This window comes from Myotis daubentonii, chromosome 2, assembly GCF_963259705.1.
Source record: "Myotis daubentonii chromosome 2, mMyoDau2.1, whole genome shotgun sequence".
Classification (NCBI taxonomy): Eukaryota; Metazoa; Chordata; class Mammalia; order Chiroptera; family Vespertilionidae; genus Myotis; species Myotis daubentonii.
Window position 1 is genome coordinate 39,527,399 of NC_081841.1, and position 144,179 is coordinate 39,671,577.

The following is a 144,179-nucleotide window of genomic DNA, read 5'->3' on the forward strand; positions in this document are numbered from 1 at the left end:
ACTAGCCTAGTCTTGTATCTCTGCTTTATTTTTCCTCATAGCAAGCATTAACATCTGGCAAACTATATATTTTCATTATTTTTTACACTAGAATGTAAGCACTATAATGGCAAGGACTTTTGACTGCTTTGTTCACAGCTGTCTCCCATACCTAGGACACACCTAGAAAAAAATCTACACCTAAAGGCTTTCAAAATCCTTTCATTCAACTATTTGTTGATACTGCAATGTAATCAGGCAAAATTGTTACTTCAAAACACCAAGCATTATAAGGAACGGAAATCTTAATCACCCACACTTATGCATAGTGTTGCAAAAGCAAAAGCCAGTTTGTGTCTGAAAATGAATTAAAATTATTTTTTTACTGTTTAATTTTGTGGAAGTCTTAGCACTATGCCTAAAGAGTCCCAAGCCATACCTACAGGTGTTGTTTTAGCTTTACTAGGCATACAGACTTGAGACAGAGGTAGAAAAAAAAATTACAGGCTTTTCCCTTTTATCAGTCACCACTGACAGAAGGCCTCCAGGTGACCTTGTGCCACAAACGTTTAGTATGTTTAGGGAAGAAGGGATTCTAGAAAATAAAATAATCCTTCCACCAATCCCAAAAGAGGAATCTCTCCAAATACCTCTGCAGACATTTTTTTCTAACTTTGTATCCCTGAACAAAGACATTTTTAGTATGTACCTGAAATCTTGAAGAAAAAACATTATTACCTAATTATACATACAGAAAAACTGGTACTCATCCTCTTTTTTAAAAAAAAAAATTAACTAAAACTAAACAAGAGTGTTTGTTGAAAACGTTTTGCTGTGAAAATGACTTTAAAAGATGCTCACTTAGCTAAGACTTGGTTGACGGGTACTGTATCTTAAGGCTGAACAGTTTTGTTTACTATTGTTTATTATTTAGTGTATTATTATTCCTGGCTCCCACCCACCCAAAAAGAAAAACAGAACACACACACACACACACACACACACACACACACAACGCGCGCAACACATTGGAATGCAATATCCAAAGGAAGCTGCTCGAAAGGCTATGACCTAAGTGTTTAACATTGACACAGATAAAGTTCAGGCGGTAGATGTCACTTGTCTCATCCATTAAAAAAAAAAAAAAAAAATCAAGCTTCAGATCCAAGAAAGCAAGCAGAAAGAAAGAGGCGTGAAAAATGAAGTCAGTCGCCTCTCCCCGGCCTTCTCTCGACACTGCGCACCGGTTACCCCCCTCCCCACCCACCCACCCACCCACCATCCATCCTTTAAGGGCGCCTTTTCCCAGCGTCAGTTCCCCAGCTCAGCCCCGCACTGCGCCATCCAATGAGTCAAGAGGCGGCACCGGAGCCCGTTCCAGGGAAACCCAGGCGGCAGCACACGGTGCGCCCGGCACAGGGGGAAACATCCAACTCCTGAAACTCGGGAGCGGGATGCGCAGTGTCAACAGAGCGTCGTGCCGGCCCCGAGCGTTCAAAGGTCCTCGCCAGCTCCGTGACTGCCAAATCGACAGGATTGCAGAAGGTGGCTGGCCGTCATCGCGGAACCGGGAACGTTCTGGGAGGAAGTCCAACCAGCCTCCCGCCGGCGCTCGCCCGGAGCCCAGCCAGCTCCCACGCCCCCTCCCCCAGGGGGCCCGAGCGCCGCGTCACGTGCCGGGGCTGAAACTTCGCGGCCGGGCACCGAGGGTGGGAGGGGGAGACGCGGGATCGCAGCGAGGCCGGGGAGTCGCCGTGCCCGGTGACTCACTGGCCGCCTCCGCTGGCAGCTGCGGGCAAAGGGACCGTCGTGCGGGTATGAGCCGTGCCCTCCCGGCCACCTTCGCCCCGGCCTGGCCCCCACTCCCGTTATTAATCACCCCGCGCCCCGCAGACAAGCCCGCGGGCTCAGGAACGCACCCTGCACGCGAAATAAATAACCATGTCAGTAAATCGCCGCCCGAGCGCCCGTCCGGCCGGGGAGCGGGAGCTGCCGGCATCTGACTTTGTCTGGAGCCCGCACCCCGCCTCCCGCGCGTCCCCCGCGGCGCCGCCACCGCCTGGCCTTACCCGCCAGCTCGTCGGGCTCCAGCCCGCTGTCCGCGTCGATGCCGCACAGCACGAAGTAGTGCGCGAAGCGGCAGGCAGCCGGGGAGGAGCCCGGGCCGGGCGCTGCGCCGCTCCCGCTCATCCCGGCCCCGCTGCGCCCGCCGCCGCTCGTAGGCTCGCTGCCGCTCCGCTGCGGTCTCCGCGCGCCTGTCCTAGGGCGAGACCGGCGCGCCCATGACCGCGCAGCCGCCGCTCGTCACCGCAGCCTCGCTCCTCTCAGGGCGCCGGAGCAGCGCCGGGTCAGTCCCGACGCCGCTGCCGGAGCCGATGCCGGTCCGGGTGGGGGAGGGGCGCGCAGGGGGAGTGTCCGCGGGAGGGGCTCGCTCCGCTGCAGCCGCGCTGGCCCGCCGGGAGCCCGGCGTCTGGCGCCCGTAGGTCAGCTGAGCGGCGCTCCCGCGGTGGGAGCGCGAGGAGGGCGGGCGCCCGGGCCGGCGCGTGGGGTTGGCGGAGGGAGACGGGGGAGGGCGCGCGCGAGGAGCACGCGTTTGGGCCGTGCGCGCACGCGCCCCGCGGGCTCCGGGAAAGCGCAGGGCGCGGGAGGGGTGCGTGCTGCCAGCCGGGCTTGCGGCGCGGGGGGCGACCACACACACACACTAGCGCCTCCTGCGCTCCGCCAACCAACAGCGTAGGTTAGCCCGAGCGCGGGATCCTGCCTTCTCATTTTTTAATGCAGCTTTGGGCAAGGTGAGGAGCCACTCTGAGATCATTGCCCCACAATGGTCTGGACCATCAGCATCTTTGAAACTGTGACATGGGCAGATGCCTATCTCAAGTTAAGATCCTCGTCCTGAATCCCCCCTCACCCTCATTCGCAAGCCATCCTTCCTCAGGGAATTGGTGAAGCTCTGCGGGAGGTTGGGGGGGGGGGGGGGAGCGGACAACTCAATAGCCACAAAGCATTGAGACTTCTCAAAGAACTACAATTGCCAACTTCTCTTCCCCCCGCCCCCCCAATTCCCTAACCTGTCCTGCCATTTTCCAGGTCAGTGTAGAATAGCCTAGGAGCTCCAGTTTCCCTGCTCTGCACTCATTTCATATTATCGGCTCTCACTGCAGGTACAATGGGAGACTGATAAGGCAACAGGAATTCGACCCTGAACTCCGCTCCTCACGCGGCCATGGCTTTCTATCTTGCTCTTTCCTCTGATTATCCATTCTTCAGAAGGAGCTCGTCAACCAGTTCTTACTCTTTAAAAGGTGAAAAACTGAATGGATATCATCTCCACATTGTCACGTCATCTCTTTCAGGATTTGGGTGTAAGGTGGGGTGGGGGTACCATGAACACACAAGCAAACCTTCCAGGGAAGTGGACTGAGAACAAACCTCAATTATTTGACCGAATAATGTTCTTCCTGAAAGATACCATCGTTTACAGTAGCTTCTATCCTCATTTCTCTCTCTTCAATTCGAAATGTAAGAAAAATCAGGAAATCAGGGCGAGCCAGCCTGGCTAATTGACCTTTATCTTCTATTGCACTCTGCCCTTTCCCTTCAAAACACCTGTAATGACTTTTCCTGTGAGTCTTCTTAGCTGGGTTGTAAGCCTCACAGAGCAGGAGTCACGTTCCCTGCTTCCTCATGTTTCTAATAGCTAGCAGAGCCCTGGTCCGACATCGCCCCTCAACTTGTATTTATTGAATGAATGGTAGAAGGGTGGTTATCTAGGTAGTGCCATGCTACTAGGAAAATACACAAACTTTAATATCTGTAACATATTAATGAACACGTGCTAATTGGTTATGCAATTACTGCTTTTCCTCATATAGAGGGCACTAAAATGTATAAAGCAAATTCACTAATAAGAAGGGGAGGGAGTGCCCTGGTCAGGTAGCTCAGTTGGTTAGAGCATTGTCCAGATACACCAAGGTTGCAGGTTTGATCCCTGGTCAGGGCACATAAAAGGATCAACCAATGAATGGATAACTAAATGGAACAACAAAACGATGTTTCTCTCTTCCTTCCTCTCTCTCTAAAATCAGCAAATAAATAAAATAAAAAGAAGAGGAGCCCTAGCTGGTTTTTCTTAGTGGTTAGCATCAGCCCACAGACTGAAGGGTCTCAGGTTCGATTTCTGTCAAGGGCATGTACCTCAGTTGCAGACTCCATCCCCAGCCCTGGCTTGAGGCTCGTACAGGAGGCAACCAATTGATGTGTCTCTCTCACATCAATATTTCTCTCTGTGTGTCTCTCCCCCTCCCTTCCACTCTCTAAAAAAAAAAAAAAATCGAGGAGAAACCAAGATGGCAGCATAGGTTAACGCCGGAGATTGCTGCCTTGAACAACCACTTCAAAAAACAACTAAAAGACAGAACAGACATCATCCAGAACCACAGGAAGGCTGGCTGAGTGGAAATTCTACAACTAGGAGGAAAGAGAATATCATACCCAGACTCAGAGGAGGCGCAGTGCTAAAGTGAAATACTCAGGTGCGGAGTGCACGCGGAGCGGGCTGGCGGCAGAGGGCGCGGTTGTTGTTTTCAATCGGGAGGGAGTTTCAGACTCTGAGCTCCAGATCCAGGCGAGTCTCTAGGGACCCAGACTCAAACGGGAGAAGCGGGACTGTCTGGCTTCGGTCGGAACTCGAAGGCAGCTTTCTCTCCAAGGTTTGCAGCGGTTGCTGGGACTCTGTGAGGCAGAGCCCCTAGGGACGGAACTGAGAGCAGCCATAACTGCTCGCACTGGCCCGCCCTGTATATCCCTGGGGACCCGCCCCTCCCAAGCCCTGCACAGAGCCATTTGCCGGATAGCCTCAGGCAAACCCAAGATTAGCACTGCCCTAGAGATCCAGCACAGAAGCTCTCCCACTGCAGACACAGCGGACTCTCATAGCCAGTTAGCCTGGAGGTCAAATCACCCCCGGTATTGCCGACAACAATCAAGGCTTAACTACAACAAGACTGCGCACAAAGACCACTAGGGGGTGCACCAAGAAAGCATAAAAAATGCGGAGACAAAGAAACAGGACAAAACTGTCAATGGAGGATATTGAGTTCAGAACCACACTTTTAAGGTCTCTTAAGAACTGTCTAGAAGCCGCCGATAAATGTAGTGAGATCCTCAAGAAATCTAATGAGACCCTCGATGTTATGAGAAAGAACCAACTAGAAATTAAGCATACACGGACTGAAATAACGAATACTATACAGACTCCCAACAGCAGACCAGAGGAGCGCAAGAATCAAGGCAAAGATTTGAAATGCGAAGAAGCAAAAAACACCCAACCAGAAAAGCAAAATGAAAAAAGAATCCGAAAATACGAAGATAGTGTAAGGAGCCTCTGGGACAGCTTCAAGCGTACCAACATCCGAATTATAGGGGTGCCAGAAGATGAGAGCAAGATATTGAAAACCTATTTGAAGAAATAATGACAGAAAACTTCCCCCACCTGGTGAAAGAAATAGACTTACAGGTCCAGGAAGTGCAGAGAACCCTAAACAAAAGGAATCCAAAGAGGACCACACCAAGACACATCATAATAAAAAGCCAAGAGCAAAAGACAAAGAGAGAATCATAAAAGCAGCAAGAGAAAGAAACTCAGTTACCTACAAGGGAATACCCATACGACTGTCAGCTGATTTCTCAACAGAAACTTTGCAGGCCAGAAGGGAGTGGCAAGAAATATTCAAAGTGATGAATACCAAGAACCTACAACCAAGATTACTTTATCCAGCAAAGCTATCATTCAGAACGGAAGGTCAGATAAAGAGCTTCACAGATAAGGAAAAGCTAAAGGAGTTCATCACCACCAAACCAGTATTATATGAAATGCTGAAAGGTATCCTTTAAGAAGAGGAAGAAGAAGAAAAAGGTAAAGATACATATTATGAACAACAAACATGCATCTATCAACAAGTGAATCTAAGAATCAAGTGAATAAATAATCTGGTGATTATAATAGAATCAGGGACATAGAAAGGGAATGGACTGACTATTCTTGGGGGTAAAGGGGTGTGGGAGATGTGGGAAGAGACTGGACAAAAATCGTGCACCTATGGATGAGGACAGTGGGTGGGGAGTGAGGGCGGAGGGTGGGGCGGGAACTGGGAGGAGGGGAGTTATGGGGGGAAAAAAGAGGAACAAATGTAATAATCTGAACAATAAAGATTTAATTTTTTTAAAAAAGCAATCAATGAAGGCATAAATAAAAAATCAATGGAAAAAATATCCTCGGGTGAGGATTAACACACACAAAAAAAGGGATTGAAGAAGAAGGGGAGGGAGGTATATGTGTTTCTCCTATTTTTGTTATAGCTTCTTACAGAATGTTTATTAAATTCTAGACTTAATCAAACAAAGAACAACAAAAAAAAACTAATTTGCTGTTTTCACTAGCCAAGAGATATGTTACTTTTTGTTCATTTGAAAAGTAACTGATTTATGAGCTTGAAAGCCCTACATTACTGTTTTTAAGATGATGAACTAGAACGAAGCCCAAACAAACAATGTATTGAAATATGACCTATAAATCTCATTAAAATAGACAAAATCGCCCTAACTGGTTTGGCTCAATGGATAGAGTGTCGGCCTGCGGACTCAATGGTCCCAGGTTCAATTCCAATCAAGGGCATATACCTTCGTTGCGGGCACATCCCCAATGGGGAGTGTGCAGGAGGCAGCTGATCAATGTTTCTCTCTCATCGATATTTCTAACTCTCTATCCCTCTCCCTTCCTCTCTGTAAAAAATCAATAAAATATATATTTTTAAAAATAGACAAAATCTTTCCTAAAGATTTCAAGAAGACAGTCACACATTGCAGGATTTCACACTAATTTGAAAATATCTGCGTACGTTTATAATTATCACTTCAAAATAACACTGTGTAGGTATAATCTGCAGTAAACTGCAATGAACAGTTGAAAGAATAATCAAGATTTAACTACACATCAATGCACACATGTTTTCCTCCAAAATAATGACAGAGATAAATTAGTGTAGTGAACACAAATGACTTGAAATAAATCTCCCGCCAAAACTGGTTTGGCTCAGTGGATAGAGCGTCGGCCTGCGGACTGAAAGGTCCCAGGTTCGATTCCGGTCAAGGGCATGTACCTGGGTTGCGGGCATATCCCCAGTAGGAGATGTGCAGGAGGCAGCTGATCCATGTTTCTCTCTCATCGATGTTTCTAACTCTCTATCTCTCTCCCTTCCTCTCTGTAAAAAATCAATAAAATATATTTTAAAAAAATAAATAAATCTCCCAAAATATTTAAATTGTATTGAGGAGGAGAGAGATCATATCCTGTTCCCACGTTAAGACAACCCTTGTCAACCCCAGTCTTCAGCTCCACCATGCCATCCACACATGCACACAAACAGGAGAAAAGGGGTTGCTAAAATAACTCTTTAGAGCCCCAGACATTCATGGGACCACACTTTCCTTGTAGTCAGCCATCTTAAGCCACCAGATTAGCAGTGCTATCAATTTCTACTCTTCTGTTTCCCGTAGGCAGCGGCTGATGGTAGAGCTCAGCTAGTCCAAGTGTAAGTCATGCCCTCCATCTGCGGTTTTACTGCAGTCCTTCAAGGGTTGCAGATCGCTGCTCAGATGCTTGGAGCGTTGTCTTGCATTCTGCTGTTGCTCCTTGTGCATTTGCTGCCTGAATTGAATTGAGAATTTATTGCAGTGGAGGCAATAATCCCAACTTTAACCTCTAAATAACACAAAACGTGCCAAATAATCACAATTCCAATTGAAGAAAATCTTGAGTGACATTTTCTTCCACCAGGGTTTTAACTTTCTGGGAAAATCTTATCACAATAAAAAGTTATTTGGAAAATCAATAATCATATTCCCTTATCATAGTTTCAGAAAAAGGGTCAGTTTATGCCAAGAAGAGTTTGGTACAAAACAGATGACTCACATTTCACATAAATCTGTTTCTACCTTATACAATAAATCCAACATTATCTCCCCAAAAATCTCCTGTATAAGTCATTGTGTTATGCTTTGAGCACCTGAAACTAATAAGATATGATCCCTCTTCTTCAGGAATTTGTAGTCTAGTAGGAAGGAAAATACTTTTCAGAAATAATTAAAATACCAAAAAGAGATGATAAAAATAAAATGTGGTATATTCCACATGACAAGTTCAGAAAGTGATATGGGATTTAGTGAGCAGAGACATGAAATCTTGTTAAGAAATCCAGTTAAATATTATGAAAGTGCTAATATTTGTGATGGGCCTTTTAAGAGGAGTAAGATTTTGTCAGGTTGATATAGAAAGGAAAACATTCCAGACACAGAAATAACTGGGGTATAAAAAGTGTGTAGAGAACAGTAGTTCAGTTGGAGCCAGATCATGCAAAGCCTTGAGTGCCAGGTAAGTAGGGTTGACTCACTTTCTTATACTCTTACTAGAGGCCCGGTGCACAAAATTCATGTAGTGTGTGTGGGGGGGGGGGGCGGTCCCCTCAGCCCGGCCTGCACCCTCTCGTAATCCAGAACATCCCTCTCACAATCCGGGACTGCTGCCTCCTAACCACTCACCTGCCTGCCTGCCTGATTGCCCCTAACTGCTCACCTGCCTCCTTCATTGCCCCTAACCACTCTGCATGCCTGCCTCATTGCCCCTAACTGCTCTCCCCTAACTGCCTCTGTCTGCCTGCTTCATCACCCCTAACCACTCTGCCTGCCTGCCTGATTGCCCCTAACCACTCGCCTGCCTGCCTGATCGCCTCTAGCCACCTCTGCCTCGGCCCCCACCACCACAGCTTCATCCAGAAGGACATCCAGAATATTGTTCAGCTGTCTGGTCTAATTAGCATATTACCCTTTTATTATTATAGCTACCTACCTTGCTGGTGCCTGGAAAGCGAGTCTTAACTAGCTTTGAGTGTGTTTAACACAGAATACTTGAGATCAGCTAAGCCAGCCCTTCATTTTACAAATAAATATCTAAGTCTCACAGAACTTTGGTGACACACAAGTTATTAGTGAACCAGGAGCAAAGCATAAATGACTGGATAATAGGACATCTTAAAGGCCCTTTTAATTCTAATGTCTATAAACCTATGAAATCTCTTTACTTGGCTTGACTAATCTTTCCTCTATATGCTGCTTATAGCTTCAGAGATTCATTTTGGATTTGATTTTTTTCTTCGTATAATGAAAAAATTTCAAATATAAAAAAGACTAAAATAACAAGCACCTACATACCCATCACCTAATTGTAATATTAACATTTTGCCATTTTTGTTTTATCTATTTGTTTTTTACTTAAGTATTTGAAAGTAAATAAGGCGTAACATTCATCAACATTTTTTAAAACAATGTTTAAAAACTGTCTTAAAAAAAACTTCTTTTTCTCCTATTGGTAGATTGTATTTTGTGTTCAAAACTCTTAATATTACAATGTTTGCAATACACATATCTGACAAGAAATTTTTCTACAGAGTATTTAAAGAACTCTTACAACTCAATAAGACAACCCCATTTTTAAATATTTCAAATATTTTGAACAAACACTTCACAAATGAAAATTTTCAAATGGCCAAGAAGCACAGGAAACGATGCCCAACATCAGTCACTGTCAACAGATAAAGATCAGGGATGACTAAATCACATCAGGGATGACAAAATCACCAAAGGATACCACTTCCTGTGCTCCAGGATGGCTGGAATTTAGACCGACAGTATCAAGTGTTGGGGAAGATGTATATATTGCTAGTTGGAATGCAGTGATACAACTTGGAAAGCAATTTGGTAGTGTCTTATAAAGTTACCGTATGTCCAGGCAAATTCCACTCGTATGCTTTTTCCCAAGAGAAATTGAAACATATGACCATGAAAAGACTTGTTCCCACAAATGTTCATAGCAGTTTTGTTCATAATCCCAAGCCAGAAGTCACCTATGCTAGTTATCAAGTTATTGTCTCGCAGATTCAAATCCACCTTTCTTTGCCCTGCTTTGTGACGCCGGAGCTGGAGCCTGTAAGCATGTCTTCTCTGCCCACTGGCAAAATGTCAGGTCTTGTCAGATTGAGGATCCTGCAGGAACGCTACAAGGTGATATCAGCAGGAAGGCATTTCCCTTCTGGGTTCCAGTCCTCCCATATTTTTACTCAGCCCAGGGACTAACACTTGGTAGCACTCCCCTCCACAGCCCTCACTGGCCAGCTCCAGCCACAGTCTCAGGCCTTGTCCCCCCACCCCCCACCCCCACACCCCCACCCCCCGCCCCAGGCTGCTACCAGAGACCAGCTCCAAGCTGCCCGTATTACCTGGGAACCATGGGCCAACTATGGGCCAGGTCCAGCCTGTATCCTTTGGCAAGTTTCTTCATCACAGACAAGCAGCTGTGCATTCCTGTGGCAGCCACGCTCTTTTCAAAGAGGTCTGCGCCAAAGCCTGTGAGGGGCAGGGCATCCTCCCCTAAGTCCTTGGCTCCTTCAGAGTTCACTCTCCCTCATCCTACTTGCTACTTCTAGGTCCTCTTTTACCCCTTAAGTCATTAACCACCTTTCACTAATTACTGATTCTATTAAATTTTCCTGTTCAAATGAATGGTTTCTGTCTCCTGATATACAACCTAGATGTCCATCCCCAGGCCAACGAATAAATTTTTATGCTTATGCCCTAGAATACTACTCAGCAGTAAAGAAGAATGAACTTCTGATACATTCAACCAGGTGATGACTGTGTCAAAAAATATGCTGAACAAGAAGATGCTGGATGCAAGAGTCCATAGTGTGTTATTCCATTTATGTGAAGTTCCAGAGCAGGCAGAAAGCAGAGCAGTGGCAGCCTGGGGCTGCGGAGGGGTAGGGAATCAACTACGAAAGTGAACTCTCTGGAGTATGAAAAAATGTAATGTCTTAATTATGGTGGTGATATCACAGGTACTCACATTTGTCAAAACCCATTCAATTATGTTCATAGAATGGGTGCATTTTAATATCTGTACATTATAGCTCAATGAAATCTACTTAGAAAGAAAAAAAGCAAAAATTATGTCAATTTTTAATGGCATTTTATGTTTCAAAACTTTATAATTCCTAAAATTCTACTCATTTTGGTTGATTGACAGAATGGATTCAAATTCTTATTTTAAAAAGCTTGTTGCATCTTCATTTTCTCAGCTGGCATGTTTTGAGGCAGTTTGGTCTGCGTGCAAGGTCACACTGCCTGGGTTCAAAGCTCTCTTCTTACCCATAAGACCACCTGCTTAATGTGACTAAGCTCTAAGCTCCTTATTTGTACAATGGGGATCACACTAGGGCAGTGGTCTGCAAACCGCGGCTCTCGAGCCACATGCGGCTCTTTGGCCCCTTGAGTGTGGCTCTTCCACAATATACCACATGCGGGCGTGCACATACAGGGCGATTGAAACTTCGTGGCCCATACACAGAAGTCGGTTTTCGGAAAGGAGATAGATGAAACAAGTATACAAGACGAGTGTGGATGGGAGAGTTGGAAGGGGTCGACCTCAGTGAACGTACCTCAGTCAGATTGAGGACGTTTTTAGCAAAGGCCAGCTTAGGAGTACCCTAATTAAGTTAACAACAATGTACCTACCTATATAGTTTAAGTTTATGAAATTTGGCTCTCAAAAGAAATTTCAATCGTTGTACTTGTTGATATTTGGCTCTGTTGACTAATGAGTTTGCCGACCACTGCACTAGGGTCATTGTGAAGTTCAAAGGAGACAGTACAGATAATGTGCTCAGCATAGCGCCTGGCATACAGCAAGCATAGAATACATGAAAGGTATTGAGCTAACTAGTTTAACATACAAAATCTCATTATTTGACTCTTAGCAGAAATTATGGGATCAGAAAACCAGTGCTTGGATATTACTATAAATATTTGAAATTCTTAATGAAAATTCCAAAAGGTCCATGCTTCTTATGTAGCACCTCAGAATACAGCAGGGCATGGTCAATTATAATCAGACAGGGCCAGTGGGGCTATCAAACCCTAGCCCTGGACCCACTCAATACAGTGTGATAGACTGGGAAGTGGGGGTGAGGATAACCCAGAATGTGTGCTGGTGCCAATAGCAGAGGTTATATTTGGGGGTCAAACTTGGCATCCAAGGTGGGCCACAATCTCTAGAAGGTATCTAGACATCCTCAAAAGGGGTCATAAGATTTATTTGTTGCAAAAGGTGGCAGAAGAGAGGATGTAATGCAGGTAGCCTTCAGAAGGCTGGGCAAAGGGTCAGCCTCAGGAAGTCATAGGAGTCACAGCTTCCACAGTTGGATTAAAAAGTGAAGGGTTGCCCTGACCGGTTTGGCTCAGTGGATAGAGCCTTGGCCTGCGGACCGAAGGGTCCCGGGTTCGATTCCAGTCAAGGGCATGTACCTTGGTTGCGGGCATATCCCCAGTGCAGGGGGTGCAGGAGGCAGCTGATCGATGTTCCTCTCTCATCGATGTTTCTAACTCTTCCTCTCCCTTCCTCGCTGTAAAAAATCAATAAAATATATTTTTTTAAAAAAAGAGTGAATGGTTGTGCCTGGCCAGTGTGGCTTAGTGATTGAGTGTTGACCCATGAACGAGGAGGTCATAGTGGTTGAGTGTTGGCCCATGAACCAGGAGGTCACGGTTCAATTTCCAGTCAGGGCACATGCCTGGGTTGTGAGCTTGATCCCCAGTAGAGGGTGTGCAGGAGGCAATTGATCAATGATTCTCTCTCATTGATGTTTCTATCTCTCTCTCCCTCTCCCTTCCTCACTCTGAAATTACTTGGTTTTTTAAGTGAAGGAGTGAATTGTGTCCTCCCAAAAGATATGTCCCAGACCTAATTCCTGGCACTTGTGAATATAACCTTATTTGGAAATAGGGTCTTTGCTGATACAATAAAGTTAAATATCTCAAAATGAGGTCCTCTAGATTTAGGATGGGCCCTAAACCCAATCCTAGTGTCCTGATAAGAGAAAAAGAGATTTGAGATACAGAGACACACAGAGGGGAAGGTCATGAGAAGACAGAGGCAGAGATTGGAGTGATGTTCCTACAAGCCAAGGATTGCCAAGAGTTGCCTGCAGACACCAGACGCTAGGAGAGAGCCATGGAATGGAGTCTCCCTCACGGCCCCCAGAAGGAACCAACCCTGCGGACACCTGGATTTTGATCTTCTGGCCTCCAGAACTAAGAAAATACCTTTCTGTTCTTTTAAGCCACCAGGTTTGTGGTAATTTGTTGTCCCAGCCCTGGGAAACTGACACAGAGGGAAACTGGCCAGGGCCTGGTCTGAGAAAGGAACTGGAGACCGAGGTAGGTTATCAAAGTTGGACCCAAGATACGTAAGGCTCAGGGCTCATCAAAGGAGTGTGATGTTTGCATATAAGATAGGACCGAATGTCAGTAACCTAGGCACAATGACAAATTCTAAATAGGAAACACAGGGACTAGATTTGGTAGAAGATCTAGATTTGAAGCAGGAAATGGGGCAAGGAGAGGCCTGGAAAATCATATTCAGGTCATCCACGTATGGGAAGGAAAAGCCCTAAAGAGGCCCAAACCTGAAACAGTGTAGTGTTGGGTTTTAAAAGGCCAATAAGCCATTTCTTCTCTCTATCCTAAGTGAGAGCCAGTTCAGAAATAAAACAGGACACCAAGAGATGGAGATCAAAATACAGACTCTGCTAATAAAGCTGATTAGAAGAGAGAAATTATTTCAGTGGACGTAACGATTTGCTTCATTACTCCACGTCCCTCCAACCCTCTCTCCCTTATGCCAGCCCCAGCACAACACACAGAAAGGGATATTTGAGGCTGCAGAACATCCATGTTTGTCTTATATATATATTTTTTAATATATTTTATTGATTTTTTACAGAGAGGAAGGGAGAGAGACAGAGAGCTAGAAACATCGATGAGAGAGAAACATCGATCAGCCGCCCCCTGCACATCTCCCGCTGGGGATGCGCCCGCAACCCAGGCACATGCCCCTGACCGGAATCGAACCCGGGACCCCTCAGTCCGCAGGCCGACGCTCTATCCACTGAGCCAAACCGGTTTCGGCCATGTTTGTCTTATATTGCTGTCCCATACAAGCTCCAGGTCCAAGGAAAACAGCTGAATCTTCAGTGCTTGCAAACTTTAATAAGAGTAGCTTCATCCATGGAGAAATGAGGACCTTGAATGTCAGACTTTGCCATCCACAGTCAAGGAAGGAGTAAGAGGTGAAGGAGGGGCCCCTCCTTCATTGTGAAGCATATATGTTGTTTGACATTGGCCTTACTCCTTGTTCTAGGGTGAAGCTTTGGGAACCTATGTCCCTTGTAAGAGTTAATTGATTTAGGGGTGGACAGTTGTCCTAGACTGGTCTAATTGGTGTGAGGCTCAGGAATTTTGTATTATGCTTGGAGGAAGAAACACCCTCTTCCTACATTGGATATAAACAAGGAAATATATGGTCCTGTGAATTGTTGGTAGCCCTAGAAGGAAAGCCCAGCCAAGAATGAAGTCAATGTGTAGAACAGGACAGAGCCAAGAGAAACTCTAAAAAGCAGATTATATCATAAACTCTGACCAAGTCACACAAGAAGCCTGCTGATATCTAGAATTTGTCAGTTAATGTGAGCCAATACATTCCATTTATTGTTTCAGCCAGTTGGAGTTATCTTTTTTTACTTGATACTGAAAGTACACCTCTAGTTTAAGGAGGTTGAACTCTAAATTCCCTTTCATATAACAGGAAAGAAATCTAAATTCTAAATCTAAAAGGAAAGAAATATATAATTCCATATTCTAGAAAAAAAATCCCAGAGCTATCTCTCTTTAAGGAGATAACAATGACAAGCTACTAGGGCCTCAGGCAGCTAAGGCAGGCTCCCCTCCGGGAATCAGGGCCAATGACTTCTGTAGAAGTCATTTTCCTGGTTGGCTGGGTTACTTCTCACTAAACCAAGATCAGCAATGTAAGAATAGCTATTAAAATGCAGCTTTTCGCCCTGACCGGTTTGGCTCAGTGGCTAGAGCGTTGGTCCAAGGACTGAAGGGTCCCGGGTTCAATTCCGGTCAAGGGCATGTACGTTGGTTGCAGGCTCAGTCCCCAGTAGGGAGTGTGCAGGAGGCAGCTGATCGATGTTTCTCTCTATCCCTCTCACTTCCTCACTGTAAAAATCAATAAAATATGTATATATTTTTTTAATGCAGCTTTTCTACAAGAATTTAGAACACTCATACCCTTTGATTTGTCAGTTCTGCATCTCAGAATCTCTCTTATGGAAATACACAAGTGAGGGATATGTGTACAGTGATTTCCCTGAAACATTGCTCATGATAATTAAAAAGTGGTGACAATCTTATTTCTATCAAGAAGAAACAGTTGTATAAATTCTGGTATATCTATGCAATGCAATGGTAAGAATGAGGAGGCATTGATGGAAAAAAATGTATCTAATATGGTTGAATAGAAAAGTCAAGAAAGGCCCTAGCTGGTATGGCTCAGTGCATAGATCGTTGAACTGAAGGATCCCAGGTTTGTGTCCGATCAAGGGCACATGCCCAGGTGATGGGCTCGATCCCCAGTAGGAGGAGTGCAAGAGGCAAACATCTCTCATTGATGTTTCTATCTCTCTCTCCCTCTCCCTGTCTCTCTGAAATCAATAAAAATACATTTTTTAAAAAGTCAAGAAATGGAGGAGAACCAAGATGGCGGCATAGGTTAACGCCGGAGTTTGCTGCTTTGAACAACTACTTCAAAAGTGAAACCAAAAAACGGAAGGGACATCACCCAGAACCACAGGAACGCAGGCTGAGTGGAAGTCCTACAACTAGGAGGAAAGAGAAACTCACACGGACACTCAGAGGAGGCGCAGTGCTGAAGTCAAATTCTGAGGTGCGGAGTGCGCGGAGCGGGCTGGCAGCGGAGGGCGCGGTTGGCGTTTTCAATCGGGAGGGAGTCGCAGACTCTGAGCACCAGATCCGGGCAAGTCTTTAGGGACCCAGACTCAAACGGGAGAAGCGGGACTGTCTGGCTTCGGTCAGAGTGAGTGCAGCTTTCTCTCCGAGCTTTGCAGCGGGTGCTGGGACTCAGAGAGGCAGAGCCCCTGGGGACAGGACTGAGAGCCGCCATAACTGCTCTCTCCGGCCCACCCTGTTGATCCTGTGCGACCCGCCCTGCCCAAGCCCTGCACAGAGGCATTTGCCGGATAGCCTCAGGCAAAGGCTAGATTAGCATCTCCCTAGAGGACAGAAGTTCTCTCACTGCTGACACAGCTGATTCTCATAGCCACTTGGCCTGGAGGTCAAACCCTCCCTGGAATTAGCTACAACAATCAAGATTTAACTATAAGACTGCGAACAAAGACCACTAGGGGGTGCACCAAGGAAGCATAACAAAATGTGGAGACAAAGAAACAGGACAAAATTGTCAAAGGAAGATATAGAGTTCAGAACCACACTTTTAAGGTCTCTCAAGAACTGTTTAGAAGCTGCCGATAAACTTAGTGAGATCTACACGAAAACTAATAAGACCCTCGATCTTATATTGGGGAACCAACTAGAAATTAAGCATACACGGACTGAAATAACGAATATTATACAGACGCCCGACAGCAGACCAGAGGAGCGCAAGAATCAAGTCAATGATTTGAAATGCGAGGAAGCAAAAAACATCCAGCCGGAAAAGCAAAATGAAAAAAGAATCCAAAAATGCGAGGATAGTGTAAGGAGCCTCTGGGACAGCTTCAAGCGTACCAACATCAGAATTATAGGGGTGCCAGAAGATGAGAGAGAGCAAGATATTGAAAACCTATTTGAAGAAATAATGACAGAAAACTTCCCCCACCTGGTGAAAGAAATGGACTTACAGGTCCAAGAAGCGCGGAGAACCCCAAACAAAAGGAATCCAAAGAGGACCACACCAAGACACATCATAATTAAAATGCCAAGAGCAAAAGATAAAGAGAGAATCTTAAAAACAGCAAGAGAAAGAAACTCAGTTACCTACAAGGGACTACCCATACGACTGTCAGCTGATTTCTCAAGAGAAACTTTGCAGGCCAGAAGGGAGTGGCAAGAAATATTCAAAGTGATGAATGCCAAGAACCTACAACCAAGATTACTTTATCCAGCAAAGCTATCATTCAGAATTGAAGGTCAGATAAAGAGCTTCACAGATAAGGAAAAGCTAAAGGAGTTCATCACCACCAAACCAGTATTATATGAAATGCTGAAAGGTATCCTTTAAGAAGAGGAAGAAGAAGAAAAAGGTAAAGATACAAATTATGAAAAACAAATATGCATCTATCAACAAGTGAATCTAAGAATCAAGTGAATAAATAATCTGATGAACAGAATGAACTGTTGATTATAATAGAATCAGGGACATAGAAAGGGAATGGACTGACTATTCTTGGGGGGGAAAGGGGTGTGGGAGATGTGGGAAGAGACTGGACAAAAATCGTGCACCTATGGATGAGGACAGTGGGTGGGGAGTGAGGGTGGAGGGTGGGGCGGGAACTGGGAGGAGGGGAGTTATGGGGGGAAAAAAAAAGAGGAACAAATGTAATAATCTGAACAATAAAGATTTAATTAAAAAAAAAATAAAAAAAAAATAAAAAGTCAAGAAAGAAAAACCTATAATATGATTCTACTGTTTGTGTATTTAAAAAGTATATACAGTATGGAGCTTCCTCAAAAAACTAAAAATGGAACTCCCATTTGACTCAGTAATCCCACTTCTAGGAATATATCCCAAAAAGCCAGAAACACCAATCAGAAAGGATATATGCACCCCTATGTTCATAGCAGCACAATTCACCATAGCTAAGATTTGGAAACAGCCTAAGTGCCCATCAGCAGATGAATGGATTAAAAAACTGTGGTACATCTACACAATGGAATACTATGCTGCGGTAAAAAAGAAGGAACTCTTGCCTTTTGCAACAGCTTGGATGGAACTGGAGAGCATCATGCTAAGTGAAATAAGCCAGTCAGAGAAAGATAAATACCACACGATCTCACTCATTTGTGGAATATAGAGAACAACATAGACTGATGAACAGGGACAGATCCAAAGACAGAGAAACAGCAATCAGACTATTAATCCCCAGAGGAAAAGTAGGAGAGGGTGGGAGTAAGGGGAAGAGATCAACCAAAGGACTTGTATGCATGCATATAAGCCAAACCAATGGACATGGACAACAGGGGGATGAGAGCAGAAGTGGAGGGGGGGGGGGCTAATGAGAGGGGATGAGGACACATTTGTAATTCCTTAACTAATAAAGAATTAAAAAAAAAAAATTAGGCCATGTGAAAAGTTGTAACAGAAAAAAAAATTATATACATATGTTTGTGCTTAAAAATAAAAGGCTTCTACTTTTTATTTTTCATATTTCTGTATTTTAAATAATTTGTACAATGGGCATCTATTATTTTTTGTAATTCAAAGCTTTTCTTTTTTAAGTGTGTATTTTCCTTTGAGAAAAGATTATTAACTTTGTGAATCATGTTATTATATAAATATGATACAAATAACTCAAACTTGTGACTATTTTGTTGACTTACTAGAGGGCCAGTGCACGAATTCGTGCACAGGTGGGGTCCCTCAGCCTGGCCAGCGATCAGGGCCCATCGGGGCTGGACCGGCTGGGGGGAGGGGTAGCAGGAGGGGTCCGGCCAGCTGGGGGGAGAGGGGCCAAGGGAGGCTGGCCTGGGGGAGGGGCTGTAGGAGGTTGGCTGTGGGAATGCACTGACCACCAGTAAGAAGCTCCTGCATTGAGCATCTGCCCCCTGGTGGTCAGTGCGCATCATAGAGAATGGTTGACCAGTCGTTCCAGTCATTTGGTCGTACCAGTGGCTTAGGCTTTTATATATATAGATTCTTGACATTAATTCAAATGACTATACATATATTCATATATGCATATGTACACATACACACATGATCATTCATTATTTAACAATTCTTATTGTGTGCCTGCTATATGTCAGGCAGTGTTCTAGGCATATGTCAGTGACTAAAAGTCCTATAGATAAATTGTGTTGCATATTTATAGACCCCCAAGTAGTCTCAAAAAAATAAGTAACTATAAATATTGAGATGGAGCCAAATATATATGTTTATGTATGTATAATTTTCAAACATCAAAAACATTTAATTTGGCTACTCAGTGATGAACTTGATTTCATGTCATAAATTTGTATCTTTCTCAATTTCATCCAAAAACCTTATGGTTGAAAGCACTGAATTGGATAACCAACTAAATAAAACTATCAATCTTGATCTGAGTACATTTTGTATGCAGCATCCTTTTTAAAAAAATTTTTTTTTTATTTCAGAGAGGAGTGGAGAGGAAGAGAGAGAGATAGAAAAATCAATGTTGAGAGAGAATCATTGATCAGCTGCCTCCTGCATGCCCCACACTGGGGTTCAAGCCCACAACCCAGCCTGTGCCCTGACCGGGAATTGAACCATGTGTTACCTCCTGATTCATAGGTCAACGCTCAACACTTGAAGCACACTGGCTGGGCAATGCCGCATCTTTAGACCTTAGCCACATGGCAGAATTTGAACCTGAATTCTGTTTTAGAAAAATTAATATCAGATTCCAACAATCTTTAAAGAATTCCTAACACCTCCTTTAAATCACAGAAATCTTACTCACTTATTCTCTCCCATTTTGATTCAGAGGCACTTGTCATTAGTCTTACACAAGTTAGTATTGCAGTGCTAATTAATTCGGGTGTGTAAACAAACCTCTTCTTCCCAGCTTGTGCAGCTGAGAGCTCCTGGAAGTCAGAATCTGTTTCCCTCTTCCTTTACATTCGAACATCACGCGGTTTACTTTCTCAGAAAATTGATTGAGTAAATGAATCCCTCCGCTTCCTCAACAAAGAGCTTTCATTTAAACTAAAATTAGAGCACAGATCCTCTGTGCTTTTCAGGCATAATTGATAATACCATTCATGAGGCAATTATTTTAAGTTTAGCCATTTAGATGTAATCCCAAAATTAAATTAGGCTTGAACTCGTCAAAGGAAATTTTAGGATATTTATTCATCTTAGCTCGCTTCTAAGCAACTATCTCCCAAGTTTATATGATCATTCATTATTTAACAATTCTTATTGTATGCCTGCAATATCTCTCTTTTGGGGGAGCAATTTCAGCTTACATAGTAATTTTTGGAATACACTATGGAAAGTACCTTTTATGTTTAAGGGAAACTATGGACTCTCTCTTTTTTGTTTAAAGAATTCTTCTCCTATGACTATTTCCTTGAACTTCAGAGTCTAACAATAATTAAAGGTAGTAAAAAAAAAAAAATGCCGGGAGAAAAGCCAATTTAATTGTACTATGCCACATAATTGTTTCTAAATTCCAGCTTGCCCATTGTGATTTCTTTTGGGGGGGTGGGGGCAGGAAAAAAATTAATATCAGACTCCAACAATCGTCAAACAAGTAAAAATTATAATCTGGTGGGTGCCTATTTAAAGTAACAGAATCCAAGGCAACACAAGAGGCTTAAATTTAGATGTGCATGTTATTAACTAAGTGTAGGAAAGAACATTATCTAGTAGTGAAGAGCCAGGAGCATGGAACAACCATGTTAAATTTATACTCCCATTTCTTCAAGGTTTGAGATGGATAAAATAACTACGATTCTCTGTATTTAGCTGCTCTGTCCTTAACTTTAGTGAAGTTTAACTCTTTATCACTTCACAAAATTGTTGACACTCTGGGCTTATAAAACACCAAACTTCTTGTCTCAGTTCAGGCTGCTGTAGCCCTAGACCATAGACTAGGTGGCTTAAACAATAGAAATTTACTTCTCACATTTCTGAAGGCTGAAAAGTCCACAACCAAGGGGCCCAGAGATGGGGTGTCTGGTGAGGGCTCTCTCCCTGGTTTGCAGCCAGCCAACCTCTTCTTATGTCCTCACAGGGGGCACAGGGGAGGGAGCAGTGAAAAAATTTTAATAGATACAGTGTGTCCTCCCACACTGTAACAGCTGACAGCTATAGATTCTACTACATTATGAAAAGAAAATGTATTTTAATAAACACTGTATTCAAAGTGCGTATGCATTTTTTTCAGATACCCTGTAATATATATAATTTATAGCTGGAAATGTTAAATATGGTAGGACCACCTCTTCAACATTGTTGGGTAAAAAGTGAATTCTGGAGACTCTTCTAAGGCAAATATGGCCAGATTATAATAAAGAACTAAGCCAATAACAGAATTAAGGTTTTACGCCTGATCCCCCAAAAATAAATTACTAAAAATGGAAAGCTTGCTCAGTTAATATCTGAACTAGACACTAAAATGTCTGTCTTATCTAGAAATGCACTTTCAAATGTTACCACAGGCAGGCAGTAGCTACACAAAGGTAGCAATTAATGTGACAGCAGTTGAGTGTTGAGACCAAATCAGGGGTAATTATTTACTCTCATTGCTATAATTAGAAATACATGAGGCACACAGAAGCTACTATAAAGGAGGTTATAGATAAATACACACTACTATTTATATTCATCTTGAAATGGACAATTTCACAAAATCCTTTTAAAAAATTAAATAGCCCTGGTTGGTGTGTCAGTGATTAGAGCATCAGCGCTCACACTGAAGGGTCTCAGGTTCAATTTCCGGTCAAGGACACGTACCTGTGTTGCAGATTTGATTCCCCAGCCCTGGTCAGGATGTGTGTGGGAGGCAACCAATAGGTCTCTCTCTCTCTCCCCCTCCCTCCCTCCCTCCCTCCCATCCACTCTCTCTAAAAAATAATATCAATGGAAAAAATATCCTCAGGTGAGGATTAACAAAAACAAAAATAAAAAAACCTAAAGCAAATGAAATATGAAAAACAATTTATAGCATTGTATCCTGTGCATGCTTTTCTGAACAGCAGCCCTAGTCTCCAAACATTGGATAAATATTGAACTCTTTTCTTAAACTTTTGTTACTAAAATTTCCAAACATACAGAAAGTGGAAAGAATAGATTAATGAGTACCCATGCATCTGTTACCTGGATTCAACATTTAGCAACATATGGCCAATCTTGTTTCATTTATAACTCTACTAGAGGCCTGGTGCACAAAATTCATGCACAGGTAGGGTCCCTAGGCCCAACCAGCCATCAAGACTGCTCGGGGCCTTCCGGCTGCCAGCTGGGGCCTTCCTTTGTTCCGTGCCACCCCCTGGTGGTCAAGACACGTCATAGCAAGCAATCAAATTCCTGGTCTCCTGGTCAAACTTCTGAGGGGACACTTTGCATATTAGCCTTTATATATATAGATTGTGTCCACCCCTCCTTCACACTACATTATTTAAAATAAACTGTCAGATATTAAAACATATCATTTCACCAGAAAATATTGTAGTTTAACTATTTCTATATACTATTTTATGTTGAAAGTATGTTAAAATGAATATACCTTTTTTTTTTTAAATCCTCACCCAAGAATACTAGTATGTTTTTTTGTTTTGTTTTGTTGATTTTAGAGAAAGAGGAAGGGCAGGGGTGGGGGGGGGAGAAAGAAACATCAATGTGAGAAAGAAACATTGATTAGCTGCCTCCTTCCTGTAGGCACCCCGACCAGGAATCAAACCCACAACCCTTCGGTGTACAGGGTGAGCTCCAACCAACTGAGCCACATCAGCCAAGGCTAAAATAAATGTATCTTATAAATCACATTCCCATATTTGATAGATTGGTTGGTTGACTGATTGTATCCAAGGACTAGAAATGAAGCAAGGTAATTGTTTGCAAGATAAGAAACAGAGCAAAACTGAAATCCAACCTCTCTGCTTTTGAAAATAATTTCTCTGAATCCAGGATGGACAGAGAACTGTTTTGATATCCTCTTTCCTAATGCCAGGGCTCACTTTCAGCTGGTGTGTACTGCTCTTGTTGCACTGAGTGTGAAAATAGTAAAATTCTTCATAAACGGTGAGAACTGGTGCTTCCACCCACCTTCTCCCCCCCGCCCCCCAAACCCTGGCTGCTCTGGCCCTGGGCTACAGGAGGCCTGGGCTCTGGTGGGCAACTTTGCTGGCACTTTGGTGGGTGTGCTTGGTGCCCGTTTGGTCCCCTCACCCTGGCTGGCCAGCCTGCCATCCCACAAATAACCGTGTGGCTACTGTGGGAACTGTGGCCTCCACAAGATTCCAAAGTTGATTGCTAAATATTTTAAGTAACACTTTTACCCAAGACTCTTCATTATTTCCTCTTGTTTGGGAATTTAGGTGAATTTAATTTAGGGCTACTGAGATGAATGGGGACTTCAGTCAGGCCTGGTTTAGATCAGAATCCATTGCCAGTGTTCTAGGCAAACTGTAAGAGGAAATATTAATAATATCCAACTCAAAAGAAATAACACCTAACTCATTGCATGGTGGAGAGATGGAATGAGATCGTCTTTCAATGTCTAAATGTCTGCATTTCTGATGCAGAACTTGATTTTCTCTACCAATTTCTCCTCCTCGCACAGTTCTTCCCCTAACAGCTCATGACACCGCCATTCACACTTGCTGAGGCCCCAAACCAGAAGTCATTCTTGTTTTTTTCTTCCCCTTATCACTAACATCCAACCCCCCAGCAAAGGGGCCAACATTCAAATATACCTTAAATCCAACCACTTTGTACCACCGCCTAGTTTAGCAATCCTCAAACTTTTTGGTTTCAGGATCCTGTTACACCCTTTGAAACTATTGTGGACGCCAAAGACCTTTGTCTTTGTGGGTTACATTAATATTTATCATTAGTATTAAAAACCAGAGTGGAAACAAATTTAAAATATTTATTTATTCATTAAAAAATAATAAGTCCATAGCATATTAATATAAATAATACATGTGTTTTAAAGTAACCATATTCCATATTTTCCCCAAAACATTTAGTGAGAAGAATGGCACTGCTTTCTTTTCTTTCCCTTTATTTTCTTTTTATTTTTGCCGATCTCTTTAATGTCTGGCTTTAAAAAAAAAAAAAAAAAGGTTAGATTTTCATAACTACTTCTGCATTCAGTCTGCTGCAGTATCACATATCATGTAGCCTCTGGACAGCTATACTGTATACTCATGAAAGAATGAGAATAAGAAAAGCAAATAAGGTCCTAGTGTAATTAGGAACATAGTTTTGACCATGCAGACCCACTAGAATGTCTCAGGGGTTCCCAGGAGTCCCTAAGCCACAATTTTTAACATTTTGTAAAAACTGAGATATCATTTACATACCAAAAAGTTTATCCTTTTAGGATCAAAATCACCATCACCTAATTCCAGAACATTTTCATCACTCCATTACCAGTCATTACCCATCCCCCTCAAACCAGCTCCTGGTAACCACGAATCAATTTTCTTATGTTACGGAGTTGCCAATTCTGGACACTCCATAAAAACGGAACCATACAAGATGTGGTCTTTTCTGTCTGGATTCTTTCACTTAGCATAATATTTTCAAAATTCATCCATGGTGTAGCATGTATCAGTACTTCATTTGTGGTATGGCTGAATAATATCCCATCGTATGGATATATCACATTTTATTTATTCATCAGTTGATGGACATTTGGGCTGTTTTCGCCTTTTGGCTATTATCAGTAAAGTCGCTATGAACATGAGTGTACAGTTGTATGGACATACGTTTTCAATTCTCTTGGGTATACAGCTAGGGGTAGAACTGCAGGGCCATATGACTGCTCCATGTTTAACTCTGAAGAACCACTAAGCTGGCAAGTCCACACTGAGAACCACGTCCCTAGTCTGAGCCACTCTCACTTACTTCCTGGACTATTGCCTAACTAATGTCCCTGACGGGTGAGAACTTCCCACCAGGGTGGCCTGCTGCCCCTGTAGTTTTTATTCCACACCTTCCAGAACCATCTTTTTAAGAGCTCCCGTTATCACTCTATTGCGTAAAACACCCTGATGGTTTCCCATGACCCACAGAATGAAATCCAAACACCACCATAGCCCAAACATGACCGAGTGCCTGCCAACCTCTGTGCCTGCATTTCCTCACCACCCTACCCCTCACTCCTTATGGTCCATCCCGGCTTCTGCTTTTCAGACATGCCAAGCCCCTCCCACCTTAGAGCCTTTTAACTTGTCAGCTATGTCTGGAATTTGCTGCCTTCTAATCCTGGGTTGGGTGGCTGACTCCTTCTAGAATCTAGATCATTCAGATCTCAACTTGAATGGAACATCCTTAGAAGGGCCTTTCTTGACCCCCTGATCTAAAATAGCCGCTTGCATCGAGCGCTCTTTAACTAGCTGTATTTTATTCAGAGTAAACATTGTTTACTTATTTGCCTAATCGTTAACTTTCAGCACATATCCAGTTCCTAGAACAGGCGCACAGTAGATATTCAATACGTATTTTGGAACGAGTGCATTAAAAAAAGGCCAAGTCTCCCGGTGCCCCCGTGTTCTGTTGCTGCATTACACACTATCCCAAAACAGTGATTTAAAACAACTGGTTATTTGGGTTGGGCCCTCTCCCTCTCTGCATGGCCCCTGCATGGTCTCCACAGCAAGGCAGCTGGATGTCTTACATGGCAGCAAAGGGCTTCCAAGAGAAAAAAGTAGAAGCTCCTATCTTTTCAAGACATGAGCCTGGAATAAGCACAGCATCACTTCTACCATATTCTATTGGTCAACAGGCCCAGCCCAGATTCAAGGGACTACACGGGGGGGCGGGGCATGAAGACCAACAGGAGTGTTCCACGGGGATGGGTCCCCAGGAGGCAACCAGTGAAATCGACAAGCACACCATGCAAAGCTCAATACATTTTACCTATTGTTATCCTGACTGTCTGGTAGCTGGAGAGGGAGGAAATCCTTTAAAGGTTTTGGCTGTGTTGCAAATTATGGAACTCTTTTCTAGTGTAGAGTGATATGAACAAGGTCAGAGAAAGCTTATGAATTATTTTGAGCATTGGACTGTTTGCTGCAACTTGATCAAACAGCGTACACATAGATATGGCAGTATTTTATTAAAGACTCTTTGTGGAAGAGCAGAAAAACAAACTCAGATCAAAAGCTGAAATAAATGTCACTGAGCTAATAAATAAAAAAAAGACTCTTTGTGGCGATATCTAATGGAATTCTAATGGTTGCTAACCCAGGGAGCACAGTCTAGGGCAGTGATGGCGAACCTATGACAAGCGTGTCAGAGGTGACACGCGAACTTATTTTTTTGGTTGATTTTTCTTTGTTAAATGGCATTTAAATATATAAAATAAATATCAAAAATATAAGTCTTTGTTTTACTATGGTTGCAAATATCAAAAAATTTCTATATGTGACACGGCACCAGAGTTAAGTTAGGGTTTTTCAAAATGCTGACACGCCGAGCTCAAAAGGTTCGCCATCACTGGTCTAGTGGTTAAGTACAGGACTCTGGGGCCTGATTGCTTGGGTTCAAGTCCTGACTAGGCTGCTTACTAGCTGGTGATATTCACAAGTTTCTTGAATTCTTTGTGCTCCCATCTCCTCATCTGGAAAATGAGACTGGTGATAATAGTACCTGTGAATGAGAATTAAGTTTGTTAATACCTACAAAGTACAGGAAAGGCCACATAATGACTGGTAGGTAAGCATTTGTTAAATAAAACACTAATTTCAAGGGGGGAAATATGGAAACATTAATTCTTTTTTAAAAAATTGATTTTAGAGAGGAAGGGAGAGGGAGAGAGAGAGAGATAGAAACATCAATGATGAGAGAGAATCATTGATTGCCTGCCTCCTGTAGGCTGCACACTGGGGATCAAGCCTGAAATTGGGCCTATGCCCTGACCAGGAAATGAACCATGACCTCCTGATTCATGAATTGACGCCCAACTACTTAGCCACTCTGGCTGGGCAGAAACAATAATTCTAATAACATCAGTGGTTGCATTTATAAACCAGTAGACTCTTTTTTTTTTTTTAATGTGCCAAAAGGCAATTGAACTAAATCAAAATAATTTATCAGACATTATCTAAACCCTTCCCTCCTCCAGGTTTTCACCAACCATTAATTGTATAAACACAACCAGTGGTCATACCAACTAACCAAATAGCTCTTTTTTTAAAATTTGTTTCTGCAATTATTTAATCAGAATTTCTTAAGACTTTGAGCTTTGTTGCACTTTCTTTCACCTTCCTTAATAACTTTTTAAAACTCCTGCAAAAAAAGAAAAGACACAATAATGACTAACAAGTTAAAGTAATATTAGAAAGCAATGCTGTTCAAAGGTTGGGTTTGATGGTGAAGGGCTGAAGGTCACCCATAGCGAGGAGCGTCATAGTCCCACGAGGGCTGGTCCTTGGTCCTTGGGACCCAGGTTAAATTCAAGGCTATTCCAGGAATTCTGCATGCTGTTTAATTAGGATAGACTATTCCAGCCTCCACAGCCTCTTCACCGACAGAACAGAGTCCCCAGGCAAATAGAGGCTGTGAACAGGGGGCCTAGAGTTCGTCTAGTTCTCACCGCAGCATTCTAGGGTAAATTCCCAGGCCAAATGGCCAAAGACAATTTTAGAAACCATGGATAAGATGGACTCATGTTGAAAAAGATTAAAATATCACCTTATGTTTCCTAAAGTTTTTTCAGTGTTGTATCGTGAACTGCCTTAGGCACAGAGAAAGACTAATACAACAATTATTGTTTCCATGAAAATCAACATTCCAAAGACGAGGGGGTCAAAGCAGAAGGTGAATTATGGATGAGAATATCTGTGGACCCTCTGACCTGGCAGTCTGTCCGAATCTGAGTGACTTATAGGAAGAACTAGGGTCCCCTTTGTCTTCCCTGTGCTTCTTCAGTACATGATCTCGCCAGGTTCTGAGCACTGACAAAGCTTCAATTCTCTTACTTTTGTCTAATTTTCACTTTTTTGTGTGTGGAACTCTAACAATAAAGGGGGAAATGGAAGGCATTCATAGTCTTACCACTTTAATGCAATTATCTTCATTTCTGTATATTTCCTTCCAGACTTTGTCCAGATGCAGGCAGGTTTTCAGGTAATTATCATCAGAGTGCACATCCTTTTAAATTTTACCTTTTCTTCTTTTATAGCAACATTTGTTCATGTTGCTCCATAATCTTCTTGATTATTGTGGCTTCATATTTCTAGTTGGAACATGTGTGTTATTATGTGGTAATTTACTTGGTCATTTATCTATTAGTAGACATGTAGGTTGTTTCCACTTTTTTTGTCGGTGGTGTTACAAAAATTGTAATGAACTTCTCTGTGTGTATACCTTCTTTGGCATTATTTCCATGCCATAAATTCCTGAGGAAAAGATTATGGGCTGTGGCAGATTATATGTTCTAAAGATGGCCATAACAACTTCTCTTCCAATCTCACTGCTCTTCTGCAACGCGACCTTTACACTTCCCCTTGAACCTGGGTGAGCTCTGTGACTGATCTGACCCATACTGTATGGCAATAGTCACTATTTCAGGTAGAACCTTTAACTGGCCTGGTAGCATCTATTTCTTGCTTCAAGAAAGCACTGCTATCCTGAGACCACTGTGCTGTGAGAAACCCCAACCACACGAAGAAGCCCTGAGTTCTGAAGCCTCAGGTGGAGAAGAAAGTACCAGGAGCTCTGAGATACCAGACATGTAAGCAAGATGCCACCTGGAAGTGTATCCTCTAGACCTGGCTGCCCACATGAAGCCAGGTGGACAAACGGCCCAGTGCAGCCCTCCCAACATTCCTTAGCCACAAAACCGCATGCAAAATAAATGTATTAAACCACCAGGTTTTGTGATAGTTACCCAATAATAAGTATTTGAAACATGGGTCAAAAATGAAAAATTTCCCCAAAATGCTGGCAAAAGCATTTCTAATGGGATTGAACCAGTTCGTACCATTTGCAGTGTCTTAAAAGTCTATGCTTTTCGAGATGCAAGCCTTATAAGGACCGTGCTTTCTGTACTGTTTCTAAGTTTCTTCATTTTAGAGAGATCAATAGCATCCAACTCCTTGGAGGGATTTTTATTTTGCCTGTCTTCTGAGAAGATAATGACTCACTTTGGAAGTCCTCCACCAACTTTTTTTTATCCTCATTATCTCTACTTTGCTTCCTTCTTCCTTCTTGCTCCCGCCAAACTTTAAGCTCTGCTCATCTTCAAACAGAAGTAATATCTACTACTCACCTACTTTGAACTGAAACACATGAAGCTCTTTGAACTCACTTGAAGAAAGGAACCAAGAAGGACTGAAATGTGTGTGGATACCTGCATGGTACCTTAAAAACAGATGCTTGTGAGGAGGAGGAAATTTTCCTCTCCCCTCCTAGGCTCTTCCAGCTGGTCTAATAATCAAATTGACAGGTGACAGATTAACCAGAGAAAAGAATCAAAGTTAACTACATGTGTATGTACTGGAACCCCAGGTACATGAGAGGATCAGAGACACAAAGGTAGCATGAAGTGTATATGATAGTCTGAGCTAAGGGTGAGGTAAGTCACCTAGAGGTTTCAGAGAGGAGAGTCACTCACAGGTTGGTGTAATTGGAAGTGTGCCCTGCCCTACAGATAGGTCATAAAAGTTATTTCTACTGATAACTCTTACTATGGGCAAGGTTCCACATACGAATTCTTTAAAGGAGGGGTAAAAGTTTCTCTTGAACCCACAGGGTCTTGATCACTTTCAGCTCAAAATAATCCACATGCCTAAGTGGCTCATCTTGGGTGGCTTGTTCTGAACCCCTTCACTTGATTCATAAATTGATTCCAAAACCTTTTTGTGCTCCTATTATCCTATATAATAAAAGCCTAATATGCTAAGTGTCCAGTCACCCAGTCAGCTGTTCAACCAATCAAAGCATAATACGCTGCCAAAACCGGTTTGGCTCAGTGGATAGAGCGTCGGCCTGTGGACTGAAGGGTCCCAGGTTCGATTCCGGTCAAGGGCATGTACCTGGGTTGCGAGCACATCCCCAGTAGGAGATGTGCAGGAGGCAGCTGATCGATGTTTCTCTCTCATCGATGTTTCTGACTCTCTATCTCTCTCCCTTCCTCTCTGTAAAAAATCAATAAAATATAAAAAAAAAAAAAGCATAATACGCTAATTATATGCTAAGGCCACTTAACCGACCACTATGACATGCACTGGACCACCAGGGGGCAGACGCTTTGACTGGTAGGTTAGCTTGCTGTGCTCTCTTGCAATCCGGGACCTCTCAGGGGAACTGGTTTCGGCCCGATCCTGCAGGCCAGGCCAAGGGACCCCACCAGTGCATGAATATGTGCACCGGGCCTCTAGCGTAGTAATAATATTTATTCTCACAGGTAGGACTCTGAGTATCCAGTGATAGAAACACATTCAAATTGGACTGAGGTGAACAGGAATTTATTGGCACATGGAACTGAGGACTCATTTCAGGAGAGGACTGGCTCAGGACTCAAACAATGTGAAAGAGAAAGAGATTTCTCTGTTTCTTGGCTGACTCTGCCTTCCCTGTGTGCTGGTTCTGTTCTCTGGCTCTGAGTAGTTGGTTGAAGAAGCAGCTCCGGCCCTGGCCGGTGTGGCTCAGTTGGTTGAGCATCGTCCTTTGCACCAAAATATGGCTGGTTCCCAGTCAGGGCACATGCCTAGGCTGCAGACTTGATCCCCAGCAGGGAATGTGCAGAAGGCAGCAGGTGAATGTTTCTCTCTCATTGATGTTTCTCTCCCTCTCTGTCTAAAATCAATAAAAAACATATTTTTTAAAAAAGAAGCAGCAGCAGCTCCAGCCTCACTGTCTGTCAGGTCCAAGATCAATGAGAGAGAGAGAGACATTCTTCCAGGGAGCTGCCACCCAAGTCCTGGGATCCAGCGATTGGACCATCTTGGATCTCGCGCTCATTTCTGAGCCAATCCCAGTGGCCTGGGGGAGGAGAATGTGCTGATTGGCTTAGGTGGGCCACTTGTTCCATCCCTAGTGCTGACTCAGTGTCACCGAGAGCACAGGGACTGAGAGGCGGCAAGGGGAAGTAGGAGCGCTCTGTCCAAGATGGAGCTGCCAACATCACACCCGCCTGTCTCCTCCTGCTCCTTTGCAGGAATCCTCTGCAGAAGGTACGGTGTCTTGGAGAGTAGCAGTGCACAGCCTTGTTTGACCAGATCTTTTGCTCATCCTCACCCCAGTGTAATCAATGCCCCCTCTGAGAGTGTTACGGCCATACCCGAAGTTCATACCCCAAGTTCATACCCGAAGTTCATACTCCGTTTCTTCTTCTTCTTCTCCTTCTTCTTCTTCTCCTTCTTCTTCTTCTTCTTCTTCTTCTTCTTCTTCTTCTTCTTCTTCTTCTTCTTCTTCTTCTTCTTCTTCTTCTTCTTCTTCTTCTTCTTTTTTTTTTTCCCTGGATACAATGATATTTCTAAGTGTTTTGCCGTTTCTCCTCGGAGGTGCCACACAATACCCTTCTCTTCCAGAAGCCGCAGCCTTTAGGGGAAGGAAGGAGGCCAACAGGTGAAAAGTGACTGCTTTCCTTCTGCTCCTGGGCAAATGCATAGTTAGAATCTTCCAAAATGTAAAGGAAAAGGGCTAGAGCTGGATTTCCAACTGTGGAGGGACAGCACCTTCCTTCCTTCTTTCTTTCCTTCCTTCCTTCCTTCCTTCCTTCCTTCCTTCCTTCCTTCCTTCCTTCCTTCCTTCCTTCCTTCCTCCCTCCCTCCCTCCCTCCCTCCCTCCCTCCCTCCCTCCCTCCCTCCCTCCCTTCCTTCCTTCCTTCCTTCCTTCCTTCCTTCCTTCCTTCCTTCCTTCCTTCCTTCCTTCCTTCCTTCCGTTCTTCTCTCCTTCTCCTTCTCCTTCTTTTTTTGTGGCAGTATTTTACAAAATGAAGAAGTTGGAGTAGAAACTCACCTCTAGTTAGAGGACTCGATAATTCACATCCTTTCTTCCCCCAACTGGCAGTTTTGGGTTTTATCTGTAAGAAGGGGAGAGGGCCTTGGATTGGGAGAGAGGAGCCGCTTTGGCAAAGAGGAAAGGGCCGGGGCGGGGGGTGGGCAGGGCAGGGCAGGAAGGACACACAGCACCCATTTCCCAGTTGTAGTTGTCAAGCTGCTCCTGGCTTCCCACTAGGATTCTGAGCCTTCCCACCAGCCCTCAGAGTTCCTTCAGATCAGCTTGAACCCGACAGCCTTATTCCCTCCGCTCTAGAAAAGGAAAGCCAAGCCAGGCCTGATGGATGGCTCAGAATCGGGCAGGACCTTTCATAAAGATGTCCATCGAGGGGAGGGAGCAGGCTCGAGGACCGAGGCTATTGCTCGGGGTCAAGTTCAGTTCCAGGCTGGCTTCCAGGACAGTTAGCAGGTAGGAATTACAGGGCAGGAGGCTATGAAAAGCAGAGGGTAAAAGGAAAGAGGGAGGTGTTGTAGGTGCAAACTGGTGTAGAAAGCCCTGACACGCCAGCAGAACATTTGAATTCTTTGAAGGGAAGCAAAGTAAGCAACACAGGAAACCGTCTGGCCTCCTGGGGGAGGCAGGCCAGTGAGCAGCGTTTCAGGCCTGAGCTACAGGCAGGCACTTGCATCCCAGAAAGAGTGAGGCTGTCAAAGGGGTGAGCTAAAGTGTGGTCTCAGCATTTGTGCCGATGTGGCTTCATTTTATTTATTTTTTTAAAATATGTTTTTCCTGATTTTAGGGAGAGAGAGGAAGGGGAGGGGTAGAGAGATAGGAACATGGATTGGCTGCCTCCTGCATGCCCCCTACGGGGATCAAGCCTGTAACCCGGGCATGTGCCCTGACCGGGAATCCATCTGTTGACCCCTTGGTTCATGGATTGACATTCAACCACTGAGCCACACGAGCCAGGCCTGTTGCTGCGTTTTAAGTTTTATTTCTCCTTGGTTCACTTGCAAGTCAGAAGAAGTGCAAGAGCCACACAAGTATGTGCCCTACAGTCCGGGGTGCCAAGGGCGCTACAAATGAACACACCCCAGCCCCCCGCCCTTAGGGACCTGCCTCTGTCCACGAACCCAGAACCTACAAGGTCACGTTAAAGCCCAAACCTCATCCTTTATCTGAAAAACAACAATTTGAGAAACAGAAAACATGTACTTCTATCCTAACAATGTTGACTCTTACCTGAGCCCGGGGATCCTGGACAATAGTAACCGGGATTAACCCCCAACTCCCCGTGTTCTGGAAAAGGGTTCCTGCAAGGCCACACCCTGCCCAGGTGATTTAGATAAGACTCCCCCTCGTTTGCCTGTGATGAGGCTAGACCAGACCCTCAAATCCCTTTCTTTGCCTCATAAATGATTAACTGACCTGCCTGCCCCCTGATCAGTTCCAACAATATGCTGTTAACCCAACTTTGATTAAATTTCTGTCCTTCCTCCAGGCCCCTGAGCGTGGACCCACCCTTCCCTCAGCCAGAGTCAGCACACAGCCCCTTCTGAGAATAGCGGGGCCTCAGGTCAATCGTTCTCTGACCCACTATTGGTCGTGCCCCTTGTGCCCCCCACTTCCCCAGTCTGATCCTCCCAAGCCTTGTGCACTCTGGTCTGCAACAGAAAACTCCTTTTGCCTAACTCTGGAGACGCTTGCAGACCTTCAGGTCACAGCTTTCTCCTATTGCGGTAGTTCCCACCCCCACCCCACCCCGCGATAATCCTTTTGCATGCAACTCTCTTCTTACCAAGTCTGGAATGTTGTTGTTTTTTTAAATTTGGCAATCCTTACCTAGCGGTGTGGCTCAGTGGTTGAGTGTCGACCTATGAACCAGGAGGTCATGGTTTGATTCCCGGTCAGGGGACACGTCTAGATTGCAGGCTCGACGAACCCCAGTGTGGGGTGTGCAGGAAGCAGCTAATCAATTATTCTCTCCTCACTGATGTTTTTCTATATCTCTCTCCCTCTCGGAAATCAATAAAAATATATATATTTTTTAAAAATTTGACAAACCAGAAATGAAAGACAACCCGTCAGCTCCTTTTCTGAGCTCCTTCTATCAAAACAAGCTTTATTGGAATCAAATATTGTTTGATCATTCAAACCCAGGGCTGGGTTTCCAGAGTGTTGTGGTTTGCCAAGGCAAGGTGACTTCTGACAATGGTAAACAGTAGAGGGCCTGAGGGAAATGCTTATTATGCGACAGACGCTGTTTTAGTGGTTTACATATGTCATATCACTTAATTTTCCCAGTTTCCCTCGCTTTAGCTTTGTGTTAGGAATGAGGAAACAGACACAGAGAAGGTAAATCACTTACTCAGGGTCACATAGCCAGTGAGAGGCAGAGCTGGGATGCGAAGTCAGGTCAGGCCAGCCCAAGGTCCCGGCGTGGGAATCTAATCACCAGGCCAGGGCTTTCCTGAGGGGTGGCTTCCTGGGGTGCTCCCTCTCGTGCTGGCTCCTCCTACTTGTGAATAGGAAGCAGGTGAGAAAGAACACGAGTTCTGACAGCTGTCAGCTGGGAACTGCTCTGGCACAATCACAAGCCACTTCACAGAACAGAAAAGCACCGTGAGCCCTAGTCGGTTTGGCTCCGCGGATAGAGCGTCGGCCTGCGGACTGAAGGGTCCTGGGTTCAATTCTGCTCAAGGGCACATGCCCGGGTTGCGGGTTCCATTCCCCGTGGGGGCGTGCAGGAGGCAGCCGATCAATGATTCACTCTCATCATTGATGTCTCTATCTCTCTCTTCCTCGCCCTTCCTCTCTGAAATCAGCAAAAATATATTCTAAAAGAAAGAAAAACCTAGGCAGCTCACTCCGGCCGCCACGGAGCGAGACATAAAAGAGACCACTTGCCACTCCTGTCTTAGCCCAAGGACAGGAACACTGTGTGACCCTCAGAGATGACCAAACGTCGCCCTCCGCTGGCTAACCTGAGCAACTGCTGCTGCTTTATCCCCCTCCTGCCCTCTCCGCAATAACAATAGTCTCCAGATGACGCCCACTTTCTGCCAGCACCCAATTCAGAGCAATCCTCACTCTGCCGAACCTTTTCAAATCCATCCAACAGGGGAACTCTAGCCTATCATAAGCCCCGTCTAATTTCCTCTTACCTGGGTGCCGCGCAGTTCCCGAGGGTATAGTCAGCTTACTGTCTTTGACCCAGCGGACTGGTGAGCTAACACAAACAAGCCTGTAGTTCAGATTTAAATTTGATGCGCTCTTATGCGCCACCTGGTGGCTATATATTGTAATAGCAGGAGCTTCTACCTGGGCTGATTCTGGAAAGACCACATCCTGGGGTTGTTAAACACCCTTTTTGTTTAATACTCAGCTCCTCCCTTCTTATCCACTCCCTCCCCCTCCTCTCCAGCCCCCACCTTCCCCTGGAAAAGGCTTTTTTCCTTGTGAGGGTAGTGTAAATGGTATACCATACTGAAGAGATGTCCGAGTTATCTTCAACTCAATTTCACCAGCTGGGGAAGGGACCTCAAGCCTCAGCCTTTACGCATCCCGCATCCCGTGGTTTGTCAGGACGCCTGACCCTGGAGAAGAGGGGTCCGTGGAGACCTCTGGTGGGAAACTTAGGTTCTCTCTGTGGGAATAAAAACTCCAGAAGCTCTGTACCCTGGCTCCTCCTCCCAACGTTTATGCCTTTGAAATGCAGGGTAAAACTGTTCAAACAGCTCAAGTATCGTTCTTTTTATTCCCAAACACTAACCACAAAAGTCAGAAAAAAATTCGTTCCTAGTGGGCCGAACATAGACTCTCAATGTAAAAGCTTATTTTAGGTGTAACTTTCTGTTCTTATCCATTGGCGCATCCTCCATAACTTAGGGCTGTGGCCCTGATGGAATAGCAACAGCAGCACGCATCTGGGACTTCTTTTTGGTCACGTGAATGTACGTTTGTGATGCGGACACTCAGATATACGCGGCCACTCAGATATACGCGGCATGGCTGCCCCAGTCTACAAGGCAGCGAGGTAATGAAATAGATAGCATGGCCGTGCCCTTACCGTCTGCTGTAATTACAGCACCTGCGATCTCTAGGACGCTGCGGTGGGAGCACATTGATGCGTTTCTATGACACTGCTTTCGTCATTTCCTAGAGCAACAATTTCCCGGGGCAAAATCAATATGATTTTAAAAATCAGATTTGTATCTTTTTTCTAGAAAATACAAAACCTGACCCTAGCAGCTGTGGCTCAGTGGATAGAGCGTTGGCCATGGACTGAAGGGTCCGGGTTCGATTCTGGTCAAGAGCACATACCTCGGTTGCAAACTTGTCTGTGGCCTTGGTTGAGGCACATGCGGGAGACAACCAATCGATGGGTCTCTCTCACATAGATGTTTTTCTCTGTGTCTCTCCCACTCCCTTCCACTCTCTCTAACATCCTCAGGTGAGGATTAACAACAAACAAACAACAATAATAAAGTTGATTTTTTAAAAAAATGGAAAGAAAAAAAATACAGAGCTTGTATTACTTTATGAAATGATAGGTGTTTTTATTATATAACGGGATATTTTCTAAGAGTGCTGCAATGACCATCCATACCTATACATCACTGTTACAATTCCACAAATACTACATTGATCCATACATTCTTACTGTAAAAAATACAACCCAGAAGTGAACAGTAAGTGGAATAGTTACCCACATTCCCAACCCCTCTCCCCAACTCTCACTTCCCTAGAATAACCACTATTGCCAGTTTTGTGTGCTTCTTCCAGATTTTTTTTGCATTTACATTCATACTTATGCACATATTTAGTAGGTAATAGTAAACATTTTTCTGTATTGATGTGTTTCAGATACATTGTTATCTTACTTAATCCTCATATGGAAAGCAACATTTTACATTTACCGTCAGCCTTTTGTCTGGGCCTGAGGATTAAATTGACATAAAACAGATTAACGGGAAAAAAGCATACACATTTATTTAATGTAAGTTTTATGTGGCAGGGAAGCCCTCATAAAGACCCAAAGAAGGGGCCAGGCCTACATGCTTTTACACTGGGTTGGACAAGGAGAGGCAATGGTGGGAAAGGCCAGATAGAGGAAGATCAGGATTATTTTTTCAAGGTCCGTTTGTACAAAATTCTCTCACCTTTCAACTTCCTGCCCTAAATGATAAGAAGGTCGCTTTCATCTTGGTATAGGAAGGACATTTTTTCCAGATGGGGGTTTTATCTCCTGCTTTTTAGGAAGAAAAGACTCAGAGCACCCTTCTTGCACCTGCCGGGTTTGTAAATGCCTTAACTCAAAATAACCCTTATGTCCCAGTGGCCTATTTGGGGGTGACATATTCTGCCACCTCTCATCTTCACAACAACGTTTGAGGCTGGTGCCAATATTTATCCATTTGCAGATGAGGAGCCAGAATCACAGAGGAGGTCACGAAATGGTTCAAGTTGCATCACAGGCAAATAACAAAGGCAGATTTTGAACTCAAGCCGTATTCAGTGTCCCAAACTCTCAGCCACTGTATTGTACTGCCTCTCATTGGCTAACTCATATCCTCCCAGGAGCTGCGTGGACGACATGCACTCTATGTAGCATTCAGGGGTGGCTCATGAGACAGCAACTTAGGGCAGCTGAACCTGGGCTGTTGGGAATAAACACACAGGAACACAGTGAGAGGAGCTGCTTGCTTGAAGCTACAAAGGCAGCCAGTCTCAGCCTTTATGCGTTGTCAGAAACTGGGGCCCAGCCAGCGGCGGACTCAGTGGTTGAACGTCGACCTATGAACCAGGAGGTCATGGTTTGATTCCCAGTCAGGGCACATGCCTGGGTTGCGGGCTCAGTCCCCAGTGTGGGGCATGCAGGAGGCAGCCGATCAATGATTCTCTCTCAATACTGATGTTTCTGTCTTTCTCTCTCTTTCCCTTCCTCTCTAAAATCAATAAAAAAATAAATAAATGGGTGGATTGCTCAATGACAGCACAAGATTTATTTAACTATCTTAGCTTGTCACATTCCTTAGCTTGCCACTTTCTTGCCACATTCCTGACCCCCACGTGGGTTCTGCAATCTCGGTTTCCATTTATCAAGAGTGAAAGCGTAGACTAGCCCTCGGATCTCATTTCCGCCTCCGTCTGGGTTTCATCTGCGTCCTGAGGGCCATCCTGGCCCTGTTCCTTCAGAGCATGATATTAGAAGACGTGCACGTGAAAGCGCTTTGTAGACTGGAACACACTTCCAGTCAGCCTCTGCCTCGTGCCCCATGCATTTCTCTCTGGGCTGCGAAAGTGGATGAATTAGCTCTTAGCATCAATTATTAAGAAACAATTAATGAAAGTACCCAGACATGATGAATGCTTTCTAAACAGCATACAACCAGCACAGACGCTTCCTCGGTAACCTCTTGCTATGAATACTGGTTTGCAATAACCTAACCGGCAGAAAGCTGCTCTTCCCTGCTAATAATGTAAGTGCACTCCCTCCTGGGGAACACGGAGCAGTGACCTCAGAGCTGCATTAGAGGCCTGGCACCCAGCGGGCACTCACAGATCTATTCAAAGAATAAAATGGGAACACTGGTCCCAGTCCAGCCCTATTAAATGTCGATACATGTATCGCACTTTCCATACGCATTTGTTTTTCTCATCTTTAGGTGGAGAAAGTAATTTCTGCCATCTTCTTAGCCTCTCAGAGACGCCATGAGACTGAGATGATATATGAAGTATTTTATCTCTGTGGGTTTAAGATATTTTTATTTTTATAGATGTATTTCCCTTTAAGGCCCACATAGGTAAGAAGAGCTTATCAGCGTCCGCGTGTCCCCAGAGCATCCACAGGAAAAGGGGCTGGCAGTCCCCAGGTCTGGGAGTCAAGCAGGCGGTAGGCAGTATGAGAGGCAGGGAAACGGGCGTGAGAAGAAGCAGCTAGAGATCATGATGGGGAAGCTGCATTCAGAGTTCGGGAGGTCTTGGAAAGGAAGTAGAAGCTAGTTAATACTGGGAAGAGATAAAAGGCAAAGGGCTCTTCAAAGTTCAGCCCCCGCAGGCAGGGGCCTGGTACGCAATGAGGGTGAGCTGCAAACAGGTCGCTGCTGCTGGTCCTGAGGCAAGAGTTATTGCATTTGCCCTCACTTAACTGTGTCTGTGCCAGAATCCCTTTCCACGTTTTGCTGACACATGGAGCTGAAGGTTGACATCAGCCCTTGAGAGAAGTGGTCACCATCTAATCAGTCAGTGTTGACTGCGGCTGTTCTGTTTTATAGCTGTGTATTCATGGCCCCAAACGTATTGATAAAATAAAAATCAATACGTTTACATGCACGAGCTACCTTGTGCAAGTCCTGTGTGTGGTGTTACAAGAAATAACACATTTGGGAAGCAAGATAAATGCTCAAGTTGGCAATTTCTTTATATGATTCTGGTAGGGCTGTTAACCTTGCTGGTATATCTGCATGTTACATTATTCAAATACTACATACGAATGTTCCCTCATGGCTTCTCAGGGTTTCACTATTCTCTATAGGCTACAGGCGTTTGTAATATTTCCAAACTTAATACTTATTCATCACTAAACAAATTTGTTTTGGATATCCATAACAATGAATAAAAAGTAGAAAGAATGTTGGCAGTACTTTTAAGAGGAACTTACTGTTTCTGGAATTCTTGGGAATTCTGATTTCTCCTTCCTGAATCCCAAAGATTATGTCAGGAACTTGGGAACATTACTCTAATGTTCTTCATTGTGTATGTTAAGTCTTTTCAACTGTGGAGAAGCAAGACCCTATGAGTGGCTGTAGGTTCTAACTGGCACATGGGAATGGTGGGTAAGGGGAGGCAGGGTCAGTGTTTGTCCTTCTGTGGAGAGTGCTTTATAATTAGAACTAGAGGCCCGATGCATGAAATCTGTGCAAGAGTAGGCCTTCCTTTCCCCGGCTGCCGGCACCGGTTTTCCTCTGGCACCTGGACCTAGGCCTTCGCTCCAGCCGCAGCGGAGAAGCCAAGCCTGGAGGCTTCTCTGCTCCGACCACAGCGTGAAGACAAGCCTCTTCAGTCTTCAGTCTTCGCTCGGGCGGAGCCTTCAGTCTTCACTCCGAGCCTGCATATGCAAATTAACAGCGATCTTTGTTGGGTCAATTTGCATACTCATCCTGATTGGCTGGTGGGCATAGCAGAGTGACACCAATTTGCTTCTATCTCTTTTATTAGTGTAGAATATTCTAGGTTAAGTGAAATCTTATATAGATTAAAATAGATAGGCAGGTTAAAACGTATTTGAGCCCTAGCCAGTTTGGCTCAGTGGATAGAGCATCAGCCTGCAGACTGAAGGGTCCTGGGTTCGATTCCAGTCAAGGGCACATGCCCTGGTTGTGGGCTCGATCCCCAATGGGGGGTGTGAAGGAGGCAACCAATCAATGATTCTCTCTCATCATTGATGTTTCTATCTCTTTCCCCTCCCTTCCTCTATGAAATCAATAAAGATATACTTAAATAAATAAAATCAGTTTGAAAAAACAAACAAAGGAAAGGGCTGCACAGCTCCCAGCCAAGGGGACACAGAATGCACGATGGCAGCACCAGGAGCTGGAATGTCATCCTCATCTGCAGTCGCTGGCGGGAAGTTTTGTGGGCAGTGGGTCTGGGGGCTGAGCTGGTGAGCTTGGAATGCGGAGGGAATGCAGGTGTGCGATCAGGTGCCTCCAGGAAGTTTCCATTCCTTGTACGGCCTGCCTCCTGGTGTCCAGCGAGTTTTTCCTGGTCTTTTGTTCTCCTGTGGCGGGAAGCTTACAAGTGGCCATCAGGACCATATTGCCCGAGTGTCCTAGCACCGGTCACCTCTGAAGCCTCCCTTTTTATTTGCGATGGCTTTCCCAGAGTTATGAGAGGCACCTGGTACTTTTACCTTGACAAGCCCCGAGACTGCTGCCTTCTCTGTTTAGGGAGTGAAATAAAACTGCTCCCCCACCCTGAACCCCCCAACCTTTTTCCTTTCCCAAAACGGCTGACTTCTTTGTTCAGTGAGACAGGCTTTTAACGCCCCCTCTTCTTTCCTCCCCCCTTCCTACCTTAGCAGTTCCAGGGTGATTTACACTATGTTTTCTCTGGTCAGAGAGAGACAGGGCATTAAAATCCCCTCTCTGCCCCCCTTCCCTTCCCGCATTCTTCAGTGAGGAGAGGGATTGAGCCTTTTGCTGTCAATGTCCTTGGCTGGGGAAAATAATGGCTTATTATTTTGGAGCTAGCTGCAAACTCCCCAAATTGTTGAGCCTTGTTTAATGTTCTTGTCTCGGTTTCCCTATTCCACTTGCTTGGGAATTTTCCTAGCGTCTCACTATCGTGTAACACTTTTATTACACCTTGTCTATGTTTAGACACACAAATATTTAGCGTTGTGTCACAATCGCCTACAGGACTCCATTCAGCAACGTGCTGTGCAGGTCTTAGCCTGGGAGCAATAGACTGACAGCCTAGGCGTGGCGCGGGCTACGCTACCTGGTCAGTGTGCGTGACACGGTGACGTGCGCACAGGGACGGAACCTCCTAACGTTTCACTTTCTCGGCTCAGTTTCCCCATTCCCCTTGCCCAGGATTTTCCTAGCTTCTTACTATCCTGCCTCACAGCCTCATCACTGTTTGCCCCAGTTTTGCCAGGTGGGGTGCAGGCACGCCCTGGCGCAGGGACAAAGACCAAGTAAATATTTTTCATGATGTCAACGTCTTTAACAAGCCTTTGTGAAACACCTTCCCTCAGAGTTCAGAGGATACCTCTGGAATACGATCCATCCGTCTGAACCACCTGAACCGCAGTCCTGGGAAAACTATGAAGATAAAACATTGATAGGAGCCAACATTTTTATGTCCCTTTAAAGCCCCTACAAAGGGATTTGATTGGGTTTCTTCCTCGTGGGGTTGTTAATATGGTTTTACTACTCTTTGTGTGCTGGCTGGGTAGAGGCCTTCTCTTGTGAAACAACTGCTCTGACAGCAGCAAAGAAAGTTAGTTCTCTGCTTCTGGAAAAATCCACCAATTTGGGTAGTGATGGAGGAACCCAATTCACTGAAATAGTGATTCAGGAACTCTTCAAGGCTCTGTCACTCAGGACCTCAGCTGCCCTAAGTGTCCCCAGCCCTCAGAGAAAGTTGAAAGAATAAATGATAACTTGCAAAATGACCAGAAGGACTTAGCTTTGCCACAGTTGCCTGGGGTGGAGACCTTTCAGAATCACCTGAAAGTCGGATTAAGATGAAGATAAAGAAACAGAGCAGTTGCTCAAGTCCTGGAGGAAGACTGTGCAAACGCTAACACTGAGGTGCAATGAATGCAAGAATGAAGACATCTTAGAGCCGGAATGCGGAATACGGAATGCGGAATAGAATGGCTTTCACATTGTGTTTAAGTGCCAGTGTTGTCTGCCACACCTTTGGGCTGCTAGTCATACATTCCTTGTAAAATAGATTTCAGGGTTGTATCCCCAAAACTACTAAATCAGCATCTCCCAGTCACGGCCTGGGAACTGGAATTTAATCAAGTGGCTTAAGTTCTCATCAGGGGAGCTGGGAATACCGTGCCCTAGAACTTTGTACAGAGAACTGGCACTTGGAGCTTTTTAAGTGACAGCTCCCATTGTTCGCTCTGAAGATTCTGCGCCTGAACATGCAGTGAGGGGTGGCTTGTGTAATGCGGAAACTCTTCAGATGGCACCCACGGACTGCACTGCTTTCCCTGGGCGCTTGTCAGAAATGCAGACTCTCGAGTACCACCATGATCCAACCCGGCTTTTACCCAGATCCCAGGTGAGGGTTTGAGGAACACTGTCTCGCGGTACTGAGAGGTGCAGGCATTTCGAATCTGGTTCCCAGTGTAGGACAGCGCAGGCTCCCTCCAGCGGGGCGGCACAGGCACCGGTGGTGACGCCCTCCTGAGTTCTGGGTAATATTGCATTTCAACAACAGTTTTTGCTGATGAGAAAATTGGAAATAGGCAAAGGTGAAGCACTGCTTTGGAAAGAAAACTGAAGTGGGAGTAAGCAAGGTTTGGGGGCAGCCTGCTCGGCATGGCTCCATGGTTCCATGAACCAGGAGGTCACTGTTCGATTCCCAAAAAGGGCATTTTCCCAGGTTGTGGGCTTGATCCCCAGTGTGGGGCCTGCAGGAGACAGCCAATCAATGATTCTCTCTCATCATTGATGTTTTTCTCTCTCTCTCTCCCTCTCCCTTCCTCTTTGAAATCAATTTTTAAAATTATTAAAAGACATAAGAGGCCATGACTATTGAAGACCAAGTTTCTGAGCAAATATCACCTCAATTATCTATTCACAATCTGGCCAGCTTGGTCAATCAGTAAGCATGTGTATGTTGGGGAGAGGGAGAACAATAAAACGAATTCTGGTTATACCAACTCACACTTCTGCTACTAAAGATCCTCTTCCTGTTAATAATGCACCTAAGTGTACCACATAGAACTGAATTAATAAGCCTTCTTGTATGGTTAACTACTTCTTTAATTGATTGACCAATTATTTCATTAAAGGATAATTAAGGGTAAAATCATTACTCCCATGTAGATATGAAAAAAACCCGTTAAAGATTTTTTAAAAGTCATTAATTGAAGAAACTTGTGTTAAAGAAAAACCAAAATGAAGGCCACAGTTTGAGTATACCCTTAAGCCAACCATCCATCACCACATAACCAAAACTTCAACTGTCCTGATCTCCCCAAATGCTCACGCTGACCTTAAGCAAAAAGAATCTTGAGCTTTCTGCAAGTCAGCGTGACTCTGCAGCTTCCTAGCCAATCAGCCACGAACAAGGGAGCTTAGTGATGCTGCTACTCGAAGAGGAATGTAAGCTTCGGTAACCAGCCTCCACAGAGACCAATGCACTTCCCCGTGCTCGCGTTCCATGCTGAGCTGTCACGGCTGGAGCTGAGCTGCTCACTGCTTGTGGTTTTGAAGGCTCCCAGTCTGTGAAGTTTGTTTCTTGATCAATGAAATATTCCTATCAAGCGGAGCTCTCTGAATTTTCTTTGCACACTTGTCAGCTGGTACAACCAGTTCAAAGGGGCTGCCGACAGATTCATTCCTAGATCAGGAAGATTGTAATGAATCAGCAAATGGAGGCAAAAGCAACATTGTTTTCTACAGAGCAGAAGAGAAGGAATTTGCATGTCAGTAGCCAGGATTTATTTAGGATTGCTATTAGCTAGCTACAATTTCCAAACTTGTAAAAACAGTTCCCAGAGAATCAGAGGACCCGGGGGTTTTGGGGTGAATGTTAAACAATGCATAGTTTTCCACTGAAGCATAAAAATTTCCCCACAACCACAGACAGAATTTCTAACCACAGAGATCCTTATAGTTAATATCTCTATTCCCAGACTAATTTTTTCTTTATTAAATAAGTTAATAGTTCATGTGAAAGTTCATGCACTTATCGTCATTACACTTTAAGACTTCTGAGCATAGTAAGTAAGTGCTCATGGAGAAAATAAAAACCCCGGAATCATTTCTAATCAGTTACATACATGTTATTAAAAGTTCTCACTTTTTCACTGGGCTGGTGTGCTCAATGGTTTGAGTAGCGATCTGTGAACCAAGAGGTCACTGGTTCGATTCCTGGTCAGGGCACATGCCCAGATTGCAGGCTCGATCCCCAGTAGGAGGCATGCAGGAGTCAGCCAATCGATGTTTCTCTGTCATGAATGTTTTTATCTCTCTATCCTTGTCCCTTTCTCTCTCTCTCAAATCAATAAAAACATACTTAAAAAAGAAAAACCCTCTCATGAGACAAATCACTTAAGATTTGTGCATTTCTGTGTATGTGAATTAGACCTCAATTAGGGAAAGAAAAAAAAAGGAAATATATCTCTCTCCTCATGGCAAGTCCCTGTCCTCATGAGAATTCAATAAGCAAAACATGAATGTCTATGAAAAGGAAGGTGGGGAAAGGAAGGGCTGTGACTTTAAATAAGACGGTCAGACCTCGTTGAGATGGTAGCATTTGAACAAAGACTTAAAGGAGATGAGGGGTACTAGTCTGCAATGAAATATTAGAAAACCACATTCAGCAGCATATTAAAAGGGTTATACATCATGACACAGTGGAATTATTCCTGGGAGGCAAGGATGATTCAACATATGAAAATTCATCAGTGTAAGAACAGTATGAAGGGAAAAATACCACATGGTCGTCTCAGTTGACACAGAAAAAGCGTTTGACAAAATTAAAGGGGCTGATGGGGTTAGTCGTGCACGTGTCTGAGGGACGATCATCCGTGAAAGACTCTGAAGCAGGAAACAGCCAGATGTGTTTGTGAAACAACAGGATGGTGGGTCCAGAGTGTGTGAAAGCTTGTTGTCAGGAGTGGTAGGAGTAAAAGTCAGAGATGTGATGGCAAGGCGCAATGCGTGCAACTGGAGGTTTTTCAGTGGAGGATGGACATGACCTGACTTCCTTTTGAAAGGATCCCTCTGGCTTTTCTGTTGAGAATAGGCCACAGGTGAGCAGGGGTAGAAATTGAGAGGTCAATTAGGGGACTATTGCAACGATGCAGGCTCAGGTGGTCTTGTATTGGAGGGAAGCAGTGCAGGTGGTGAGCAGTGGGCAGATTCTGGATACATGGTGAAGGAAGAGAGAGAGAAAGAGACAGAGAACATGTCACGAATGATACCAAATCTTTGTTACACACTAGGCCTTAACTATTACCAGTGATAACTATTTACGCCATATATTAAAAACAAGCATACTACTATACACCTGAAACCAATACAAAATAATATTGAATGTAAATAGTAACTTTAAATATATATAATTTTTTTTAAAAAAACAAGCAGGCCAGGCCCTAGCTGGTTTGGCTCAGTGGATAGAGAGAGCATCAGCCCCCAGACTGAAGGGTCCCAGGTTCGATTCCGGTCAAGGGCACGTACCTGGGTTGCAAGTTCAATCCTTGCCCTGGTCAAGGCTTGGGTGGGAGGCAGCAAGTTGATGTGTTTCTCTCCCAACAAATTGATGTGTTTCTCTCACATCTATGTTTTTTTCTTTCTCTCCCTCCCTTCCACTCCCTGAAAATCCATGGAGAAAATATCCTCGGATGAGGATTAAAAACAAACAAACAAAAAGAAGTTAAAAGAAACAAACAAACAAAAACAAGCATGGGAGTGCGTGGTAACACTGTGGGTAAGAGTCTTTGCTCTTTACACATAACTGAGTCTATTTCACAGTTTCACTTTTTTTTTTTACACAGACACACCTGGACAATAGTAAGCTAAATTATCACTAGATGGCAGTATAGCTTTAGTTTGTTGAAGATTTTAATGCCTAGTGGGAGCTCAATGGCTTTTATAGCAAACGCTTAAGGGGCCAGAAATCAGGATTTTCAGGCATGACTTGGAGACCTGTAATTGCCCAGTGACTAACTAGATCAGCGGTTCTCAACCTGTGGGTCGCGACCCCTTTGGGGGTCGAACGACCCTTTCACAGGGGTCGCTTAAGACCATCGGAAAACACATATATAATTATATATTGTCTTTGTGATTAATCACTATGCTTTAATTATGTTCAATTTGTAACAATGAAATTGGGGGTCACCACAACATGAGGAACTGTATTAAAGGGTCGCGGCATTAAGAAGGTTGAGAACCACTGAACTAGAGGAACTCAGCTGTAAATAGCAGATAAGAAATCAAATAGGAAACCTACAAATTCACTCAGAGATGGCACTACAGATTTGTTGCTAGGGCAGTTTGATGGAGAGAAAAAGCTAGAAGAAAGCTGCAGCTCTAGAAAATGCAAAACTTCAAACTTGATTCAAAAGTCTGAGGACAGCCCCGCTGGTGTGGCTCAGTGGTAGAGCATCGACCTATGAACCAGGAGGTCACGGTTCAATTCCTGGTCAGGGCACATGCCTGGGTTGCAGGCTTAATCCCCAGTAGGAGGCTTGCAGGAGGCATCTGATCCATGATTCTCTCTCATCATTGATGTTTCTATCTCCCTCTCCCTTCCTCTCTGAAATATATATATATATATATATATATATATATATATATATATATACACACACACACACACACATATATATATATATATATATATATATATATATATATATATATATATTTTTTTTTTTTAATAAAAAAATGTGAGGACAAACACATTCTGGGGTTGCAGGGGCAAGTCACACTTGCTTGGGTACAATTTATCTGTTGTTTGCCTCTCACTGCTGATTTGAAAACTAACTGAAGTGGCACTATTATCAGAAATATATTAACAATTTTATGTAGGATTTATATTTATAACCATTTATAAATTATGTTATATTTATAAATAATATTCTCCAAAAGTGGTAAGGAAACTTTTTTTCATCATTCCAGATAATTCCCATTAGTGTTTTGTTTTGTTTTTTCTCCCAGCACTTAGGAAAAACAAAGCCCTTACTTTTTTAAAGTACCTGAATTATGTAAGATCAGAAAAATAATGCAAAAAAAAAAAAAAGAAAAGAAAAATAATGCAACAATTTGGATTTAAGATGAGACACAATTCAAATAAAAGATGGATGGATGGCAAAAGAGCCCATGGAAAAATGCCCACATATTGTTACTCATTGGGGAAATGCATACTAAAACCATGATGAGAATGAGACACAGTTTCATACCTACTAATGAGGCAGAACAGTGAGAAACTAGGGAAATTCCTTGACAAGTGGAAACTGAGACAAAATAATTAGACAAGAACAAACAATCTGAGCAATATAACAGCCGGCTAATAAATCACAGGCTTTATCTCCCCGAACCAAGGACACGGAGGAGCGAATGGTTTACACATTCCATCAGTCAGTCCCAGGGCAGCCTGGCCTTGGTCTCAGTCCCTCTTCAGTAATGTTTTTCTTAAAACATTAAATTGTACACTTTAAATTTGTGTAGTTCATTGTATGTCAATTATACCCTCAATAAAACTGTTAAAAGTTTTTAAATGAGACACCGATATGTGATATTTGTCAATTTATTCATTTATGTGCTTTTTCTTTCATTTAACATAATTCATTGAGTGTCCAACAAAGTCAGAAGATACAAGAGGAATGAAATGGTCTGTCTCTAAGCCAGTCCAGGAGGCCGGCAATGACAGTTCCGCAAAAGTTCTTTCTTTTGAAGACACCCACGGGAAGCTAAGAAAATGTCAAGATCATTGTGTGGATTGGAGAAGGCTTTACAGAGGACCTGAAGCCTGAGCTGTGTCCTGAAGATAAGAAGGCGGTTAGGGGCAGTGAGGAGGGGTGTGTATGCAAGGTGGTGGCAACTGTCTGTCTTAAGCAAGCCCTGGGTGACAGAACAGGTCCAGTGCAAAAAAACAAAACAACAACAACAACAAAACAAGCAAATTGTAAGGGAGAAGAGGAGGGTTTTGAAACAAGGCAAGATAGGTAACTTGGCCGGGGAAACTGCGATTAGTAATTTGGCTTTGATATTGAAGGCCTGGGGAGCTAGGGAGGATTTTAAGCTAAGGAGAAGATAATCAGATAGCATGGTGGGTAAGAGCACAGGTAGGTAAAGTTGAAAAGGAAAAACTGACATCTTGCCCTTTGTCTATCATTACAATTAAGCAAGCATATTTAAGTAGTCTCCAATTCCTGCTAGTAGCTTTTCTTGCATCATTTGCAGATGTGTCCAATTCTTTCCATCTGGACTGCAATTGCCTTAGTTCTTAATAGAGGGGGACTTATAATCTGATAGATGGAGCACCTGAATTAATCTGAAAAATAATCATATTTTGAAATCCTAAAGTACATATACGTATGGAAACAGAGGGTTGAGGGTTAAGTTTCTTATATGGGAACAGAGGATTAAGTTTTTCTTTTCTAAGTTTCATTTCTCAGGCCTGTACACCTGCAACAAAGTGATTGAGGAGGTGATTCAGCTTCAGACAATGTACTAGTACACTGTACCCAGCAAGCAAGCAGAACCGTTAAACATGACCAGGCCAACACCACCAAGAGCCAAGACATCATCTCATCGCCTGACAACCAAGAACAATGGTTGAATTCTGCTGACCTCCAGGACTGCATGTAATCGCATTCTGTTCCCAACCTCACCCCAGTCCATTTTTCCTACATAAACCTGCTGTAAGACAGGTTTTGGGTGCGTGTAAGCTCCCTATCTTCTTGGTTGGCTGGCCTTCTCAATAAATGCCTTATTATATGATTCAACCCTGCCTCTGTTAGTGGACATTATAACAGGCAGCCTGACCCACCCAGGGGTTTCCCAGTAACAGTTCTGATTCTCATTGTTCCTTGCTTGGATTACCACAATATCCTTGAACTGGTGGTCTCCCTGTCTTCATTCCTGCCTCTCTCTAAACTGTTTGCTACCTGCAGCTTAAAATATTTTTCCAAAACTCAAATCTGATCCTCTTAGTTAAAAACCTGATCTTCAGCCTCCAATCTTGCTCCTTAACCAACACTATCTCCATAATTCCAATCATGATAATCACAGTAATAGTGCACTTACCAAGCATGTACTGTATGCCAGGAACTGTGCTAGGCATTTTACTTTGGTCTCATTAAATTCTCCAATACATTATCATCATCATCATCATCATCATCATCATCATCATCATCACTATTTTACAGGCAAGAAAATTGACTTTTAGTGTAGGGGAGGAAAAAGTTTCCTCTCCCCTCTTATTCTCTGATTCTCAGAGAATCAGTGTCTGGGACATGTGAATTAAACTGACAAAAGACTGATTTATGAGGGAAAAACCAGAATTTTGAGATGCAACACACATACATACAGAAGAATTTAGTGATGAGTATTTCAAAGGGGTAGTTAGAATTTGGCTTATATACTTAACTTAGTAGGTAATGGGAAAGAGGAGAAAAGGCATTTATGGGAATGCCTTTTTGGAAAGATAAAGGGAGAAAGCGATAAGTTCTTCCTAAGGAGAATAGATGGGAGATAGTCAGGTGAAGACATCTGTTTGGGTGTGGTACCTACTTTTCAAGTCAACAAGATAAGAGTTGCACCTGGACAGAAGGGTTATGATAACTGAATTCTTTTGGGAGGCCCTGTTTTAGGCAGATAAGGGATTTCAGGAACTCAAATGTCTTCAGTTCAAAATAATTCTTATGCCAAAGTAGGAAGGTTTAATAATGTACTTGAGGTCATACAGCTAATAAGTATAATTGAATAACTTGTCCCCTCCTCCAAAAAAACCTTTATAGAAAAAGTTGAGTATGAAGTAAACTTCTTTTTACTTGCACTTGCAAGAGAGATCAGTTATCAGAGAACTGGGTCTCTGAACAAAAATATAGGCTGATGTTTAAAGGCAAAAATCTTGTGGGGAAGGAAACAAGCTTTCCTCTACCCTCAAGGTCCTTCCAGCTGGTCTAGTAATCAAACAGACATGACACAATTTAGCAAAAGAAAATAACCAAATTTAATACACACATAAGAATGGGCCCTAGCTGGTTTTGCTCAGTGGATAGAGTATTGGTCCAAGAACTAAAGGGTCCTGGGTTTTATTCCAGTCAAGGTCGTATATCTCAGCTGCAGGCTGGATCCCCAGCCCTGGTCAGTGTGTGTGCGGGAGGCAACAAATCAATGTATCTCTCCCACATCCACATCGATGTTTCTCTCTCTGTCTCTCCCCCTCCTTTCCACTCTCTCTAAAAGTCAATGGAAAAATATCCTCTGGCAAAGATTAACAAACAAACAAAAAAAGAATAGGAACCCCGCATACATAAGAGAATCAGAGATCCCCTGCATGCATGAGAGGTTGAGACATAGAAAGGAAACATGAATATATGACATCCTGAACTAGGGATGAGGTAAGGGGCCTTGAGGGCTTCAAAAGGTCATTGCAGGAGGATAAGAACAGCAGGCCTTTAGTAAATAGTTTGCCTGCCCTAAACTAAGTCAAAGGAAGTTATCTCTGATAATCTCTTATGGGCAAGGCCTCTAATTCAAATTTTTCTCCAGTGGTCGGTAAACTCATTAGTCAACAGAGCCAAATATCAACAGTACAACGATTGAAATTTCTTTTGAGAGCCAAATTTTTTTAAACTTAAACTATATAGGTAGGTACATTGTTAATAACTTACTTAGGGTACTCCTAAGGCTTAGGAAGAGCCACACTCAAGGGGCCAAAGAGCCACATGTGGCTCGAGAGCCGCAGTTTGCCAACCCTGGTTCTAGACAATTAAGAAGTTTCTCTTGAGCCTGTGGCTAAAGTTGCCTTTAGCTCAAAACAATATGCATACCACAGAGGGACATCTTGGGGTGATTCCTCGTAGACCCCCACAATCACAAGGTCAGAAGATGGCTCAAATAATCAGGTAATAAGTCTGCTTCGTTGCATTTAGGTCAATTTTGATAAAAGCAATTAAAATTTTATTTCAATTAAAAAACAGCAATACACCAACACCAAACAACAGAATCGCAGGTATCTTATTTGGGACTATAGGAATGTAAGGCCCTTTTTGTACTGTAAAAATGTAAATTCAGGAAAACACACATATTTGAGCTTCAGTATAAAACATGTGTTAGAGGAAGGCAGGATTGAAGAGGGAGACCAGTTACAGGAATTCAGGCAAGCTCTCACAAGGAGGAAATAAGACAATGGCACAGACTGTGCATGGGGCAGGAGGGGGGAGATGGAAAGGGAATCAATGAAAAACCTAGAAAGAAGGGGAAAGGATATTTAGCAATCTTTTTAGTCTAGTTCCAAGTTTTAGATAAGGTGTCTTCACATTATTAAATTCATCTTCAGTGATGAGCACCAAAACTTTTATTGGAAATACTCTTTTGTTGAAATGTTAGACCTGCCTCCTCTTTCTGGTTTCTTGGGCAATAACTGAATGTTCCTGCCATTTACTGGGATAGAACACAAGCTGGTTAAAAACAAGTCTTAGGTAAATCGATCTTGAATATGTATTATGGTTTATTGCTTGCAAGAGAATCCTCTATAATAAAAACCCAACATGCAAATTGTCCTCTTGACTAGGAGTTCAACCACTTCCTATGATGTGCGCTGAACACCAGGGGGTGGTGTGGAACATGGCGGGCGTTGGTGACACAGCACTGGCAGCCAGCGGCATGGAGGCACTGCAGGGCCCTAATGAGCGCAGGACTGAGGTGGGATGGTGGAGCAGGTGAGTGGGTGGCACCAGGCCAAGATGGGTGGGAGCTACTGGTTGCCAGGTGGGGGCCGATCGACCCGCAGATCCAAGCGCAGGTGACCATCAGCAGCAGCGGCAGGGGGAAGGTGGCCGGGGGAAGGGAGGGAGTACCCAGCCAGCAGTCCTACCAGTGCACAAATTTCGTGCACTGGGCCTCTAGTTGGTGAATACTAGTATATGGGAATGAGGACTTACAGTTGAGAAAACAAAGATTTACATCAGCAGCGATTTTTTTTAAAAAGCAGCTACTAGCCGAAACCGGTTTGGCTCAGTGGATAGAGCGTCGGCTTGCGGACTGAGAGGTCCCAGGTTCGATTCCGGTCAAGGGCATGTACCTGGGTTGCGGGCACTTCTCCAGTGGGAGATGTGCAGGAGGCAGCTGATCGATGTTTCTCTCTCATCCATGTCGATGTTTCTAACTATCTCTCTCCCTTCCTCTCTGTAAAAAAATCAATAAAATATATTTTAAAAAAAAGCAGCTACTAAATTAATGAACACAGTTTTATACACAGTCATAAAAACACCATACTGGTAATTATAGAGCAGCGGTTCTCAACCTGTGGGTCGTGACCCCTTTGGGGGTCGAACAACCCTTTCACAGGGGTCACCTAAGACCATGGGAAAACACATATATAATTACATATTGTTTTTGTGATTAATCACTATGCTTTAATTATGTTCAATTTGTAACAATGAAAATACATCCTGCATATCAGATATTTACATTACGATTCATAACATTAGCAAAATTACAGCTATGAAGTAGCAACGAAAATAATTTTATGGTTGGGTGTCACCACAACATGAGGAACTGTATTAAAGGGTCGCGGCATTAGGAAGGTTGAGAACCACTGTTATAGAGGAAATGGAGAGCAGAATACTCTGAAATACCACGTGTGTAGCCTATCCCTAATAAACATGCCATCTAAGAAGCAGAGGATCAGGATGCACCTGGGGCTGTTAATAGGATAGCAGTTTCGTTCTGTGTACAGGGAAAGCAGAAACCATCTAAAGGCAGAAGCAGAGAACCCAAGCGACAGGTGACTGCCAGTTCATTTCTGAAACTACCAAGTAAGATGCAGAAACATGGTTTGCCTAGTTCTTGGTTTGGGACAATTTTTTCCTCCTTTGGCAGGCGCGACGCAAGTTTTAATTGTTATCAGATGAGACGGTGAGTTAATTTTGGAATGTGTTGAATTCAGGGGCCAGTGGGATACCTGAGTCCAGTTGGGAAACGGACACCTGGGTCCAGAACTTGACTGATTTACATTGCAAACAGATTTAGATGGTACATTTATTAACATTACCATTATGGTTTAATCGCAGTTCAATGTAAGCATCATCAAGGGTGCATACTCTATTTGGCAAGCCACTCTGTCCGGCGCCTAGAAGTGTGAATGGCACTAATCATCCTAAAGGGCTTCCTAACTTTAGAAATACTTTAGAAATCAGAACTTGGCGTCCCCTGACTTCCAACGCGAGGTCAGGGCGCCCTCTGGTTTCTCCCCTCCTGCCCCTTTAAGAAGCGCAGGGCGGGTGAGCGGAAGCGCGGCTGGGAAGGAGGGCGGCGCCCGCACCGGGGTCACCGCCGCGGGGGGCCGCCGCCACGGGGCCCGCGCTTCTCCAGCCCCCGCTCGGGCTGCGGGGCCCGCGCGCAGCGGGGAAAAGTGCAGGAATAGACGCGCACGGCGAGTGGCGAGTGGCAGACGCGCCCTGCGCGCTCGCTTCCCGGGGCGCGTGAGCCAAGCCAGGTAAGCGGACGGGAGGACTGCGCGGTCCTCCTGGGGGGACACACGTGGTCACCGACGCTTGGGAACGGACCCTGGTGAACGGTCGCATTCCCCGATCACTTAGTGCACGTGCTGTCAGTGTCGTCCCCATAAGCACATACTCATAACCGATTGGTGCTGGGCTGGGAGGGGCAGGTGTGGTGTCCACCCCCAAACCCTCGCTCATTTGCTCTCCCTAAGCCTTGGGCTGGTGCCGTTCAAGGGCCAACCCAGTCCCTCCGAACAGGATTAGTCCAATGGGGCCTCAGGCCGCGAGCGACTCCCCAGATAGCGTCAGTTCTGACTCCCCCCTCGGAAGTCCAGCCTCCGTTCGCAGGCATTTCGTCCTGCCGGGTGGTTTGATATCCTGATTAATCGCAAACGTTTAAAAGTGGGAGCTTGTGCGTGAGTGTCTGGATTATTTTGAGGAACGGGAAGAGCTGCCGAGGCTTGCTGCCTGGCGCACTTGGCTGCCCTCTGTGGGCCAGTCTTGGGAAGCCGTCTCCACTTGGCACAGCCCCTCCGTTCCCCCACCCTCCGCCTGCACCCCCTCGTTCAGCGCCAGCCTGGCTCCTGGAAGGCAGTTGAGTTGCAGACCTGCTTTAAATACTTAGGTCGGCGACTTTCGGCCTTTTTCATCTTCTGGCACATATAAGCTCATTATTAGAAGACTTAGGCACAACAAAACAATACATATTTTGCCCATCTGACCAAAAAATAGGTATAATTTTGATTCATTCACACCAAACTATTTTGTGTTGGCTGTTGTCATTTTTTAAATTTGACAATCCAAGGAAAACAAGTCAGGTATTGCATGCTTTAAACATTCTTGAGGTACACCAGTTGAAAAGCGCTGACTTTGATGAATATAAGACTAAACCGTGTTTGCAGAACAGAGCAGAGGTCCCAAACAACTACGTGTGTAATTTGGGTTTAAAACTGCTGTTTCTGTCGTGGCGCTGCAGGGGAAGTAGTTGGTGATTCGCTGGACCCCGGTCCTGAAGACGAGGTCCGGCGACCCCTGGCCCTTCCTGCCTCACTCCCGCCTGCCTTTTCCCTCTATCTTCTGCCAGGATGTCGCACGCAGGCCTGGGCGCAGGTGTACCTCCTGGCAGCTATGGGAACTATGGCTCTGCTAATAGTGGATATAGTGCCTGTGAAGAAGAAAATGAGAGACACACCGAAAGCCTGAGGCGCAAAGTAAAGGCTGTGAAAGATCTTTCCATTGAGATAGGCCATGAAGTTAAAACTCAAAATAAATTACTAGCTGAAATGGAGCCACAATTTGATTCCACAACTGGATTTCTAGGTAGAACTATGGGAAAACTGAAGATTTTATCCAGAGGGAGCCAAACAAAGCTGATGTGCTATATGATGCTGTTTTCATTGTTTGTCTTTTTTGTCATATATTGGATTATTAAACTGAGGTGATGCAAGTGTGAGTTTGCAATTTGTTCCAACTTACGTGGCTTGGGGTGCCATTTTGGTAAAAAATCAGCATCAAAACACTCCTCATTTTCAAATACGACTTTTTCCATCGACAGTTACAGAATTTTACCTGTTTTATAAATCACATTACATAACACTGCTCTTTGAATGCTGTTTCTTAATGACTCATTTTGCCCCTGTTTTCAGGGGTATTGAGATAGCCAAAAGTCAGTCCATTGTTTTTCTATTGTTTGCTATCAGATTAAGTAGCAGGATAGTGTTCTGTTATCATAAACGTAGGTTATGTTCCATGTAAAGAAAATTAGTGGAAGAATAATAGAGTGGAGAGCCTGGTCCTGAGCTCTTGCAGTGATCAGGTTTGTGGTGGAATGGTAAGCGTATTTTCCTGAATGACATCAACCCTAACGCTGTACTCCCGTTTCCTCCTTGATTTGGTTACATTGTAGGCAGATTTCTTTTTACCTACGATGTTTTTCTAATAATTTTTTATTATATGACTCCTCTTCCCCCTTTGCCCAAGGACCTCATTCTTTAATAAATCTTATTATTTGGCATATTGTGAACCAGTATACTTGTTATTTTATATTAACTTTATACATACCATTGGCTTGGCTTAAAATAGCTTTATGATTTTAGCTACTTAGGCCATTTGGTTATCATTTGTGGCAGAATAATGTGAAGCTAAAGTAATTGCTAAGCTCTGACTGGAAATAACATGTTCAAGAAAATTAATTGTCTCTGCATTATTATGTGCTCAAAATAGATCATTGAAAGCACTTAGCACTGAACGTAGGGGTAAGAGTATTGTTGTCTTAATACAGTATATTTGTTTATAGAAAGCAAAACGAAGGTAGAATGTTGAGTAGAAATATTAAAATGTTCTTAAATACAGTGGGGCCTTGACTTACGAGTGTCCCGACTAATGATTTTTTTGAGATACGAGCCGTCTCTCAGCCGATTTTTTGCTTTGAGTTGCGAGCTAAAATTCGGGCTATGAGCCAGCTTCAGATACCCTACCGCTAGTTGGCGCAGCGAACGTCACAGTGAACGCCACAACATCAGCACAGCATCACATGTCATTGTGATGGTGAAAATTGATTTGACATACGAGTAATTTGAGTTACGAGCTCCGTCACGGAACAAATTAAACTCGTAAGTCAAGGCCCCACTGTACTCTGTATTGCTACTTTGGAATTTACTCATTTATGAGCTTTAAAAATAAATTTTTAATGAAATAAGTTGAAAAAAAATAAAACTCTTTCTCATTCCTACTTTTTCTTTTCAAGGTGGTTTTCTTTTGGAATAAGTCTTTTCAACCCAGGCTTGGTAACGATGAATCATCACATATGTATAGAAAGAGATTTGGGAGTTGATATTCTTTTATTACAATGAAATCCTTAATGTTTTTGTTTTTGTTTCGTTTTTTTTAAGGAAAAAGACCTGAATCTGTTCACATAGATGTTTTATGCTATGACAATCATTATTGAAATAGAGTGTGGTAAGTATAATTTGTACAGTTCTGCCTACAGAAAATTATGCTTCATTAGCCTCCATAACTCTTGGCTAGACTTCATAAAGGCAAAACTATGTTTGCCTGTTAATTAGGCTTATCCCAACTAAAATGCTAGCTTCTTAGACTTTTATTTTGTTCAGAATTGCCAAGCACAGTGCCTGCTTAAAGGTGACTAAATGTATGAAAGAACTTTATTTTTTTAAATTTTTTTAATTGATTTCAGAAAGGAAGGGAGAGAGAGAGACACACACACACATCAATGGTGAGAGAGAATCACTGACTGGCTGCCTTCTGCATACCCCCCCTACTGGGGATCGAGCCTGTAACCCAGACATGGGTTGACCTGAATCGAACCAGGGACCCTTCAGTCCACAGGCTGACACTCTATCCACTGACCCAAACCAGCTGGGCTTTTTTTTTTTTAATTGCACTTTATTTATTTATAAATCCTCACTCAAGGATATTTTTCCATTGATTTTGAGAGAGAGTGGAAGAGAGAGGGAAAAACAGAAAGAAGTATCAATGTGATAGAAACATGGATTGGTTGCCTCCTGCATGAGCCCCGACCAGGGCCTAGGCCAGGGGGGAGCCTGCAACCAAGGTATGTGCCCTTGACCAGAACTGAACCCAGGACCCTTCGGTCTGCAGGCTGATGCTCTGTCCACTGAGCCAAACTGGCTAGGTTATGTATAAAAGAACTTTAAAGGTATACCTTATTTTATGTAACAGGCATTGTTCCTGAAGATTTCTCTCAAAATCAAATGCTTGTACATTTGTCATTTGAAATTACTAAAAGGATTCTGTTGTAAAAAGACATGCTTTTAAAAGATTGGATTTTCCTAAATTGATGTACCAATGCTTTCATCTAAAATGAACTTGTACTGCCCATTGGGTTAGAGTGTTGCCCCATTTACCAAGGTTGCAGGTTCAATCCCTAGTCAGAGCATATAAGAATCAACCAATGAATGCATAAATAAGTGGAACAACAAATCAGTGTTTCTCTCTTGCTCTCTTCCTTCCTCTCTCTCTCTAAAAATCAATACATTAAAAAAATAAAATGAACTTGTGCTTGTGGATCATCTGCTACAGAGCTTACAGAGCCTACACTGTAATATTTTACTATATAACTAGAGGCCTGGTGCACAAAAATTTGTGCACTCGGGGGGTCCCTCAGTGCCGGGAGCCGGTCCATCCTTGCTGTTTCAAGGGACCTGGCATATATGGCATACGGTTCTTAATATGTTTGCTCACCTTCTTGGCGCTGTGTTTTAACCAAGGTCACCTCTCCGAGAAAGGTTGAATCCCCAGGTAGGGATTTTCCCCTGAAGTTAGGGAGGGAATAAAACCCCTCAACTAAGTGCCAGGCGGGTAGTTAATCACTTTAACTACAAACAATCATGCTTAAGCTACATAATCTTTACTCCCTGGAATGGAGATAAGAAACGCCCTAACCTTTGTAATAGAGATTGATAGGATTGAATCAACTGGTATAAATACAGATGTAACAAGACAGCAAGACACAGAACTCAGGAGACAGAACTTAGAAGACAGAACTCAGAACACAGAACTTAGAACACAGGGCTTGGAAGACAGGACCAAGAGAGACAGAGCCTAGGCACAGAACCTACACAGAGCATTCTCTAGAGACAGAAGAACTTCGCTGGCGAGAGCATGCCGGAGGATCCTGGACAGGGACTGGCCTCGGAGCCTGGAGGCGGAGCCTGGCGAGAGAGCATGGCAGGGGATCCTGGACTGAACCTGACTGCGGAGATTGGCAGGAGAGCCTGACTAGAACCTGGTGACTGGACCTGCCTGGAGAACCTGGACAGAACCTGGCTGGAGATCCTAAGCAGAACCTCTCTGGAGATCGAGACCAGAACTTGGCTGGAGATCCTGGCTAGGCTGCTGATCAACTGAACGCTGTCTCCGTGTCATCCTTCTTCGCCGACTCCGTCTACGCCTTTGGGGACCCCTGGACCTGCTGGGGCAGGACCCCGGCACCTCAGCCTGGCCAGTGCCCTCTTGTAGTCTGGGAACCCTTGGGGGTTGACCACCTGCTGGCTTAGGCCCGCTCCCCAGGGGATTGGGCCTAAGCTGGCAATCAGACATCCCTCTGGCAGCCCAGGAGCCCTCGGGGGATGTCCACTTGCCAGCAGGGAGCAGGCCTAAGCTGCAGTCGGACATCCTTAGTGCTGCTGAGGAGGCGGGAGAGGCTCCCACCACCACCGCTGTACTGGCAGCCATCAACCTGGCTTGTGGCTGAGCAGAGCTCCCCCTGTGGGAGTGCACTGACCACCAGAGGGCAGTTCCTGCATTGAGTGTCTGCCCCCTGGTGGTCAGTGTGTGTCATAGTGACCAGTCATTCCCAGTCGTTCTGCTGTTAGGGTCAATTTGCATATTACCCTTTTACTGTATAGGATAGAGGCCTGGTGCATGGGTGGGGGCCGGCTGGTTTGCCCTGAAGGGTGTTCTGGACCAGGATGGGGTTCCCGCTTGGGTGCCTGGCCAGCCTGGGTGAGGGGCTGATGGCTGTTTGCAACTGGTCACACCCCCTTCAGGGTGGGGTTCCCCACTGGGGTGCCTGGCCAGACTGAATGAGGGGCTGATGGCTGTTTTCAGGCTGGCCACAACCCCTTTAGGGTGGGGGTCCCCACTGGGGTTCCTGGCCAGTCTGGGTGAGGGGTTGAGGGCCATTTTCAGGCTGGCCAGCGACTGAAGCTTCCAGCCTCTCCTTTTTTTCTTTTTTTTTTTATTCTGGGTTTTGTTTAGCTTCTATAGTTGAAACTTTGTTGCCATCACTGGACCTGAGAGCTGCTCCTGCTCGTTCCAGCTCTGAGGCCACAGCCTGCTGAAAGCAGGTATCTGGGGTTTGTTTAGCTTCTATAATTGAAACTTTGTTGCTTTTGGAGCTCAGAGCTGGGCCGCCGCAGGCGGGGAACCTTGGCTTCCTCTATCACTGGAGCAAGCAAGCCTCCTGCTCGCTTCAGCTGCATGGCTGCAGGCTGCCATCTTGGTTGGGTTAATTTGCATATCACGCTGATTAGCCAATGGAAGGCGTAGTGAAGGTACGGTCAATTACCATGTTTGTCTATTATTAGATAGGATAGGATATGGAAGTGTTGGTGAGCCTTGGAATTTTCAGTATTATTTCTGTTTTTAGAAATCTAGAGATTCCAGTTGGGATCAAGTTGGCAGCCAGATCCTTATACTTTGCCCCTGAGGAGCAGCTCTTACTAGCGGCGGTGACAGAGCCTGTGGCTTGGAAAAGGACGGATGGCTTTGAGCCCAGGTTGGAGGACACTGGCACTGTGTCCAGGGAACCGCTGTGGTATCTTTCAGAAGGCCGTGAGAAGCAGCGGTCTCTCCTTGTTTCCCTGGGGCCACTGTCCCCGGAGAGGGAACGGGAGCTTTCTGGACCCTGAGATGAAGGCCTTCTTGGAGGAGAACACTGAAGTCACCAGCAGTGGCAGCCTCACCCCTGAGATCCGGTTGCGGCTTTTTACCCCCAGATGCAAGTTTTGGTGGGAAAGAGCTGACCTGTGGCCCCACAGCGATCCTTACTGGGCGATCTACTGGCCAGGAGGCCAAGCCCTGTCTAGGTACTGCCCTAACTGAAATGGGAACCTTTTAAGTTTGCAACAGTCCTTTCTCTTTTCAGCCCTTCCAACTCTGCATTTCCCCCCTGCCCGCCTCTCCCCCCCCCCCCCACACACACACAAACAGAAAAACCCACATTCTTCTTTTCTGAATTTTGAGGTTAAGCTTTTTTTTTTTTTTTTTTTTTTGGTTGCTTTGTTACATAGTTTTACCTTCTACTCCAAGCTTATCAAGGTATTTCCCCAAATACAGTCCTTTTCCCAAGAGAAGTCCTAGGGTCAGCCATCAAGACCAGAGGTAGCTATAAATATCCAGACCTTACACTGTTCTCAGGTTCATGGTTCATAATGTATGGCCAGTGCAGGGGTCCCAGATAGAACCTAAGGCCCCAGTCCTTCAGCTCTCCCAACCTAATCCTGTCAGTGATGCCCCTGAGGCCTCACACCCCTCCATCATTGCCTCTTCTCAGTGTCCTAAGCAGCGTTTCTCAACCTGTGGGTCGCGACCTCTTTGGTGGTCGAACAACCCTTTCACAGGGGTCGCCTAAGACCATCCTGCATATCAGATATTTACATTATGATTCATAACAGCAACATTACAGTTATGATGTAGCAACGAAAATAATTTTATGGTTGGGTCACAACATGAGGAACTGTATTTAAAGGGCCAGAAGGTTGAGAACCACTGTAAGGAAAGGAGACTGAATGGGCTGCTCAAGGACTCCCTCTTCACTAGTGGTTTATTGACATCTCAGGTGAACTCACGACTTGAATCTGCATTGTAAGGTCCCTCCTTCCACCTCTCCACACTGCGGAGCTCTTCTTTAGGAAATTTTCTCACATTCACACTATGCTTTTTATTAAAACACAGCTGCTGAAACAAAGACTAGAATTTTCAGCTTTTAATCTAGTCTTTGCTCTTGGATTGGTAAATGATTTCATCTGTTTATGCCTTGAGGTCACAGGGCTGGAAAACAAAAAGGCTAAGGACTTCTCTTTCACATGAATGGTATGGCCAAACAGAGTTAATGCTATACATAGTTTCAAATGAAAAGCAAAATGCAAACAGAGCTTTTGGGAGAAAACTGAGGACTGGAAAGCTTTCCAGGTGGCATCAAACAATTTCAATTTTCTGATGGTTGTGTTGCCAAATTTCCAAGCTTTACTCTTCACATCATATTTAAAAAGTACTGGCATTATAAGTGACTGTTTTCTATTGAAGTTATTGTTTATCAACTCCAAATATACAGTCAAATCCTTAAGAGGCTGTGTGAATCAGAACACAAACTGGTGACCCACAGCTGTATTCTGTTTCGCTTTTACTTATTGTGATGAGAAGAGAGTTGCTGCCTAGGCGTTTTACAGTGTGATAACCCTGCTGACACTGAACATGGGCATTTTTAAAGGATCTGAGTTTAGGATACCTGCTGTAAGTTCCCGATTTGCTTTTCCCAGGTAACCTTTTAGAATAACCACTTAGAGTTAAGTCCTGGAAAAGTTAGTGACCTCTGCCCAATTCACCTGTGCATCTCCCTCTCTATCTCCACTGTGACCTGGAACAGAAGACTGCCCTCCCCTCAGCTCATTGTACCTCCTTGCTTTCTGGGATCTGGAAGCAATAAATCTTGTGATTCTATTTCCTTTGTGGGTGTATTGAAACCACCTTCAGTCAAAATGACCCCCTGTTTTCACCTCCCCAAAGTGGAAGCTGCCATGCAGAGGGAGCTAGCCACCTGCTGCTCTGCTGTGGATGGCTTGGGTCTCTTCATTCACCGGGCCATACTCTGCATATTCTTAATTCAATACACCAGCTCTGGCTTCTCAACACACTTCTTTTTAAAAGTCAATTCCTAACATTTAAAACCTGAGAGATTTCATGTAAAAATATGCATTGATTTGAAAAACAGAAATCATCTCTGATAACATGGGATTTCTGTGTGGCAACAATTAGCTGAAGATGGGTAGCAGCTGTCCCTTTAGACATGGCATACACACCTCTACTTTGCTATAGTCCCCGCTATTCTTCATTATTCTAACACTAAGATCAAGTGTCTGTTGAAATTCATTATGTCAGTGTTTCCCACTCATCTTCAATTGTTTGGTAACTACTTAGCCCTGGTCCAAATTCTTTGGTTGAACTGGACTTTGATGGTCATTATAAGACAATTCAAGCAATGTAAAACCACTCTGATGAACAATCAAAAGGAGAAGTTGGATTTTGGCTCTAGTGTACTGAGTCCTGATTATAGTCGTATTTTGTCAGTCTGGATTCTTAGTTCTTGATCATTTCTGGGTCACAGTAAGTGTTCAAAACTTTTAAACAGTTGACTTGAAGCGCCTGATTAGTAACTGTGTGGTACTGTTCTTCACACATGCTGAAGAATAATCAAATGACTAGGTCCTCTCTCTGCCACCTTTGTCCAGCTCTTAAGATTGACATTTTGTCTCACTCTGGTCAGGCCAAACTTGCCAAGATCAGACCAAATTCTTCTGCTAAGTTCCATTATTTCTTTGTTCATTGAACCCAAAGAAATTACTTTCTTTTTGAATAGCTCTACTGAATTTCTCCCATGCTTTCCCCATTTTTTCTAACTTAGGTATCTTTTGGATAATCCTGATGTTGTCAGAGGAAAATCTGTGTTAGATCTCGGGAGTGGATGCGGAGCTACAGCTATCGCTGCTAAGATGAGTGGGGCATCGAGGATCTTGGCCAATGACATAGACCCTAGTAAGGATTTCATATTTAAAAATCTGTGAAGCTCATCCTGTTTTTCCCCTTCCAGGATAAATATCTATGATGCCTCAATATGATAGCCTATACCAGACAGATAAGTTTTAATTTTATCTGATTTTCTTCTAGTCTTCCCTTTCACTGAGGATCTAGTCCTTGAAGATCCTTATTTTATACAGGGGGCTCAGTTTTAACTTGCCATCTTGCTCAAGCCCAAGGCTTGTTTCCCTGTCTCCCAATAACCAGACTTTGTGGTTATTGAGATCAACAAATGTTCCTTCAAACTCCAACATTTCCAGGTGTGTTTTTGTTTGTTTTATATTCAGGATATCCAGTCATAGATTTGAAAATCACAATAAATAGCTTACATTGGCATTAACTTCAGGCTTTCTTACCTAAAAATATCTTTCAACAAAAAAAGGAAACCTGGCCGGTGTGGCTCAGTTGGTTAGAGTATCGTCCTGTACACTGAAGGGTGGCCTGTTTGATTCCCCCAGTCAGGGCACCTACACAGGTTCGATCCCTGGTCAGGGCGCATGCAGGAGGCAACTGATAGATGTCTCTCTCTCTCTCTCTCTCTCTCTCTCCTTTCCTCTCTCTAAAATCAATTAATACACACATACACACAACTTTGCCCTGGCCAGTGTAGCTCAGTTGGTTGGGTCATCCTGTGTACCAAAAGGTTGCTGGTTTGATTCTTGGTCGGGGCACATGCCTGGGTTTCGGGCTCAATCCCTGGTGGGGGCATGCAGGAGGCAGCCAATCGATGTTTCACTCTTACATCAATGTTTCTCTTTCTCTCCTTTTCCCTCCCTTTCTTTCTAAAAAAAAATCAATAAAAATATGTTTTTGTTTTTTTGATATATTTCTTTATTGATTTCAGAGAGGAAGGGAGAAGGAGAGAGAGATAGAAACATCAATGATGAGAAAGAATCATTGATCAGCTGCCTCCTGCACGCCCCTGGGGATCAAGCCCGCAATCCAGGCATGTGCCCTTGGCAGGAATCAAACCTGGGACCCTTCAATCCGCAGGTTGACACTCTATCCATTGAGCCAAGCCGGCTAGGGCTAGAAATATGTTTTAAAAGAATCTTTTTAAAGGGAGAAAACATTGTTAAGAGATATTATAAACTAAATTAATCAATAGGGAATTCAAACAGTCTAGTACTAGTATATACCAATTCATCATGTCCTTTTTTAAAGTTGCAGGAATGGCTATCACACTAAATTGTGAATTGAACCAACTGAAACCTTTTCCCATTTTAACCAAAAACATTTTGGATTTGGAACAAGATAAGTGGGACCTTATTGTGCTTGGAGATATGTTTTATGATGAAGACCTTGCAGATAGTCTACATCGATGGTTGAAGGATTGCTTTTGGACTCACAAAACTCGAGTACTGATTGGTGACCCAGGCCGGCCCCAGTTCAGAGGACACAGCATTCAGCACCAGCTGCACAAAGTGGTAGAATATTCGCTTCCAGAACCTACTAGGCAGGAAAACAACGGATTGACAACAAGCACCGTGTGGGATTTCCAGCCTTGAATTGTCAAAATGCTTCCAAGTGTGGATACACCTATGTTTGAAGAATGCAGTTCCTGTGAAATGGCAAATCTTGTTTCCAAAACATGAAGATTTAGACTTTTGTCATGTAACTAGTTCTGCATTATGCCAAATATACAATTCTTTATCTGTAATTTTTTTTCTAGTTTTACTGCTATCGGAATATAATTATAGAAGGCAGTAAGTGGTAGCAATACGTAAATTGGGGAGAGAATTAGATACTGTAGCTGAGTCGGTTTCTGTAATTGAGGACAACTATGTGATGTGTTGAATTAAACAAACAAAAATATAAAATATAGAAGACTATAGTATTTAGTACATAATAGGGTCTTAATGGACAACCAGGGGTAAAAATAAAGATTTTAGAATTTCCAACATATTCTGTACTGACATCATATGCCTCTTTATGGCTTACTAAGGTTAGTTAGAAATTGGTTATGCCACCACTACACATCCCAGGTTTATAGAATCTTATGTATTAAAAAAACAACAAACCACTATGATATAAGAGAGGAACAATGTGAAGGAGAATGTGTATAGAATACCACTATGCAAAAAAGATGTATGTATATATTGAGGAAAAGAATGAAGATAGGGCCCTTGCCAGTCTGGCTCAGTGGATAGAGCATCGGTCCTGGGTTCAGTTCCATTCAAGGGCAACCAATCGATGCAATGCTTCTCTCACTTTGTCTCTCCCTGCCCCTTCCACTCTCTAAAAAAATCAGTGGAAAAATATCCAATAAATAAAATTTGGGGGGAAACTTTTAAGTGATTTAAAAAAAAAGAATGAAGATAGGGAAAATACAAAATGGAGTCACTTTAACAGTATGAAGGTAAGGCATAAGGAAACAATTCTTTTTCTTGTCTTAACTAGCCTAGGAACGTAAACTTTTGAATTTTCCCGTCCTATATCAATGCCTGGACATTTATTTACCTTTGGGTACCCCTCCGACTACTCCCTAAGACTGAGGACGCCCATCCTCCAGACGCCCTGGCATCCAGCATCCAAACCGCTGACATCTGGCCGAGAACCGTCCTGGACCAGTCCTAGAGCTAAGAATGCAGGGCTCATTATTCTCAAGGATGTGACCAAAATATATTTATCCAATGTAAGCATCCAGCATCCAGACCGCTGACATCTGGCCGAGAACCGTCCTGGACCAGTCCTAGAGCTAAGAATGCAGGGCTCATTATTCTCAAGGATGTGACCAAAATATATTTATCCAATGTATTTGGTCTGCATCCATAATTCCTGGCTCATAGTACTCTAAACTTTTGGAATTTCCTAAACAATAAGCATCTTTTATTATAAACTAGGGGCCCGGTGCAGGAAATTCGTGCACTGGGTGTGTGTGTGGGGGGGGAGTGTCCCTCAGCCCAGCCTGCCCCCTCTCACATACTGGGAGCCCTCAGGCGTTGACCCCCATCACCCTCCAATCGCAGGATCGGCCCCTTGCCCAGGCCTGACGCCTCTAACAGAGGCGTCAGGCCTGGGCAGGGGACCCTCATTTCCCCCCATCACTGGTTCTGCCCCCAGCCCAGGCCTGATGCCTCGGCCAGAGGCGTAGACCCCCATCACCCTCCGATCGCCTGATCGGCCCCTTGCCCAGGCCTGACGCCTCCGCCAGAGGTGTCAGGCTTGGACAGGGGACCCCCCATCTCCCCCTGATCACTGGCTCTGGCCCCCGCCCAGGCCTGAGGCCTCTGGCCCAGGAATTATGCCTGGGCAGGGGACCCCCATCTCCCTCTGATGGCTTGCTCCACCCCCCCGCCCAAGCCTGACGCCTCTGACCCAGGCTTCAGGCCTGGGCAAGGGGACCATCATATCCCCCCAATCCCCAGCTCTGCCCCCCACCCAGGCCTGATGCCTCGGCCAGAGGAGTTGACCCTCATCACCCTCCGATCACCAATCACCGGATCGGCCCCTTGACCAGGCCTGAGGCCTCCGGCAGAGGTGTCAGGCCTGGGCAGGGGACCCCCAGCTCCCCGTGGTTGCAGGCTCCGCCCCTGCCCAGGCCTAACACCTCTGGCCTAGGTGTCCGGCCCGGGCAGCGGGGACCCGCAGCTGCAGCGGCCCCACGATCGTGGGCTTCGCTTTAGGCCCAGGCAAGGGACCCCTAGCTCCTGGGGCTACCAGCTTCGACCGTGTCCAGCTCCCATCACTGGCTCCACCCCTACTTCCTGCTGTCACTGGCCAGGGCGGCAAAGGCGGCCCCAGGGCCGCCTTTGCCCTGCCCCCCAGCTCTTAGCTCCCCCCTGGGTTTCCAATCACTGTCAGTGGCAGGGGGCTTCTTCCTGCTTTCCCTTTCGCCTTTCTGCATTGTGCCTACATATGCAAATTAACCGCCATCTTGTTGGCAGTTAACTGCCAATCTTAGTTGGCAGTTAATTTGCATATAGCCCTGATTAGCCAATGAAAAGGGTATCGTCGTACACCAATTACCATTTTTCTCTTTTATTAGATAGGATGCGGTCTCTTGTTCTCAGTTCCTGAACCCAGAACCATAAAGGTGAAAAGGTGTCTTGTTATTCATGTGATGTTAATTAAGGTGACTTTTGCAAAGCACCTAAGAATGGGGGCTGGTTGTCCCGAACCAACCATGAATACAAGTTGGAATTTTCAGTCCCACCCCTATCTTCTGGGGAGGTGAGAGGGACAACCAGTCGAATCAATCAACCCTGCCTACATAATGAGGCCTCCATAAAAACCCACAGGGAGGGGGTGTGGAGAGCTTCCAGAAGCCTTCCACCTGCCACCGCTCTGGGCCCTAGCTCTGTGAGGATAGAAGGCTCCTTTTTTGTGACCTCTCTGTGTATCTCTTCATCAGGATGTTGATTTTTATCCTTTAATATTCTTTATAACAAACTGGTAATTTAGTGAGTAAACAGGTTTTCCTGAGTTCTGTGAGTCCTTCTAGGAAACTAATCTAACTCAAGAAAGGGATCCTGGGTACCTCCAATTTGTAGCCAATTGATCAGACACACAAGTAACAACCTGGACTTGAAACTGGTGTCTGAAGTGTGCTGGGTGGGCAGGGACAGAAGGGGAGCAGTCTTGTAGGACTGGACCCTTAACCTGTAGAATCTGTTTCTACCTCCAGAATAGAATAGAATCTGATTCTATCCCCCACCCTATGTTGGAATTGGGTCTGGGAACTATTTTCAGAGAAAAATAGCCATAAAAATTAATGAAATAAGGTGCCAAACCGGTTTGGCTCAGTGGATAGAGCCTCAGCCTTTGGACTGAAAGGTCCTAGGTTCGATTCTGGTCAAGGGCATGTACCTTGGTTGCGGGCACATCCCCAGTGGGGGGTGTGCAGGAGGCAGCTGGTCGATGTTTCTCTCTCATCGATGTTTCTAACTCTCTATCCCTCTTCCTTCCTCTCTGTAAAAAAAGAAAAAAAAATCATTAAAATATATTTTAAAAAATTAATGAAATAAGTGACTGGGCAAGGGCCTCAGTAACATTCATATGCTGAATGGCTAAGGTGTATGACATCATGGATTATGACATTAACTGTTATGTTTCTTTGTTTCACTGCAATATTAAATTCTATACAGAATTTATAGGCCAGTGTTCAGCTTAGCTTTTGGCCAATGGGCATTTAAATACTTCAGGAAGGTAGGAGCCAGAAAATAGCTAAAAAGGTAGTTATACTTTTAGAAATACCTTTACTTAAAATTTATCCACAATGGTACATTTCTTTTACAACAGCTCAAATATTTAGGTAGGAAAAGGAAATCTCCAGGGAAAACAGGTGATTTAAAATCTTTGTTATTAAGAAACAAACACAGTGCCTTCTCCCCCTACCCCCAAATCTATCAGAGGGGCATGCTAGGATTAAAATTCTAAAACAATGACTCATTAAACAAACACAGAATAATAGCACTATTAAAGCATTTAAGAGTCTGGTAAGTCACAAACCATATTACATGTTGGAAAGCCAATCTCCAAGACCATCATTTCCTGACAGTGTGAAGAGCGTAACTTGGATAAGCATCAATAAGCAGTCCATGTCACTTGCTTTAATTTGTTTGGGCCGACTAATTGCTCCAAGACTTCTCGTGAATGATCTATAAAAGGAAACATTGACAATACATTAATTCATAGTAATCAGAGATATTTCATGTGTCTTTAGGAAACTGTCCTATTGGGGAAAGAATTAGAGATTGTGGATCAGGTGACTTAGGTTTTGACTTCCAGTTCCATTTTTTGGAATCCTCACCCAAGGATATGTTTTTATTGATTTTTAGAGAGAGAGGAAGGGATAGAGATATAAACATTGATGTGAGAGAGAAACATCAATTGGTTGCCACCCGTATGCACCCTGACTGGTGATTGAACCCGCAACCTATGTATGTGCCCTGATGGGGACTGGAACCCGCAACCTTTTTGGTGTACTGGATGATACTCCAACCAACTGAGCCACCCAGCCAGGGCTCTGTTCCCTTAAAACAAGGGAGTTGTTTACATGACTTGTAAGGAAACTTTTACGATCTCTCTAAAAATCTATGACTAACATGGATGGAGACCACTTTTAAAAATATATATATACTAGAGGCCCGGTGCACAAAAATTTGTGCACTCGGGGGGAAGGGGGGGTCCCTCAGCCCGGCCTGTGCCCTCTTGCAGTCTGGGACCCCTCAGGAGATAACGACCTGCTGGCTTAGGCCTGCTCCTGGGTGGCAGAGGGCAGGCCCAATCCCTAGGTGCAGCCCCTGGTCGGGCTCAGAGCAGGGCCAATTGGGGAGTTGGGGCACCTTCCCCTGTCATGCACAGAGCAGGGCAGATTGGGAGGTTGCGATGCCACCCTCAGTCTCGCTCGGGGTAGGGCCGATTGGGGGGTTGGGGCACTGCCCCGTCACACTCAAGGCAGGGTCGATGGGGAGGTTGCGGCGCCACCCCGTCACTCACAGAGTAGGGCCGATAGGGGAGTTGGGGCGCCGCCCTCTGTCACCCACAGAGCAGAGCCGATCAGGGGGTTGGGGCACCGCCACTGTCACACTCAGGGCATGGCCGATGGGGAGGTTATGGCTCTACCCCGTCACACACAGAGCAGGGCCCGTGGGTGGGTGGGTGGGGTTTGGGCGCCACACCCTGTCACACACAGAGCCGCAGGGCGATCAGGGGGTTGGGGAGCTCCCCCCTATCAGGCACAGAGCAGGGCGGATCGGGGGTTGGAGCGCCTTCCCCTGTCACGAACAGAGCAGGGTGGATAGGGAGGTTGTGGCCCCGCCCCCGTCACACACAGAGCCGCAGGGCGATCAGGGGGTTTGGGTGCTGCCCCCTGTCATGCTGATCCCGGTGCCAGGAGGCCTCGCGGCTCTGCTGATCCCGGTGCTGGGAGGCATATTACCCTTTTACTATATAGGATAGAGGCCTGGTGCATGGGTGGGGCTGGCTGGTTTGCCCTGAAGGGTGTCCTGGATCAGGGTGGGGGTCCCCACTGGTGCCTGGCCAGCCTGGGTGAGAGGATGATGGCTGTTTGCAGTTGGTCACACACCCTTCAGGGTGAGGGTCCCCACTGGGGTGCCTGGCCCGTCTGGGTGAGGGGCTGATGGCTGTTTGCAGCTGGTCACACACCCTTCAGGGTGAGGGTCCCCACTGGGGTGCCTGGCCAGTCTGGGTGAGGGGCTGAGGGCTGTTTTCAGGCCAACTGAAGCTCCCAACTGCTCCTTTTTTTCTTTTCTTTTTTTATTCTGGGCCAGCTTTAGCTCTGAGGCTCCAGCTCTTAGGCCTCCGCTCCTGAAAGCAGGTATATGGTTTGTTTCGGTTCTATAATCGAAACAATGTATAACTCCAGCTCTGAGATCCCGGGCTTGCTGAAAGCAGGTTTCTGGGGTTTTGTTTAGCTTCTCTATTTGTTACAATGTTTCTTAAACTGCAAGCTCAGAGGCTGGCAAGGCAGGCGGGGAACGTTGGAGTCCTCCATCACTGAAGCAAGCAAGCCTCATGTTAGTTTCAAGCTGCCTGGCTGCCAGCCGCCATCTTGGCTGGCAGTTAATTTGCATATCTCGCTGATTAGTCAATGGGAAGGGTAGCAGTCATACACCAATTACCATGTTTCTCTTTTATTAGGTAGGATATTTTAAATTGAATTCAGAGAGGAAGGGAGAGGGGGAGAGAGAGAGAAGCATCAATGATGAGAGAGAATCATTGATTGGCTGCCTCAGACACCACCCTACGGGGGATCGAGTCCGCAGCCCGGGATTCAACTGTGACCTCCTTGTTCATAGGTTGATGTTCAACCACTGAACCAAACTGACTGGGCTGGAGACCACTTTTTGAAAGAGATTCATGGCAGGGGCTTTTGAAGCGCCAAGAGAAAGAAACAAGGGAAATATAAATTAATAAACTAACTTTTTCAAATTATCAAGGAAAATGTAATTTAGACATGTTTGTAGAATACACAGTGAAAAAAGTGAGGCTGGGCACATTTTTACAAACAATGATTAGAGTTCTAATGCTTCATAAAGAAGCATTCTGTTGTGTTGGATTAATAATGAATGAATTAATAAGGATGAGGTAACAAAAACTGAAGCAAACTACTTAGGTCTTAAAATACTTTTGTTTTGGCTCTTTGTCATAAATCTTGACAATGTTATCATCTAGAAATCGATGGAACTTGCTTGTAAAGTAACCATTGAAACAAATCCTCAGATATCACTAAAATTCCAGTCAATTTAAAGCAGCAGGTTTCCTGTTGGGTTTCCTGCCTTTCAATGTAAACATAAGGACGCTGGTGCTGTCTAATTGCTTTATTGCCCTTCTAAAATCTAAACCTCAGTGCCTATGAATACTGTGAAATATGTTTAAATAGTTAAGAGAAACTGAAATGCATGTACACTGTAGGAGATTAACAAAAGTATATGAGTTGTACTTGGTGATAATCATTGCAGATATAATTAAATTAAAACTTAGTAAGTTTAAAAATTACTTTCCTGATTTACAATATTTAAAAATAGCAGCTTAGTTTTTTGTCTCTTCAGCAGAAATAAAATCAGAGTGCTTCTAACAATTTCAAGACCTAATTTATAACATGGAGTTCTCTTATAGTCTGACAGTAAGGTTAGGAAATTTTATAAATATTTACAAATATAATAGAGAAGATAAGCCTGTTAATTCAGGTAATCTGATGGCTAACTACAGTGGGCACTGCCAATATGGGGGTCAAGTTGCTGTGAGGATAACAATATTAGAATTGTACAAACATATGTATATATATATTCTTTTTATAGAATATAAATTGTATTGTCTTAGTCATATGTGAGCAATCACATGAATATAGATATAAGAGGAAACATGATAAAAATATTATCAGAGAAAATAAAGTACTTGGGAATCAATCTAAAAAGGGGGCACAGACATGTTATATAACGTCATGAAAGAAGAAAAAAGATTTTTTAGGGGAAAAAAGTATTTATCTTCTTTAGAGAAAAAAAGTAAAAATTAAATATAAGGTGAATATGTTAGCCTGAATGTACTAGACGATACTCCAACCAACTGAGCCACCCAGCCAAGGCTCTGTTCCCTTATCTGTTTTTATTCAATGTGGTAGCAAAAATATACATGTAGCAGTGGTGATGGGAAAGGAGGAAGAGGACAGATGATCTGAGTGGTTGAAAAACTTCAGCTTTTTCTCTTTAAGAAACTTTATCAATAAAAATAATTGTGGCCTTAGCCAGTTTGGCTCAGTGGATAGAACGTTGGCCTGTGGACCAAAGGGTCCCTGGTTCGATTCCGGTAAAGGACACGTACCTTGGTTGCAGACTCCTCCGCAGTCTGGGCTTGGGCCCTGGCCCAGGCACATGCCGGAGGCAACCAATCGATGTGTTTCTCTCACATCAATGATTCTTTGTCTTTCCCTCTCTCTTTCACTCTCTCTGAAAATCAATGAAAAAATATCCTCAGGTAAGGATTAAAAAAAAATCATTGTGTATAAACTCTTGCATTTTTATCAGATTCCCTAATTGTATGACTGACAGTTATTCATAAGGGAAAGTTGAGGTCCATAAAAGATAAATTATTCAGTGTTTGGAGAGATGGCAGGATATGGAAGAGGGGCTTATTTCACTACATCTTGAGATTTTAGATTTATTCTTGGCACTATTATTAAAAACAATGGGCAAATAACACTTCAGTATTTCATTTTTCTATTCTATGAAATCAGCAATCAGAAAAATAATATACATAGTATTCTGTGCTAAGAGAATTTTGAGAAATGCTTGGATTAAAAAAATGTTTCGTAGCTATAATATTTTCCAGAACCTTTGATAAATTAATATTTGTTATAGTGGTGTGTTGCATTTTGCAAACTTTTTTTGACATATAAACATTTTTTGTTTTATGCTATACCTCTGGTGCCTTCTAGAACACCATACCATGTCATCTGTTGTTAGTGAATTCAAGGAATTTGAGGACAGATCAAGGAAAAAGATGTGACCACAAGGTGGCAGTAGGACACAACAAGCTTTATTTGAGCCACACTTTGATAGGTTTACATGCAAAGAAAGTCCCTCACAACATGAGACCTTTCAAAGGGGTGTGTGCATATATGCATGTGGGGGGACACTACTCAAAAGGGGAGTAGGAGAGTAGGGTAAGGGAATTCCCATAGGCCTGAGGAGAGGGTTTATGTGTCATGATGTCACTGAGCAGCAGATAAGGAGTCTTGGAGTTAGAGAGCCCCAAGATCAAGAGTGGCTTAGGGCCCTGGATGATGTGCTCAGTGGTTAGAGTACCAGCCCACCCATCGAAGGGTCCCAGGTTCGATTTCTGGTCAAGGGCATGACCCTGGTCGGGGAGTATGCAGGAGGCAAACAATCCTGTCTCTCTCACATCGATGTTTTTCCTTTCTCTCTCTCTCTCTCTCTCTCTCTCTCTCTCTCTCTCTCTCTCTCGCTCTCGCTCTCTCTCTCTCTCTCTCTCTCTCGCTCTCTCTCTCTCTCTCTCTCATTCTTCCTAAAAAATCAATGGAAGCCCTAGCCAGTTTGGCTCAGTAGGTAGAGCACTGGCCTGCAGACTGAAAGGTCCAAGGTTCGATTCCAGTCAAGGGCACATGCCCAGGTTGAGGTCTTTTTCAATCGGAAGGGAGTCACAAGCTCCCGACTGCTCTGAACTCCAGTTCCGGGTGAGTCTCTGGGGACCTAGACTCATACGGGGAGAAACTGGACTGTCTGGCATTGGGCGGAACTCGAGGGCGGCTTTCTCTCAGAGGTGCTTGCAGCGATTACCAGGACACTGAGACGCAGTGCCCCTTAGGGTAGGACTGAGGAGCAGCCATAGCTGCTTGCTCCACCCTGTTGGTCCCCTGACACCCCGCCCCACCCAAGCTGTGGCAGAGGCTTTTGCATATGAATGGCCTGGCCCTTTGCGATCTAAAATTACTTAACAAACTGAAGCTGGGTCAGAGAGACCCAGAACCTCCAAAAGAAGGCCCAAGGCCCCACAGCAGCTTGCATTGCTTCACAGCTGGGCCTCATCTGGGCACCTCCAAACCCCAAACAAAGAAGAGGAATCTGCAGATCTCTCCATAGCTCCTGTTGGGTAGCCTCAGGCAGAGGCTAAATTAGCACCTCCTTAGAGATCCAAGAGCCAGTGTACCCAGTGGTCAGAGTGGGACCATCCAGATTACAACTCCTCAGATCCATAAGGGACACACAGGGGGCAGACTCAGTGAGCACCAAAGCCCCCCTGAAGCAAGTCTTGCCCCATAAGGGTGTCTCCAGCACAGAAGTTCTCCCACTGTAGACACAGCTGATTCTCACAGACAACTGGCCTGGAGGTCAATTCCTCCCAGTGATACCTACAACAATCAAGGCTTAACTATAAAAAGAATGTGCACAAAGCCCACAAAGGGGTGCACCAAGAGTGTCTACTTCAGGTAATTGGGGAGGCTGAACCACTGGGCCCTATAGGACACCTAGCACAGAAAGCCACTCTATCAACACAGGGAAGCAGCTAAAATGTGGAGACAAAGAAACAGGTCACAAATGACAGAAATGGAGGAAAGCAAACTACTGGATATAGAGTTCAAAACCACAGTTATAAGGTTTTTCAAGAATTTTCTAGAAACCACCAATAAAGTTAGTGAGACCCTCAATAAATCTAGTGATACCCTCGAGGTTATGAAAAAGCACCAACTAGAAATTAAGCATACACTGACTGAAATAAAGAATATCATACAGAGATCCAACAGCAGACTAGAGGATCACAAGAATCAAGTCAAAGATTTGAAATACAAAGCAGCAAAAATCACCCAACCGGAAAAACAAAAAGAAAAAAGAATCCAAAAATATGAAGATAGTGTAAGGAGTCTCTGGGACAACTTCAAGCGTATCAACATCCGAATTATGGGAGTGCCAGAAGAAGAGAGAGCAAGATATTGAAAACCTATTTGAAGAAATAATGACAGAAAACTTCCCCCACCTGGTGAAAGAAATAGACTTACAAGTCCAGGAAGTGCAGAGAACCCCAAACAAAAGGAATCCAAAGAGGACCACATCAAGACACATCATAATTAAAATGCCAAGAGCAAAAGACAAAGAGAGAATCTTAAAAGCAGCAAGAGAAAGAAACCCAGTTACCTACAAGGGAGTACCCATACGACTGTCAGCTGATTTCTCAACAGAAACTATGCTGGCCAGAAGGGAGTGGCAAGAAATATTCAAAGTGATGAATACCAAGAACCTACAACCAAGATTACTTTACCCAGCAAAGCTATCAACCAGAATTGAAGGTCAGATAAAGAGCTTCACAGATAAGAAAAAGCTAAAGGAGTTCATCATCACCAAACCAGTATTATATGAAATGCTGAAAGGTATCCTTTAAGAAGAGGAAGAAGAAGAAAAAGGTAAAAATAAAAATTATGAACAACAAATACACATCTATCAACAAGTGAATCTAAAAATCAGGTGAATAAACAATCTGATGAACAGAATAAACTGGTGAATATAATAGAATCAGGGGCATAGAAAGGGAGTGGACTGAAAATTCTCGGGGGGAAAGGGGTGTGGGGGGTGCAGGAAGAGACTGGAAAAAAATCATACACCTATGGGGTGGGAACTGGGTGGAGGGGAGCTATGGGGGGAAAAAAGAGGAACAACTGTAATAATCTGAACAATAAAGATTTAATTAAAAAAAAAATAAGAAACCATAAAAATCCTAGCAGAAAACATAGGCAGTAAAAGCTCACACATCTCTTATAGCAATATTTTTGCCAATATGTCTCCTAGGGCAAAGAAAATAAAGGAAAGGTAAACAAATGAGATTACATCAAACTAAAAAGCTTTCGCACAGCAAAAGAAACCATCAACAAAATGAAAAGGGAACCCACTGTATGGGAGAATGTATTTGCCAATAATATATCTAATAAGGGGTTAATTTCCAAAATATATAAAGAACTTATACACTCAGCACCATGAAGACAAACAACCAAATTAAAAAATGGGCAAAGGACCTGAATAAACACCTCCGAAGAGGACTTACAGATGGCCAATAGACATATGAAAAAATGCTCAATGTCACAATCATCAGAGAGAAGCAAATTAAAGCCATAATGAGATATCACACCTGCCAGAATGGCTACTATCTATAACTCAACCAACAATAGTGCTGGTAAGGATGTGGATAAAAGGGAACCCTAGTGCAGCCACTGTGAAAAACAGTATGGAGTTTCCTCAAAAAATTAAAAATAGAACTGCCTTTTGACCTAGCGATCCCATTTCTGGGAATATATTTTAAGAATCCCAAAACACCAATTTGAAAGAATATATGTACCGTGATGTTCATAGCAGCATTATTTACAATAGCCAAGATCTGGAAACAACCCAGGTGCCCATCAGTAGATGAGTGAATAAAAAGCTGTGGTACATTTACACAATGGAGTACTATGCAGCTGTAAAAAAGAAGGATCTCTTACCCTTTGAGACAGTATGGAGGGACCTGGAGAGTATTTTGCTAAGTGAAATAAGTCAGTCAGAGAAAGACAAGTATCTCGTAATCTCACTCTTATGTAGAGTCTAATGAACAAAATAAACTGACGAACAAAATGGAAACAGGGGCATGGATACATGAAACAGACTGACAGCTGTCAGAGGGGGTGGGACTGGATGAAAGAAGGTGAAGCGATTAGCCAAAGAACATATATGTATACTGCATAGACACAGACAACAGTATGGTGATGGCCAGAGGGAAGGGTGGCATGGGTCTGGGGTAATACAAAAGAGGTTGAGGTGCTGTGTTTTCGGGAGCATGTGGTATCATGGCTCTTATACAGGCCAAATGGGTTGTGACTACTTTGTTCCTCTTCAGTGAAGTATCACATTACAAATGTGATACTTCAGAACTGAAGCCTGATGAGAGTATAGATAACAGGTCATTTAGCTTATTTGATAGATGTGGTATTATAAATTCTTTTATTGTCTAAAGCATTGTTTAGTATCATGGCCACTACCACCATTCTCATCCTCAGCATAGTTAACATTTATTAACACTTATCACCACCAACACCACGACTAACATTTACGGAGCCCTTATATTAGGCACCATGTAAAGTGTTGTCAGATAATCATCGTGACCAAGTTTTTGAGGTAGGTACTGTCATTATACCCATGTTACAGATGAGGACATGGAATAACGGAATGGGTAAAATAATTTACTCCAGGTCACACAGTTATTAAAAGATAAAAGCAGGATTTGAGCCCAAGCAGTCTATCATACTAACCTGTTATCAGGGGGCATCCGTGGAACAGTAATATATGTATCTGAGGACAGCGCGTAAGGACAGCTTCTACAGACTCATCAGTCAGATTCACACAATGTCCCATATGAATCTCCTATTTAAAAATGAAGGGTAATCAAAAGAAAAAAATAGGTTTATAATAACAGTATGAAAAAACTTGGGATATACTCTGATACAAAAAGAACCAAATGTCCACTTGTAAGAAAAAATCTTACAGAAAGAACTAATGTAAGTCTGCAGGAATTTGTAAGGTATAGCAGCTTTATAAGTTAAATGCCCAACCATTTTATAAAGCTATTTGGCAATATCTATCAAAGCTAAAGATGAGTATACCCTAGAACCCAGCAATTCCAGCTGCTGATCTCCATTTTATAGAGAGAAACCCTTGTACATGTGTACAAGGAAACAATTTATAAATATACCCATTGCAGTATTATTTATAACGGTAAAGAAGTGGTGACTGGGTAAATGGTGGTTCATTAATATAATAGAATAAGATAAAAATATCTACTTGTATTAATAGACATACATCTCAAACATAATATTAGCTCAGACTCTTTGGAAAACAGTATGGTAGTATCTTATAAAGTTAAACATGTATGTACTATATGACTCAATAGTTCCATTCCCAGGTGTTTACCCAAGAAAAAGAAAAACATATGTCTACATAAAGACTTATATGCAAATGTCTACAGCAGTATTTATAATAGTGCAAAATGAAACAACCCACATGTCCACCAAATGGTCAATGTAAAAACTAATTGTGTCATATCCAGACAGAATACCACTTGGCAAAAAAAGAAAGGGAATAAAATAGTAATGCATTCAACAACATGGGTGAATCTCAAAATCATTATGCTAAGTGAAAGAAGTAAAAGAAGAGAGTAAAAAACCCAAAAGACCATATACTTCATGATTACATTTATATAAAATTCTAGAAAAGGTAAAACTATAATGACACAGTAAATCAGTGGTTGCTTGGGGCTATGGCAGGGGGCTGACTACAAAGATACAGGAGAAAACTTTTTGGGGTGACACGAATGTTCTAATCTTTTTTTAAAATATTTTTTTTGCTTTCAGAGAGGAAGGGAGAGGGAGAGAGAGATAGAAACATCAATGATGAGAGAGGATCATTCATTAGCTGCCTCCTGCAAGCCCCCTCCTGCATATTGAGCCCGCAAGCTGAGCATGCCCTTGACCAGAATCAAACCTGGGACCCTTCAGTCCACAGGCTGACGCGCTATCCACTGAGCCAAACCAACTAGGGCAAAAATGTTATAATCTTAATTATGGTGGTGGTTACAGGGCTGTGTAACAATTACCAAAATTCATCACACTGTATACTTAAAATGGGTAAATTTTATTGTGTGTAAATTATACCTCAATAAAACTTGAAAACTTTATAAAGTAAATTTGAATAGAAAAGCAAACTGTTAAAAGAGCACATACATTAGGAAACTACCATGTAAAATTTTAAAACAATATTACAGAGAGAGAAAGATAAAGTACCCAACTACACAAGGAAAGATACATAGGAATCTTCAGAATACTGTTTACCTCTGAAGGAAGAAAGGGGAAAGAAATGAGGGAGGATATTTAGATGTTACATGTAATTTTTTTAAAGAACTGAAGGCACCCAGCCAGTGTGGCTCAGTGGTTGAGCACTGACCTATGAACCAGGAGGTCACGATTCAATTCCTGGACAGGGCATATGCCTTGGTTGCAGGCTCTATCCCCAGTAGGGAGCAAGCAAGAGGCAAACAATTGATGATTCTCTCTCATCATTGATGTTTCTATCTCTCACCCTCTCCTCTCTGAAATAAATAAAAATATATTTTAACATAAAAAATAAAAATTTAAAAACACTATAAACTGGGAAAGAAGAACCCCAAATCCTAGGACAAAAGGCTTCTAAATATATTTAGAAACAGATTATTGAATCCAAAGACTGAACACTAATCCAAGATCTTTTTAAATGGCTGTACAATGTGGTTACTGGGAAGGGGAAAGCTTTTCTTTGTTCCTCTGACATTATGTTTTCGGAGGCCTGAAAATTAAACTGACAAAACACAGATTAGCAAGAGAGAAAGAAAGACAGTTTATTCACATGCATGCTCATGCCTATGCCTCAAAAGAAAAAAAAAAGAGGCTAGAATTTAAAGTTTATATACCATCTTAATAAGGGAAGGGCAGGGTTGGGGGGAGAAAGAAAGGACCCTTCGAGAAAAACAACAGGCATGATAGTCTTGTGACCATTTTTGTTTATGCAATTTCTCATCTGACTTCTCCGTGATAGGAGGGGCCTCTGCAGTATGGGAAGTCTTCCTTGGAGGGGGTTTGATGGCAAGTGAATCCTTTTAGAAGCTCTGCTTTCAGGCAGATGGAATGAGGGTGGTAGTTCAAAGCTTTTCTTTTTTCTTTTTTTGCATTGGTCGGTTCTCAAAAATCTTCAGCTAAACACAACTTTATGCCATAGTGGTGGTCTTTATGGATCCCTTTGAAGATCCAGAAAAATATGATGGCAAGAGAATAAGTAGTCTGGGTGGAAATGTCAGTCAGACATGAAAATTCTAAAGACTAAGTTTATATTGATAAATTTTCAGTCTTCATCCAAAATAAGACTATCCTTAAATATGTTAGAAGCTAAAACTTCTGGAAAGTAAGAAGTTTCATCAGAAGTAAAATGGGTGTTTGCTTGTTTTTTTATTGACTTTTTTTTAGAGAGACAGGGAGGGAGAGGGAGGGAGATAGAAACATCAATGTGCGAGTATAATGTGCATTGGCGGCTGCCTCCGGCATGTCCCTTACTAGAGATTCAACCCACAACCTGGGCATGTTCCCTGACTGGGAATTGAACCAGCAACCTTTTGGTGTATGGGACAACCCTTAACCAACTGAACCACACTGGCCAAGGCAATAGGTTTTTATTTTAAAATACACTTTATCTCCTACTTTACCAATTTTCCTTTACTCTGGGAAGAAAGAGTTAGAGACCCCCAAAATTCATGGAAATACATAATTGAAAATGGTTGTCTGCTAGGTTTAAAAAATAATTTCTGAGGGTAACATAAAATTTTTATTAGCATCTTTATAGAGATTTTTACGTTACCTCTAATTTCTTGGCACAAGGTCCACTAACAAGAGCAACCACACCATTGTCAGATACCTAAGCAAAGGGAAAAAGCAACACAGCACATAAATGGGACGGACCTAAAATTTTCTAAAAATTGTTAATCATTTAGATATAACTTTATTGCCTCCCATTCAGCAAATATGTGTTTTAGCTACACATACCTCCCACCCTTACTTAAAATAACTGAGCAGAATGTGCCAAATTATACTGCAATTATTTAACCACCAAAGCATGAGTCAACAATTTCAATAAAAATAATTACGTTCTTCTAATGAGTCACTGAAAAGACATTGGAAAACCCCATACAACCTCTATATTTCAAGTCTATATTTCATTTACCTGAGTAGCTGAAAAATCAACAGACTGCAGAAAAAAGCAGTTTTCTCCTAATGCGTGTAAGGACACGTCAGTAATACCTAAGCAGCCACCTAAATCAATGACCTTTAGCAGCCGGCAATTGCGCGCAAGAGCAAGGACTCCTTCATCAGTGAGACTGCAGCATCTTTTCAAAGAAGCTTCGTGCAGGTATGCACAAGATGAAGCCACAGCTTTTATTCCTGGGGGAAACACAATTATGTATCAATGAGCTATAAATGTATATAGATGAGAAATATGACTAATTTTCATTTAACTGAACACTAGTACTGATATATCTACTTATATGACAGCCCTTTCAAAATAGTTCATCTGTGAGGATATACTTATCTATCAGTGACGATGCCATTATTTAAGTCTTTGGACTGTTTCAGGAATTCTCTACACAGCCTGTAGTATATTCTTCAGAATATCTGCCATTAATGGTCAGCTTTTATTGTTTATGACTAGAGAGCAGATTTGCTTTTAGGAAATAGCCAAGTCATTCAGAACCATATTAAGTAATTAAATAATACATGATTCTCCTTTTTGTTAAAACAAAAGTTTTAAAGTAATAAAGTCAATTTTCTTGTGGCCTCTAAAGAAAAATCAAAGTTAAATTGCCCAAATGCCTTGAGTAATGTTTCCATGCTTATCCTTAGGAATCATACCTATCTATGTATTCCCTCTCCCCTCTTTGACTCTGCCCTTTTCTACCACCATGCTCCTCCTCTGTTAGCCTGGACCAATCTTACTAATAAACTGGTGCAAATGCACACTGGAGACTGGTACGTGATAATGTGCCACATAAATAAAAGAGTACTTCAGGATTCTGGGCCCTTCAGTCCACTGTGAAAAGATACCTTTATGGGCAAAATACACAAAATAGAAGATGGTAAATGTGTATGTAGGTTATCTTTATTGTTTTCATATCTTAAGAAAGAACTTTTCTTTTATTCATCATTGTACAGAATGAAAGTTATTTTTAATGAGTCATTATTTGTACAAACATTTAAAAACTTATGCTTCTTTGCAATATTGTGATAATCCTAACTTGCTAACTGAGATGATTGAAAACTATAGTCAACAACCCACAAAATTTTCCAAAAACTTAGCCAATAAGTCCCTCTTTCTTATAGGAAAGAAAAGGGTAAAAATCCTATTTTGAAAAAAAATGTATAAAAATCCACTAATTCATCTCTAAAGTCAATATCTTTAAAAACAAAAACAAAATCCACTAATTCATGTAATAATGACACTGAAAAATGCAATTGTCTGGCTATATTTAAAAACTATGCATTGTACACACTGATAGGAGAGTTGCCTGGTAAGTTTAATCTGATAATTTAGCTTTCTGTTGTAATATTGTATTCAAAAAGCCTTAACAAAGTATAAACTAGTCATTTCTTCTTCCACTATATCAGGCAAAATATTTAAAATATAGAGGTATACACCCATGTTTATTTTAAAATGTCTAAAATAGTGACTTGCCCAGTGTGTTTCTTATCTTTCAGCACTGCTTATAAATAAGAATTCTAATTTGGATTCTTTATCTTAGTTTGAATATTTTTGTTCATAACATAGTTCCTATTTCTTTGACATCTTCATACTTTCTTTTGACATATTTCCCTGTTTTGTTCCTAAATTATACCAGATGGTGAATAGTAATCTACCAATTCATTCAATGTTAATAAACATACCTTTTGTAGTTATAGAAACTCTGTTTTCTTTTGAGGAATTTAAATTTAATTTCTTCAGTTTTCTGCAGTTACCCAGGTGCAGCAGAGCAGTATCTGAAATATCACAGCTCTGTAGATCTAGAGTCTGGACTTCAGGATGTAAAATCTGGAACAAATACATGATTTTGAAAAACAAATTTTTCCGATAAATATAAATGTCTATTCCATATTCAGTGTTTTGGGGGTCATAACAGACAACTGGAGGGTTGAAAATACAGCAAGGAATATAGAACATATCTGTGTGGAGATAAATACATAAAGCAGGGGGAAAAACAAGCCTATTTCCCACTGGAGGCACACCTTCTAGTGCTTCTAATGTCTTCATAGGAACAAAAGTACTGCTGAGAATACAGGGTGGGTACAAAGTCCCACTACACCTGAGAAGCAGAATCCGCATGGTGGAGATGCTTCTTCTCTTCCAGTAGTTCCTGCCTGTTATTAGACATTCTAGCTCTGCGTCTCTCACATACCAAATGCCTACGGAGTACCAATACTGCTTATCTGGAACATTTACCTCCTTCATTCTTATTTTTGGGACCTAGTACAAACAAACCCAGTATTAATGAATATTCACGTGAGGGCAACAAATAGCAGATCCATTTCAAAGCATTCTGAACTCTCTCTCCGGAAATATTTTTCTTTTCTTTATTCCAAAATAGAAATGGCTTTACTTTTCTGAATATAAAAGTAATGCGTTACTATTGTGAAACATTCAGACAATTTAGAAAAATTATACAAATTATAAGAATAAGTATTTCTATTTATTGGACACTTACCAGGAAGGGTACTAAGTGTGCTGTATACATTGTCACTTAATATTCTGCCTCTTGTTCTCTCTCTCTCACACGCACATATACACACACCCTTAAGAGACTGGTCGTTGTCCTTTTATTAATGAGGGAATTGAGGTATCCAGAGCTTAAAGAGCAGCACAAACTACACAACCAAAAAAGGAGCACAGCTAGGTTTGGAAACCAGTTCTTCCTAATTCCAAAGGCTATGCTTCTAACCACTACAACTAGAGTTACCCATAGTACCAATACCCAAAGAAAAACTTAAGATTAGTTTTGATGTTTCTTGAGTAAAAAAAAAAGCCTTTGAGGAAAAATGAGATCAGATCATATATACTTATGAGCACTTTTTACAAAAATAATTGTGGTTGCGTACTATTCCATAACTCATTAAATGCATTTTATATGGCAAAACGCTAAGTTGAACATTTAGGCTGATTTTTCCTAAATAATGTTATGTTGTTTATATATGCTGTATATAACTGTTGACTTTTTAGGTTATGATGAGCATACTTGTATGCTTTCCTGATTATTATTTCCTTGAGATTAATACCAGAGGCATGTGAGGTGATGGAGATGCTAACTAGCCCTATTGTGGACCTCATTTTGCAATAAATAAGTGTATCAAATCAGCACGTGTTTCACACTTTAAGTTTACATGACATTATATATCAATTATATCTCAGATTAAAAACATACCAGAAATAAAATTGTTGTGTTAATGGTAAGCAAAATTTTAGGACTTTTGATAATGCTAAACTGTCCTCCTAAAAGGCTTTTATCATTTCCACTCTCATCAGCAGAAGATAAAAGTGACAGTTCCCCACACTACTGCCAACACTGGGTATTACTATTCTTTTAAGTTTCTGCCAAACTGAAAGACAAACTGTGACTTTTATTTCTAATGAGGTTAAATATCCTTTTATTTGTTATTGGTGATTTATATTTTTTTCCTTTGAGTATTTTATGATTCTTCTATTTTAGTATTTGTTTTGATTTTTCTTGTCGGTTTGTGGGGATTCTTTATATTAAGATTAAAAAATCATAGAATTTCATACATATTGCAAATATTTTTCCTAGTTATGTGACTTTGCTTTTTTTTTCTTTTTGTCATAAAGATCATATTTTGATGTAATCAAATACATCAATCTTTTTCTTCTTGGTTTCTAACTTTAGTGATTTGACCAAGAACTGCAAAGCAAAAAAGTTTTATTTGGTGTCCTTGGAATTGCAATTCTGGTACTACAAATTTGGGTAGAAACCCAACTGTGTTCTGAGGGGAAGAGAGTTAGTTTATGAAGACAGAAAGAGTGGCGCTGCCAAAGGGTGACACAGTTGTTTGTATAAGGCTGTGATTGCCCTAACCGGTTTGGCTCAGTGGATAGAGCATCGGCCTGTGGACTGAAGGGCCCCAGGTTCGATTCCGGTCAAGGTCATGTACCTTGGTTGCAGGCACATCCCCAGAAGAGGGTGTGCAGGAGGCAACTGATCGATGTTTCTAACTCTGTATCCCTCTCCCTTCTCTGTAAAAAATCAATAATATATATATATATATATATATATATATATATATATATATATATATATATATATTTTTTTTTTTTTTTTTTTCTTCCTTAAAGAAAAGGCTGTGATTGGTGCTGGTAAGCAGACTTACACTGTGCCATCTACACATGATTGTTGCCTTGTCTATTGCTAGGTGAAAAATTTTTTCTTAATGGAGAGTTCAGTGGTGCAGAACCAGTTCCATTTGTGGTTTAGCTTAGTTCAAAAGTTCCTTTGCACATGGGGGGCGGGGGGCGGGGTGTGTTAGCTCAGCTTTCTGGAGGCCTTTAGATGGCTCTCTTGACAATATCAACTCCATTTTGCTGTTTTTCTTTCACAGTTCCTCCTTTTAGTTCGAGATTTTTCCTTATAAAGCATCAATGATCAATCATTAGGAAGCATCCCTGGTCCATCATTGAAAAAGCAATATGGATCCCATCCACCAGGAAGGCTCATTCCTGGTCTGTCATGTCCCATGTAGTATACAAAGTAGTTTCCTGAGTTTACAATAGGAGAGTTTATGGCCACATGTGAGCAACAAGGAGGCTTACTGGAAACTGAACTAAGTCACATATTCTTCAGATTAAAAGTTCTTTGTAAAAGTGGTCTTAGTCAGGATTTATTTGTTGTAACATCTCTGGGCATTGGGCTACTATTATTCTGGTAGTGGCTGTTAGTCATTGTTCAAGGAACCTAATAAAACACCTAATTAAGGTAGTGAACAGTATAATCACAAAAACCAATATGGTCAAGGCCTGGAATATAGAACAAATCCAGGCTCCTCTTCCTGCAGGCCAGCTAGATAAGTCCGTCCAATCCCAGTTTATAGGGTAATGTTCAGCCTATTTGAGGATTTTACATATTTTTTCAGAACCTCAAGCTGTTGTATCACTTCACCTGATTTGTTGACATAGAAACAACATTCTTCTCCCAATAGCCCACAAGTACCACCTTGTGGGGCGGCTAAGACATCTAGGGGCCTGGTTTTGTAGTATTACCTCTGCCAGACTGTCAATCATTTCTTGTTGTTTTTCAAGGGCAATTACAGTAGTGTTCTACGTTGTGCTACAAAAATATAAAAATTTGATAGGCTTCTAACTCAGTTACTCCAACCTAAGGAAAGAAAGCTTTAGCACAGGAATGCCCAAAGCCTCACTTATCTATTATAGGGTTTCAGGGGGAGAGAGGACACCAAATCCCAGTTCCATTTGGTTTGTTTTGGTCAAAGTTTACAGACAAAAGAGCCTAGATTGGGGATAATGGCAGAAAAATGAAGACAGCATCTTCCTGGTGACAGCATCAGGTACTAACATAACAATATCATATCCACTTCACCATTGGGTTGGCAAGGTGACATATATTGGGTCCCACATAAGAAACATCCAGTGCCCTCAAGCAAGAGCATATAATTAGGCCCTTCAACCCAGACTCTGAGGGGAGAATTAAGTTCTATTTCTGAGACAGGGACTGCATATCCTTTGTATGTTAGATAATCATAATAGTCATTAATGCAGAAGACATTAAAGTCATCATACATAAAATTAAAAGAGCAACTGAAGTTTCTACATATTTGTGTCAGAATTGAAAGATTATCCTGGATTTGGTTGTTCCTAGTTATTTTCCACCAAATACCAGATTTTTTTTTTATCTTGTCCCCAAGAGTGAGAAGATATATGATTTTCAGGATTGAGTGGTGTTATTGCCTGAATTTCCCCATATTAGAGAGACATTGTAAGAAGTAACACTGTAGTCACTTAAGTCTCATCAAGGTGTGAACTCATGGTCATCTGAATCATACAAAAGGCAAGTTATACATTTTAAAAGGGACAAACCCAGTATTTTGCCTGAACCATTTATATTTTCAAAATAGTTAGATAAGTTATTAAGTCCAGATTGTATTTATGGGTATTCCCTTGTAGGTAGGGAAGACCTTACAGATAGATTTGGCTACAGGAAGGTTAAATGATCCATATGTCCAGTTAGATTTTGTAAGCTTTCAGGGCCTGGTCCAGGGTCTTGGGAGAGCAGTTTATATCTGTTTCAATCCAGAATGAAAATTCTAGTTGTGCTTTTGGATTATTTAAGAATTTTCAGCTTAAGATCTCCAATAGGCTGAGAGGCCCACTCAGGTGTGGATGTCCTTTTTAAATGAGAAACATGAATCCATGAGTCAATACCCTTAAGTTCAGCATTACTAACCTCATATGCTCCTTTCCACTGGGTGTGAGGGCATATTTTTGGAGATGGCATTTCCAATAGACATAATCTCTGAGTTGGAGATAATGATGTTGTAGATCTCCTGGGAGCACACTACAGAAATTTTGCTCTATGAGTTGTTATTCTTAAAAGCCCCTATAAGTTCCTCCAGTAGAGCAGGTCTCCTTTTGGCAATGCTGGTGCATAAATTCATTGATCTAATTTTGTGGGTTACCAATAATAATTTCAAAAGGAGACAGCCTATGTTTGCCGAAGGGAGTAGATCTAGGTTGAGCAATATCAAGGGAAGAGCCTTATGTCTAGGAATATTAAAAGTCTCTATAAGTTTTGCCATTTTGAGGTTTTTAAATTTTATTTTATTGATTTTTTAGAGAGAAATATCAATTTATTGTCCCACTTATTCATTGGTTGATACTTTTTAAAAAAACAGTGATTCTTTTGTGTTTTTTTAAAATATATTTTTATTGATTTCAGAGAGGCCGGGAGAGAGAGATAGAAATATCAATGATGAGAATCATTGATCGGCTGCCTCCTACACGCCCCTCACTGGGGATTGAGCCCACAACCTAGGCATGTGCCCTTGACTGAAATCAAACCTGGGACCCTTTAGTCTGGAGGCAGACACTGTATCCACTGAGCCAAACCAGCTAGGGCTATTGGTTGATTCTTGTATATGTCCTGACTGGAGATCAAACCCACAACCTTGGCATATTGGGACAATGCCCTAATCAACTGAGTGACCCGGCCAGGGTGCCATTTTGAGTTTCTATTATTCTGTTAGTCCATTTTGAAACTGACCAATGCAACTGATGTCGGTGGCATTTTTTGATCAAAGTTCATTTGGAATGGAATCTACAAGAGGGTTTGGGTCAATTAAGGTGACTGAAAAACTGGCATAGTTATGGATGAGTCCATAGACAAGTCCTCTTGAAAGTCATTAGTTAGAAGCTTAAGATGTAAGAATATCTCCCCCTTTTGAAAGAAGGAAATATGGGCTTTATGAGCTTCAAGAAAATCTTGTCCTAGGAGATGAATAGGGACAGAATAAACTAAAAGAAACCGATGAGTTTGAAAAGATCCAAGTTGAAAAGGAATTGGAAGGAATTGGGAGACAGTCATAGATCGACTGGAAACTTCCACCATTTGTATGGTTTTGGTACTCCAAGAAAGAGAAAGGGAGACTGGTAGGGTTAAAAACTGATAAGGTGGCTCCCATATCCATCAGGGCCCTAGTTTCTTCATTCCCAATAGATCATTTTTCCTAAGGAATCAGTTAAGAGCATGGGGAAACCCCTTTTTTGATCATTAGAGCAGCACTACTGCAAAGAAAACTTTGATTGAATCCCTGAGGGGGATTCACAAATTCTATAGATCATAGGCCTTTTGAACACTAAACAACCTTTTTTCCAATAATTAGGCTTTTTGCAATAATTAAAAACCCCTTTTGCCTGGCCGGCATGGCTCAGTGGTTGAACATCAACCTATGAACCAGGAGGTCACAGGTTTGACTGCTGGTCAGGGCACATGCCCGGGTTGCGGGCTCGATCTCATGCAGGGTGTGCAGGAGGCAGCAGATTAATGATTCTCTCTCATCATTGATGTTTCTCTCTCTCTCTCCCTCTCCAAAATAAAAATTAAAAAACAAACAAAAGATGAATTAAAAAGCACTGAGGTATCTTCATTGGCTTCATCTATACTGGAGTATTGCATAAATCTTTTTCAAATCTGTCCTATCTAATAAAGAGGTAGTATGCAAATTGACCATCACTCCAACACACAAGATGGCCAGCAGGGGAGGGCAGTTGGGGGGAACCAGGCTGGCAGAGGAGGGCAGTTAGGGGTGACCAGGCCAGCAGGAGAGGGCAGTTAAGGGCAATCGGGCTGGCAGGGGAGCAGTTAGGCGTCAATCAGGCTGGCAGGGGAGTGGTTAAGGGGTGATCAGGCTGGCAGGCAGAAGCAGGTAGGGGCAATCAGGCAGGCAGGCAGGAAAGCGGTTGGGAGCCAGTAGTCCTGGACTGTGAGAGGGATGTTCGACTGCCCGTTTAGGCCTGATCCCACCAGGGTCCCAGACTGGAGAGGGTGCAAGCTGGGCTGAGACACATAGCCTTCCCCGTTCACAAATTTCATGCACCAGGCCTCTAGTCACAGTAATAAAAAACAATTTCATTGTGTTTTTTTAACACACTTAGAATTTTTCTTTCCATCAGCAACTTGAGGAAAAGCATCAGTATCTTTTCATGAAGTTGTTTAGCCAGCTTTGAGACTTGACGCATGGCCTCTTATCCTAGATGGGAGAAGTCGTTCATAGGGTATTTTCATTCACCTTGTTTATCCATTCTCTAGCATGTCCTTCTCCTACTAGCATGTGGATAAGCTGGCATATTTTCCAAAAAAAAGTACTCACTAGATAGGCACTTTACATCCCATAGGGAAGGGGGAAAAAAGTGTGTAAGAGAGGAGGCCCAAATAGAGCCTAAACCTCAACCAATGTAGGAGATTCTGATCCAGGAGGACTTGCCACAATGATCTGGGACCACTGGGAAGACAACAGAGTGCAGTGGACTCTTTTTGGTACCTTACTCAAATCCACGAAGGCACTGAAAGGAGAGGTAAGTCACTCTGAATCCCACTTTTTGACACCATGTAATGTCAAATAATTTTGACCAAGAACTGCAAAGCAAACAGAAGCTTTACTTGGAGTCTTTAGAAATTGCAATTCTGGACACACAGATTTGGGTAGAAACCCAATTGTGTTCCAAGGGGGAAAGAAAGAGGGTTTATAAACACTGAAAAAGGGGAACTTCAAAGGGATTACACAAGTTGTTTTGAAAGAGCTGTGACTAGTATTGGCAAGCGAACTTATACTGTGCTATGCATAATTGATTGCTGATGTCTTTCCTTAAATGAAAATTTTATTTCTTAATAGGGAGTTCAGTGATACAGAGCCAATTCCAAAAACTATAGCAGGATGTAGCCATTTGTGGTTTAGCCCACTTCAAAAATTCCACTTCATATGGAGGCGTTGTGTGAGTTCAGCTTCCCGGAAGCCTCTGGCTACATTTTAGATTGCTCTCTTGACAGTATCAACCCCATTTTGCTGTTTTTCTTTCACAGTGCCATGTTAACAAAGACCTTCTCCCTCCAGGAACTATAAAAGATTCAGAAACTATTTCAAGAAGAGCTATCCAAAGATGTGTGCAACTTTGCAACAAAAGTTAGATCTAGTTTCATGAGCAGGACTCTTGCAAGGATGGGGAATAGTGGAGAGCACCAAGGAAAATCATACTTTTGTTTTTTCTCTCTCATTCATCCCCTTAGCCCATTTTTATTCAGGTGAAATTAAGTTTAAAAGAATATTAAAGATTGCCATAAAAAAGTAAGTCAGTGAAATATAGATGAAAGAAATAGAACAAAATGGGGATGGTGGGAAAGAGGAATCTCACCAGTTTTCTGCAGTGTTATAACGTTTCATCTGAGAGCCACACATACATTATATATCCCACAGAACCATCAACGTTAAGAACTTGGATGTTATTCTACCTCCATAGAGTTAAGTATACTACAACACGAAAATGTCTTTGTTCAAATACAAGCTAACACAAAGAAAATAAAGCATTAAAAGTACATCAGGTTGATGCAGAAGAAACACTAAGACACACTGAAGCACAGTTACAATGTGAAGTCCCAGTCGTATGCTGGAGTGCTAAATCACAGTTTGCTTCCTTTTGATCACAGGCTTGGGGGAGAATGTGTGGTAAAGACATCAATTTGTACAGTAGTGCCCCATTATCTGAAGTTTCACTTGCCATAGTTGTAGGTACCCGTGGTCTACCATGGTACAAAAATATTAAATGGAAAATTCCAGAAATAAAGAATTCATAAGTTTTAAGTTGTGCGCTGTCCTGAGTAGCATGATGAAACCTTGCACTGTCCTACTCCATCCTGCCTGGGATGTGAATCATCCCTTTGTCGAGCATATCCACACTGTATACACTACCTGCCCGTTAGTTACTTGGTAGCCACCACAGTGATCAAAATGACTGCCATGGTGTTGCTGTGCTTATGTTCAAGTGACCCTTATTTTACTTAATAATGGCCCCAAAGCCCAAGAGTAGTGATGCTGGCCAATCAGATATGCCAAAGAGAAACCATAAAGTGCTCCCTTTATGTGAAAAGGTATATACATATTAGTATATGACAGAACATGGTATATATATAAGGTTCAGTACTATCTACAGTTTCAGGCATCCACTGCGAATCTTGGAATGTATCCCCCACAGATAGGGGGGACTACTGTAGTTCTAGTCTCTGTAGACGGTGATGATGGTTACAACCCCAGAGACTCTCACTTACTGCCCCCCAAACACACACACACACATAAAGGACTTCGGAAAACTGTTGTCTTGGGGATGGAAGGTAGGAGAGGGGAACTTTTTTTTTTTCAGTATCCTTTCCTGTTTTGATTCTTATCTGCCTTCTTTCTTCTCCTCTTCCTCTTTTCTTCTCTAATTAAAATAATAATAATAAAGTTCTCTTTTTTGTTTAAATATATTTTTATTGATTTGAGAGAGGGAGAGAAAGATAGAAACATCAATGATGAGAGAGAATCATTGATTGGCTGCCTCCTGCATGCCCCATACCAGGGATCAAGCCCACAACCTGGTTCACAGGCTGATGCTCAACCACTGAGCCATGCCAGCTGGGCAAAGTAAAGTTCTCTTAAAAACAGCCCCCGCCCACCACACACACACACCTGAGGCTCAATGTCAGACAGAGTGGCAAAGCTAGAATTTTAATTCAGGTTGGAGACCCTTACTATATTTATTACCTTAAAGAATAGCCAATTTTAGCTTAGTTGTAGGGAGGGGAGTAAGTATAAATTAGTAGGAGTGAGGTATCTAGAAAAAAAATATGAAGAGTTTAGAAAAATGATCTTTAACTGCTGGTTGTTATCCATGAATGGACAAAATCAATTTAGTAGGCTGTGGTCAACATTTTTTAAAGGAAATAAGACATAACAGAATAAAATAGAGAATATCCAAGTATAATGCACAGAGTACATTGAGTCCTCACTTAACGTCATTGATAGGTCCTATGACTCTAAGCCAAATGACATATACTGAAATCAACTTTATAGGCTAATTGATATAAACAAGAGTTAAGTTCTCATGGCATCTCATCAACATTATAACAAAATGATGTTATTGGAGGGCCTGCTGTACTGTCACGGGTAAGTGTGGTTTGTGTGCTAGAGTCACAATGTGACATATATTTCTTAGTGTGGATCTTTTTTTTTTTGACCACTTATTTATTTACCCTGCACTTAATGTTTCACTCCTTCCAGATTTATTATGGTATAATTGATCAAAAAGTTTAAAACTTTTAAAAAACATGGAGATTAAGGTGCTGGTACTATGAAGACAAGGGAAGCAACTGAAAAATGATAGGAGAGATTTTTTAGAACTATTACACATGAACATTCTGGTTTTCTAGAGAGAAAAGAAACCCTGATGCTTTATTATATCTTAAAAGTATTATTAATCCTACCATATACCATTGCTCCAGAAATCTGAAACCATATCCAAACAGTAAAATATAATATGCTTGCTTTATAGTTGTACATACTCTTACCTCACTTATATTTGAATCTGTTATCTGTCCCTGCAGGCTCATCATTCTAATCAGTCTATCTTTTATGTTGGGAGGCAAAGGCTTAATGTCTGTGATATATCTGGAAATGTTCTTCGTGAAGCACCAAAGGCATCTGAAATACAAATGTGATATAGTAAATTATACTGTACCAGTACTGAGTCTTAACATTTATTTAATGCTGTTTGTTAGCACTTAGTCCTTTCATAAAGAGAGTACATTTTAAAATTTTATTTTTCAATTACAGTTTACATTTAACATTATTTTGTATTAATTTCAAGTGTATAGCAAAGTGGTTAGATAATTATATACTTTACAAAGTGTTCCTCCCAATATTTCCAGTACCCCCCTGGCACCATACATAGCTATTACAACACTGTTGAAGAGGGTGTATATTTTATACTAATATTTATAGCTTAAACTTCATAAGATTCCAAAGCTTAGTCTGTGCTCAGTAATGGGCAAGTTTTTCTTCATCGTAGAAAAGTGATTTTTAACTTTTTCTCTTGCACACCTCATTTACTAAAATACATTTGAAATGGCCAAAAATAGTGTTTTTTCTACGTCAGTCTAATTCCTAAAGACACAAGATTTCAGTCCCATATTCCTAAGTAAGCATTAAACTAAGGCCTACTAATAGAAAAGTTTTATCTGTTATTCCATCAAACTCATTTTCACTATTTTTCTTAAAAATTATGCAGGTAATGAAATCATTAGAGAAACTATAACCACAAAGATTCCACAAATAGTACAAATCATATAGAAAACAAACCTAGTGCCAGGATTGTATATGCTTAAAGCAGAGTTTTCAGAGCATGCAACCACCAAAACGCATGTGACCAACATACCCATATGTGGCCTAAAATTCCAACTATATGAGAAACCCACACTTTAAACAAATAAATATAAATCTTATTTAATTAATTTCTGCCTAAAAACACCCCAACATACATAATGTTTCATTCACGAATAAATGTGGTCATTCACTTGAATTTTTTTAGTGCAATCTATTTTTTCTTTTCCTCTTTGGGTAGCCTCTGTCTTTCCCTCTTATCCTTCCCTCTTTCATTAGTTTAATTCTTCATGCTAAATTAGTGTACAGTCTTTCATATTTTTCTCTGTGCTTGTACAAACATGCACATACTCACATACACTTAAAGGGTGAGAGGAGGATCATAGTTTCCTAAAATGTCAGCATTCTACACTCACTTTTCTACACCTTATTTTATTTAATATCTTAAGAAATTCTTTAAAGCATCAAGTACAAAGTGTTCCCCCCAATATTTCCAGTACCCCCCTGGCACCATACATAGCTATTACAACACTGTTGAGCATCAAGTACAGTTTTATGCCTTAGCCGGTTTGGCTCAGTGGATAGAGCATCAGCCCGTAAACTAACGGGTCCCAGGTTCAATTCCGGTTAAGGGCACATACCTCGGTTGCAGACTCAAGGCCCAGTCCTGGTTGGGCGCGTGCAGGAGGCAACCAATCAATGTGTCTCTCTTACATCGATGCTCCTCACTGTCTCTCCCCTTTCCCTTCCACTCTGTCTAAAAATCAATGGAAAAATTTCCTTGGGTGAGTATCAACAAAAAAGAATAATTTACCAAGACTCGAACCAGCAACGTCTTGGTGCATGGGGCAATACCCAACCAACTGAGCCACACCGGCCAGTGCCATTTGACAGCATTTTATCCACTGAAAACTTCTTTTAAAATTGGAGTGGCGCTGAAACCGGTTTGGCTCAGTGGATAGAGCGTCGGCCTGCGGACTGAAAGGTCCCAGGTTCGATTCCGGTCAAGGGCATGTACCTGGGTTGCAGGCACTTCCCCAGTAGGAGATGTGCAGGAGGCAGCTGATCGATGTTTCTCTCTCATCGATGTTTCTAACTCTCTATCTCTCTCCCTTCCTCTCTGTAAAAAATCAATAAAATAGATTAAAAAAAAATAAAAAATAAAAAAAAATAAAAATAAAAATAAAATTGGAGTGGCAAAAAAAAAAAATGGGACTCAATCCTTTCAAACCCTGCTGCTGCTTTAACTAAGTTTATGTAATATTCTGAATCCTTTGTTGTCGAAAAATCTTCACCAGAACTCAATTCCATCTCAAGAAACCACTTCCTTTGCTCATCCATAAAAGAAGTAACTCCTCATCTGCTGAAGTTTTTTCATGAGATTGCAGCAATTCAGTCACGTCTTCAGGCTCCACTTAAAATTCTAGTTCTCTTGCTATTTGCACCCCACCTGCAGTGACTTCCTCCACTGAAGTCTTGAACCCCTTTAAGTCATCCATCAACTTCTTCCAAATGCTTGTTAATGGTGATATTTTTACTTCTTCCCATGAATTATGAATGACATTTAGAATGGTGAATCATTTCCAGAAGGTTTTCAATTTAATTTGCCCAGATTCATCACTATAATCTACCATCACTATCCTGGCAGCTATAGCCTTACAAAATGCATCCCTTAAATAATAAGACTTGGGAGTCAGAATTACTACTGACTCATGGGCTGCAGAATGGATGTGGCGTTAGCAGGGTTTAAAATATTAATCTCATGTACATATCCATCAGAGCTTTTGGGTGACCAGATACATTGTCAATGAGCAGTAATATTTTAAAAGGACGCTCTGACCGGTTTGGCTCAGTGGATAGAGCGTGGGCCTGCGGACTGAAGGGTCCTGGGTTCGATTCCGGTCAAGGGCATGTACCTTGGCTGCGGGCGCATCCCCAGTGGGGGGTGTGCTGAAGGCAGCTGATCGATGTTTCTCTCTCATCAATGTTTCTAACTCTCTATCCTTCTCCCTTCCTCTCTGTAAAAAAAAAAAAAAAAAAAAAAAAAAAAAAGTCAATAAAATATATATTAAAAAAAAAATAAAAGGAATCTTTTTTTCTGAGCAATAGGTCTCAATAGAGGGCTTAAAATATTCAGTAAACCCCACTGTAAACAGATATGCTGTCATCCAGGCTTTGTTGTTCTAGCTATAGAGCACAGGCAGAGTAATCCTTAAGGACCGTAAGATTTTTGGAATGGTAAATGAGCATTGGCTTCAACTTGGAATCACCAGTTGCATTAGACCCAAGTAGGAGAGTCAGCCTACTCTTTGAAGTTTTGAAGCCAGGCATTGCCTTCTACTCTCCAGCTATGAAAGTTCTAGGTGGCACCTTCTTCCAATAGAAGGCTGTTCTGTCTACATTGAAAACCTGTTGTTTAGTGTAGCCACCTTCATTAATTATCTTAGCTAGATCTTCTGGATAACTTGCTGTAGCTTCTATATCAGCACTTGCTGCTTTACCTTGCATTTTTCTATTATGAATTTGGTTTCTTTCCTGAAACCTCCTGAACCAACATCTACTAGCTTCAAACTTTTCTTCTGCAGATTTCTCGCCTCTCAGCTTTCATAGAATTGAAGAGAGTTAGAGCCTTGCTCTGGATTAGGCTTTGGCATAGGCGAATGTGATGGCTCGTTTGATCTTCTATCCAGACCACTAAAACTTGCTTCATATCATCAATAAGGCTGTTTCATCTCTTATCATTCATATATTTACTGGATTAGCACTTTACATTTTATTCAAGAACTTTTCCTTTGGATTTATAACTTGGTTATTTGGAGCAATAAACCTATCTTTTGACCTATCCTGGCTTTTGACATGCCTTTCTCACTAAGCTTAATCATTTTTAGCTTTTTATTTAAAGAAACCTGTGACTCTGCCTTTTACTTCAATACTTAGAGGCCACTATAGGGCTATTAATTGGCCTAATGTCAATACTGTTGGATCTCAAGAAACAGGGAGGCCCCAGGAAGGGGAACGAAACGGGGGTGGGGGGTGGGGGGTGGGGCTAGCCAGTCGGTGGAGCAGTCAGACCACACACATTTATCAATTAAGTTTGCCTTCTTATGTGGATGTGGTTTGCAGGGCCCCAAAACAATTACCAATTACAATAGTAACATCAAATATCACTGATCACAGATCACCATAACAATGATAATAATAATAATAAATTTTGTAATATTGAGAGAATGAACAAAATGTGACACAGAAATAGCAAGTGAGGAAATGCTACTGGAAAAATGGCACCAATAGACTTGCTTGACCCAGGGTTGCCACAAACCTTTGATTTGTAAAAATTATGAAACACAATAGTGAGGTATACGTGTACAACATTAGTATGTAGCTGCCACCACATACTCTTTTTTTTTTTTTTAAGCAGCTATTAACCTGCTCATAAGCTCGTGTTGAAACTGAATGCCTGAGCATGAGACCTTGTAACTGACTGTATGGTCTGATATCCTTATTTCGACATGAATCAACTTGGACTCTTATAAGCTTAAGTTATAAGAGAAGGACCCAAAGGCCTGCTGACCATATGGAAATGGTATATTCAAATTGATAAACTGGTACAGCCACTATGGAAAACAGTATGGAAGGTCCTTAAAAAATTAAAAATAAAACTACTATATAACCCAGCAATTTCACTTCTGGGTATTTATACAAAGAAACAGTAACACTATTTTGAAATGATATATGTCCCCTATGTTCACTGCAGCATTATTTACAATAGCTAAGATATGAAAGCAACCTAGGTGTCCATTGATAGATAAAAGGATAAAGAAGATATTACTCAGCCATGCGACAACGTGGATGGACCTAGAGAGTATTATGCTAAGTGAAGTAAGTCAGCCAGAGAAGGACAAAAACTGTATGATTTCACTTACAAGTGGAATCTAATAAATAAAAGTGAATAAACAAAATAAAACAGAAACAGACTCAGATATAGAGAACTGATAGTTACCAGAAGAGAAGGAAAAAACGGTGAAGGGGATTGAGAGGTACAAACGTCTAGTTATAAAATAAATAAGTCACAGTGATATAATGTACAGGGATAGGGAATACAGTCAATACTATAGTAATAACTTTGTACAGTGACAGATGGTTACTAGATTTATCACGGTGCTCACTTTGTAAGATACACAGGTGTCGAGTCACTGTGTTGTACACCTGAGACAAATATGATGTAGGTCAACTATAATTTTTTTAAAAATCACATTTGGCCTGGCTCTAGAGCAGTGGTTCTCAACCTTCTGGCCCTTTAAATACAGTTCCTCATGTTGTGACCCAACCATAAAATTATTTTTGTTGCTACTTCATAACTGTAATGTTGCTACTGTTATGAATCGTAATGTAAATATCTGATATGCAGGATGGTCTTAGGTGACCCCTGTGAAAGGGTCGTTCGACCACCAAAGGGGTCGCGACCCACAGGTTGAGAACGGCTGCTCTAGAGGGATCTTTGTTTTTTGTGGAAAAGTGAGTTTTGGGCGATACTTTATCTGCCACTCAGACCACCTGAAGCAAAGCCATTGGCTCAATGAGACCCTTAATTCACAGAAGTTTCCCTAAGTGTCTGGGCCTAGTTCAGTGATGGTTCTGCTCAGTTGAAAGCTGATGGTTTCACTGGTTGTCAGTAGCTGTCCAGCTGAATCAGAACTTTGGAAGATAGGCTGCAGTATGGGCTGATCAGGGCAATGTGTGAATGAAAGCTGTTACCCTTACCTTAGACCAGGGGTAGGAAAACTATGGCCCATCAGCCAAATCTGGCCTGTTGCCTGCGTTTGTAAATAAAGTTCTCTTGGAACACAGCCATGTCCAGTCATGTATGTTTTGTCTATAGCTGCTTTCACACTATAATGGCAGAGCTGAGACCACAACAGATCATGAAGACAATATTCATACCTACTTCTCTGTGGGCCACTCAGAAAGGTCACCAGAACACCTAATGATATCACCAGGGACATTCAAACTGCAAGCCAGGAAAACTGCCACCCTCATTCCGCCATCTAAAGATTCAAGCTCAAATCCGGACATTTTCTTGACTGGCTGCTCTCCAGACTCAGAAACTGAGTTTATAATTGCTCCAACTATGATTCTTTGTCTTTTTTGTTCCATAGAAATGCCTCTTAATAAATACCTGATTGCTTATCTATAATAATAAAAGGGTAATATGCTAACTAGACCGGAAGTCTTCCAGATGTCATTCAGATGTCCTTCCTGACAGAGCCGAGGCTGGAGGGAAGCCAGCCCAGGGCCCGGGTGTCTGCGGGCAGCTCAAGGGAAGCCAGCCCGGGTCCCGGGTGTCTGCGGGCAGCTCAAGGGAAGCCAGCCCGGGTCCCGGGTGTCTGCGGGCAGCTCAAGGGAAGCCAGCCCGGGTCCCGGGTGTCTGCAGGCAGCTCAAGGGAAGCCAGCCCAGGTCCCAGGTGTCTGCGGGCAGCTCAAGGGAAGCCAGCCCGGGTCCCGGGTGTCTGCGGGCAGCTCAAGGGAAGCCAGCCCGGGTCCTGGGTGTCTGCGGGCAGCTCAAGGGAAGCCAGCCCGGGTCTCAGGTGCCTGCCGGTGGCCAGAGTAGGGAAGCCTGGGTCCCGGGTGCCAGAGGGAAGCCGGTGCTGGTAGCTGGGAAAGGAAGGCCTACTCTTGCACGAATTTTCGTGCATTGGGCCTCTAGTACCATATAAAGGCCTATCTTGGATGGAAACTTACCTATAACACTGCCTCCTGAAAGAAGACATCCTCATGTTTATCCTGCCCTGAGCAACGATGACACAGTTCAATGCAGTGAGGCACTAATGCAGTACTGAAAGCCTTATTTCCACCAGGTCCAAACGCTTTCTGTGATTCCCTCCCAAAGGAAGGCAGTGTGCTGCACACATTAGAACCTAAGGAGTTTACTGGAAAGGACACCAACAGAGGACTGCCTCATTAGAAGAGACCTTATCCTCTGCAAAATCTCAACACTTACAGCAAGAATTTATAACTCTTTAGCCAGAGTTATATGAGATAACCACACAGCCTTAGACGTCCTAACCACCCAACAATAAGGTGCTTGTGCTGTAACTGGTAAAAAGAAAAAAAGTTTTATGTTAATAAATCAAGAATTGTTACCCAAAACTTAAAAGGTCTTACTTAAAGATCAGATAACAATCTTTCATCAAATAGGCAACACTTCTTTCACTGATTTATTTAATTGATTACATTTTGGCACTGGGGAATCTCTACTCTAGGGAATTTTTCAATCCTTGGCTATCATTCTCATAATCGCCATATTAACCTTCCTAGAGCACTGCATCCTCTCAAGAGTTGTAAATGCCTTTCAACAACCACTCACATCCAACGTTATCTACCAGGATCAGACAACTGAAGAATTCAGTGATCCCACCAGCCACGTCCAGATGACCTGGCAACTGTAGGGAACACAGCAATCGTATGGCCATCCATCCCAATGACTACATCAACAGTGGTAGCAAGAGTAACACTATACTGGTTGACACTCTTAGCCTGCTGAATGACCAAAAGGAGGGATTTAAAAAATAAAATAAAATAGATACCAGGCTTGAAAATCCCTCAAGCAGAGCAAACCAGTTTGGCCACATAAGCAAAAGTTACTCTAGTTTATTTCATGAACAAAGTGATATTCAAGAGATTATTTCTTATAAATGCCTTTGATAATCAACTTAAATGATCTCCCTAAAATTGTATAAGATAATCACTTTTAACCAATCACTCTCACTTTAGAAGCCACCCTGATAGGGGAGGTGCATGTCATAGAAATAGAACAGTTGTTTTACAACGATTCACACAGAAAAGACATTTTTCTTACAGACCCTGGGAAACTAGACCCGTTACAAGAAGAACATGGCCTCACGATAAGGCAGCCTTGACCCCAGATGAGCTCCTCGGGGAAAAGAAGATACATTTTAAGCCCAGATGGAGGACAGAGCCTATCCGAAGGCAGACAGCGTTCCAGGGCTAATCTTTGCAGCGACAATGATGGGAAGCAGACCCTGGGAACTCACTAGTTTTAATCCCCCACCCACCCTCTATCCTATCTAATAAAAGCCGAGGTGGCACAACGCCCCAAGATGGCAGCCCTCACGTTGTCACAAGATGGCCGGCAGGGGAGGGCAGTTGGGGGCCTAAATCGGCAGTTGGACATCCCCCAAGGGGTCCCAGATTGGAGAGGGTGCAGGCCGACTGAGGACACCCCCACCCCTGCACGTGCACCGGGCCTCTAGTCCTTATACAGTATACACACTGGCTTGAAATGAAACGTCAGAGCGGTGCTTTGGGGGTATTACACCTGTCACTCTCAGATCGCTGGCCATCTGAATAATAAAAAGCACCACAGAGATTCAACCTGGTCTCTACCTATGTGCCTCTGGTAGCTCCGGGCACCAGGACTCCTCCTGTCCCGTTTCCCAACCACAGGCTCTGAAATAGAACTCTCTGAAAGCTCTCTTTTGACACTAGGCATCCTTCTCAATGAGGCCTTCACATGTGAAGTTTATTGCTCACTACAGTCCCAGAGGCAGGCACCGTGACAGAACTTTGTGGGTCAAGCGCTCGGCACCGGGACGGCCTGTCGCTCGCCCACCGCACACAGCGGTGACGCGGGTCACCCCGCCTGAGAACCGCCCCGCGCCCGGCACAGGGACTGGGCGGAGCCTCGCGGAGCGCGGCGGTCGCGCAGCCCGGCCAGCGGTTCCTTCCCCCAGGGCTCCCAGCCCGTCACAAACGGGCCCCGCCGGGAACGCGGACGGAGAACTCGGACATCATGCGGGGACGTCCCGGGCGGCGGACGGAGCGACCCCCTGCCCCGCGGCCCCCTGGGCACCACTGTCACCGACGCGGAGACGACAAGTGAGGAGCCCAGTGGAGAAACACCGGCGGGGCCTCTACGTGGGTCCGGCGGAGGGAAGGGGTGGGAGGGAGAGCAGCGCAGACCGGGCCGGGCGGGGGAGGTGCTGGGCCCGGGCGAGGAAGAGGAGGGGGCCGAGCGGACTCACAGATCCAGGAGCTGACTGACCGGCTCCGGGTGGAGCATCGCGGCGGTCCCTCGAGAGCCTCCTCCGCGGTCCCAGGGCCGCCTGAACCCAGCCAGAGACCGTCCTTCAACTCTTGCTCCCCACACGAACGTAGGACCTCGTGACGTCACACGGCGTCTTCCGAAGACTGGGACGGAATCGGCGAGGAGAACCCTGGGGGCGGAGTCTCTGAGAGCTTCGCGGCAGGGGCTGGGCGATAAAATATAGACTAGCCCTAAGCTCGCGTGAAGCACCATGGGAGTTGTAGTTCTTCCACCTCGCGGGCTCCAGCTCCTGGCGGTTTCCCCGGGAGATGCAGTCTCACGCGCAGCCCAGCCTGTGCGCCTCTGGCCGCGGGTTGCTGCGTTTACTACGGGGACGCATTTGATGCTGCGACATACGTTTAGCGGTGCAGAGTCTGGAGAGCTCTTTGGACACGGGCTCCATTTCCGTTAAACGGAGCATTTTAGAGGGTCCGGGGATAACTGCGGTTTACTGAGCACTTTCTGTGATGTGCGCACTGCGCTCTGTGCCTCCAATAATTAACCATGCTTATTAATCCTGTGAAGTTGGAGTAATTGAGACTTATTTTACAGATGAGAGCAGTACATGCTAACAACAACCAAAAAACCTCCGTAAGAACGTCATCACGGAGGTAGAGGTTTTATGTTAATATCAGAAAGGATTCTAAATGTCCACCCAGCAGTGTCATGAGGCTCTGGCTTGAAATAAATGACAAATAATTATTAAAGGATCTTAGGATATTCAGGTCAGAAGCACAACTAGGCACTACCCATAGTGTTGCTGTTGTGCCCAGATTTCAAAGTTCCCAAGACCCCCAGGGAGCCAGTCAGTCCGATGCAAAAGCAAAGAGTCCTTTATTATGCAAGCCGGCCTGCGCTCCCCGTTCACCAGACCCACCGACACAGCAGAAAGTCCAGTGGCCGAGAGAGCGAGGCCTGATGTGGCAGCGGGTTTTAACGGGGGATGGAGTGAGGGCAGGAGAGGGCACTGTGGGCCCGGCTGATTGGCCAGGCGCTAGTCGGTACAGGATGTGGTCATAGTGATGGCGTGCACTTCCCTTGATCACCATTGGTTAATTCAGAGAAATCCTGGGTGTGGCTAGCAGCGGCTTCTTCCCGTGAGGAAGCACGTGGCCCCATCCCAAAATGGAGGACCCAAGGCAAGATGGAGGGTGCACATGGTCCTGTCCCAAGATGGAGACCCCAAGGCAAGATGGAGGGCGCAGTCCTTGTCTGGCTCCTGCTGCTGCCGCTCGAACTCGCCACAAGGCAGGATGGCCCCCCACATGGGGCCCGGCGGTCGGCCCACGCAGGCCCCGGTCCCCCCCCGACTGGGCCCCGAGGGCCGCATGGACCCTCGGCCTCAGCGCGGGCAAGCGGGGAGCCGACCACGGGGGAAGGGAGGAAAGAGCGAGGCGGTGAGGCCTTCCGCCCCCATGACCTCCCCTGTGGTCGGTCGCCGCCAGGCCCCCACCCCTCGGCCCGCCGCCGGCCACCGCGCAGCCGGTCCGGAGACTCGACCGCTCCGGGGAGGCCAGGCCCTACGGCGGGCGCGGAGGGATTTCAGAGCCAGGCGGTCAGACTCCTCCCCCCGCACCGCCCGGAGAGGCGGGCGGTGCGCCTTTCATTCCCCCCTTGTCTTGGAACTTCCGGCTCAATCATGAGACGGGCTGCAATTCTATTCCACCAAAACTATCAACTGAACTATCCCTATAAGGCTAACAAATGGTCCGGTGGAAGTGAAAGAAACCATTTTAGATTTAATAACTTCTATTGAAATAGGATCTTTCTTCTTAGAATTCCTCCATGGTTATCATAAAAAAACAAATCAAGATTTAGTATTATTTGCCTTGAAGAGGCTCAAGCATTCCTGTTTGTTAGGCTAGGTTTAAATTTAGAGTCTGTTGCACTAAGCCTCCGTTTTTCTGGGCACCATTTTCAGCTGGACCAAGTCTCTTCTGTTATTTGGTTCCTGGTCTGGGCTGGGCATGGGAAGCAAGAAGCAGCCACGGGGACAGGAGACCTTCCTCAGAAGGGGCGAGTGTTCAAGCCCGTGCACCATTGGGGGGGGTGAGGATCTGTGCCCCACCTTTGTTGCACCCCAAGTTTTCTCCTACTGGCCCCCAGCTGTGCCTGTCTTAGGTCGTCCCACCCTGTGGGATCTTACCCGTCGTTGACTACCAGCTATCTCTGGGCCAAGTAGGGTGATGTGAGGTTCAGTTCTGTCTCCTTGATAGCCTATGTCCCTCTGGCCTCCATGCCCAGCAACTGCCTTGGGTTCCCCTCGCCTGCTGGCGGGGTCCCGGCATTGATCACATCTCTTGGGGAGTCCAGGTTTCGTCTACAGAGAGGCCCCAGCTTACGCCACTGGGCAAGAGACAGATCCACGGTACCAGCTTTTCATAAACCCAGCTTGAACGGAGAGCTCAGACAACAGCTGTAGACAATTGGGATCCTTTTGGCAATACAGAATGCTTAAGTGCCTTCTCAGGAGGGAATAAATCCCTTCACATATCGCCAGATTCTGGAGGAATTACATAAGGAGAAGAACATACTGATCTACTCTAAGATTTTCTGACTTTCCTTGCTACTTCCTTTTCATAGATTTAAAACAAAACAGTAACTGTTGGCATAAAACCTTCTACCTATGCATAACTATCCCCCTAACCTTCTATTCTAAACAGGCTTCTTTTTTTTTTTTTTTTTTAGCTTTACTACCCCTGACATGGGCATGGTGACTCAGGCCTGCAAGGCAGTATATAGGCTGCCAGCTGTTAGCTGTCTCTCAACAGAGTCCAAAACCTGATGGGCACCCTTTCCTGCCCAGTTGGGCACCTGCCCCCTTGCCAGCTAGACACCCTTTACTTTTGGGGGCCACCCCACACAGCTCCCTTCCAGGACAGCCAACATACATTCGAAACCTGCAAAAGAATCAAAGGTTAATATAACATATCAATACAATGAAACATCATGGCTGCTTTAGGCAGCCGAATCTTCTGCTACTAAACATGTGACCCCATAAATTGTCCTTGTCTCTTTGGAGCCTTGTCCATGAAGATGCAGGCATTATCTACGTGTATTACACAGTATTGTGGGGGCTCCTGGTGACAGGAGTGATCGCAAGCCATGTTACCGGCATCAGGCAGGTCGAGCACGCCGTAGCTTGAGCTTGAGCGGGTTGCATTGATCTCGATCGATGCTCCATTTGGTGATGAAGTCTTTCCGGGTCATGGATGGATCCGCTGACCGCACGTGAGTGTGGTGGACCCAGGTCGCGATGCCATCTACCTTGAGAGCGGTGGGGGTGGTCAGCACCACAGTGTAGGGACCTTTCCAACGTGGTTCTAGGGTCTCCCGGCGGTGCCTTCTGACGTAGACCCAATCTCCTGGTCTGTGCTGATGAGGAGTTGGGGTTGGGCTGGCTTCGTAGATGGCGCGGAGGCGTGGCCAAATGTCCTCATGTGCCTTCTGGAGCCCTCTCAAAGAAAGAGATAGTTCTTGATTTTCAAATTCAGCGAGAAGGTCAGCTTTAAGGTTAGGAATGATAGGGGGTGGCCTGCCAAACATGATTTCATAGGGAGTAAAGCCCAGGGTGTAAGGGGAGTTCCTTACCCGGTAAAGGGCATATGGTAGGAGAGCCACCCAGTCCCCACCAGTCTCCATGGTTAATTTGGTAAGGGTCTCTTTTAGAGTTCTGTTCATTCTTTCTACCTGACCTGAACTCTGGGGTCTATAAGCACAATGTAATTTCCAATTTGCCCCAATAGCCCTGGTTACTACCTGTGTTACCTGTGAAATAAAGGCTGGCCCGTTGTCGGACCCTATCATAGCAGGAAAACCATACCTGGGTAAGATGTCTTCGAGCAGCTTCTTGGCCACCGTCTGAGCTGTTTCATGCTTGGTTGGGTATGCCTCTACCCAGCCAGAGAAGGTATCTACAAATACTAAAAGATATTTATAACCATACTTCCCTGGTTTAATTTCAGTGAAGTCGACTTCCCATTGTGCTCCCGGTTTGGTGCCTCTGAGCCTGGTCCCTCTTTCATTTGATCCAGCTCTTGTGTTTGTGAGTTGACAGGTCTTGCAGGCAGATACAACCTGATCTATCTTGGTATCCTGCTGGTGAATCTTGATCCCAGCATGTCGAATTAAGTCCTTCATTTTCCGGGTCCCCAGGTGAGTAGACCGGTGCATATGTTCTAATACCGTGTCCCCGAGCCGGTCTGGTAGTATGAGTTCCCCTTCTGGTGTATGCCACCATCCCTTTATTTCATGGGCTCTGGGGAGCTTTCTGATGCGTTGCAATTCTTCCTGGGAGTACTTGGGCTGGTCTGGTAAGACTGGGTCCCCTGGGTCTGGGAGTTGTAAGGCCATGGTAGGGACCGAGGTAAGGGCTACTGCCTTCGCAGCCTGGTCAGCCTTTTGGTTACCTCTTGCTACCGGGTCATCAGCTTTCTGGTGCCCTTGGCAGTGGATTATGGCTAACTTGGCAGGAAGCCATAAGGCTGCAAGCAGATCGAGAATCTCTTGCTTATTTTTTATTGTCCGTCCCTCTGCCGTCAGCAGCCCTCTCTCCTGATAGATTGCTCCGTGGACATGAGCTGTAGCAAATGCATAACGGCTGTCTGTGTAAACGTTAAGCCGCTTTCCAGCCCCCAGCGTCAGTGCCTTAGTAAGGGCGATGAGTTCTGCTCGCTGGGCTGACGTCCCGGAGGGCAGGGCCTCCGCCCACACAGTGTCCGTTTCAGTGATCACCGCTGCACCCGCGTACCTGCACCCGTCCCGCACGAAGCTGCTCCCATCCGTGAACCAGGTGGCCTCTGCATCAGGGAGGGGCTGGTCGGTCAAGTCCTTCCGGAGTCCATGCACCTGCTCTAGGATTCCCGCACAGTCGTGTAGTGGGGCATCTAAGTCAGGGTCGGGCAGCAAAGTAGCAGGATTGAGGGCCGCACTGGGGTGGAACCGTACTCTTGGAGGGTTGAGTAGGAGGCTCTGGTAATGGGTTATACGAGCGTTACTCATCCATCTGTCAGGAGGCTGCTTCAGGACTCCCTCAATGGCATGTGGGGTTGTAATCCAGATTTCCTGCCCCAGGGTCAGTTTGTCGGCGTCTTTGACTAAGAGCGCTGTTGCCGCGATAATTCTCAGGCATGGTGGCCAGCCGGCAGCTACAGGATCTAACTTCTTGGACAAATAAGCCACTGGGCGGCTCCAGGGGCCTAAAGCTTGAGTCAAGACCCCTTTCGCTATCCCTTTGTGTTCATCCACAAAGAGGTGAAAGGGCTTTGTAATATCTGGCAGGCCCAGGGCTGGGGCACCTAGAAGGGCCTTCTTTAACTGCCTAAAGGCAGCTTCATCTTTCTCAGTCCAGTCAAACGCCTTTCCCTCTTTGGTAGCTTCATATAGGGGCCTGGCGATTTCGGCAAAACCCGGTATCCAGAGGCGGCAGTAGCCGGCCGATCCTAGGAATTCCCTTACTTCTCTTCGGGAGGTGGGAGTAGGGATTTTCAAAACAGTCTCTTTCCTGGCATCCGATAACCGCCGCTGCCCGCCCTCCAGGATGTATCCCAGGTAACTCACCCTTTCTCGACATAACTGAGCCTTCCTCGCGGATGCCCGGTACCCTAAGGCCCCCAGGGTGGCCAATAGATCTTGGGTCCCCCGCTCACAGTCCTTGGCTGTGTCTGCAGCAATCAAGATGTCATCTACGTACTGGAGGAGGGTGAGGTTGGGGTGTTCCCTTCTGTACTCACCCAGGTCCTCGTGCAGCGCCTCGTCGAAGATGGTGGGCGAGTTTTTGAACCCCTGGGGTAGGCGTGTCCAAGTCAGCTGTCCACTGAAGCCCTCCTCTGGGTCATGCCACTCAAAGGCGAACAGGGACTGACTTTGAGGTGCTAGGGGTAGACTGAAGAAGGCATCTTTCAGATCTAATACCGTGTACCAGACTTTAGAGGGTGCCAAGGAGCTCAAGAGAGTGTACGGGTTTGGGACTGTTGGGTGTATGTCCATAACTCTTTTATTTACTTCTCGGAGGTCCTGTACTGGCCTGTAGTCGTTTGTCTGGGGCTTTTTAACCGGCAGTAGGGGAGTGTTCCATGCAGACTGGCAGGGAACTAACACCCCCAAGCTCTTCAGTCTCCTGATATGAGGCTGAATCCCCTTCCGTGCCTCCTGAGGCATAGGGTACTGCTTGATTCTTACCGGACCTTCTCCTGGTTTTAGTTCTACTAGGACTGGGGCCCTGTGGGCGGCCAGCCCCACCCCTCCTGTCTCTGCCCATGCTGTTGGGAATTCTTGTAGCCATTTGTCCATACTGCCCTCCACCAGGGAAGTCTTCTGGTAGAGGCGATATTCATCCTCTAGCCTCATGGTCAGGACCTGAATGGGGCGGCCCTTCTCATCGGTGACCTGAGGCCCCCCTTGTCTGAAAGTTATTTGAGCTCCAATTTTGGTCAGTAGGTCCCGTCCTAATAGTGGGTAGGGGCATTCCGGTATTACCATGAAAGAGTGGGATACCTGGCCTGTTCCTAAATCTACTGTCCTTCGGGTAGTCCATGAATACTGGCTCATACCAGTTGCTCCTTGCACCCAGGACTTTTTATTCGCCAGTTTTCCTTGCGGGGTACGGAGGACCGAATGTTGTGCCCCGGTGTCAACAAGGAAGTTAACAGGAGTCCCCTCCACTCTGAGAGTTATCCTGGGCTCGGGGAGGGGGTCCGAACCCTGACTCCCCTAATCACTCAGTTCACCCAGCTCTAAGACCTTGACTCGGTCAGTCCTGTCTCCCTTCTCACCGGCCTTCTTCGGACACTCTCGAGCCCAGTGCCCTATGTCCATGCAAAACTTACATTGATTCTTCCGTAGCCCCCGCCTCCCCTCTTGGGTGGTCTGCTTACCTCTTCCTTTATTGCTTGCAAGCTGTCGGAAGCGACGGTCTCGCTCCTTGGGGAAGTCCATGGTCGTAGCCAGCAGGACCCTAGCCAGGTCCCGAGCTTGCCTACTGCTAGAGGCAGCCACGACGCGAGCTTGCCTGTCTTCTGGAGACTCTCGGTTATTGTACACCTTCTCTGCCACTGCCAGTAAATCCTGTAAACTCTTCTCTCCCAACCTATCTACTTTTTGTAGTTTCCTTTTAATATCCGCGGCCGACTGGTTTACAAAGCTTATGATCACAGCTGCCTTGTTTTCAGGAGCTTCTGGATTCATGGGGGTGTAGGTACGGTAAGCCTCCATGATCCGTTCTAAAAAGGCAGCTGGAGACTCATCCCTTTCCTGCTGAACATTCCCCACCTTGGCCAAATTAGTTGGCTTTCTAGCAGCCATTCTGAGACCTCTCATTAGGGTCTGACGATAGACCGAAAGCCTCTCCTTACCTTCTGCCGTGTTGAAATCCCATTCAGGCCTAGTTAAGGGAAAAGAGACATCTATCTGGACCTGGTTGGCAGTTGGGTTTCCATCCACGCCTGGAACCACTTTCCGGGCCTCATTGAGGATCCTTTCTCTCTCTTCCGTCGTGAACAGAACCTGTAAAAGCTGCTGACAGTCGTCCCATGTGGGCTGATGGGTGAAAAGAACAGAATCTAGCAAGTCAATAAGTCCCCCTGGTTTCTCAGAAAACTTGGGGTTTTGTGCCTTCCAGTTATAGAGATCGGATGTTGAAAAAGGCCAATAATGATACGGTTGGTTGCCATCCGCATCTGGGGGTCCAGCGGCCCGTAAGGGCAGGGTCTTGATAGTGGAGTCAGGTGCTGCAGCAGACAGTTCCCGCTGAGCCCTTTGCCGGGTGAGAGGCGGGCCTCCTACCGAGGCCACTCCCGGAACCCCGCCCCCAGCCACTCCCAGAACCCCGCCCCCAGCCACTCCCAGAACTCCGCCCCCAGCCACTCCCAGAACTCCGCCCCCAGCCACTCCCGGCGTGGAAGGATCGTCCCTCCATGGGCTATATGGGGGAGGAAAGATTAGTTCTTCTTCAGTCCCCCCCTGCAGGATAGGGAGGGGAGGGGCCGAAGGCTGGGTGAGAGTCTTCCTTTTCTCCTCCTTTTCCGTTCTCTGCAAAGCAAGAATGGGCTTCGGCCCGGGAGGACGTGGAGGTAGGAAGGGCCTGAGCCAAGATGGCGGGTCTTCCACGAGGTCCTGCCAAGTAACAATGTAAGAAAGCTGACCAGGACGTCCCCCCCTAAGTCGGGAGACGACATCCCTGACTCGGCGGATGGTGGGGAGGTCAAAAGTCCCCTCCGGCGGCCACCCAACGTCCAAAGTTGGCCACTCCCTGGAACAAAAAGTCTGCCACCGGTCTTTCCGAACCTCTGCACTGAGGTCCCTGGCTCTTTCCCTTACCTCTCTGAAATGATCGACCATAATGCTTAAAGGGGTAGTTTGAGTCTGTCCCATAATGTCCGTCCAGTGAGTCCACAAAATAAAACCAAAAAGACACAAACACAAACAACAAACGGGCCCGAAAATACAGTCTTCCAACGCCATGGAAGCAGAACCAAAACAGGCTTCCAATTCCATGGAAGCCAAACCCGAACGCTAGACAATGGCCTTATACCAAACTAGCTAGCAGGAGCGACCTGCTTTCCGCGAGGGGCATATCCATCCCTCTGAGGGGCATATCCATCCCTCCTGGGGGGGCAGAACGTCTTCCAACTCCCCCCCGCCTGTGGTCTTTTGGGGTGCGTCCACCTAGACCCTCTCAGGCAATTACAGATTCCAGAAATGAGCTCACACTGAACAAAACACACAACAAACAAAACAAACAACACACCTACCCCTGCCGCGGTCAGTCAGACTCTCCGGATTGCGGGTCCCTCGATGGTCCTGGGAATCCCGGACGAGCCCCCAAAATGTTGTGCCCAGATTTCAAAGTTCCCAAGACCCCCAGGGAGCCAGTCAGTCCGATGCAAAAGCAAAGAGTCCTTTATTATGCAAGCCGGCCTGCGCTCCCCGTTCACCAGACCCACTGACACAGCGGAAAGTCCAGTGGCAGAGAGAGCGAGGCCTGATGGGACAGGGGGTTTTAAAGGGGGATGGAGTGAGGGCAGGAGAGGGCACTGTGGGCCCGGCTGATTGGCCAGGCGCGAGTCGGTACAGGATGTGGTCATAGTGATGGCGTGCACTTCCCTTGATCACCATTGGTTAATTCAGAGAAATCCTGGGTGTGGCTAGCAGCGGCTTCTTCCCGTGAGGAAGCACGTGGCCCCATCCCAAAATGGAGGACCCAAGGCAAGATGGAGGGTGCACATGGTCCTGTCCCAAGATGGAGACCCCAAGGCAAGATGGAGGGCGCAGTCCTTGTCTGGCTCCTGCTGCTGCCGCTCGAACTCGCCACAAGGCAGGATGGCCCCCCACATGGGGCCCGGCGGTCGGCCCACGCAGGCCCCGGTCCCCCCCGACTGGGCCCCGAGGGCCGCATGGACCCTCGGCCTCAGCGCGGGCAAGCGGGGAGCCGACCACGGGGGAAGGGAGGAAAGAGCGAGGCGGTGAGGCCTTCCGCCCCCATGACCTCCCCTGTGGTCGGTCGCCGCCAGGCCCCCACCCCTCGGCCCGCTGCCGGCCACCGCGCAGCCGGTCCGGAGACTCGACCGCTCCGGGGAGGCCAGGCCCTACGGCGGGCGCGGAGGGATTTCAGAGCCAGGCGGTCAGACTCCTCCCCCCGCACCGCCCGGAGAGGCGGGCGGTGCGCCTTTCATTGCGAAAAAGAGAAGCTGAGAGGTATTATTATTATTATTTAAATTATAGTTGGCATATAATAGTGATTGGACGTTTATGTACCTTAGGATGTGATCACCACACTAAGTCTATAACCACCAGTCACTGTGCCAAGTTATTTCAATCTTGAGCTCAGAGTTTTTATAACAAAAAGTCACATTCCTGAGAAAAATCAGTGCTGCATTCTCAGCCTTTGGATTAGCCACGATGGTCATCAGCCAGATGTCAGGTGGCCTGGAGACTAAACATTCTTTCCCGCTCTCCAGCGGGTTTGGACATAGACAAGCTCAGGGGAGGCCCTCGGGCCTCACAAACCCGAGACTGAAGGCAGCCAGCCGCCCGGGGTGGTCTGAACTTAAAATTCCCAACGCAAAGCAAAGCGGGTGGGTAGTCACATCATAGGCCTGCAGCTTCCTTGACAAAGGTCAGTCTTTACCTCTGGAATTGTCTGTTGTCTTTGTGCATCTAAGATAACATACCTTTGAAATGTCAGAGTAGTTTGTTTTTCCAGACCCCTTTGCAGGCACCACCTCGGGCACCAGAGCAGGAGACCACAGAACCCCTCATGGTTATCTTATTCCCCTGCATACCATTGAAACAGGCATTTTAGGGGAATATAGGCAGGTTTAGGGAATTTTTAGAATTGGGGTCCATGGAAAAAAACAGGGCTACAGACTGGGAGAGGGTACATTTCCATAACACAAGGAAGCCAGGGGCAGTTATATTTCCATAAGACAAGGGAACTGGAAGTAGCCAAAAAAGGTCTGTATTTACAAAATAAAGAAGGAAGAAAGCAGAGAAGGAATAGGACAATGAGGGAGGAGGGCCTCAGGAGTCACTATAGTAACCAGTTCCAAAAGGAATATTGACCAATCACAGAGGATGTCAGGACGTAGGAACTGCAGCCTTTATAAACCATGGAAACAGGAAGTGGGTGGGACCCTTTCCCCCTCCCCACATGGGAGTCCATTCTGTGGGGGTCTTTCCCTCTCCCCAATGGGAGTCTGTACTTGTTTTTCAATAAATCTCCACCTTTGCTATTCTACCCTCTGTCCGTGGGTTCATTCTTCGACTCTGGCGGACAAAGAATCCGGGTTCCAGTCCAAAAATTCCGTTTCACCATCTCTATGAGCTGTAAATGTTGATTATTAACTATCCTGTACCCAACCAATGTAAAAGAAGTATGTGTCTACGTTTTGCTTCTTATCCAATCTCAGAGATCTCCCCACTTTGCTCTCTCCTGCCCCCTCAGAACTATAGATGAATTCACGGAACCTTCCTTTTGGCTTTTCCTTTGAGTCTAATCAACACTAATAAAAGAGAAAAATGGTAATTGGCGTACGAGCTACCCTTTTCATTGGCTAATCAGGGCTATATGCAAATTAACTGCCAACTGAGATGGCAGTTAACTGCCAACAAGATGGCGGTTAATTTGCATATGTAGGCACAATGCAGGGAGGCGAAAGGGAAAGCAGGAAGAAGCCCCCTGCCACTGACAGTGATCGGAAACCCAGGGGGGAGCTAAGAGCTGGGGGGCAGGGCAAAGGCGGCCCTGGGGCCACCTTTGCCCTGCCCCCCAGCCATGATCTGAGAATCAGGTGCCTTTTCCGCCCTGGCCAGTGATAGCAGGAAGTAGGGGTGGAGCCAGCGATGGGAGCTGGGCACGGTCGAAGCTGGCAGTCCCAGGAGCTAGGGGTCCCTTGCCTGGGCCTAAAGCGAAGCCCACGATCGTGGGGCCGCTGCAGCTGCGGGTCCCCGCTGCCCGGGCCGAACGCCTAGGCCAGAGGCATCAGGCCTGGGCAAGGGGCCGATCCTGCGATTGGAGGGTGATGGGGGTCAACGCCTGAGGGCTCCCAGTATGTGAGAGGGGGCAGGCTGGGCTGAGGGACACTCCCCCCCCACACACACCCAGTGCACGGGGATCAGCGGAGCCGCGAGGCCTCCCGGCACCGGCATCAGTGTGACAGGGGGCAGGGCCCAAACCCCCTGAACCCCCTGATTGCCCTGCGGCTCTGTGTGCGACAGGGGGCGGGGCCACAACCTCCCTATCCGCCCTGCTCTGTTTGGGACAGGGGAAGGCGCCCCAACCCCCTGATCAGCCCTGCTCTGTGCCTGATAGGGGAGAGCTCCCCAACTGCCTGATCGCTCTGCGGCTCTGTGTGTGACAGGGTGTGGTGCCCCAACCCCCTCCCCCCCCCCCCCCCCCCAACGGGTCCTGCTCTGTGTGTGACGGGGTAGAGCCATAACCTCCCCTTCGGCCCTGCCCTGAGTGTGAGAGTGGCGGCGCCCCAACCCCTCTGATGGGCTCTGCTCTGTGAGTGACAGGGGGTTGCGCCGCAACCTCCCCATCGACCCTGCCTTGAGTGTGACAGGGGGTGGTGCCCCAACCCCCCAATAGGCCCTACCCTGAGTGTGACTGAGGGTGGCATCGCAACCTCCTGATCCTCCCTGCTCTGTGCATGACATGGGGCGGTGCCCCAACTCCCCAAATGGCCCTGCTCTGAGCCCGACCAGGGGCTGCACCTAGGGATTGGGCCTGCCCTCTGCCACCCAGCAGCAGGCCTAAGCCAGCAGGTCGTTATCTCCCGAGGGGTCCCAGACTGGGAGAGGGCACAGGCCGGGCTGACGGACCCCCCCTCCCTCCCCGAGTGCACAAATTTTTGTGCACCGGGCCTCTAGTAATGTATAAAATAAGCTGCAAAAGTGCTATTCTCTGGAGCATTTTCTCAGCCTGTTGAGATTTTGCTTCCCGGCAATTGTCTTATTTGGTTCAAATAAACTTTCTCTTAGGCTGGATATTCTATCACCAACAATATATATATATTTATCTCCAGGCACAACTGAAATGTTCAAAAATTTAAGTTCCCAAGATAGTTAAAGCAAGAACAGAATAGCTTTGTCATACCTCAGCCTACTTGATTGTAAAATTTAGCAACTTGACCATAGTGATTCCATTTTGTTTCTTCACTCTTTTCTCATAAAGAAGGGGCACCTTTCCCCAGGTGGAATTCTCTCTCCTTGGACATGCTGCAGAGTACATGCTACTTTTTAGTGCTTTTTCATTCTTCCTTGTAGGTTAGTTTATTGTTAACATTACTGTCTTCCCTTTGTAAGCTCTTGAAAGTTGGAACCCAGTCTTTTCATCTCTTCAGGAAGCTGCTCATTCATCAAAACATGTTTATGAAGCACCGAAGGAGGGCAGGGGTGGTGCTAGTGGCTGAGGACTCAGCAGTGAACACTTGCCCGAGACAAGTAAAAGGACAATCAGAATAACAGTTAAATGCTAAAATGGAGTTAGTTCTATGACAGCACCCATGGAGGGGTGGGCCGAGCAGGTCAAAGAGAAAAGGGTGATCTGTTAGGGACTTCAAATAGTTTGGGATGACTACATGGAGAATGCTGAGAGGTAAGTGTAGAGCAGGGGTTGGCAAACTTTTTCTATAAAGGGCCAGATAGTAAATATTTTGAAGTTTGTAGGCCATACTGGCTTAGTCACAACTATTCAACTTTTATCTCAAACACAGCCAAAGACAGTATGATATGGGGCAGAATAGAATATTGGGGAGCAGCTAATTGTAAGAAGTATTCATCATGCTCTGTTAACCGTGATTATTGTGCTCTGACTGAAGAAAGCACAGGGGACCTGGGAGCTCACCCGGAAATACAGCCCATCCTCCCCATTTGGAGCTGCCTACACACAGTCCTCGGATTACGTCAGACTCCACGTAGGTGGTTTTGTGGTTACGTCGCCATCACCCATTTATTTATAAAAAAAAAAAAAGTTCCGTCATTTATGGTTTTTATTATTTACCACAAGTAAAGGTCAGGAATTGTTATCTTTTAAATTTTTTTACTGTTTCACTTCATTACTGCTGTGTATGTGCTCCATGTGAGTGACGTAGGGGCTTACGTAGGTGGGTTCCAACTTACAGTGAAAATCGAGTTACATTGTGCTGTAGGAACAGATCTCCAACCTAACCAGAGGACCTACTGTATTATCATGAAAAGATTAACAATCTTGTTGCAGAAACCAGAATGGCAGCCCGTTGAAGACCCCAGTCCTTTTGTATATCACTAAGCCCTTTGAAGACCTCTGCCCTTGCTTATCACTAAGCCCTTTGAAGACCCCAGTCCTCTGCTTACCTGTTAAGTGCCCATTTGGCTGGATTCCCAGTAGGGGGTGTGCAGGAAGCAGCCGGTTGATGATGTTTCTCATTGATATTTCTGTCTCTATCCTTCTCTCTTCTTCCCTCTCTAAAATTCAATAAAAACGTATTTTAAAAAAACAAACAAACAAGGGCAGGGCCCTGTGCAACTGCACAAGTGGCCTACCCATGAAGATGGCTCTTGGTGCATCGAAGCTCAGTACTTCCCAAAGAAAGTTAGTTCCAGCTACTGAGTGCTCAGGAACTCTCTGTCAAAATAAAATTCAGTGACAAATATGAATACAGGGAGACATTTTTACTAGCTGTGAAAGGGAACCAGATTTTCAGAAGTAGTGGCTCATCAAATACAATAAGAAGAATTTGTAGATCACATGATATGAGAGAGATTTATAGCCCAGATGTGGCAGCTGACAGTCCAGATTGGGTAAGAACAGGATGTTCCTGTCTTTTGGTAAGGAAAACAGGATGTTATTATTTTTGTGGTTTATCTTGGAAGCAAGGCTTTTAGGATTTCCTGTTAGTCAAGGCTTTTAGGAAGTTCCTGTTATTCATGGTTTATCTTGGAATGCAAGGTTATTAAGAGTGAAAGTCTCACCCTAGCCGGTTCAGCTCAGTGGATAGAGCACGGACTGAAGGGTCCCAGGTTCAATTCTGGTCAAGGGCACATGCCCAGGCTGTGGCTTGATCCCCAGTAGGGGGCATGCAGGAGGCAGCCGATCAATGATTCTCTTTCATTATTGATTTTTTTTTTCATTGATTCCAGAGAGGGAGAGAGAGATCGAAACATCAATGATTGACATTTATTGAGTGGTTAGAATAATGCTTTGTACACAGTAAACATTTTATAAAGTTCTAACTTATTTAATCCTCAAAGCAACCCTGATTGGTAGGTATTTTTACCATTATAGCCCATTTTCCAGATGAGGAAACAGAGATACAATGAGATTAAGACACATCCCAAGCCCACGTGGCTAATCAGTTGTAGAGCTGGGATTTGAAACCAAGCAATTAGGATGCAGACCTGAATTCTTAAGCATGACTCTGTATGTTGCTGACTCCACATTTTAAAAATAAAAACTTCACTGTCTTCACAATTACAAATTATAAATATCAAAGATTTAGAGCTAATGGATATCTTAGCTATAATGTATTCCAACATCTTAATTTTGTAGTTTGAGAAACTTTCAGAAAAGTTTCTTTTTTGTTTTCAGAAAAGATTTCTGGCAAAGAGGGGACTAGAACCTCAGTTTGCCAATCTCTTGATCAGTATATAATTATAAACCTGAGCCCGGCCAGGGTGGCTCAGTGATTGTCGACCTATGAACCAGGAGATCACTGTTCGGTTCCGTCAGCGCACATGCCAGGGTTTTGGGCTTGATCCCCAGTAGGGGGCGTGCAGGAGGCAGCCGGCAAATGATTCTCTTTCTTCATTGACGTTTCTATCTGTCTCTCCTCCTCTCTTCCTCTCTGAAATCAATAAAAATATATTTAAAAAACAAACAACAAACACCCAAACCTGAACTTTAGATTATAGCTCTAAAGAGGGCTGAAGATAAACAGCATAAAGGTAATAACGTACTGTGTACAGGTTATTTCCAAGTAGGAGTGCCCTTAACTCATGCCAACGTGAAAATAACATACTCTTTTTAGTTAATGTTTTTATACATCATATTATGTTTTATTCTAAATTGGAAACAATAGTGCCCATGCTCATGAATTCTTGTGCACTGGCTTTTTTTTTTTTTAAACTTAATTTATTTATTCTTATTTATTTTTTCAAGCCCTGCCCATTTCTCCCTGTCTTCAACTGACAATGTCCCCTCCCAATTCCTTGTCCTAAAACTGAGGCCAGTCCCACTTACCTCACCCTAAGGTTTTTTTTCCCCTTATTATTAAATTTATGTTGGTTATACTGGTTAATAAAATTATGCAGGTTTCTACAATACGTTATCTGTAAATGGTATTGTGTGTTCACCAACCCAAGTCAAGTTTGCCATCTATCAAAATTTATCCCCACTATACCCTTCTCCACCTCCCCCCAACCCCTTCCCCAGGCAATCACCATAGTGTTGTCCATGTCCATGAGTTCTTTTTTTTTTTTTCTTTTGTGCTCTATCCCTCCACCTCGCCCCAGCCTCACCCCCACAACTATCAGCCTGTTCTCTATCTATGAGTCTGTCTCTATTTTGCTTATTAGTTCATTTTGTTCGTTAGATGCCTCATATGAGTGAAATCATATGGTACTTGTCTTTCTCTGACTGGCTTATTTCACTTAGCATAATGCTCTCCAGGTCTATCCATGCTGTTGCAAGGGGTAAAATTTCTTTCTTTTTTACAGCTGAGTAGTAAAACAGCTGTGGTCCATTTACAATGGAATTTTTTGCATTGTTAAAATTTTCCATTGGCTAAACCTTTGATTTAATTTAGTTCTAGGCTATTGTGAGGGCTAAAAACATTAATACTTTTCCTCCCATTTTCTAAATTCTTCTAGCTGGGTTAGTCAAATTAAGAGAGACAGATGAACAGGCAGCCTCAGGGTGGCAAAACTTGGGTTCCCCTCACCATAAACCCGTGTCTTCCAAATTTCCAGGAGTTTGAGGCATACAATGTCTGACTCAGGATCCAAGCAAGAGAAAACTGGGCAAGTTCAAACAGGATAAACAAGGAGATATTAAAAGAAGAGGCTGTTTACAAAAGAATGGGTAGAATGAAGGGAAAGCAGGGTTAGGGATGGTTCAATAACCTAGGACTAGCAATAGCAGGAAGCCCTTACTTCTCCGGGTCCTGAAAGGGTAGGGAGAGAGTAGTTACCAAACCCTGGAGAGAGTGGCCACTTAAAAGGAGCTATGGCTTTTGGGTCAGTAAAAGGACATAGATAGTCTGTGGCAACCCAGTCAGGAGGGAGGTGGAAGAGCAAATATTCTCACCCCTTCTCCCTCCTCCTTTTGCTCTCCTACTGGTGCCTCTCAGAGCTTTAATCCAAACCAGAAGTTAGAGGTCAAGGGTCCCAGTGTATGCAGTTAGAGCCCAGAATAGAAAAGGACAAGAGTGAACAAGAAATTTCCAATGCATAAACAGACCTCTGATTTTTAGATAAAGTAATTAAATCAGAAACATTTTGAAAATTAGTAATAATAATACTCTGAGGCCAAATAACAACATATTCTCTTGGAGTTTACATTTAGCACGAGAGATAGAAAACAAATATACAAACAAAGCTATGTAGAGAGGAAGACTATAAAGAATAAGGCAGGCCCTAACCGGTTTGGCTCAGTGGATAGAGGGTTGGCCTGCGGACTGAAAGGTCCCAGGTTCAATTCCCCTCAAGGGCATGTACCTTGATTGTGGGCACATTCCCAGTAGGGGGTGTGCAGGAGGCAGCTGGTCAATGTTTCTCTCACATCAATGTTTCTAACTCTCTATCCCGCTCCCTTCCTCTCTGTAAAAAATCAATAAAATATATATTTTTAAAAATAAGGCAGGATTGGGAAGAGAGGCGGGAGGGGGAGATGAAGCGGGATTACAGGTGTGTCTTGTTTTACTGTGCTTTGCTTTATTGTGTTTTCCAGGTGTTGAGGTTTAGGCTTGAGCCTTACGAAATCTAACAAATGTCCAAGGGTAAGCTCGTTCTGTTAGCCTAAGGCTTGCACAAACCCGCTCCCCTTGAGTGGTTATTTTACAGAAATTCCTGAACTCCATCACCCCTGCACAGTTCCGCCCACCCCCCACCCCCTGAGAAAGGACGTCTGGCGCCAGCAGAAGGACAGAGGGCAAGGTCATAAAACTGCGACGGGGTCAGGGGTCATGGTCCTGACACCTGGGTGAAGCTGAAGCCGGGTCTGCAGCTCTCTCTGAGCGCATAAAGAGCCTGCTCCCTCCCCAGTTCACCGTTGGCTCTTTCTCAAGTCAGACCGCCTGCACCCAGGTGCCTGAAATAAGTATCACTTTGATTACACTGAGCCTTGAGTCCGTCCTGTGTGACCCCGGCCCAACCCCGAGCCTTTCAATAACAACTCGCTTTATTGTGGTACTTGCTTCACTGCAGTAATCTGGAATTGAACCTGCAACATCTCCGAGGTGCACCCGTACTTCTGCTTGTGTGGGATCTAGCGCCAAACCAGAAGTAGGAGCACTCTGCAGACAGGAGGTTTCGGGAGGAGAGGAAGAGTACAGGGAACCTGTGGGAAGCAAAGAAAGGAAGTCATTTGATTGGCTATGCCTTGGGGCTTAGTTGGTGGTTTGTGAGTGCTTGCCCTGAGTCAGTGGTTCTCAGCCCAGGCTGCACATTAGAATCACCTGGGAATCTTTTTAAAATCCTAATTTCTGGGTTTCATCCTCTGGAAATTCTGTTTCTTTGTTACTAATGGTGTGGCCCCAGCCCATAACAAAGAAACAGAATTTCCGGAGGATGAGGCCCCAAAATCAGGATTTAAAAAAGATTCCCAGGTGATTCTAATGTGCAGCCAAAGTTGAGAACCACTGCCCTAAGTGTTTTGATATTGTAACCTTGAGGCATTTACAGGCTTAGATTTTGGGTTGCTTCTGTAGGCAGCCACGCATTAGAGCCACCTCAGTCTAAAGGCCTCCTTCCTTTTTCCCCCCCTTTCTTTCTTTTTTAAAATATCCTTATTGATTTCAGAGAGGAAGGGAGAGGGAAAGAGAGAAAAAAACATCAATGATGAGAGAGAATCATTGATTGGCTGCCTCCTGCACATCCCCTACCGGAAATCAAGCCTGAAACCCAGGCATGTGCCCTTGACTAGAATCGAACCTGGGACCCTTCAGTCTGCAGGCTGAAGCTCTATCCACTGAGCCAAACCAGCTAGGGCAGCGGTTCTCAACCTGTGGGTCACGACCCCCTTGGCGGTTGAATGACCCTTTCACAGGGGTCGCCTAAGACCATCCTGCATATCAGATATTTACATTACGATTCATAACAGTAGCAACATTACATGTGACATGGTTGGGTCACAACATGAGGAACTGTATTTAAAGGGCCAGAAGGTTGAGAACCACTGAGCTAGGGCAAGGCCTCCTTCCTTAATTAATTTAACAGATATGAAGGATTTAACAGATATGCAGAGACCTGGGGACAGAAGGAAGAGAAAGATTCTGAAGCAAAAAAAAATGTGCTTGCCCTGACCGGTTTGGCTCAGTGGATAGAGTGTCGGCCTGAGGACTAAAGGGTCCTGGGTTCGATTCCAGTCGAGGGCATGTACCTTGGTTGTAGGCACATCCCCAGTAGGGGGTGTGCAGGAGGCAGCTGATCAATGTTTTTCTCTCATCGATGTTTCTAACTCTCTATCTTCCCTCTCCCTTCCTCTCTGTAAAAAATCAATTAAAAAAATATATAAATACATGAGTCTTCCCTCCAACAAACAAAACCCCCCAAATGCCTTGGTCCTCTCAAGAGTTAAGTGTTTCTGTGCTCTTTAAAAAAAAAAAAAAATGTGCTTGGTAGTCCAGTGGGTGTCGCTCAGTGATTGAGCATTGTCCTGTGAACCAGGAGGTCACAGTTCGATTCCCGGTCATGGGCCACATGCCCCGGTTGTGGGCTCGATCCCCAGTGTGGGGCGTGCAGGAGACAGCTGATCAATGACTCTCTCTCATATTGATGTTTCTATCCCCATCTCTCCCTCTCCATTCTTCTCTGAAATCAACAAAACTATATTATTTTAAATGTGCTTGGTAAAGTTTGAAAGACTGAAGGAAATCCATATGGCTGAATGAAGGCTGGAATAGTGGGAGATAGAATCAGAAAAGCCAGATCAGGTGAAACCTTGATGATCAAAGGACTGAATTTAAATGTTATTCAAAATCAAATGGAAAACATTAAAAGTTTAAAGAAGGAGATTCATACCACTTGGGCTTGTCAATATAAGAAACATTAAAACCTGTAGAGAATTTTTGTGAGTTTATTTGAGCCAAACTGACAATTGCCAGGAAGCAAAAACTCAACGGATTGAGAAAATGCTCCAGAGAATGGCAGTTTTGAACCTTATTTTATACATTACAATCAAAAGAGAAGACATAGCCAGGCCGGTGTAGCTCAGTGGTTGAGCATCAACCCATGAACCAAGAGGTCATGGTTCGATTCCCGTCAGGGCACATGCTCAGGCTCAATCCTAGTAGTGAGCATGCAGGAGGCAGCCAGTCAATGATTCTCTCTCATCATTGATGTTTTTATCCCTCTCTCCCTCTTCCTTCCTCTTCCTGAAATTAATAAAAAAGAGAGAGAGAGAGAAGACATAGCCCTGGCCCCGTGTCTCAGTTCATTGTAGCATCGTCCTGTACACCAAAAGGTTGCTGGTTTGATTCTTGGTCAGGGCACATACCTAAATTGTGGGTTTGATCCCCAGTCGACGCGTACAAAAGGCAACCAACTGATGTTTCTTTCTCACGTTGATGTTTCTCTCTCTCTTTCACTTCCTCTCTCTAAAAGGTCAATAGAAGCATGTTCTCAGTGAGAACTTTTTTAAAAAGGGGAGAGAAACCATAAGTGGGTTACACAAAAAGTGGGTTGGGGGGTCAGAGGGGAGGGACCTCTGGGATTGGATAAAAAGTAAACTTTTACACAGGTGAATACAGTATAGTTAACAGTCAACAATTAACATGATAACAATAACAGTGAGGGGATTTGTGGTCTCTGCAGAGCGGTGCCTGTGCTTTGAGGGGTCCAGAAAAAGGACATTACTTTGACGTTCCAAAGGTATGTTATCATAGACGCAAAAAGACACAATAGACAGGCTCAGTTAAGGTAAAGATTGACTTTTGTCAGGAAAAAATACTGCCTTAGGACGGACTACCCGTGAACTGCTTTTATTTAAAAAGTTTTAATTTTAAAGCATCTGTCTGGTTACTTTGGGTCTCCGAGTTTGTAAGGCCGCCTTGCAGGCCTTCCCCGAGCTTGTCAGGTGGAATATGTGGCCCCTTTTCGTCCACAGGCTGCAGTGTTAATGGAGGGGCTGTGGGGAGTGACTCACAGCATGTACTGAACAGAGCTGAGCCTGGTGGTGGCTTCCCTCAAAAGCTACCCCTCTCTTTAGCCCCCACCTAGCACCCTCAGCCCCTCTCCTGAGCAGGTGGAAGGTGCCTCCTGGGAAAGAATCTCTGCTGATGGCGAGCAGCAGGTGCACCTATGGGACCTCCTTGTCTGGGGCTCTGCCGCCTTCAGTCCTGGACTGCTGTCATGGCAGCGATAGTGTTGGGGCAGAAATAGGATATTGGAAACTAATCCTAACAATAAGAAATATTAACCATGCTCTATTAACCATGATATATATCAATAAATGGGAGATGGCGACGTAACCACTAAACTATGTACGTACGTCGAGTCTGACGTAACCTGAGGACTATCTGTAGTACTTTTACCGGCCCTTTCTGGGCACAGTCTGGTCTGGGACCTTCCTCGTGTCAGGTGACCTCCAGTTTCTTGACTTTTCCAGGAAAAATTTCGAGGATTAGTCAGAGTGAGAAAAAGCATGTTTTATTCAGGTAAAGAAAAGGACCCCAGGGTGCAGGCACTGCTGTGAAAGAAGCAAAAGTTTCCATCTGAGTGACCGTGGGCCAAGTCACCAGTGAGTTGCACACGTGGTCAGTGAATTCTTAAGATTTTAAGTGTTTCCAAAGTGGTGGTGGGGCGGGGGGGGGGGGGGAGGGAGGAGGGGTGTTTGTTGCTGAGGTTTGTGGCACCAAATTCTCACCCCTCCTTCTGGTTGGGAGAGGGTCTTATTCCTAAAATGGCCCATTCAAAAGTGTTGTGGTGGTCATCCCCCTGGTGTGGGGCCCTTCTGTTTGTGGTTTCAATTGTCATTTTAATGATGGTATAATGTGCTTTGGGGTTGTTCTCTGGTCAGTTTTGCCTCTATCTTGGATTGGGCTGGATCTAACGAGTTTTCGTTATCTACCTCCCTGACTCTGGTGATTGAAACCATCTGCAATTAGGCATTTCAGTTAGGGAGGCTAGAGTCTTGTGATTTATTAGCCGGCTGTTAATTGCTCAGCTGTTCCGGCCATTTGTTTAACCATTTGTCTGATTTCTCATTCCACTTGCCTGGGACTTTCCTAGTTTCTTACTAACCTAGCTCAGTACCTTATCCCAAACCCATGAAGACAGCCCTAGACGGTTGTTCAGTGGTTAGTGTTGGCTCTCGGACTAAAGGGTCATGGGTTCGATTCCAGTCGAGGGAAAGTACCTCGGTTGCAGGCTCAATCCCCAGCCTGGTCAGAGCATGTGAGGGAGGCAACCAATCAATGAGTCTCTCTCACATTGATGCTTCTGTCTCTCCCCCTCCCTTTCACTCTCTCTAAAAAAAAAAAATCAATGGAAAAAATATCCTTTGGTGAGGATTAACAAAAAGACAAACAAACAAACAAACAAACACAAGGACAGATATGTCTCAGAATTTTAAAATTTCAGGATTTTAGAAAGCTATCAGAGTGCATATACCGGGTATTATGAGACACCTTCATGAAAGTCTAGGACATAATCAAACATTAATATTCCTACATTGGAAGATATTATGGTAGATGTAGACTCATGAGGTGGCCCCCGGTGTTCACTTATTTATATGCTCTTGCCCTTTCAGATGTGGGAAGGACCTGTGAGTTGCTTCTAACGAAAAGAATATAGCAAAGATAATAGGATGTATGTGATGACATGGGCATGATTATGTGCTTATGTTGCATAAGCGTGTAGTATCCATCTTCTTGGAGTCTCAGTCTCTCTCCCTCTTCCCCCTTACTGGTTTTGAGGAAGCAGATGGCCATGGTAGGGGACCTCACACAACAAGAAATGTGGGCAGCTTCTAAGAGCCAAAGGCAGCCTCTGGCTGATATCACGGCAGGAAAACACACACACACCAAAAAGCAATGGGAAGCCCTCATTCTGCCAATAGCATGAGTGCGTTTGGAAGAAGATCCTTCCCCATTTGAACCCAGATGGGACAGCAGCCCCAGCTGACACCTCGGTTGAAGTCTTGTGAGACCTTAAGCCAGTGGTTCTCAACCTGTGGGTCGCGACCCCTTTGGCGGTCAAACGACCCTTTCACAGGGGTCGCCTAAGACCATCCTGCATATCAGATATTTACATGACGATTCATGACAGTAGCAACATTACAGTTATGAAGTAGCAACAAAAATAATTTTATGGTTGGGTCACAACATGAGGAACTGTATTTAAAGGGCCAGAAGGCTGAGAACCACTGCCTTAAGCAGAGGAACCCAGCTTGGGCTCCTGACCAACAGAAATTTCGAGGTAGTAAATGTATGACGGTTAAGTTTATAGTAATATTGTTACAAGGCAATAGAAAACTAATAAAGGTATGAATAGTCGTGCCTCTATGTTCTGATTTTTTAAATTTATAAATAAAAGACTTTAAAAATTATAAATAACATAAATAGCTTCACATCTATGCAGGACAAATTTTGCCACCAAAAGAGTTTGGGCAGCAAATATAGGAAAAGTCTATTGTTTTTTCAGAGCTTTTGGGGGCTTCCAAATACAGATAAGGGATTGTGGGTTTGTAGCATATAACCTTATAGGATTGCCAGAAGATGGAAAAAGATACTATGTGTAAAGGGCTTGGAACAGGATTTAGCACATAAGAAATGCCCCACAAATATTGGCCATTATTATGGTTGGAATCAGATGTCCTGGGGCAGGTCAACCTGTCTGCTCTGTTATCCCTTGAAAGTCATTTTTCAGTTTCCCCATCTCTAACAGAAGGGCCTCTCAGAGGATCCCAGAAAGGGAGGTGGGTGAGCAACTCCTACATATCGAGCCTCTGTTCTGGGGAGGCTGGCTGGGTGCTCAGCAAGCTGTAATGTGAGCTGTTCCTGAGCAAAAAGATATTTGGTCTGCCTGTGGCCTTACTGTTAAGAGATGCACCCTGGGGAAATGGCTTCTCCTCAATTTCTCTATTTGCCAGCTGGTGTTGGCTGATCCCTCCCTCCTAAATACGTGAGAGGAGAGGTATGACAATGTGTACTCCCTCTACACTGAGGAACTATTTTTGTTTTTAGAATCACTTGAAGGGAAGAACAGATGCAAGGGTTTGCTTGGCCCCTCCTTCTATACCCATCCTGATTCTAACCCCCACCTCCACCATGCACAGAGCATAGAGGAGTGGCTCCTTCTGATAGGGGCAGAAATGGAATATTGGGAACCAGCTGTAAGTAATAGTCGTCATGCTCTGTTAACTGTGAATGTTTAGTTCTGATTAAAGTGTTGGGGTCCAGCCCCAGCAGGTCTAGGGGTTCCCAAAAGTGTGGAGGGAGTTGGCAAAGAATGAAGGATACAGAGGCAGCATTCAGTTGATCAGCATAGCCAGGTTCCATCTTTATTGTCCTGTTACATCTGTATTTATACCAGTTGATTTTAATCCTATCCATTCTATTCCAAAGGTTAGGGCATTTCTTATCTCCATTCCAAGGTTACTCTATTGTTCTAATAAGCTACAAGGAAGTAACTGAAGATTATACTAAGTAAAGATTATGTAGCTTAAGCGTGATTGTTCGTAGTTAAAGTGATTAACTACCCGCCTGGCACTTAGTTAAGTGGTTTTACAGATTTATTCCCTTCCTTAATCCTGTTCATCCCTAACCTGGGGAAACAACCTTTCTCAGGGAGGTGGTCCTGTTTAAAACACATAGCGCTAAGTGGGGGAAGCAAACCATATGCCATATACACCAGGTCCCTTGAAACGTAAGCTGTGCAGATGTTTCTTCCCTGAAGCGACTGTGTCAAGCAGCAAGGGTGGACCGGCTTCCGGAAAATTCTCCCATTTATATTTATTTATTTATTTAAAATATATTTTTATTGCATTTTTACAGAGAGGAAGGGAGAGGGATAGAGAGTTAGAAACATCGATGAGAGAGAAACATTGACCAGCTGCCTCCTGCACACCTCCTACTGGGGATGTGCCCGTTACAAAAGTACATGCCCTTGACCAGAATTGAACCTGGGACCTTTCAGTCCACAGGCCGACGCTCTAGCCACTGAGCCAAACTGGTTTGGCCCATTTTTATTTTTTAAATGACAGCGCGAGTAAATCAGTGGCCACCTCTAGGATTGGGTTGTTTAAGACTCGGAAGAAGACTTGTTTGTGACTTTGCCAACAGGTCAGTCCGAGGCTTAACCCTATATCAGCTCCCCACATCTCACCCTTCTTTTATTTTTTAAGCTGCTATAATGACAGTTTTTAAGCATCAAGAACAAAAAGCTACCATAATGAGAGTAAAGCTTAAGCATCAAGAACAAAACTCTGGCTATTAAAACAATAACAAGACAATGCCAAAGCAAAACCCAAAACATTTTAAAACTTAAACATAGCATTTTTAAAACTAGTAAGAGTAATAAAACAATGGCAATGCAAAACAGCAATAAGTGAGTTTCTGCTAAATGATAGTTTCTTTTGCTGATTTACTCAGAGTCCTCGGACTTGGCTAAGAGAGTAGCTTCCACTTGTTGCTTTTCTACCGTCTGCTGGGCCTCAGTTGTTTAACTTCTTCAGCTGACCCCATGTTGGCACCTCAGTCCCTTGCATAGCCTTCCTTTTCTTCTTTTTTCCGCTTTACTGTCATCGGGGCAACTCTAAGTCTTTGGAACGATGGGACAAGGAGCTTCTCTGGGTTCATTGTGGTGACGCACGTAATGCTCTGGTACCCAAATTATCTGCACTGCTCCTTCTGGAAAGATACAAAACACAACCTCTTCCCCACATCATTACTAGATCTGATAAAACTCTTGTCTGGTTTGTGTATCCTTCTACCAGGCTGAGTCGGCAGAGGCTATTGTACAGGAGGCCCGATGCCTTTTGGCTGCTGTACAACCCTCTGCATTGTATTTTTTAAAAGTTTAACATATAACATTCTTCTCCCCCTTGTTTTTATAGAAAAGGTTTATATTGATGGAATTGTCAGTTTTTCTTTTTGTGTCAAGAGCTAACTTTGATGTGTTAAAACTAAGTAAAATACATTTACTTAATCCAGAGCAGGCATTAAAAAGAAAAACCCCAAATGCTCTCTTGTATCCATTTTAAGAGTAGGTATCTGGAAGCAGGGAAAATGTACCTGTTTTTTTTTTTTTTCATGTCTTTCTTTTTAAGTGCATAAAAATCTTTGTCTACAAGAACCCCCAGCAGTAAGTTCCCTTAGTATTGTAGCACATGTCATGACTAAACCAATCACTGCCAGAGGAAATGAGACATTATCTTTGGTTTAGATCAATTGTGATTTATCCCATGGTGTTGGGAATGGACCTGACCCACCCTTTAGCTCTTGATTCCTGGATACCTAAACAAAATCAGGATTCTGTTAGAAGAGAAGGCAAGAGGGAATGACTATAAGGAACAAACACTGATATCCGCAGAGAGTTGCGGAATAAATAAAAGGGGTGGTAAGGTGACATCCCTAGAAATGATCATGTTTTACTTGTCTTGTCAATAAGTAATTGCCAGTCTTAGAAAATCTGGAGACTCAAGTTCCAGGTGTAAAGAAGAGCAAATACATTGCTTATGGGAACAGGGCTTCTTTTGGGGGTGATGAAAATGTTTTAAAATTAATTGTAGCACCCTAGCCAGTTTGACTCACTGGATAGAGTGTTGGCCTGGGGACTGAAGAGTCCCAGGTTCGATTCTGGTGAAGGGCATGTACCTTAGTTGCAGGCACATCCCCAGTAGGGGGTGTGCAGGAGGCAGCTGATCGATGCTTCTCTCTCATTGATGTTTCTAACTCTGTATCCCTCTCCTTTCCTCTGTGTAAAAAATCAATAAAATATATTTTTTTAAAAATTAATTAGAACTTGCAGAGAAGCTGTTGGCAGGGGTGCTCCTGAACTCACTGGGAAGCCCACTTGATGCTATCGGAACTCACCTGGACGTAACCCACAGGGGCATCTGTGCGTCTTCCTGGAAAGCCGGCTGGGGTGTCTCACAGCTTGCTGGGAAGCTGTCTGTAGGGCTGCTCTTGGGTTCGCTAGGCTCTTACTGAGGTGCAAGCAGAACTCCAGGAGCTCATCACCTGCTGGATTGCCTCTTCCATGGGCCCACGATGGCTGCTTGAGGACAGTTGCCCTGTGGATTCCACTGACCAACGATTGTGATGCAATAATGATGCCGTGACTCTGATGGAGTATTGACTACCCCTCAGACCCTGCTTTTTTCACTCACGCATTAAGGCTGTTCTATTACACTCTGTGTCCTTTCCTGGCCGGGGACATCAGGATCCACAGTGGAAGGGGAATTGTCTACTCACACTATAAGAGAAACTGGAAACGAGAGAAAGGGAAAGAGGACCTTTCTGTTTAGCAGACCAAGCATCCCTCCAGCGTCTGTTCTCACAGTTCGTGAGAGGCCTCATTTGTGCCTGTTGGAGACACACAGATCCTGGGGAGCTGCAGGCAGTGCCTGGTACGTGGTGCCTTGTTGTGTTGTATTTTGTGCCTTTAAATCAACGCAGCAGATCCAAGCAACAGCAGCCTCCTGAGCACCACACCCTCTGTCTGAGGAATAGCAGCTGTACGTGAAACCTCCCCCCACCAGCCAGAAGAGCCACCACAGCTGTGAACAGCACCCATCAGAGGAACTGCTGCCAACTGAGGAGCAGCTGCTACCGCAACCGCCTGAAGAGCAACCACAGCCCAAGGAGTCACTGCCACCCAGGGAGCAGCCACTGAATGACTCAACGTCTAGATATGTCAGTGAGATCAAACATGGGTAGACAAAGAAACCCCCAAAGGAAAGAAAAAGAGGACTCACCAGAAAAGCAGCTAAATGATACAGAGGCGTGCAACATGACAGAAAAAGAATTCAGAATAAGGGTCCTAGAGTGCATAAACCGGACAGAGGAAAAAGTCAACAACTTATGCAAGAAGCTAAAGAAACAGATGAAAAAGTCAACTACCTATGCAAGAAGCAAGAAGAAACAGATGAAAAAATCAATAACATATGGAAGAAGCTAGAAAAAACAGATGAAAAAATCAACAACTTAAGTAAGACCCAAGAAGAAATGAAGAGTGATATAGCTGCAATAAAAAACACCATTGAAAGTATCAATAGTAGACTAGGAGAAGCGGAGTACCGAATTAGTGAATTAGAAGACAAGGAAGCAAAACACACCCAAACTGTACTGCAATTGGAGAAAAAAATTAAAAGACAGGAAGAGAGCCTAAGGGAGCTTTGGGACAACATGAAACGAAACAACATACAAATAATAGGGGTGCCAGAACAACAGAAAGATGAACACGGATTAGAAAACCTACTCGAAGAAATAATATCAGAAAACTTCCCCGAGGTGGGGAAGAAAAAAGTCACACAAGCCCAGAGAGTCCCAAACAAGGTGAACCCGAAAAGACCCACACCAAGACACATCATAATTACCATGGCAAATGTTCAGGACAAAGAGAGAATCTTACAGGCTGCAAGAGAGAGACGGAAAGTTACATACAAGGGATCTCCCATTAGATTATCAAATGATTTCTCAACAGAAACACATAAGGCCAGAAAAGAATGGACGGAAATTTACAAAGTGATGCAAAGCAAAGGACTGAATCCAAGAATACTCTATCCAGCAAGGCTATCATTCAAAATTGAAGGGGAAATAAGAAGCTTCACAGACAAAAAAAGGCTAAGGGAGTTTATCACCACCAAGCCAGCAATGCAAGAAATGCTAAAGGGACTGGTGTAAAAAGAAGAAATAAAAAGCTCAGAAAGAAAACAGCCACACAAAAAAAGAAATGGCTACAAACAAGTACCTTTCAATAATAACTTTAAACGTAAACGGACTAAATGCTCCAACCAAAAGACATCGAGTGGCTGAATGGATAAAAAAAACATGACCCATACATCTGCTGTCTACAAGAGACCCACCTCATTAGAAGGGACTCACACAGACTGAAAGTGAAGGGATGGAAAAATATCTTTCAGGCAAATGGAAAGGAAAAGAAAGCTGGGGTAGCAATACTTATATCGGACAAAATAGACCTCAAAGTGAAGGCCATAACAAGAGATAAGGAAGGCCACTTCATAATACTAAAGGGATCAATACAACAAGAAGATATAACTCTGGTAAACATATATGCACCCAATGCAGGAGCACCCAAATTCATAAAAAAAAACTCCTGGAAGATATCAAAGGAGAAATTTACAACAATACAATCATAGTAGGGGACTTTAATACACCACTGACATCACTGGATAAGTCCTCTAGACAAACAATCAGCAAAGAAACAGCATTCCTAAATGACTCACTAGATCAGATGGACTTAATAGACATCTTCAGAACACTTCACCCCAAAGCCACAGAATATACATTTCACTCTGATGCTCATGGGACATATTCAAAAATAGACCACATATTGGGTCACAAGCACAGTCTCCCCAAATTCAAGAAGATTGAAATCATAAAAAGCATCTTCTCAGACCACGATCGCATAATATTAGAAATAAACTACAATAAAAACAACCCAAAATACTCAAACACTTGGAAGCTGAATAGCATGTTATTAAATATTGATTGGGTTAACAATGAGATCAAAGAAGAAATCAAAACATCCTGGAAACTAATGACAATGAAAACACAACAATCCAAAACCTATGGGACACAATGAAAGCAGTCCTGAGAGGGAAGTTTATAGCTCTACAGGCCTATCTCAAAAAACAAGAAAAAAAGGTAGTAAATCATCTAACTCTACAACTCAAAGAATTAGAAAGAGAGCAACAAGAAAAGGCCAGAGTGAGCAGAAGGAAGGAGATAATAAAGATTAGAGCAGAAATATATGACATAGAGACCAAAAAAACAATACAGAAAATCAATGAAACCAAGAGCTGGTTCTTTGAAAGGATAAACAAAATTGACAAACCTCTAGCCAGACTCACCAAGAAGCAAAGAAAGAGGACCCAAATAAACAAAATCAGAAACGATAGAGGTGAAATAACAACAGACCCCACAGAAATACAAATGATTGTTAAAAAATACTATGGACAGCTCTACTCCAACAAACTAGACAACATGGAGGAAATGGACAAATTCCTAGAAAAATACAACATTCCAAAACTCAATCAGGAAGAATCCAAAAATCTCAATAGGCCAATAACTATGGAAGAAATTGAAGCAGTCATCAAAAAGCTTCCAGCAAACAAAAGCCCAGGACCAGATGGCTTCACAGGGGAGTTTTACCAAACATTCAAGGAAGAACTAAAACCTATCCTCCTCAGACTACTACAAAAAATTCAAGAGGAAGGAACACTTCCAAGCTCATTCTATGAAGCCAGCATCACCCTAATACCAAAACCAGGTAAGGACAACACAATGAAAGAGAATTATAGGCCAATATCCCTCATGAACATAGATGCCAAAATCCTCAACAAAATCTTAGCAAATCGGATCCAGCAGTACATCAGAAAGATCATACACCATGACCAAGTAGGATTTATCCCAGGGATGCAAGGATGGTACAATATCCGCAAATCAATAAATGTGATAAATCACATAAACAAATTGAAAGACAAAAATCACATGATCATATCTGTAGAGAGTGCCTGGGAAAGCACATGAGCATTTCTTTAATTATTGTCAGCTGAGTCCAATGGCGTTAGCAGAGCCACATCCTGGAAATGTACCATGCCAGAGGCAGGTGCATTGTCAGCCTGACCCTTAGCTCAGGTGCCAGGGCAGCCGTGGGCAAACTATGGCCCGTGGGCCGGATCCAGCCCGTTCGGCTGTTCTATCCGCCCACGGAGCCGAAAGAGCGGAGGGTTCTCTTGCTCTCCCCTCCGCTCCTTCACCAGCAGCAGTGTTAACATGTATTAGTTCACACAAACACTCCATCCATGCTTTTGTTCCGGCCCTCCGGTCCAGTTTAAGAACCCATTGTGGCCCTCGAGTCAAAAAGTTTGCCCACCCCTGTGCCAGGGTGTGGGTTTCATTATCTAAATTCAGCCAGGCACAAGGAACAGGCACAATTATCTGGGCTTAGCCAGGAGTGACAATTACAAAGAAGCCACAAGAATGAAAAATTATAGCTTAATCTTTAACCATGATTTCTCATAATTTCCTTTGTTTTAAACTTTAGTAAAACTTCCTGGAATCATGCTATATATAATAAATGCGCTGCACTGGCTCTGGGTCACTGTCTCTCCATCAGAGGACAGCTGTCCCACCTGGTCCCAGTTTTCCCTACTGTTTCTGCATCTATCTCTTTCATTTTCTCAATCCCCTGTCACCCCTACTCAGGACTTGTGTCCACTCTCTAGCCACACTGGACGCGGTAAAGAGAGAAATAATTATACATATCAATAGATGCAGAAAAAGCATTCGACAAAATCCAATACCCATTTTTGGTAAAAACTCTCAGAAAAGTGGGATTAGAGGGAGCATATCTCAACATGGTAAAGGCCATATATAACAAACCTAGTGCACATCATACTCAATGGACAAAAAGTAAAACCATTTCCCCTAAGAACAGGAACAAGACAGGGATGTCTGCTTTCACCACTCTTAATTCAACATAGTACTGAAAGTTCTAGCCACAGCAATTAGACAAGAAGAAATAAAAGGCATCCAAAATGGAAAGGAGGAAGTAAAACTAATTATTCGCAGATGACATGATATTGTACATAGAAAACCCTAAAGACTCCACCAAAAAACTACTAGATCTAATAAATGAATTTGGCAATGTAGTAGGATACAAAATCAACACCTAAAAATTGATGGCTTTTTATACATCAATAATGAATTATCAGAAAGAGAAACTAAACAAGTAATCCCATTTACCACCACAACAAAAAAAATTAAAATACTTAGGAATAAACTTAAACAAAGAGGCAAAAGACCTGTACTTGGAAAACTTCAGGACGTTGAAAAAAGAGATAGAAGATATAAACAAGTGGAAGAATATACCATGTTCATAAATTGGTAGAATCAACATCATTAAAATGTCCATACCACCCATGGTAATCTATAGATTCAATGCAATCCCTATTAAAATACCAACAGCATATTTCACATATCTAGAACAAATACTCCAAAAATGTATATGGAACCAAAAAAAAAGACACCAAGTAGCTGCAGCAATTTTGAGAAAAAAAATAACAAAGTTGGAGGAATCACAATACCAGATTTCAAGTTATACTACAAAGGCACCGTAATCAAAATAGCTGGATACTGGCACGAGAACAGGCATATAGATCAATGGAACAGAACAGAGAACCCAGAAATCGTCCCAAGCCATTACGCTCAATTAATATTTGACAAAGGAGGCAAGAACATACAATGAAGTCAAGACAGTCTCTTCAATAAATGGTGTTGGGAAAATTGGACAGATATATGCAAAAAAAAAAAAATGAAACTAGACCACCAAGTTACACCATACCCAAGAATAAATTCAAAATGGATAAAGAACTTAGATGTAAGTCGTGAAACCATAAAAATCCTAGAAAAACCATAGGCAACAAAATCTCAGACATCTCTCGTAGCAATATGTTTACAGTTACGTCTCCTAGGGTGAAGGAAATTAAGGAGAAAAAAAAACAAGTGGGACTACATTAAAATAAAAAGCCTCTGCACAGCAAAAGAAACCATCAACAAAACGAAAAGGTAACCCACTGTATGGGAGAACATATTTGCCAATGATACATCTGATAAAAGGTTAATATCCAAGATATATAAGGAACTCATGCAACTTAACAGAAGGAAGACAAACAATCCAATTAAAAAATGGGCAAAGGACCTAAATAGACACTTTTCCAAAGAGGACATACAGAAGGCCACGAGACATAAAAAAATGCTCAGTCACTAATCATCAGAGAGATGCAAATTAAAACAACAATGAGTTATCACCTAACACCTGTCAGAGTGACTATCAACAAATCAACAAATGACAAGTGCTGGTGAGGATGTGGAGAAAAGGGAACCCAAGTACACTGCTGGTGGGAATGCAAACTGGTGCAGCCATTATGGAGAACAGTATGGAGTTTCCTCAAAAAATTGAATATGGAATTTCCATTTGACCCAGTGATCCCACTTTTAGGAATGTATCCTAGGAAACCCAAAACACCAATCAGAAAGTGTCAGGGCCAGCCTGACAGGTTGAGCTGGGCTGAGGTAGGGAGGTAGGAAATGAGAAAAGAAAGAAAGACAGGAAAGCGGGATAGGGAGGACTCCAGTTCTTGAGGAACTGAAACAACTTTATTAGCCACACAATCCTATTTATACACAACACACTGAATAAGAGGTTGGTCAAGAGGAATATATTCTTTGTTCCTCTTAGTCTCTAAGGGAGGGATAGAACAGAAGAACAAGTTCTCAGTACAGCAAATCTCAGTAAATAGTTACAGACTTCTTGGTAAGCCATGAAAGACTGTTCTCATTCTACAAAGGTTGCTCTCATTCTACTGATAATCACCATCCAAACAAGTCTGGGAAAACTGTGTGGGTAAGGGTCCCAGCCTTGCTAGCCCCTTCAGGTGCAAGGACCTTGCCAGCTTACATCTGGCCCCCAACAAGAAAGGATGTAAGCTCCCCTATGTTCATAGCAGCACAATTTACAATAGCTAAGATCTGGAAACAGCCCAAGTGCTCATCAGTAGATGAGTGGATAAAAAAGCTGTGTTACATTTATACCATGGAATACTATGCAGCAATAAAAAAGAAGAATTTCTTACCCTTTAAGACAGCACGGAGAGTATCATGCAAAGTGAGATAAGTCAGCCAGAGAAAGACAATTATTACTAATACTAGAGGCCCGGTGCACAAAAATTTGTTCACTTGGAGGGGTCCCTCAGCCCAGCCTGTGCCCACTCGCAGTCTGGGACCCCTTGGGGGATGACCACCTGCTGGCTTAGGCCTGCTCCCCGGGGGAATGGGCCTAAGCTGGCAGTCAGACATCCCTCTGGCAGCCCAGCAGCCCTTGGGGGATGTCCACTTGCCAGCGGGGAGCAGGCCTAAGCTGCAGTTGGACATCCTTAGTGCTGCTGAGCTGGCGGGAGAGGCTCCCACCACCACCACTGTACTGGCAGCTGTCAGCCTGGCTTGTGGCTGAGCAGAGCTCCCTTGGTGGGAGCACACTGACCACCAAGGGGCAGCTCCTGCATTGAGCATCTGCCCCCTGCTGGTCAGTGTGTGTCATAGTGACCAGTCATTCCCAGTCTTTCTGCTGTTAGGGTCAATTTGCATATTACCCTTTTATTATATAGGCTAGAGGTCTGTTGCATGGGTGGAGGCCGGCTGGTTTGCCCTGAAGGATGTCCCAGATCAGGGTGGTGGTCCCGCTGGGGTGCCTGGCCAGCCTGGGTGAGGGGCTGATGGCTTTTTGCAGCTGGTCACATCCCCTTCATGGTGGGGGTCCCCACTGGGATGCCTGGCCAGCCTGGGTGAGAGGCTGATGGCTGTTTGCAGGCTGGCCAAGCCCCCTGGCGATGGAAGCTCCCAGCTTCTCCTTTCTTTCTTTCTTTTTTTTATTCTGGGATTTATTTACCTTCTATAATTGAAACTTTGTAGTCTTGAGAGGAGCTCAGAGCCGTCCAGGGCGGGCAGGAGGGAAGCTTGGCTTCCTCCATCACCAGGGGCAACCCAAGTCTCCTGCTCGCTGCAGCTCCATGGCCATGGCCAGCTGAAAGCAGGTATCTGGGGTTTATTTATCTTCTATAATTGAAACTGTTGCTTTGAGTGGAGCTCAGAGCAGGCCGTGGCAGGCAGGAAGCTTGGCTTCCTCCATCACTGGGGCAACCAAGCCTCCTGCTTGCTCCAGCTCCGTGGCTGCTGGCCGTCATCTTGGTTCAGTAAATTTGCATATAGTCACTCTGATTGGCTGCTGGGCGTGACTTAAGGCATAGCAAAGGTATGGTCAATTTGCATGTTTGTCTTTTATTAGTGTAGATGTGGAAGCTAAGTAACAAAATAAACTGATGAATGGAGCAGATTCAGAGACATGGAAGCATGGAACAGAGTGCAGAATCTCGGAGGGAAGGGGTCAGGGGTAAGGATGGATGGGTGGGAAGTAATCAACCACGAACTTTGTATACATATATGTATGACCCATGGCCACATACAATGGGGCGGTGAGGGCCTGGGGTGGGGGGTGGGGGTGGGCTGGAGTGAGTCAATTGGGGGGAGGGGGAAAGGGGACATATGTAATATTTTTAACAAGAAAAAATTATTTTAAAAAATAAAATGAAATTAATTGTGATGGTTTCACAACTCTTTGAATATACAGTGGGGCCTTGACTTATGAGTTTAATTCGTTCCATGACAGAGCTCGTAACTCAAATTACTCATATGTCAAATCAATTTTCACCATTACAGTGAATTGAAATGCCATTAATCAGTGTGGCATTCATTGTGACATTCGCTGCGCCAACTAGCGGTGGGGTATCTGAAGCTGGCTCGTAACCCGAATTTTAGCTCGCAACTCAAAGCAAAAAATTGGCCGAGAGACAGCTCGTATCTCGAAAAACTCATTAGTCAGGACCCTCGTAAGTCAAGGCCCCACTGTACTTAAAATCTATTACATTATAAACTTTAATGGGTGAATTGTTTAATAGATGAATGATATTCCAAAGCTGTTATTTAAAAAAAAGAACAGCAAATGCCTTGAGACTAGATAATCTTGGTATGAATCACAAGAATTGTTTAATTCATTGGGTCAGATTGAGTAGAGATTTTTCATAGCAGACCTTAGTCATAGCTCATCTATTAACAAAGGGTATGGGACTCAATTTCAGAACTTCTAATAAAAGACAGAGAAATACCCTATATTTTCAGGTGTGATAGCCCGTGTTGGTATTTCTCTCCCAGGAAGGCACAGTTTTCCTAGGTTTCAAGTCAGTCAGCATGTATGGCCTCCAGCAAACCTGCAGGCCTTAGTAGGTGGTATCTTGTTTCATCTGAAGGGCTTCTTCGGTTTCTTACATGCGATAGCTGATCTACTACTTAAACTGGTAATTTTCCATTGGATATAAACTTTAACAATAACATCAATCAGCTGCCTCCTATGCACACCCTACTGGGGATTGAGCCCGCAACCCGGGTATGTGCCCTGACTGGGAATCGAACTGGTGACATCTTGGTTCATGGGTCCAAGCTCAACCACTGAGCCATACTGGCCTGGTGACCACTCATTATTTTTTATGAAGCAATGTATGAGTTGGCTTTAATGTGCACCCTTTATTGTTACATGTAATTAGCTGGGGTACCATCAGAATTGAATCCAGCATATCCTTTGCAGTCTATGTTATAGCTCACAAAATAATGATGATCTAAAAACAATATTTTTTTCCTGTAGCATTGTATATTAATAATGAGCAGAAAAACTCCTCTAGTACTTCTCTTTCATATACCACATATGTGCCAAGAACTGATTCATGTTCTGCACATTAGTGATTAGTGGCTTCATTCAACTCTAAACAGAATATTTGCTAGCATAGGACAAGCATTCCTTTTTCACATTGAATTCCATTGACATTACACAATGACAAATAAGCTGACAATGGAATTTTGCCAATACCTTGTTTTACTTTTTCTCTGAGCATATTTTCAATAACTCTGCAGCTAATTGTTGCAGACTTTTGACAACTGTGAGAACTACTTGTGTTAGCATATAAGGAGTGCAAGTTTGAATAAAATATCTGTAGTTTTGGCTTCTTTCTGACTTTAGCAAAGAGAATTATTTAATTTTGTACCCTGTTGTTTATTTTGGTAATGAAAAATGAAATTGAGTTGCCAGAGGTCACAGTGTCTTGTTAGAAGTTGAGTTGAAAACATATTTGACTTCATGCCAAAACTTGACAGAGTTACTTAGAAAATAACACAACGAGAAAAAATAGCTGTATTGCTAATTTTCAGAATTCTATTCATCTTATATTCTATTCACTTCTAGTCATATTTTTCTTTTTCACTTGTTTTTATGAAATTATCACATTTGCCTCTTCACTTATCTAAAAATGGAAGTCCTGTTCGTTTTTTACATTTGACATTCTGAACTTTAATATTTACATTTCCATTTCATCATTATGCTTTTGCTTTAGTAAAACACTTTCAAAGTCCTTGATAACATTTTTTTAAACATTGGAGATATAAGACCACACAGTGAAAACCACACGTAAAATTAAAGTGTTATGAAAATATTTTAAACAAAGATGAGTTGCACCTGGTAGTTGAATGTTAGGGGAAACAAACTGCCAAACATCATTTTTGGTTTTTAAAAATATTTTAATAGATTTTTTGAGAGAGAGAGAAACATCGATGTGAGATCGAAACATCGATGGCTGCCTCCTGCACATCCCCTACTGAGGATCGAGCCCACAACTCAGTCATGTGTCCTGACCAGGAATTAAACCATCAACCTTTCAGTGCATTGGAAGATGCCCAACCAACTGAGCCACATCAGCCAGGGCCAAACACAATAAATGCATGAATGTAATGGGATTTAAGATTTGAAGACAGTAGTGTAAAGTTAGAATTTTTCCTTTTTATTTTTTTTTTGGTGGTGGTGGCGGGGGATAACCACCCAAAAGTAACAAAGCAGAATGAGAAGAAAAAGCTATGAGACAAATCTCTGGATTATGAAAGAAGCCTAAGGGTTGAGTAAGGGAAGATGTTAAGAGTGCATATTTTAGGAAGATCTCATTAGGTTGAATTCAGGACTGAATTTGAATTAGGGATAGGGCTAAATAGCATAATATATAGCTTCAAGGTTAAGGACATAATTTAAATCTGTGGAGAGCCTAAATCTTTTGTTTCAAAGGTAGGAATGAGATTCACAGGCTGGTTGTCGGAGCTTCCTTGGACTACATAAGGTTCCAAGAAGCAGGGACAAGTTGCAGCAACAGGGACAAGTTGTATTTGCAGAAAACAGTCCACACCTGTGACAGTCAGGGAGAACAGAGTTTGCATTGTGAACATCCCTGTAATGTCCCATCTCCATTGGCTGGGGAGAAGTCAAGGTCAAACTCACACACAAAGTTTTGGTCAAAAGCCAAATTTCTGCTGGCTTGGAAAACAGTAGAAAGCCAGCGTTAAGAGAAAGCTACTTAGATGGGCAGGAAGCCAGGACATAGTGTTGGCCTGAGAAAGTGTTCCTAGCAACACAACTGTTGTGGGTAGTAAACCTTGGCACAGCAGCTGTGTGGCCAAGCTGAACATGGAATACCCTAAGCCAAAAATCCCAAGGAGGAAATGGTCTTGGTTACTGGCAAAAATAGAAACAGACCTTATATGGAGGAAAGAACTCCAAATTTGGCTCAGAGGATTCCCACAGATTATGATCAAGCAATGAACTCATAAGGATTACCAAACACACAAGAAGATTATAACCGTGAGTGAGAGTCAGTAGAAACAAGCAACAACAGATTTAGATTCCCCAACGATGTCAAGTATTGGAATTACAATTACATACATAAACTTAAAATAGCTATGTGTGAAATCCTATATAATAAAACCCTAATATGCAAATCGACTGAACAGCCGAACAACCGGTCGCTATGACGCGCACTGATCACCAGGGGACAGACGCTCAATGCAGGAGCTGCTCCCTGGTGGTCAGTAAGCTCCCACAGGGGGAGCGCCATTCAGCCAGAAGCCAGGCTCAGGGCTGGCAAGTGCAGCAGCAGTGGCGGAGCCTCTCTCAGGGGTCCTGGAATGCGAGAGGGCGCAGGCTGGGCTGAGGGACCCCCCCTCACCCCGGTGCACGAATGTCATGCACCAGGCCTCTAGTGTTTAAATAAAGCATAAAGTGAACGTTCAACTAGAAACACTTTGGAAATGAATGAACAGAAGCATTATGAAAACAATTCCAAGGAAACCAGAAATAAAAGATACACTAGTAATTGTTGTTGGCAAAACAAAAAACCCACAAAAACCCAAAAAACCTCAGTAAAGGGATTAAGTAGATTAGATAATTCAAGTGAGAACCAAAAGATCTATCTGAAGAACTGATCCAGAAGCAAAGAGAAACAAGGAAATGGAAAATATGAAAAAAAAAAAGATTAAAATATATGGAAACTAAAATGAGAAGATCTGTCCTAGCTGGTTGGACTCAGTGGATAAAGCATTGACCCAAGGACTGAAGGATACCTGCTTCGATTCTGGTCAGGAGTACATACCGCGGGTTGCAGGCTCGATCCCCAGCCCTAGATGGGGTGTGGGAGGCAACCAATCGATGTGTCTTTCTCATATCCATGTTGCTCTCTCTATGTCTCTCCCCCTCTCTTCCACATTCTCTAAAAATCAATGGGAAAATATCCTCGGGTGAGGATTAACAAAAATAAATAAATAAATAAATAAATAAATAAATAAAATGAGAAGATTTAACACAGAGAGAATTCCAAATAGAAATAATAATGAGAAAGGAGAGGCAATATATGAAGAGATAATATTGTGAATTTGCCAGAACTGAGGAAAAACATAGATCCATAGATCTTGGAAGCAAAGAAGAAAAATAAATTATGGAATAAAAAAAAAATTAAAAATATAACTCAAGAAAAAATGCAGAAATAGGAGGCTTCAGCCTGAAAATGTAAAAGGGATATACTATTTAAAAAAGTGGTCAACACCAATATATATGCTCATAAATTATTTGATTTTAAAAAATAAAGCAGCCGAAACCGGTTTGGCTCAGTGGATGGAGCGTCGGCCTGCAGACTGAAGGGTCCCAGGTTCGATTCCAGTCAAGGGCATGTACCTGGGTTGCGGGCACATCCCCAGTGGGAGATGTGCAGGAGGCAGCTGATCGATGTTTCTCTCTCATTGATGTTTCTGGCTCTCTATCTCTCTCCCTTCTTCTCTGTAAAAAATCAATAAAATATATTTAAAAAAAATAATAATAAAATAAAAAAAAAAATAAAGCAGTCAAAGAAAATATATCACTTATAATAAGGAACACTTAGACCTACTTCAGATTTCTTCTCAATTCCTTACTAGAAGACATTGTAGACAGAGCAAAAGAGACAAAATCCTCAAGGAAAGTGGGATGACTCAGGGATTTTATATCTAGTCATACTGTTGCCTAATTATAAAGGCAAACAGTTTTGAAAACACAAGATCTTAGAGCTAGTTTTCATTAAGTCATTTGAAGAATATGCCAGTGGGCACATTTTATCAGAGAAGAGATGACTGGATAGCATAAGGTAGATAGTATGAGGACTGCTGATAAGTAGGACTAAAACTAAAATGTGGGGGTTATTGCTATTAAACAGAAAGATAATATAATTGACTACAACTGAGAAGTTATAGAGAGAAAGGAGAGGTGGAAAGAAGAGGAAGCTACTCATTTTATTATGGTTTATTATAGGACATTTATAATATTGCCTAAAGAAAAGAAGATTAGACATTTGACAAGAATACAAATGTTTATAATCATCAGAAGAAATCCTATATAATAAAGAGGTAATATGCAAACTGACCCTCACACCATAATGCCATCACAAGATGGCGGTACGCATAGCGGGGGCAGGGCAGCAGGGGTGGGGCCAGGGGCTGCTCTACGTGGCTCCCACCAGGGTTTCTGCAGGCCCACAGGGGCATGGGGGTCCAGGCGGCTGCTTTGTGCGGCTTCTGCCGGGGTTTCCGCGGCCCCTTGTGTGCACTGCGGGGGCGGGGCATCAGGACGGCACTCCAGGACTCAGGGACATCCCATGGCACGCCAGCCACACGGGGCAGGACTCCGGGACTTGGGGTGGTCCCGTGGCACGGGCTGCGGGAGAGGAGTCCCGGGTCTCGCAACGGGTCACTAGTGCATATATAAACAAGCAAAATCTCACACAGGTAATTATTTTTTAATGTTGAAAACATGACTTGTCACACAAGATAACATAAGCATGACAAAACATATCTTTCATATAAATTATTGTAAACTAGGGGCCCAGTGCACGAATTCGTGCACTTTAAAAGGAACTGTGGGCTATGAGGCTGTGGTGAGCACAGGGGTGGGTCTCAGCCCATCCTTGTGCCCCTGCCTAGCCCTTCCCGCCACAGCCCCTGGTCCCCTGTCTGCCAGCAGCCCCCTCCCGCTGCCGCTGCTCCCATGTGCTGACGGCACCGGCCCCACTCACACCCGCTAATGGTGCGGAACCACTGGGGCCGGCACCTGCAGTGGGTGTGAGCGGGGGGGGGCCGGTGATGTCAGTAGGTGTGAAAGGCAGCTGCTGCCCTGATTACCCCTAAGGAGCAGGAGGAAGTGGAGAAGCCCTGAGGGTCAATTGGGGCTGGCAGTCGTTGCTTGCACCTGCTGACAGTGCCAAGTGATTGCAGCCGGCGCTGGGCACTGCCAGTGGATGTGAGCAGCAGCTCCGGTGTCTGCAGTGGGTGCAAGCACAGGGCCGGACCGAGGGTGCGTGGGGGCAAAGAATTTTCAGTAACCACCAGGGGTTTGCCCCAATGACAGCGACTGGAGTCCCACCTTGGTCTGGCGCCCCTGCTCATCTGCTCCACCATCCCGCCACAGCCGACGCCCACCATGTTCCGTGCGTCCCCCCTGGTGGTCAGCACATGTCATAGCAACCAGTTGTTCAGCTGTTCAGTTGTTCTGCTGTTTGGTCTATCTGCATATTAGGGTTTTATATCTATAGATGATTGTAATAATTATAAATGAGTCAAACTCACCCATTAAAAGGGAAAAAGTCATACTGGATACCAAAAAAGAAAAATATTCTACACTATATAAAGAGAGAAACCTACAATGAAGAGGTTCAGAAGAATGGAAAATGAAAAGAACAAAGGTGATAAATGAATGGGTAAACTAGACTAGGCTAATGCAAACAAAGTGGTCACAATCTTAATTTCAAAGGTTTCTGAGTTCAGAACAAAAAGCATTAAATAAGACAGGGGCACTTCATATACCAAATTGTGAAATTCACAGAGATAACAGTTATGAATGTCTATGTACAAATAGCAGCAATATAGAGTCCTTAAAGCAAAAGTTAAGATCTACACAAAGAAGTAGATAGAAGCCCAGCCAGACTGGCTCAGTGGTTGAGCGTCGACCTATGAACCAGGAGGTCACAGTTCGATTCCTGGTCAGGGCACATGCCCAGGTTGCAGGCTCGATCCCCAGTACGAGATGTGCAGGAGACAGCCGATCAACGATTCTCATCATTGATGTTTCTCTCTCTCCTTCGCCTTTCCTCTCTGAAATCAATAAAAATAAATAAATATATATTTATATAAATATACATATTTATATAAATATATATATGTATATATATATATATATATATATGTATATATATATATATATATATATATATATATATATATATATATATATATGGAGTAGACAGAAACACATTAGTGGCAGGGTACTTTTATTCACCCTTAGTCCATGACAAAGCATAACTCCCCCCCCCCAAAAAAAAAGAAAAAAGAAGAAGAATATAGTGGACTTAACATAATTAATAAGATGGAGCTAATTAGTGCATATCAAACTCTGTGATTCTGAAAACAGATATACCTCCTTTTTATATTCCCAATTAAAAAGGAAACCTCAAAAAAAAGGAAACCTTAATACATTCAAAAATTATAAAATAAATAGTCCAGACAACTTTCTCTCATAGCAATGTAATAAAATAAAAGTATAACAGGGGAACAAAAGTCCCTACCCACTTGGAAATAAAATACTTTGGGTTAAACAGCTCTTAGGCTCAAGAGAA

General features: G+C 43.9%; 4 protein-coding genes and 2 long non-coding RNA genes across 11 annotated transcripts in view; 4 read left to right on the top strand and 2 right to left on the bottom strand.

The window, feature by feature from the left end:
• Nucleotides 1-2,440, bottom strand: part of DENND5B (DENN domain containing 5B) — a 178,238-nt gene extending 175,798 nt beyond the window's left edge. For 2 of the 4 annotated variants that reach the window (XM_059682493.1, XM_059682492.1), the window contains exon 1: nt 2,049-2,307. In XM_059682493.1, the coding sequence (XP_059538476.1) occupies nt 2,049-2,169 (121 nt within the window). In that variant the 5' untranslated portion in view covers nt 2,170-2,307. Of the gene's footprint in view, nt 1-2,048 lie in introns of all 4 variants that reach the window. The other 2 variants (XM_059682495.1, XM_059682496.1) reach the window with 2 other exon arrangements.
• On the top strand, nt 2,334-3,301 carry LOC132227429 (uncharacterized). Its single transcript, XR_009451181.1, has 2 exons — nt 2,334-2,462; nt 3,144-3,301. It is a non-coding gene; the product is annotated as an uncharacterized LOC132227429 (long non-coding RNA).
• Nucleotides 3,302-53,605: 50,304 nt separating this feature from the next.
• Nucleotides 53,606-65,370, top strand: ETFBKMT (electron transfer flavoprotein subunit beta lysine methyltransferase). Its single transcript, XM_059682497.1, has 4 exons — nt 53,606-53,743; nt 59,884-60,322; nt 62,917-63,047; nt 64,254-65,370. The coding sequence occupies exons 2-4, from the start codon at nt 59,997-59,999 to the stop codon at nt 64,595-64,597; spliced, it is 801 nt and encodes a 266-aa protein (XP_059538480.1). The 5' UTR covers nt 53,606-53,743; nt 59,884-59,996; the 3' UTR covers nt 64,598-65,370.
• Nucleotides 53,628-59,935, top strand: LOC132227428 (BET1 homolog). The gene is made up of 4 exons (XM_059682498.1): nt 53,628-53,743; nt 54,727-55,197; nt 56,642-56,708; nt 59,884-59,935. Exon 2 carries the CDS (start codon nt 54,836-54,838, stop codon nt 55,190-55,192), a length of 357 nt encoding a protein of 118 aa, XP_059538481.1. The 5' UTR covers nt 53,628-53,743; nt 54,727-54,835; the 3' UTR covers nt 55,193-55,197; nt 56,642-56,708; nt 59,884-59,935.
• Nucleotides 65,371-67,088: 1,718 nt separating the features above from the next.
• Nucleotides 67,089-68,393, top strand: LOC132227424 (uncharacterized). Its single transcript, XR_009451180.1, has 2 exons — nt 67,089-67,813; nt 68,058-68,393. It is a non-coding gene; the product is annotated as an uncharacterized LOC132227424 (long non-coding RNA).
• On the bottom strand, nt 68,268-101,781 carry AMN1 (antagonist of mitotic exit network 1 homolog). 3 transcript variants are annotated; one of them, XM_059682488.1, is made up of 7 exons: nt 101,622-101,781; nt 92,769-92,901; nt 82,546-82,690; nt 80,831-81,048; nt 80,468-80,524; nt 77,341-77,452; nt 68,268-68,689 (listed from the first exon to the last, which is right to left on the bottom strand). In XM_059682488.1, exons 1-7 carry the CDS (start codon nt 101,657-101,659, stop codon nt 68,616-68,618), a joined length of 777 nt encoding a protein of 258 aa, XP_059538471.1. In that variant the 5' UTR covers nt 101,660-101,781; the 3' UTR covers nt 68,268-68,615. The 3 variants fall into 3 exon arrangements, with proteins under 3 accessions (XP_059538471.1, XP_059538472.1, XP_059538473.1); XM_059682489.1 differs by having other exon boundaries at nt 101,642-101,759; XM_059682490.1 differs by lacking the exon at nt 101,622-101,781 and adding an exon at nt 83,361-83,520 and having other exon boundaries at nt 92,769-92,890.
• Between the last annotated feature and the right edge of the window lie 42,398 nt (nt 101,782-144,179).

Bases quoted from the DNA above. Each gene is read 5' to 3' on its own strand.
- ETFBKMT (XM_059682497.1), top strand. From the start codon at position 59,997: ATGGCTTTGAGCCCAGGTTGGAGGACACTGGCACTGTGTCCAGGGAAC. The intron at 60,323-62,916 runs GTACTGCCCTAA...TTTCTAACTTAG, and splicing joins GGAGGCCAAGCCCTGTCTAG to GTATCTTTTGGATAATCCTG. The intron at 63,048-64,253 runs GTAAGGATTTCA...CCTTTTTTAAAG, and splicing joins GGCCAATGACATAGACCCTA to TTGCAGGAATGGCTATCACA.
- AMN1 (XM_059682488.1), bottom strand. From the start codon at position 101,659: ATGCTCCACCCGGAGCCGGTCAGTCAGCTCCTGGATCT. The intron at 92,902-101,621 runs GTGAGTCCGCTC...TTTGTATTTCAG, and splicing joins GTCAGTCAGCTCCTGGATCT to ATGCCTTTGGTGCTTCACGA. The intron at 80,525-80,830 runs GTAAATGAAATA...CCCTTTGCTTAG, and splicing joins TTGATTTTTCAGCTACTCAG to GTATCTGACAATGGTGTGGT.
- LOC132227428 (XM_059682498.1), top strand. From the start codon at position 54,836: ATGTCGCACGCAGGCCTGGGCGCAGGTGTACCTCCTGGCAGCTATGGG.